This window comes from Natator depressus, chromosome 5 (genome assembly GCF_965152275.1).
Source record: "Natator depressus isolate rNatDep1 chromosome 5, rNatDep2.hap1, whole genome shotgun sequence".
Lineage (NCBI taxonomy): Eukaryota > Metazoa > Chordata > Testudines > Cheloniidae > Natator > Natator depressus.
The window spans coordinates 76835590-76957485 of NC_134238.1; the positions used below are offsets into that span (position 1 = coordinate 76835590).

Sequence of the window (121896 nt, forward strand, 5' to 3'; positions counted from 1 at the left end):
TCCTGTACTGAATGCTCCTACAGTGGGGCTATTCAGCAGAGAAATCTAGGCTTAACTCAATTTTCATTTTGGCTTTGCAGCTGAACTTTTAAATGTAAAGACATGAATTTGAATAAGAAGCAGACTGCAGAATTATTTGTCATGTCTCCTTGCTAAAATTCTCTTTTCCAGAAAATTAACCATCAAAATAAACACGCCTCAGACACTTTCTTACAAACAGTAAATCACTCAGCCATGATGCTGAGGAGTGGAGTGTAGTTCATCGTTGCCAGGAAAGCTGATCTCAAATAGCCCCACTCCCTAATAAGGTTATTCTAATGCTATTTCTAACATTCAGTGAAGGAAGACAGAAGTAAAGGGATTAATTAGTGAGATATGGCTCCTATTTGTGTTGTGGAATAATTTTTCTTCCATGCGCTTTCATTTGCTTCCCAAGTTGCACAGAAGAGGCCTGTTTTTTGGGCCACAAACACAGTATGAACGTATGAGTGTAACTCATTCTTTAATCCTTCTTATCTCAAAGTCCACTTTGAAAGATGCTAGCAATTCAAAACCCTGGAAGTACCTGCTTCTTGCTGCCTATAGATCAAAATATAGGGCCAAAAGAACAACTCTGATATAGATACCAGCTGAGGATTTGGCCTATACATTATAGAAAAAAAGGAACTGTTTTCTCAGAGTGTTAAGGCCCAGCATGACTAGAAAAGGTGCAGAGAATTGCTACGAAAAATATAAATGATAGGATGAAATGTGGCAGGGATTGGGGGTGTAAAGCTCTTCCATATGTAGAGAGAGTAAAAGATTATAAATTTAGACAGGAGACATTTTTTAAAGGAGATGTGAGAGAAATATATCATTGTAGGCCTAATCAATAGCTTATTGAAGTCACTGAGGTCCCCTTATTAACTTAAATGAGTATTGGCTCAGTTCCTTAACCAACCATCCCTTGAGCTGTCCTATTAAAAGTTTCATTTTGTAGATTTCATCCACTGGTTGTCAGCTCAGCTACAAGTTCTGGCTGGTTCCTAAAATCAGTTGCATTTTAAATTAAAAATAAAATTAAAAAACAACAAAAAAAAACACAGGTCAAAACTGAATAACAAGTCCTGCCCAGTGCAGTTACTGCAGGTATTTACTGATGCCCTGAGGCCTTGATTCAGGAAGGCACATAAACATGTATAAGTCCATCCCCATTCAGGACAGCATATAAACATATGCTTAAAATCCATTTGACTTCAATGAGACTTAACAACATCCTTAAGGTTTTCCCTTCCCAAATAGGGACTCTTTCCTGAATCAGGCCTTTAGTTCCCTTGATAAAAGGCTATACACACAATGAACAATTCTTTGACAAATGTTGAGAGCCGCAACAACAAAGTTGGATTGGTCTGTAAAGTTGTCAGAACACTGAGGCATGCACCTGACGTATTTTGTTTCCTAACTGAATGATCTATATCCAGTATTTGATGATTATTACAGGCTTTTCATAAGGAAAAACACGATTTGGCAAAATCATGACAAAACATATGCCTCTCCTTCCAACAAGTTAAGTTTTTATATTAATCTGCTTGTTACAGAAACTTAAAAAGAAAACACAGAAGAAATTTTTTTCATTATTTTCCTCCAAGTTTTAAAGGAAGAAAGAAAGAAAGCAAAAAAGTTGAAAGGGAGTGGAAACAAATTATAAGCAGTATGTTTCATTTGGTACTGTAGAAAGGAAAATGACTCTGCTAAGAGACTATGCATAACATTAAGCAATACCAGATGTGGTAGAGAAATTAATACTAGCAACTACTGACAATTTTTATGCTCCTGTTTCCTTTCCAGGCAGCTATGAACAGGTAAATGTGGTGGAGGTGAAAATGTGGTGTCAAAAGAACGCAGCTAATTATTTGAATTAAACCTGCTGTAAAAATATCACATAGGTTAATGAAGTTTGAAAAAACACTTTGGCCCATATCTGCAAAGATATGTTGGTGCCTAAAGGTTAGGTTAAGCACCAAAGTCCCTGATTCAGATTCCACTGCAATCCCCAACACCCGCTCTCCCCCCCACCACCCATCTCTGTAAGTGCCTAAACTCACTCAGTACCTAAATTTTTAGAATAAGAGTTCCTTAGGTGCCTCTGAGCGTGTGCGCGGCTCCCTGATTCTAGGTATTCAGATGCCTATGGCCCAGAGCGATCTATGAACCAGGAGAAAAGAGCAGGGCTTGTCTATTTTGTGTTTGGGGCCCAATCTGGTAGGCATGCTCAGGGACCATTTACCAGATCAGGTCCCATTCACAATGTTGCTGTGGTGACAACACCCGCCTTATAACTTTTAGCCCCGTGGTTAGAGCACTGACCTGCACTGTGGGAGAACCAGGTTCAATTCCCCACACTCTGCCAGACAGGAAGAAAGGATTGTGGGGGAGGGATAGCTCAGTGGTTTGAGCATTGGCCTGCTAAACCCAGGGTTGTGAGTTCAATCCTTGAGGGGGCCATTTAGGGATCTGGGGCAAAAATTGGGGATTGGTCCTGCTTTAAGCAGGGGGTTGGACTAGATGACCTCCTGAGGTCCCTTCCAACCCTGATATTCTATGATTTGAAGAGGGGTCTCCCACCTCTGGGGAGAGTGCTTTAACTGTGGAGTTATGGGATATTCTGATGGGGGAAGTGCAGGGGCCTCCCTTAGTCTGTCCTGTTGCAGCTGTTCCACTATGAATAAATAATTAAACAGTCATTGAGCTAGAGATAGAAGGAGAAAATGGAAATGACTGTAGCCCTATGTCTGGGAGGTGGCAGACCGAGGGTCTAGACCCTCTGCTCCAATCACACTTTCATTACTCGGGTCATGGCTGAAGTGCTGGTGTGGTCAGCTGATTTCCAGCTGCCAGAACAGTCCATTGGAAATGCTCAAAGTTGTGGTAGGGGACATGTATGCCCTTTACATGCCCAGCCTGCTTTGTGCCCCCAGCCTCCTGAGCTGTACCAGAAGTTGTTCTATAATTATAGCTTATAAACTCTTTGGACCAGGGATTGCATCTTCATATATGTCTCTATATACGAGACTGGGGCCTCTAGATGCTACTGCACTGTGCATATTAAATAATATTGCCACGTTATGATGCTGTAGCACTACATCAACATGGCATTTTCACATCATGTGACTATATGAATATGTGATGCTACATTATGATACCACAATGGGAAGATTCAATGCCATTATGATGCTCCATCACACAACTATGTTGCAACATCTGAAATATACTTTCCCATGTGGAAGCTTCAGAACCCTCTTTCTATGCACCATTGTAAAAGATAACAGTATATGGTAATGGTCTATTGTAGGTACAAATATACAGATTATATTGGACAGGTCAAATATGTTTGAATTCTGACATTTTTTAACCAAACCAGGGACAATTTTTTTTTAACTAAACAATTTCCTTTTTTTTTTTTTTAAAGCCAGCTCTCGCTTATATTATAAACACTTAAAAAACATACTTTAGTGAACAATCCTGCAGTGCCAGGCAGACCGACTAAATGAAATAATAAGGCTTTGCCAGCTGTAATTTTTCTGGTTTCTGCAGTATATTCTAAAGAGGAGATGCAGCCAAAAATATCCTCTCGTTGGATAGGTCAGCCCAAGAAAACTTCATTAGACTGAGCTGCAAAGCTGGCCAGCTGAAGAGAATTCCAGTAAATTAGAACCCCACTTCTCACATTCAGCTTCTCCTCAGTCTCTATCTGCCTCCATGCCTATATCACACTAGCAGGAGCTATTAAATCATTCACTGCTTTTAACACATAGTGACTGGATTGAATGGTGTCTAGGGCCTCATTTGCTATGGAGAAGGGAGGCAGTTGCCCCCTTCCCCCTCCCCCCGAAGTTGGTTTGCCCATCCACCCCCCAGACTTTTCATAGATCTATATGCTCCATTATATCTTCCACTTTTTGCCTGCCCCAGGCTTTGGGTGCAGTCTTAAGGAAAGCAGTAATTGCCTAGTTTTTCTCATTTATGATGCTTTTTGGGACAGAGAATGTTCTATATGCTGACATAGTGTTTCCCTCTTCCTCCTTCCTCCCAGATTATTCTGAAATGACACCTCTGAAATGTATCTATGTCTGCACCTGGGAAGGAACAGTGGCATGAGGCTATATTATGATTATTCAGATAGGTATTAATAGAGAACATCCTTCATGGCTGCAGAGCTCATTAGACTATGGAGCTTCCATGGGCCAGCAGACAATGATGATTTCAGTTCCAGGCTCTAAGAACTGATTTAATCTTTCATGAAACTCCACTGATTCAGAGTGAGACCAAGGTTGCACAGGGCCATAAACATGCAGCCTCCCTGACATTCCTCTCATATTTACTCTGTAGTGAAAAGAATGCACCCCAATACATTATGAGTCACCTGCCCAGCAAAACACACATAATTCTAATGAAAGTAATTAATTCGGTCATCACCATCCACCTACATAGATATTTGTCAGAGGCATATATTTGTCTGGGCCTGTTCCTGGTCTGGAGAAAGTACTAAACACTTCCTGTGTATTCACTCAACTTCATGCCCAGCCAGATCTTGTTTACCTATTGCCCACTCCCAATATATTATGTACGCTATTTATTTGCAAATAAGGTTAATATCGTAGCCTTTGTCTTGCTGTAAAATAAATGAACAAGTGTGAAAGGTGGTTATTTTATTCAGTCATTCCACATAAATTATTATCTTCCTTCTACTTTTATATGTTTTTATTTAAAGAAAAAATTGAGATATTTATATGGGAAGTCATATCTAAATGGCATGCAAGACAGGCAAGCTAAAGCCTGCAGTCCTTGGTTCAGTCATTATCCTGGCACAACTCTTACTGAAGTCAGTGGGCATTTAGCCTGAGTAAAGACTAAAAGCTGCAGGATATGGCCCACTGCACATAATTACTAGAGATGGACAAACTAGTCTGGAGAGAATAAAAAACAAAACAAAACCTTTGCTCAAAACCCAAACCATACAGAAGCCAATTGCTTAGCCTTCTGCAGTTGGTTTTAATATTTGTGAATGACAATATTCACAGGCCCCCACATGACGCTGGCACTGAATGTGGTATCACAGGATATTGGACAACTTCACACAGCAGCCCTGTCTTATTGCAATAGTGGCACTGCGTGCTCCGATCACAGATATGCTGCTATCAGAAATACCCTTCTATATGAGAGCAGAATTCAACCCTGCTCAGCACCACAGCAGGGTCAGCAATGATACAAATACCTCCTATAAAGTTCAAGACTTACTACAGAGAAATGTTTGAGATGTTTTGTTTTAGGAAAAACATGTACGTTTTAAAGAGGCTGAGTTTCCATGAAATGAGGATTGAAATCCCCATCTATCTATTATTTGTTCTGCTTCTGCTCAGCTCCCTCAATCTTCCATTCCCCCAGCTCCCCTGCAACAAGCCTCCAGTGATCTCCATAATGAGAGGAATAAAGTGGAGTTCTAGTCATGGGGCCAGCAGAGGAGTGCTCTCAATGCACTTATCATGATAGCACTGCTCTACCAGTTTGGCAAGAAAGGATGCCAACTCATTCGACCCCATCAATCTTTGTGTGCCTCTGCACATTCTGGCCTGGACCATAAAAACTATTTTCACACCATGTTGGACCCCAACAGTGGATAAAGTAGATTCAAACAGGAAGGAGAGCTCTCACCACACTAGCCAAGGAGCTGGGGGAGCTTGGCGGGAGCACTGCTAACCCACCCGAGAGAAAGGAGGAGGGAAATACCTTTCTGCTTTTAGCAGAGAACGTCCCCACCCCACATTTTCCTTTACCTTGACCCAAATTAAGGGCCCAGTTCTGCCACCTTTATTCACAGGTGTAAATCCTTACCTCACATGAGTAGCCTTGTGGCTGCAATAGAACTACTCCCATGAGAAAGAGTTATTTACAAGGGAAAGGTTGTCAGATCCAGGAAGGAAGGACTGGAAAATTCAAAAGAAATTCTGTTGTTGTGAGATGTCCAGCTGTATTTTAGGACAAAAGATGTTCAGATCAATTATGGATAAAGCATCCAAACATGTGGATGTTTAGCTGATCTGAACATTCTATGGCTTGAGGCTCATTAATAATCACCATCACAGAATAATGCAGAGAGAACAACAGACATTTGCATTTTTCTTCATAAAAGACAGACTATTTAATTCCGGTAGTTAATATATGTAACAGACAACAGCTCAGCTAATTTACTAGCCCTTCTGTTGGAGCAAAAAGGTGGCAAATCACTTATATAGCTTCAAGATGGAAAAGTTCTTAGAACTCATATTTACCAATTGAGTGATTGAAAAATACACATTCATATTTTGGAAGGTATTGAAAAGTAGCCTCATAAATTTAATCCTCAGATGTTATGGAGCCTCAGTGATCAAATTAAAAAAAAAACCCTCTTCCTGAGTATTCAAACTGCAAAGGCAAATGTATCTCCCATATATTAACATTTTCAGACACCTAGGCATTACAGTGGATTTTAATGTGTTTCCTCAAAACACTTAAAGGCACTTTTTATAATATATGAACCACTAAATAAAAAACATGAAATATAATCTTCAAGACACAGTGATTAATGCAAGATTGACTCAAATAAATGCAGTTTATGGCCATAGTCCAGCTAGCTCTCTCGATGCTAAAAAGAGTCATACAATAGTTTTCCATTTTCAAAATCACATCAATTTTTACTTACAACATTTTGAAAACAGGTACAGCAACTTCCAATCAGCTGCCCTGCAATAATTTAAGATACCATTTCCATTAAAATGTAAAAGTTTGAATCATGGGAAGAGTACAAAGCTTCACAGTGTTGATCTTCTGGCTGTCATCATTTCCAGCACTGTCAATTGCTGTAGAGTATGTCTCTGTGAAGACATGAATAGAGCTGGTCAATTATTCATTGCAAATAAGTTATCTTGATGAATTTAGTCCTTCCTCCCCCACTCCCATTATTCATGAACCAATCCTGCAGTCTCCAGAGATAGTTTTAATGACAGGTATTTGTGGAATAGTTTATGTGAACAGATTCGAGGCTAGAGGTTGTTCATGAACTATTTGTTTTGTTTGTTGTTAGTGCTATGCAAATTGTCACTAAGCCCTGGTCTACACTAGGAGTTGAGGTTGAATTTAGCAGCATTAAATCAATTTAACCCTGCACCCGTCCACACGATGAAGCCCTTTGTTTCAAGTTAAAGGGCTCTTAAAATCAATTTCCTTACTCCACCCCCGACAAGGGGATTAGCACTGAAATCGGCCTTGCCGGGTCGAATTTGGGGTACTGTGGATGCAATTAGATGGTATTGGCCTCTGGGAGGCATCCCAGAGTGCTCCGTTGTGACCACTCTGGACAGCACTCTCAACTCAGATGCACTGGTCAGGTAGACAGGAAAAGGCCCGCGAACTTTTGAATTTCATTTCCTGTTTGGCCAGCATGTCAAGCTGCAGGTGAGTGCAGAGCTCATCAGCAGAGTTGACCATGATGGAGGCCCAGAATCACAAAAGAGCTCCAGCATGGACCAAATGGGAGATACGGGATCTGATCGCTGTATGGGGAGAGGAATCCGTGCTATCAGAACTCCGTTCCACTTTTTGAAATGTCAAAACATTTGTCAAAATCTTCCAGGGCATGAAGGACAGAGGCCATAACAGGGACCCGAAGCAGTGCCACGTGAAACTTAAGGCTCTGAGGCAAGCCTACCAGAAAACCAGAGAGGCAAACGGCCGCTCCCGGTCAGAGCCCCAAACATGCCACTTCTATAAGGAGCTGCATGCCATTTTAGGGGGTTCAGCCACCACTACCCCAGCCGTGTTGTTTGACTCCTTCAATGGAGATGGAGGCAACACGGAAGCAGGTTTTGGGGACGAAGAAGATGATGATGAAGTTGTAGATAGCTCACAGCAAGCAAGCGGAGAAACCGGTTTTCCCGACAGCCGGGAACTGTTTCTCACCCTGGACCTGGAGCCAGTACCCCCCGAACCCACCCACGGCTGCCTCCCGGACCCGCCACACGGAGAAAGGACCTCTGGTGAGTGTACCTTTTAAAATAGTATACATGGTTTAAAAGCAAGCATGTTTAATGATTAATTTGCCCTGGCATTCGCGGCTCTCCTGGATGTACTCCCAAAGCCTTCGCAAAAGGTTTCTGGGGAGGGCAGCCTTATTCCTTCCACCATGGTAAGACACTCTACCACTCCAGGCCAGTAGCACATAGTCGGGAATCATTGCAGAACAAAGCACTGCAGTGTATGTTTGCTGGCATTCAAACAACATCTGTTCTTTCTCTCTCTGTATTATCCTCAGGAGAGTGATATCATTCATAGTCACCTGGTTTAAATAGGGTGCTTTTCTTAAGGGGACATTCAGAGGTGCCCGTTCCTGCTGGGCTGTTTGCCTGTGGCTGAACAGAAATGTTTCCCGCTGTTAGCCACGGGGAGGGGGGAGGAGGAAGGATGGGTTAGCCACGTGGTGGGGGGAGGCAAAATGCGACCTTGTAACGAAAGCACATGTGCTATGTATGTAATGTTAGCAGCAAGGTTTACCGTGAAAAAGTGTACCCATTGTTCTATAAAATGTGTCTTTTTAAATACCACTGTCCCTTTTTTTTTCTCCACCAGCTGCATGTATTTCAAGGATCACAGGATCTTCTCCTTCCCAGAGGCTAGTGAAGATTAGAAAGCGAAAAAAATGCACTCGAGATGAAATGTTCTCTGAGCTCATGCTGTCCTCCCACACTGACAGAGCACAGATGAATGAGTGGAGGCAGACAATGTCAGAGTGCAGGAAAGCACAAAATAACCAGGAGGAGAGGTGGTGGGCTGAAGAGAGTAAGTGGTGGGCTGAAGAGAGGGCTGAAGCTGAAAGGTGGCAGCAGCATGATGAGAGGAGGCAGGATTCAATGCTGAGGCTGCTGGAGGATCAAACTAATATGCTGCAGCATACGGTAGAGCTGCAGGAAAGGCAGCAGGAGCACAGACCGCCGCTACAGCCCCTGTGTAACCAACCGCCGTCCTCCCCAAGTTCCATAGCCTCCTCACCCAGACACCCAAGAATGCGGTGGAGGGGCCTCCGGGCACCCAGCCACTCCGCCCCAGAGGATTGCCCAAGCAACAGAAGGCTGGCAATAAGTTTTAAACTTTTAAAGTACTGTGTGGCCTTGTCCTTCCCTCCTCCACCACCCCTCCTGGGTACCTTGGCAGTTATCCCCCTATTTGTGTGATGAATTAATAAAGAATGCATGAATGTGAAGCAACAATGACTTTATTGCCTCTGCAAGTGGTGATCGAAGGGAGGAGGGTGGTTAGCTTACAGGGAAGTAGAGTGAACCAAGGCGGGGATGTTCATCAAGAAGAAAGAAACAGAACTTTCACACTGTAGCCTGTCCAGTCATGAAACTGGTTTTCAGAGCTTCTGTGATGCACACCACGCCCTCCTGTGCTATTCTAACTGCCCTGGTGTCTGGCTGTGCGTAACCAGTGGCCAGGTGATTTGCCTCAACCTTCCACCCTGCCATAAATGTCTCCCCCTTACTCTCACAGATATTGTGGAGCGCACAGCAAGCAGTAATAACAGTGGGAATATTGGTTTCGCTGAGGTCTAACTGAGTCAGTAAACTGCACCAGCGCACTTTTAAACATCCAAATGCACATTCTACCACCATTCTGCACTTGCTCAGCCTGTAGTTGAACAGCTCCTGACTACTGTCCAGGCTGCCTGTGTATGGCTTTATGAGCCATGGCACTAAGGGGTAGGCTGGATCCCCAAGGATAACTATAGGCATTTCAACATCCCCAACGGTTATTTTATGGTCTGGGAATAAAGTCCCTTCCTGCAGCTTTTGAAACAGACCAGAGTTCCTGAAGATGCTAGCATCATGTACCTTTCCCGGCCATCCCACGTTGATGTTGGTGAAATATCCCTTGTGATCCACTAGTGCTTGCAGCACTATTGAAAAGTACCCCTTGCGGTTTATGTACTCGCCGGCTTGGTGCTCCGGTGCCAAGATAGGGATATGGGTTCCATCTACGGCCCCACCACAGTTAGGGAATCCCATTGCAGCAAAGCCATCCACTATGACCTGCACATTTCCCAGGGTCACTACCCTTGATATCAGCAGATCTTTGATTGCATTGGCTACTTGCATCACAGCAGCCCCCACAGTAGATTTTCCCACTCCAAATTGATTCCCGACTGACCGGTAGCTGTCTGGCATTGCAAGCTTCCACAGGGCTATTGCCACTCGCTTGTGAACTGTGAGGGCTGCTCTCATCTTGGTATTCTTGCACCTCAGGGCAGGGGAAAGCAAGTCACAAAGTTCCATGAAAGTGACCTTATGCAAGCGAAAGTTTCACAGCCACTGGGAATCATCCCAGACCTGCAACCACTATGTGGTCCCACCAGCCTGTGCTTGTTTCCCGGGCCCAGAATCTGCGTTCCACCGCATGAACCTGCCCCATTAGCACCATGATGCTCACATTGCCAGGGCCGTGCTTTGAGAGAAGTCTGTGTCCATGTCCTCATTACTCTCATCACCGTGCTGACATCACCTACTCGCCCGGTTTGGCATTGCCAGGTTCTGGTGCTGCATATGCTGCTGGATAATGTGCATGGTGTTTAACGTGCTCCTAATTGCCAAAGTGATCTGAGCAGGCTCCATGCTTGCCATGGTATGGCATCTGCACAGAAGAAAGGTGCGGAACAATTGTCTGCCATTGCTCTGATGGAGGGAGGGGCAACTGACGACATGGCTTACAGGGTTGGCTTACAGGGAATTAAAATCAACAAAGGGGGGCTTTACATCAAGGACAAACAAAAACAACTCTCACACAAAATGGCCCCCTCAAGGATAGAACTCAAAACCCTGCAGGTCAGTGCTCAACCCACTGAGCTATCCCTCCCCACAGTATTTCAGGCAGGACTGAATCTCCATTAAACTTTTCAAGGTGCCCCTCACAGACCTCACCAAAACAATTGTCGGCAGTTGATTTCACGGAGGGAGGGAGGGGGGAGCAAATGAATACAAAACAAAACTGGTCTATTTCTTGTTTTGGTCCACTCCATCTATCTTTTACATCTTTGGCTGGCAGCAGACGATGCAGTAGGACTGCTAGCCATCCTCATCTCCTGCCTGCTCACCATAAGATGGTACAATAGGACTGCCGGCAGGACTAAAGCGAATGACCTAGTCGAGTCACTCCTAATTTAGTCCCTGCACCCATGTCTGCCCAGGCGCTCCTGACTGACCTTACCGAGGCGGCCAGGAGCACCTCGGACATGATGACGATGGTTATCAGGCCTATTGCACTGTCTGCTGCCACAACGCAATGGGTTGCTGCTGTGTAGCAACGCAGTACCGCGTCTGCCAGCACCAAGGAGACGTACGGTGACAGTGAGCTGAGCAGGCTCCATGCTTGCCTTGGTATGACAGGTAACTCAGGAAAAAAGGCATGAAACGATTGTCTGCTGTTGCTTTCACAGAGGGAGGGCCTAACGATATGTACCCAGAACCACCCGCAACAATGTTTTTGCCCCATTAGGCATTGGGATCTCAACCCAAAATTCCAATGAGCGGCGGAGACTGCGGGAACTGTGGGATAGCTATCCACAGTGCAACGCTCCGGAAGTCGACGCTAGCCTCGGTACTGTGGAAGCACTCCACTGAATTAATGCACTTAGAATATTTTGTGTGGGGACACACACAATCGACTATATAAAAGCAATTTCTAAAAAACTTCTATAAATTCGACCTAATTTCGTAGTGTAGGCATAGGCTAACTCATATAGTATTTTCTCATCCCTAATCAGAGGATAAACTTTTTGAAGAGGAGAATAACAAATAAAATATTTGTGAATAATTAATAACATCCAGGACCACAGGAAAACCAGACAAACATAACATCTCTGATTAACATTATTTTTAAGAATAAAATGTATTTGGCTGAAATTGCAGGGTGCAAAGAGCTTAGCTATTGTGTGTATCAGGGCTCACATTGTGCTGGAATGCTGTTTCAGACACTGTATGTACACACAACCCCACATACATCCCTATACATACATGGGCAAAATAACTGAGCAATACACTATACCTATTAATATATTTTGCAACTTTTTGTGGGATGTGACACATCTCTTAGTCAAGTGAAGTGATAGACAAATCAGAGCTCACCTTTGTTAATCTGGTGTGCTCAGATCTGAATTGAGCTGAAGAGAATGCAGAATTTCTTTCCTGATTGACAGGTAACTCTGTGTTCTGTACAACAGGCGTGTGCATGAAAAGGAGAGCAGGTAAAGCTTCTGGGGTGATTGGTCCCTGCAACAGCTGTATTTAAATTTTCATCAGGTTAGTGTGATCTGGGAGGTGAGGTGTTGGCTGGACTACAGTCACCATTTTGGCAGAAATGGATTATTGAAGCTGGGAATCAAGGAGGAAGCACAAGCTCACACATTGGGTGAGCAAATCAACCAATAACAATAACGTCCATCATTCTCTCCACTGCCTAGGAGGAGTCGGACAGAAAAGCCTAATCCTCATAGTGATATTTGCGGAAGTATGTCATGGAAAAAGTGCTCCTCCCCACAAACCAGCAAAAATGTTATGAAACATTTTACACATTGCTCTGTCTGGAACATTTAGAATGTTGGGTACATTTCCAAGGCAATTTAGATCCCCAACTGACCTCAGCTTCTTCCATTGCTTGAAGGAAATTCAGTACTGACTAAAATATCCTTTTCACAACTTCTTCGAGCCTGTGGCTGCTTTGTGACCTAGTGGTAAGGATCACAGACGAGCAACATGGATGTGTTATTCCAGGCATCCTCCTCTGTAAGTGGATCAAAAAGGCATTAGGCACTAATGAAAGAGACTTCACCACACACAAACAAAAAAAACCAGGAAATGAAAAAAGAAGCAGGGAAAATAAAGTTCAGACAAAGTCTTCAAGGATTCCAAACAGCAATATGCATTTTTAAGACTAAAATGTTTGAACCATTTTTATGACAAGAAAAACCTTTTTTATTGGCTGCTGAAAGGTTTATGATAGCTCTATGATCTAATCTATAATTTCTAAATTATTCCTGAACTTGTCCCTCAGGAATCTCCCTCATGGTTAGCCAGAGGAACTTGAAACCTCACAATGTCATAGTCATCACTACTGCTGAAAAAGGAGATGCAGGTTCACAGTTACTGGCACAATTGTGTCTTGCTCATTTAACCTATACCAAATACATGCAAAGAGGAAAAGACTGGTTACTAACCTGGTATGTAACTGTTGTTTTTTCCAAGATATGTTGTGCATGTCCATTTCATTTCACTGAATCACAGGCAGTTCAGTTTGGAGGTGGGTTTCAGAGTCTACCTGAACAGTGACTGAAGAACTACTCGCCCAAACTTGGCATCATCCCTGGAATGCTGAGATAGAGCATAATGAGTTGTAAAGGTATGTATTGATGACCAAGTTGCAGCTCTACAAATGTCTATTATAAGTACTTGAGCAAAACACTGTGGAAGCTGCCTGAGATCTTGTAGAGCACACTACCACTCTGCTAAGTGGGAGGAGGAGAGGGTTAATGTTGGCAACGTCGTTGCACAGATGTATGCAGGACGAAAGGCTTTTCATCTGGTCCATGAACAGTTTGGAAGAAATCTAAACAACCTAGTTCTGTCCAAATAAAAGGTCAATGCTGTTCCAAAATCCAAGGTATGGAGCCTCTCCTCATTCTTATGAGAAGTGGGGTTAGGAAAGAAAGTCAGTGAGACTATATATAGCTCAAATGAGGTAGAATTCTCATACTACTTTAGCCAGGAAATTTGGATGTGTACATAAGTATACCTGGTCCTTAAAAAAGCAGTGCATGGAGGGTCAGCTACCAATGCTCATAAAACTCTGCCAACCTTCTCACAGGTATAATAGTTACCAAAAATGCTACTTTCATAGACAGATGCAGTAAATTCAGTTAGCCATAGGTTCAAAGGGCAGACCAATCAGCCTTGTTAGCACCAGGGAAGAATGGGATCTACAACATTCAGATATAACCTGGTTAGCCAGAGGAACTTGAAACCTCACAATATCATAGTCATCACTACTGCTGAAAAAGGAGATCCTTTTAGAATCTGATTAACATATTATTGGAAAATATTGAGTGGTCTGTGATTGGTGAGTGAAAATTGGATAACTGTTAGAGGAACTCTGATGGAATGAATTAATAGGCCTTGTTGCTTCAGGTGGGGAAAAAAACAGTCCAAAACAGAGGTCAGGACTGGTGAAATACCATTCTATTTTGACCCTAAGGAGAATTGTTTGCACTTCAACAGGTAAGCATATCCAGTAGATAGCGTCCTGCTATCTGTTTTGCACATTCCCCAAACACTCCACCTCTTGTAGTGTTAAGTATGGAACCTCCAGGACATAAGACAGAGAGTGGCCAGGTTGGGATGTAGCAAGTAACCATGATCCTGGGAGATCAGGCCAGGTTCTGGAAGTAGTATCAAAGGTGTCCTAGCAGACAGACTCAGCAGACTGGAGTACCAGTGTTGGTGAGGCCAAGCCAGTGCTATGAGGATCATCTTGCTTGAGCTCAGTCACCACCTTGGGAAGGAATGGAATGGGAGTGTAGGCATACAGAAGTTTGTCTTTCCAGGAAAGTATCTGTCAGTGAGCCCTGACTGTGACCTTCCCTGGAATAAAAGAGTTGGCACTTTCTATTGAGATGATTAGCGAACAGGATGTGAGGGACCCCACCAGGTTTGAAAAATGAATCCAGCCTGAGACACATCCTGTGATCTCTGCTGAACAATCTGCTCAGGAGATCCACCAAGCTGTTCTGAACACCAGGAAAGTGAGATGCTTTGAGATGTATTGCACTTGTGATACAAAAATCCTAAAGATGTATCACCTTTTGACAGAGAGGGGCTGATCTTGCCCTTCTCTGTCTGTTCATGTAGAACAGCACTACAGTGATGTCCATGAGAACTTGTAAAGTCTCTCCCCTGGTGTGAGGGAGCAAAGCCTGAGAGGCCAGATGAATTGACCTCAACTCTTGCATGTTTATTGGGAGAACTAAATCTTGATAATGCTACAGACCTTGAGCTTGTAAATTTCCTAGGTGATTCCCCCAACCTAGAGAAGTTGCATCTGTAACCAGAGTCAATATGGGTAAGGGAGAAGTGAAGGAAACTCCCATACACATATTGGCAGGATCAGCCACCAATCCATGGAGACTAATACTCCTGCAGGTACTCAAACCAGCATGTCCAATGGGTGACAAGCTGGGGACTACACTGATATTAAACAGCTCTGTAACTTTCTGAGATGAACCACGTGTGTGCAGGAGGTCAACGGTCTGAAATAGTTTCTTATTGTTGTGATTGGATGGGCCTTGAGATCTGTGGAAATGTGTAGCATTGCCTGGAATCTGGCTTGAGGTAAGAATGCCCTGGCTATGGTAGAATCCAGGTTCACCCTATAAATTATGTTCTCTGAACTAGGGAGAAGACTGATTTGTCCTCGTTGATTAACAGACCCAGAACATTGAAGAGGCATCAGATCCTGGATAGACTGATCTCCTCTTGGAGCATGGATGAACTTTGTGTTACTCTGTCTTCAATAAGGCAGTCAGACAGACTGTTTGGGATTTCCTAACTGTCTTGAAGAACCCACCTAGGAAGAAAATTGAGGAGGAGTTGGTCTTCTATGGTTTGTCCTTCATTTTCTGAATTGGTCAGGCTGCCTAAATGGGAAAGATGGGTATTTGTGGATAGACTTTGGGTGGGGAGACCTTCAAAGGGGAAATCCTGGATCATCTGCAAGACCTCTTGTGGGAGACCCAGGGACTGAAGCCATAAATATCTGTGCATAGTTATGCAGATGATATGACTCTGGCTGCCGAATCTCTCCCATCCAAGGATGCTTTCAGAGAGATCTGAGCCATTAGTTTGCCCTTGTGCAACATGGCTTGGAATTTCTGTCTGGCATCCTTTGGCAACTTGTCTGAGGAATTCCCCATATTGTCCCAGAGAGAGAACCCATATCTTACCAAAAGGTTTTGTGGTTAGCAATGCACAATTGTAGACCAGATGTGGAATACATTTTTTTGCTGAAAAAAATTAATTTCATTGTGTCTATGTACTTTAGGGCAGAAGGTCATCCTTGATGTGCTCTTTTATTTACTGCTGAGATAACTGAGGAACACAGCAAAGGATGGGTATAAAAATGTTCATAGCCATGAGAAGGGACATGGTACCTTCTCTCAGTTCTCTGAGATGTCAGAGTCAGAGAAGATGATGTTCACCACGATGATTTTGTAGGCTCTAATATGGAATCATTGACAGATAGAACCCCTCTAGCAGGCCCTGCTGAAACCAAAATGTGCACCAGCCTGTAAGAAGTCTCCTGGACCACCTAACAGGAACATCAAGAGAGGTATCTACTCTCCTTAAAAGATCTTGATAAGCTATCTAATCATTGTGGACAGGTGAGGAATTCCAGGGAAGTACAGTCTCATCAGGTGATGAGGAAGAATGTGAAGGAATTGTAGGCTGATCCTCCAGAAGTGCAGTGGGCTGAGGTTCTGAAGCCTGAGTCAGGTTTTGAGAGTCTTGCTTGGTACGGACAATAACACCCTGTTCATGTGAGCTAGCCTGTTGTCTGCTAGGAGATCTGAAAGGCTGAGGAACCAGAAAAGATCTGGAAGTGGGAGGCATGCCCTACGGCCATGAGAACAGCATAGGACCTCAGCTATGACTGCTGCAAGCATCCCTTTCCTTGGACTGTCTCTAGACATCCAGTGGGCACCAGTCATGGAATTCCCTTGATGAAAGTGAAGGGGAGTTCTGTCATCAAGCCCAGGCTGAGGGGCATAAGAACTTACCGTTGTATTAATTTAGACGGAATGTAGGGGCCAAAAGATGTTAACACAATCCAGTCACTGTCCAACATTAAACAGTGTTAAACAAAGTTTAGGGATTGGCATACAGACACTTCAGCCTACTTTAGTCCCATGGCAAACACACCCTTAAAAATTCTTTTAACCTTTTATTAAAAATACAGAAAAGAAGGAAAAACAGTTAAAGCTTTTGAAATGTAAAGGAAAGCTTTAATTTTAATAACATATTTTAGAAGGAAAAACCCCTTGTTTGACAGTATCTTAGATGGTATCAAAGAAGTTAATAACCATCCTTTTGGGGAAAAGAAAAAAGCTGAGATGGGCTGAAGCTGTTGTTGCTGCTGCTTGTAAAGTCCAATCCCATTTCATCTCAGGTATTGTTTGGGATTCAGCTAGAGCTGGATGCAGTGGTGATGTCATCTGGATCCCTCTCTTTGGCCCAGTCAAGTCAGGATATCTCTCAGGGTCAGGATGACAAAGACCCAGAGTCTCAGAAAATGGTTGGGGGTGTTAACCATCATGGTGCAGCTCGCTCCAGTAACCTCCATCTGGTTCCTCCATTTTCCAGCCCTTCTCCCCCGACAAAAGTCTCTTCTTTAAGGGAATAGCCCATCTCCTCATTATTTTGTTCACCAATTAGGCCTAGTTTTTGGCTCAATTTTGGTTTACTAATTTCTGGTTCCACATCTTTTGTTTTTACTAGGAAGGATTTTAACATAGGCTTACTCAAGCACTTTTTGATTACAGTAATTTAGTTTGTCTCCTTTTTGTACATTTTCCTATTCACATTTGTTATTATAGGGTATTTTGACATTTTATCAATTTTTACATACTTTTCACAGCTGAGCTTACAATTAGTGTAAATTTGTAGGCCCAGTTATTAAAAAAAAAAAAAAAAAAAAGAGGGATTATGTTGTATGAGCCAATTCCACCTAGGACTGGACATCTGTTTAAAAACCCACAATTACAAACAGAAACCTTATTTTAGTTTAAGCGTTTAGAAGAAGGAAAAGGAAAGATATCTGGTTATATTTTAAGGTTTGCAATTTGTGTATACAGTACCAAAATTGGGCGATATATTACATATTACTTGAGTAGATGTTACAAAAATTACAATTAAACCCTCCAAATATTAACAAAGGTAAGAACTTACACCTTACTTTATTTGTAGCTAAAACAAAACTTGAAACTGTTGCTGTTGCTTGTTTGTAAGATGTTAAGAAACAAACTAGCTCTTTGGCTACTTGCCCAGAATGAGTAAAGATGGCGAAAAACTCCCTTCCCCATTTTGCTACTAACATAGTTTGCACAAATGATGAACATTTTATGCATTAGTGGTTAAGCTTGTTCACTGGGCGAAGAACTTCAGCCTTGATGGCATTTTTACCCAAGTGTGTTGACTCCTTTAAAAAGATGCAACAAAATGATGTTCTTTTGGAACCAGTTTTGCATTTATGAGCTGTTTGAAACACCCAACAAAAAGGGGGAAAACACTGGAAAAAAAAAAACAAAAAAATTGCACAAACAAGAAAAATTTTAAAAACAAAAACAATTAGAAAAGTCACCCAAAAGTTTGATGTTGCTTGCAAGAGCCTTTGGTTTTGGTGGTTTGAAATTTAATTTTTAGTCAGTGCAGCAGCATTCCTGAATTCAGCTGGCATTGGTTAACAAGGAGGGCTACCCAATATGTTATTTTAGTAAAAATCTGCTTTAGCAACTTCGCCTTTGACAATTTAAAACACTTTGGTTATGCTTTTTTTTTTTTAATAGCTTAGTTAAACCTTTAAAATTATTACTAATCAAAGAAAATACAAACCTTAAAATAAAAAATTGAAACAAAACATTAGTTAACATATTTTACAAAAATAATAACTTTAAAATTAACCCTCTCTTTTTTTAAAAAGCAAAAACATTAATGGATTGCTTTGTGTGCTTATTTTAAACAAGCTTAAAACATAAGAATTTTAAAACAAACTATTGTTTTAAACTAACTTTGAAAACCATTTTTTCTAAGTCATCACCTTTTGAGTATGTATTAATCCTTTAGGTCCCATATGTGCCAAAAATGTTATATTAATATAGAGGAATGTAGGAATATAGGGGCCCAAAGATGTTAACATAGCCCAGGCACTGTCCAACACTAAACAGTGTTAAACAAGGCTTGGGGTTTGGTATACAGAGATCTCAGCCATGGCAAACACACCACTAAAAATCCTTTTAATCTTTTATTAAAGGTACAGAAAAGATGGGAAAACAGTTAAAGCCTTTGAAATGTAATGTGTTAAGAAAGCTTTTCATTTTAACAAAAACATTTTTTCCCTTTCCCTTCAGCTGGAGTTTTAGAAGGAAAAAAAAAACCTTGTTGGAGAGTCTCCTAGATGGTATCAAAGATGTTAATAAACTATCCTTTGAGGAAAAGAGAAGAAGTTAGTTGAGATGGGCTGGAGCTGCTGCTGCAAGTCCAATCCTGTTTTCATCTCAGGTGGTTTTGGGATTCATCTGAAGCTAGTAGGGGTGGCGATGTCATCTGGACCCCTCCTTCTGGCACAGTCTGATCTAGACACCTCTCCGGATCTCGATGACAAACGTCCAGAGTCCCAGGAAACAGTGGGGATTCCATACTTTTACATGCTTTTTATAGTTGAGCTTACAATTAGAGTAAATTTGTAGGTCCAGTTATTACAACACTACTTCAGACTCTGAGGAGGACCCTGAGTCACCTGACCACAACGGTGCTGTGCCAGGTGATACCGAAGTCCAGAGGTGTCTTTCCAGAAATATCGGCCCCAGGGACAGCATGCTGGGTGTACCTCTGGACTGCACTAGTCAAAAGAGCACTGGACATTCTGAAGATCTAGGCCCCCATGGTCCTGAGAGCTTAATCACAACTCTGAGGTGAGTCCGTAGCCAGGGCCTGATGATCCACTAGTACTGCCTGGCTTGTTTCCTGGACCATCAGAGAGTCTAGTACCAAGAGGGAGAGTAGGTATCATGCTATTGCATGGGCCTCCAATTTCATTTGTACTGAGAGACTTTCCTGGTGCTGTTATTCCACCGAAGGAGTTGGCACCTTAGTGGGGGTTGGTGTTTACAGCCTGGGCACTGATACCAGAATTGATAACACCAGACAAGAAGAGGCTAGTACTGGGGAACATCTCTTTCCAGAAGATGGTCTATCCTGTCCTCTTGATTGTTTACTGGTGGACGGAAATTGGGACTATATCCCCTACCAGGGCCAAATCTTGGCTCCTTCAGTCAGGGGTCTGATCTTTTGTGCTTCTTTGTCAGCATTGGAGAAGGGGATTGGTGCCAAAGTTCACTCCTTACCAATGCCAAACAAGGTTCAGAAGGCAGATGCAGGACAGCCTCCACGAAGGTGTGGCACAGTTGCATCTCTGTTCCTTTTGTCTGGGGTTTGAAGTCACTGTAAATCTGGCAGTGATCTCAGATGTGACCTTCACAAGACACTTCAGGCAGATGGAATGATGGTCATTCACTGCCATAGATTTTTTTACATCTGTCACAAGGCTTAAAATACAGAGACTGATGCATACCCTGGTACGGGGCACGAATAAGAGGGAACCCACACTCCAAAAAAATAACAAAGACGACCTACACTAATCTAATACTAATGAATATCACTATCTTAACTATTTACAGAAAGGAAGATAATTTCCCTGCAAAGGGAGAAACTTGCAGTAGCAACTCGATGCAGTTTGACTGCCAATCACGGGTGGTGAGAAGGAAGTGAGGGGGGTTAGGGGCAGCTCCACCCTTTATACTATTGTGCAGCAACGTGAAGTGGCTGATGGCACAAGTGCTGCCCTGGTGTACCACTAAGGGAAAATATCAAGAACTGTGGTGCACTGGGCATGCACACACCTGAAGTGGAATGGACAGATGCAACCGCCCAAAGAAGAAAATTAAAAAGAATTGTTACTGAATAACAAGAAGCAAAAGGAAAATGGTTCTGGATCTGGTATACTTCTTTGTCCTAGCAAAATATTTCAGGTCGCGGGGGAAGGGGGGGGAGGGGCCAGAAGGGACAGACAACTTAGGGAAAAAAACCAGCCCTTTAAAGGTGTGATAGCCATTGAAACAGCCATGTTAGAAATGGATAGCAGTTTAATTGATCAAAGTAAACTAAACTAGACACAATTAGGGCTTATCTGTCCCCACTCTTACTCAATTCAGAGCTCCCAAGTTTGGCTGTTAAGGCTATGATTCTGCAAGGTACTTAAGCACCTGCACAACTTCAAGCACTAAAATAAGTGGGGTAAAGAAGAAGGGTACCATGTAGGAGATGGCAAATCCTGAAGGCTTCCATTTGTGTTTGGGGTGCAGAATGGCCTTAAACTTGGCTTAGCTCCTGATCGAAGGCCCTCTTCTCATTGACTTTAACAGATTTTGGGTCAGACTATTAAAGGTTATATGTAAGATAATTCCCTACACCTCAGTGATCCACAGCTACCCCATAGGGCTGTGGGCAGTCAGTGTAATGTAGAGCAGCCTTTAGGCTATATTAAGCTGAGGGAAACAGCACTGGTAAGCTTTGTACTTTGTAAAGCTTGTTATAGTAGACATACATCTTTAAACAGAGGTGTTTTAATGAGCATGTGCTACATGAGAACTATGGCAGAGGACCTTGGATAGAGCCTGCCAGCCAAAACATAGACTGGTCAAGATCAAATAAAGCTGCTCTGTAGCATCTTGAACCATACAATTCATTAAAAAAAAACTTTATTGAAGTAAGTTTACAAAAAGTGTAATAGAGATTCCGGTTACATCTAGCAAGTCTTAGTTTTTAGCAACAAAGAACTTCACTGGAGCCTTTTAAGCCTTGTGTTAGGAGTACCAGAGAACCATCAACCCCATTTGGGGCACAAGCAGTCATTCTGTTTCAGGGAGACAGTATGCCACATCCCAGAGCTCCTTGTCAAGGGGAGGGATCACTGTCTTATGGGACACCCTCTTATGGGATGGAGCTTGTACTGTCTTGGTCTGTGAACCTGTGCAGAGGAGGGTCAGAGCCATGGCCCTGCCTGATATTTGCTTTGTTTGCGGTAACCTGTAGCCTTGGGAGAATATTCAAGGAGCAGTCCCTGCACTCCCCTCCATGCACAGGCTACATTTCTGCCTGGCCCTCTACATGCACAGTGCATAGAGCAGGGGGAAGCTCTTTGTTGTAGCCCTTCCCATACTGTGTTCCTGCATAAAGGCCAGTTACGATCTAGTGCATTGGGAGAGCAATTCAAGGAACAGGCTATACTAGTCAAGAATTGCAAAGTTTTCAAGAGGGCTTTTTATTACTTCTCACCCTATAAACCAGTTTTCATTTTGATGCTGGAAGAAAGGTGCTGATTAAAGATTCTTCAGCATGTGAGTTGATAAGGTAAGAGCCTCAGGTAAAGGAGCAATACTAATGCTCTTTCAAACTTGGCTTGGGTCACTTCCTAGCCTCCTAATATCATCTCCATTTCAATTGGGAAAAAATGAGTTTGGAGTAGCCAAACATATAAAATGTTTTTATTTCCTTTTTTTCCCCTCCAAACCTTAAATTCTTTTGCCTTGTTCAAGCTCCCTAGTGTTTTGTGTGAGAATTCAGAAGTCTGGTTCTCTGGAAACAATTGTTATGTCAGCTGATATTAACACAGCAAGCACTTTAACTATTTTTCCACCATATCCGTCAAAGGCAATGGCTAAAGCATTCTCATTACTCTTCAACAAAGTTTCTCATTTTCCTCTAATTCCGTCACTAGACAGCCTCTGTGCAGGCTCACTTTACAAAGCTATCAAGTCATTTAACTGAAATGACTTTAGGAAACTTTTTTGGTAGTCATGTATGACAAATTTGAATTCTTTAGGTCATAAGATAATGAAAAATATGCACAGCCTAATTTACATGAGTAATCTATAATTGTCTATCACTATAACTAACTCACAAATTGGGGAAGTGGAGATGATATTTCTCCCCCCACAATCACCTAAAAACAGAGGTAAGAGATCTGCTACTAAAACTTGGAAAGATCTAGTTGCTATTGCTGCCCGTGATAATGAGATGTTCATAGTGTGCACAATTAAACAACAACAATTTTAGAGATGTCAATTCCAAGTTTTTCCAGTGAACATTGTTCAAGGAAGTACAGGGGAAAATTAGCTGGAATATTGTTTATTATATGTATTTATATCAAAAGGTTGTTGCAATTAAAGGCTTGATGTAGGAGAGAATCAGGCCCTCAGTGTTTACTAGCAATTCTACAGCAAGGTATCTAAGTTACAACAGTTTCTGCCTAGGAAAATGGCATCTCATACTTTTTACATGAAGCAAATAACCCTGATACCCCAAGCTGCATTTCAGTTTTAAATATTAGCTCAAGAATTTACATGAGAACTACTATTAAGAGAAGTAAGACTCTTTGGAACATGTTACTGGATTTGTTTGAACAGAAGAATCATATCAGAATAACTTGATGCACTCAGCACTTATGTGCAAAAACTCCCACTAGCATTAACACGGGTTACCACAGGTAATTTGCCTTGTAATCAAGAGGAGAATAGATCCTAGAACAAACAGAATTACATACACTCTGAGTGATAATATTTTGAGGAATTTATTATCATCTCAATGAGGCAGAAAGAATTTGAATGTGAAAATCCTAGCAGAGTTATTAATGGAATTACCCATTTCAGTTTCTTGCACAGCAATAAGGGCATGGGGGAAAATACATACAAAAATTTCCATGTAGATGAATCCATACTCATCCATACACAGGTTCTCAGACTAAGGTCTACGGAGCACTGTCTAGTGCTATCTATCTATCTATCTATCTATCAATCTAGTGGTCCAGGAAGCATAAAGGGCACAGATCCCAACCATATACTATCCAAAATTGCATTACCTTTTTTTCTGCCACAACATGTGGCAAACTCGCATCTAATTTTGCATGTCTAATGTTCTGTCCACTGTGACACCCAGATCTCTTACCAGCTTCCCATGGATTTTCCCTCCTATTGAGCAGATTATTAGTAATTCAGTTTTACATCCTGATAACGAAAGGTATGCATGTAAACCACTGTTGAACCTGTTCTCAGAAAACTACAAACTATTTGAAGCAGAATATTCTGAAGAGCAATTCAGTGGTAGAAAACAGATAACACTAAAATGAAAATCTTTAAACTCTTGTAAAGGGTTCGTTTGAGCTAATATGTTCCAGAAATACAAGATGACTTGAAAAACACCTTGCAAACTGCAGATAATCCTTAATATTCATAAATGTTTTGTAGAGAAAGACATTGTATTATCTAGAAAAAGGCCTCTAGAGTAAAACTCCATATCTCTAGGTATTTCTTTTAAAGGGGAGCAATTTAATAAAAACAACAAAGACAGAAACCAAGAACATTAACTTTCAGTTTCCCTAGTTACATGCTAGTATTCTTGCTGTCATTATAACACAGAGGTCATTCCATAGGAATTACCAGCCTTGAAATGATATGAGACAATTATTCTCAAGGGAGTCAAACAAATTTGTAATACAAATACAGTTGAAATTTCAGACATCAATCTCTTTTTTACCATAGCATGGGAACAAAGGAGCTGTGAGATGTAATTTTACCCTAAGGCCCAACAAACGATCACATTAAAATGATTTTTCCCTCCCAAAAAACCTTGACATGTAAATATATCCTAGAAAATGAATATAGTGTTCAGCTTTTATAATACAGTTTCCTGTGGGTAATAGCATTTGAAAAGAACCAAGAAACAGTTCTGAGAGTCTTTATGGATCTAGATATAAATTCATTAACCACAACCAGTATGTAAAGACCAAACAGACACTCATTAGAAATCAGACTAAGCATCAATATCCAGATCTGGAGCTGAACTTAAAGTTTCATATGTTTGAATCTAGGGTAAGGATATAGCCCATTATAGGGATTTGGCTCAAAACTTCCACAAAGTTCAGATCAAGGGTTTTGATTTGGACTTCATTTTAGTGCCTTCAGTGGGGACCCTTAAATTGCCACTTACTGACGTTAGTGGTATTCCTTATACTTAGGGAATTACCACAAATGCACATTTTTAAGAGCACTCACCATCGTGAACTAGAAGCAGCTTAATTCTTTTATGAAACTTTACAAAAAGTGAATTTCCAGGCCAGACAAGAATGCCAGTGCTTCATTTCAGCCCAAAGTAATAAGAAATGGGTGAACTAAAAAAAACACAAAAACCCACAACAACCCACAACCCTTCACAAATGGGAATTATAACAGGAACATCAACAGACTTTTAATTGTAGCTGCTCCTGGGTACTGCTCTCATTAACAAGACACCTTCTTTTCCCTGGGGACAGGAAAAAATAGGAGATGGTGAATGTAGCCTCTTATGGTTCAGTGAATGAGCTTTATATCACCACATCATAATAATAATGGAAAATTTAGGGGACTTTCACCAAGGAGAATTCTATTCTCATGAGCCAGTTATACCAGTGCTTGGAAAAAATGGATAAAATTAGTTTTAAGTGCTTGTTATCCACTAATATAGTATTTGTGTGTGCACCACTGTTATTGTGGGTATGATACTGTGAATTTTAGTGTATACAGGTGGGGAAATTCTGCTGTCCTTACTCAGGTGGGTGTCTATTCATCTGTCTGTCTGAGTTATTTACACAGTGTCAATCGTAGTAGTATTGATTTAAACAACAGGGTTTAGCTCAGCGTGTGTGTTTATATGCATCAAAGTGGTGAAGTTGGAATGGATATAGGGGAACTGGTTTTGGCTAATGTTTGATTTACAGAAATCTATAACACACTCTCTTCAGATAAGTGCATTTCTTCAAATGCCATTACTCAAAAAACAGGCTTCTTAGAAATCTTTACAGCTGACAAGTTACAATGTGACTTTTGACAACTTAGAAATACAGCTCTTTATGGTTTTTATTGTATTTAAATAATATACCTCTTTTTAGTCATATGTAGAATTTAGGGTTAGTCTTTATGAAATAAAATCATTTTTTTAGATTCTCTTAGGCATTGCTTAATTTGTGCATGTGTACCCATCTATCTACAGAGAGAGAGGATGTGTACGTTTATGTGCACACACAAATTTTCTCTAGTATCCATTTTTATGATGCATTCTTGTCTTCAGTGACATATACTGTCAGCAGCTGACTAGAGGATCGCATTAGGTATAGCCTGTGAAAATATTTAGGTTTACCTGCTGACTTACGTTGATTACACAAGAATGCTTCCCAAATGGAAGCTGACAAATTAATGAGACATGCAAACACATTCTGGTGCAAATGACTGCAAAACAAAGTTGTGCCTGTCTGATTGATGAGGATGATTGACTTAGGAAGCCTGTGCAGTGACCTCCCTAGATACTTGGGATGAGGATAGTGGTTGAAATGTCATGTTTCTACTTACCAGATCGAATAATCTCATCTCCCCCTTAACATCCCCATAGTGCTTCTAAGGTACTGTAGCCTTTCCCAAGAGATCTTGAAGAGATAGAAAAATTGGAAAAATCTATGTGAAGAGTGGCAGACATCTTGAAGCTGCCTTGATGTGTTTTCTAGCAATACACCCACATCTAACCGATGGTGGGAACCATCTTAGAGCCATATAATGCCCCAGCAAATTCCCAGCAGTACAAAAATTATGAGTTCCTGGTGTCACATAGTTTCCTAAATTAGTTGTAAACTAATGTGTTGTTACATAGTTAAACTGAGGGAGGGGGAGATAGGGAATGTCCAGAACAGCAACAAGCAGAACAGTTAAATACACATGGATTTTTTTTTAAATATAATTTCTTATCCATTTTCATTTTTATCTGACTTAAGCAAGTCTCAGATCATGGCAGTGGCTGGTTCTCTGATCATTAGGATACTGTACCTACTTGAAGTTCTATTTACTGAATTTGGGGTCAGTACATTAAGCAACCTGGGGGCATTTTGTTTCGATGGAGCAAGCTGAGGGCTTCAGTAGGACAACATTTTTGGTCTGAGCTGAGGCCAAAAGAAAAGGTTAATCAGTTATTGCTTTCATGTCAACTCATGAGCAACTGAAACCTCAGTGCCAGGAACCTAGGGAGACTTGCTTGTGGGAAGAAATCATGTCATGTCCAGCAATGACTAAACTAAATTATGAAAAGGACTTGTATATAAAATTCTCAAAGAAAATCAAATTAAAGTTAATGCTGAATCCAACAGTCATGTTAATTTCAAACAAAATGCTTGCAGATGGTTTTAAAAAGCTGTTGAACTTGCCTAAGCAGCCCAAGCTCTACATCTCTCCTGTGTGTTAAAGGAGTCATTGACACTGATTCCCTCTAAATGCTCACTTGTAACGACTCAGTCCAAAAGTAGCATATTCACCTAATTTATTTTATATATTCCTATTCCTGTACAAGTATTGTGTATTGTGAATATATTAGTTTGATGGCATCTTAGCTTCACTCACATGAATTCTCTACTGTCCCATCACGCGCATTAAATGTTTGTGATGTGAGACCAGTAAAGAAAGTCGTATAGAAAAGGAACTTCATTTTCCAGATCTTTCAGTGCATTTCTAGAGGAATCAGAATTACATATGTCCAGAGGAACTCATGAACATGGGAAAAAAGGAACAGTTTAAAAGTAACTATTTTTCTTCCTGTTTTTAGTGAAAAGGATTATAAGAATCACATAGAACCTTTGACATAGTATTTTTTTTCTTGTAAACCACTATCATCATCATCTTATGGTTATAAGTAGTGCCTCTATTATCTCCCTGTTGGCCTCAATCTTGCAGATTTTCAGAGGATGCCCAGGAAAACTGACTACTTCTGCAAATCAGACAGTAGAATTTAAGACTGAGGCCAGACAAATAAACATTAGGACATTAGCTCTGGTTGTAATTCTGGTAGCTGGGATTGGCTCATCATGCTTAGCCAACTCAGCAATTTAACTTTTAAAACAAATATTTTCGTTTCTTTGCTATGAATCTGGAAAAGGAATCCAAACGAGGCCAGATCCTCCACTGGGGAAAACAGATGAAGTTCCAATGAAGTCAATAGAACAGTGGTGGGCAACTTGTGGCCCATCAGAGTAATCTGATCGTGGGCTGCGAGACATTTTGCTGACGTCGACCATCTGCAGGCAAAGCACATCTACATCCCTGTGGCCCGCCGCTTCCCGCAGCTCCCAGTGGCTGGGAATGGTGAACCACAGCCACTGGGAGATGCAGGGAGCCTTGCCTGTGGATAGTCAACATCAGCAAAACGTCTCGCTGCCCGCAATCAGATTACTCTGACGGGCCGCAGGTTGCCCACCGCTGCAATAGAAGGTCCATAGAGCTGAATTATACAATACCCATAGTTACAAAATGTGTTAAAATTATTTTATCCTTTTTGTTGGCTTGCTCAGAACATGAATTTGTCTAAGGAGCCAAGCAGAGCTCTTCCACTCCACTGATTCTGAGGTAACAGTGGTAAATCTGAACGAACACACACACTCAAACAAGAAGCCTGGCTGCCTTTCTGGAAGATATGCTTTAGTCAAACAAGTTATTGGGCTCAATACAGGGTAACCTGGTGAAATTTAATGGCTTGAGATATACAGGAAGTCATACTCTAGATGATCCAATGGTCCCTTCTGGTTTTAAACTCTATGAATCCATGAATGTATTGTTTTAAAATGTTTTTTTTTTCTTTTTGCCTCAGCATCAGCCTTAGCATGAGCTGGTACAGCACAGGTCCTGCAGTGAAATGTAAACAGAAGTAAACTTGCTCCTATAGTAGAATGTGAATAGTAGAGTGAATTTCACTCTGAGCAGGGTTTTTATTCAATTTCTCAGCTTTGTTCTGCAACTGATATTCATTTAAACAGATTTCACAGGGCCCCACAGGACCTGTGCAAATCAACAGGCAGTAGATTTATGCTCTTAAACAGCCTTGTTGTGCCCTTGCCCCGGGCAGTTTACACCAGGACTCACAGAGAGGAGACACTGGTTATGGCAGTGCCTCTGTTTTAGGAAAGTTCTGAAAATGGGCTGCTACTGCTGAATGTATGGTTCCTGTTTGCTTCAGAGGAGAATAAAAAAGACACGCAGTAGATAAACCAGATGATCTCATAACGTTCTTGGTTAAACACTGGTTTAGATAGAATTCCCTCTACTGAAAACCTCATTCATGAAGAGAGGCAACTACACTAGCCTTGTGTGGCTCATAATAGTTTCTGTTCTGCAATCATTGCAGATATTTTGTCCATCTAGTCAGAGCTGGAATCACTTCCCTCTCTCATTTTCTGTTTTTGTTATCTACTTCTAGTCATTAAACTCATGTGGTATTTTAAACAGGGGGTGTATGCTCTGTGTTACCTAACCCTCCCCTTCAACATGAACCCTGAGTTTTGTGCTATAACTAGAGCATATGTGGAATGCCAAAGGTGGGGGATGGGACACACAACAGATCGTGTAAGTAGCAAAGCACCCTTCTGAGGCATGGATATAGTACGAGTCCCAAATACTTGTGACAGAGATTCATAGGTCATATCCAGGATCTTGCTGCAGAGAAAATAAGCTTTCTAACAGGGATCATTCAAATAATTGTTGGGTCTCCTGTAAAGTCATTCAGTTAAGGCCCTTCAGTTGGAATACTCAAGATACAATGGATGTAGGGTTGCCAACTGTCTAATCATACAAACCCAAAAACCTTTGCCCCACGGCCTCCCCAAGGCCCTGCCCCACTCACTCTATCGCCCCTCCCTCCATTGCTCACTCTTCCCCACCCTCACTCACTTTCACCGGGTTGGGGCAGGGAGTTGGGGTGTGGGAGAGGGTGCGGGCTCTGGACTGAGGGCCAAGGGGTTTGGAGTGTGGGAGGGGGCTCTGGGATGAGCCTGGGGCAGCGGGTGGGGGGTGGGGGCTATGTGAGGGAGCTTGGGTGCGGGAGGGGGCTCAGGACTGGGACAGGGGATTAGGGTGCAGGAGGGGGTCAGGGGTGCGGGCTCCTGCTGGGTGGTGCTTACCTCGGGCGGCAGCATAGTGGGACTAAGAAAGGCTCCTTGCCTGCCCTGGCCCCGTGCCATTCCCAGAAGTGTCTGGCACATCCTTGCAGCCCCTTTGTGCACAGTCCCTGCCTGCAGGCACTGCCCCCACACCTCCCATTGGCCGCAGTTTCTGGCCAATGGGAGCTGAGGAGTCGGTGCTTGGGGTAGGGACAGTGCGCGGAGACCCCCTCCTTTCCTGGGGTCTCAGAGACGTGCCAGCCGCTTCCGGGAGCAGCGCGGGGCCAGGGCAGGCAGGAAGCCTGCCTTAGCCCCGCTGCTCCGCCTGACTTTTAGCAGGCTAAAATCTCCCGGTTTGACTTCAGTAGCCTCCGAGGGGTAGAACATGATTTTGAGAGACTCCAAGCAAAACTGGAAGGATTGGCAACCCTAAATGGATGTCCTACCCCAAACTGCTTAGCCATAGCCTGTTTCAGCGGGAGGGGACAATGTGTGTTTATGGAGGGAGTTAAATGAATGGCATGTGTTAGATTGAAGGGGGTATGTCCTGTGACATGCTTCAGTCAGAAGCTCTCTGCCAGCATGAAGCTGCTCATACTCCAAGCTATGTAGCACAGGATATGAGCAATAAATATCACATGCTACTAGGGTCTCACCACAACCCAGGCTCCCCGTAGCTGCAGTGCTAGGAGCACCACTGGAATGGGGTTTGCCTTCTAGTGATAGGAGTTGAAGAGCAGGAAACCTAATCATCTCGGAAAAGTTTGGGTCTGCCTATTGAAACATATATTCAAAATCCTACAAGAACACAAAAGATTCTGCATAACTGCAGGATATCCTGCTTATTTTTGCAGTTATTCAGAAAAATTATGAAAACAGAGGCAGATACTCAGCTGGTGTAAATTGTCAGAGCTTCCCTAGCTGAAGTCAGTGGAGCTATGCCTATTGACATCATCTGAAGATCTGGCCTCAGGAATTTTGAATTCTAAATTACTCTTGAACATCTTGAACACACCTACTACAGATTGGCAGGAAGGAATTAACAGCAAGAGTTATTACCTATGACTTGCTTTTCTTCTCTATTTTTCATTCTGCTATTCCTACTCATCACTTTTTAAAACACATATGCATTTCCCATAATTTGAGGTCCTAGGCAACAATTTCTCATGAGGATTAAAATCAGGGGACCTAGCAGAGCTAACTGTAATGTCATACGATTTCTAATTTTTCCTGTTTTAAAATTTAATTTAGTGCTGGTGAAAGGTGCCAGATGGTCAGGCATGAAAACTGAAGTCATCTATTAATTCTCAGAATAGGGTGAGTATAGTAAGAGGCAGTACACGTGCATCCCTGCCAGTTGACTTAACAGGCATTAAAGGAACAATCTCTAGAGGGTGAGAAGTTAGCTTCCATGTATATTCAGTCCCAGGCCACTGTGTTGCAATTGTCAGACTAACAGCCAAACAGAGAGGAGGTTTTGTGATATGGATATATGTCTACTTGGAGCTAGATTTAAAGAATCAACTCATTACATATAAGCCACTGAACACCTGGCATAGGACTCACCACTACCAATCTTGACTGAGTTAAAGACCTGGACTGGTGTGAAAGACACTGAATATTATATTTCATGTCCAATTTTTTTGAGCAATGTAGTCCTCCCATCTGATGTGGTTTTCATTCAGAAATAGATACAAAAAGTATTTACCTCTTCTCACCACTTCTCTGAAATATTACAGAAAGCATGTTCTAGCAGTCCTAGCAGAAGACTGGGAGCCAGGATTGGGAGCTTGGTCATACCTCAGTGCAGGGGGCTGGACTAGATGGCCTTTCAAGTTACTTTCCAGCCCTCACTTTCTACCATTCTAGAATACCAATGTTCCAGTCTTAGTACTGACTGATTCCTTTTGTAGCCTTTAACAAGTCATTTAGCTTATTTACTTCTACTTCTTCATGATAAAATACTTACTACCTCAGAGGGGTGTGGTGAAAATATAACAAAGATTGGAAGTACTATATAAGTCTAAACAATAGTAGCATACTCTTGAAACCCAAAATTAAGCATACTAGAAATGTTAAATGGCCCCAGAATATCAGCGATCATTCAATGTCATTCAAAGGAGGCTCACTCCAGGAAAATTTTGGTACTGCTAAAGCAGACCACTGGCCTTCTTGTTAGTATACTGTACGTGAGCCTAGCAATAAGAGTGATCTCTCTCTCTCTCTGGCTTTGAGATGTGCAAGTTTTATTAAAAGGAATATACAAAGCAGTCACAACAGTTTGCTCTTTTTTGCCAAACTGTTTCTTGCCAAAGGGGGACCCTGAAAGATCAGAGCAAAATTTCAAGTGAATAATAAACACCAAGTGCCAGACAGCCTACTGAAGCCTAAACCTTTTAACCTGCTGAAGAATTAATGGGACATCCCCCACTAACACTACACATGCTTAAAGCTAAGTATGCACATAACTGCTTTCCTGAATGGGGGGTGGGTCTTAAAGATGACTGAGGTAGTGAAGTGGAAAAAGAACTACTGGACTATAGCAAGTACATCTATTTTCTCCTTGAGCAAAAGACATCTGATATTAAACTGATATTATGCTTGAGCTTAAACAGGCCAATCTGCTGTCCTCTGTTTTGCTTTGAAAACATTGTGTGTATTTACCTGCAACAACCAGTTTTTAATTGATTTTTTCTAAAGGTATTTCTCTCTCCCCCACCCCCTTCTTTCACTCTGATTAACAATCATATCATGACCTCATCAGGCCCAGACAAGTATTGATGGGTTATAGTATCATGAGGCTAATAAAGAGTGTTATCCAGTATTTTCTCCTGACACATAAAAACTCCCTTATGAAAGATACAGGAGACAGAGTATAACATAAATGCCATTCCAGTAACAGTGGTATTACAGAGTACATATAGCCAGACATTAGTGCATTCATTAATGGACTTAAACAGGGTTAGAAGTGTATGTGTGTGTTTGGGGAAGGGTGGGGGGGACGAGGGGGAGGTAGAGGAATGGAGTAGTCTCCAACACAGTGAGCTTTCCAAAAGTGCAGCTGTTATGATTGGGGTGAAGTCAGACAGGTCCTGGTGCACTTCAGAGGAAAATAAATCCTCTGTGTGCTCAGTCTGAAACTAGCTTAGGACCTGATCCAAAACCCTTCCAGTCAGTGGAAAGACTTCCATTGACTTCAATGGGCTAAAAAACTGGCCTATGGAATACTACAAGAATGCTTTGTCTTTTGTGTTCATGTCTTTCTTTCATTATTTACATATTGCTATATTAATATAAAGCCAGTACCCTGGCTATATTCCTGTAGCCCTGGCTGTGTTAGACCTTTGCCTGTTTAAAAATAAATAAAATGTTCACTGGAATAGAGTTCTGTTTCACACCATTTGGGGAGGTAAATGTAAACAGGAGGGATTTTTATTCAACGAATACCTCTACACCTCTTAATAAACCTGAAAACAGTACCCAAAATAATAATAAACAATCAAATATCTTACATTTATGTAACACTTTCAATCACAGAGCATTTTAAAAGTAAAAGCCCAAAATACAAACAATTCATGGATTTTGTCATCTACCACTCCTCTGGAGTGAAAGGCGACAAATGGAGCATCCAGCAACAATGAACAGTAGTTTAGGACAGGACAGTTTAGGTAGCCAGAAAAATCAGATCTTAAGCTCAATTTTTTTTACAGCTTTCCATTGGCATAAACCAGGAACAGATGTTTTTGAGCAAGGTTAGATGACATTGTGATAAAAATGCTTGTGTTTGGTCTACACTAGAACTTGCACTATTGATAGCACCAATGCAACTGCACTCGTGCTTGAAAATTGGTACAAATTTGGCTTAAGTTTTCAGAAGTATTTGGTGATTTGGGGTGTCTCAATTTAGACACATAAGAGGGGCCTGATATTCAGGAAATGCCAGAAATCAGCCCTCTGTAAAGTATCTAAAGTTTGGCACAGAAAAATGGAGGCACCCATTTCCTAGTGTAGATGGACACTGCATGTTTACACAAATACCACATGATTCAGCACCACAGCTAATATTTGCTCAATATCCTAGGGCAGGACTGCGAGTTTGAGGTGCTTTGGCACAAATATGTGGTATTGTATATTGCCTGCCCACTGTATACCTGGTCCAGACCAAAGTTATTAAGCCTTCACTCTAAAAAAGGAATTATGTTCATGATATATTAAAAAACAAACAAAAAAAACTGGATCCCCACATTGATCCAGACATATCAAAACCATATATGTACCCCCACCTGCAGCATGTTTGCATGCGTTACATCCTTCACCAGAGCATATGTGTACGTAGCCTATGTTGTCACTCAACACAGTACACATGCACAGATTATTTCTTGTAGGACACACAAAAAGCTAGGGCTGTTTTTCTTAAGCTATTTTACTGCTGCACTTATTAGTTTTTATAAAGAAAAGAGGGAAATTCTGACATCTGTGAGGGAGAAAAAAAATATTTCTTGAATTAAGTAATTTTAGAGGCTTGATGAGGATGGGGCCAGTCACTTCATGAAAACCCAGCAACAAAAGAAAATCCCTCTTTTGTGTGTCATTCCCCCCCCCCCACAACCTTTGGAAATAACTCCACTCCCACCAAGTTGAATATAAACTTTGCTCAGCACACTCAGGGTAATCTTTTCACATCATAAAACGTATAATCCTCCTAAAGTGGTTTCTTAGGGTTTGAGGTATGATGCACTTATCAAATAACTGGAACAAATAAATCAGCTTATTTAGGCTGTGGTGTGAGTGTGTGTGTGACCATGTGTGCGTGTGGAGGGAGGGAGGAGGCCAAAGCCATACCAACATTTGTATACATTAGCAACAAAGCTGTCTGTGACAAGCTGTCCTGTGCATAACTAAACATTTAGTTGTATATTATAAGTAACTTCTGAAGCGATTAAAATGAGTTAGAGTGTGCTTTTCGTTTATACTGCACTGGACGCAATGTGGGAAACCTCACTAGTATGTAATTATAGGCAGCATGGCAGTGGTGATTACATGTGTATGGGGGATAACTTTTAGCACAGTAACTTCAAGCTGAGATACAAAAAGAGAGGTTACTTACTACTCTCTGCTGCTGTTGCCACTGCATATTCATGCTGTTGGGAAAAGCAGCCATTGAGTTCCAGAACCTTCTAGCAAAGTTGTGCCTATTGGAGACCACTTCAACACTGCCTAGTAGTGCTGAATGTTCAGTTACTGAAGTTATATGAGGGAGAAGCGGTCCCAGTCACTTCAGTTCTTTCGCCCCGGCTACACAGGAAGACAGGCAAGGTGCAGTGGATGTGGTTTAATTAAGCAGCAACTTTATTCACTTAACATATCTGGGAATACCTGGCAATGAATTGTACAGTGCAGGTCATTGTTCTTTCCTTCATCATTTCCACCCATTTCGGAAGGCTGCCATCAGCCCTCCCCATTCCCAACCTGGTCCCAGCCATGAGTTGGCTGTGACCCCGCTATCCTCCCTGTGTTGTATGAGTGTTAATGGGGATTGGGGGTTTCCCCGCTGTAGCGAATGGCAGAAGTCCCAATTCCTTTTTTCCAGTTTCCTTAGAGGATGGCTCCCCCAGATCCACTTTCAGATCCTGCTACAGGCTCCCTGATAAACAAGTACCTGCACTGGACGCCTTGACAAGGAGGCACCAGCAATTACGTGGGATGCCTCCTCCACAGCCAGTTTTCACGTACTTTACAGTTCTTTCCCTAACATCAGCCAAAAATGACTGATGAGAGAGAGCTCCTTCTGGACTGCAGGGGGTATAAACACCTCATTCTCTCCCCTCCTCTGCCTGCACTGCACATGGTGGGTGAACGCCCCCATCTGATCCAGTCACTTCCTGTTCCCCTCCTTTATTCTGCTCAGATAAACCCACCCTCCTTTCCCCTCCCTCATACCCCAAATGCAAGAGGGACCTTTAAACGAGCCTCATCCACTTTTTAATGCCAGTCAAAGACCCACCACATTCAGTTGAGGTGAGCACTTCTCTTTACAGTCACCAGTAGGTGGAACCACCTTTTCTCTGGATGGAGTCTGTTTTCAACAAGACCAGCCTCTCTCTCTCTCTCTCTCTCTCTCTTTTATTTTATTTTATTTTTTTTGGCATGTGTGAAATTTAAAATGAATCTAGTTAATTGTGTTTTTTAAAAAATCATATCTACATATTTTGCACTGACTTGTAAAGATTACTGTAACCCTGTAGTTCTGTTGTGATGGTATGGGGACCCTGAGGAAAGAATGTGTGGTACTTACAGAGAAGGATGCAAAGAACTGATGTTATTCTTTGGTGCAAACTTTACTAAAATAAAGTGCTTGGGTTTTTTTGTTTTGAAAGATAAAAACTTAAATTTGAAATTTTATTCAGGCAAAAAATGCTAACAGTATCAGTAACAGTCATTATGGCAACTTGGGGGCGCAGGAGTTCAGTTATGTGGATCCTGTTCTAGTATCTGGCCCAGCGTTTGTGGTGTTCTACTGCGAGAAAAAGGTTTCAGCCACAATTTGCCTACTTTGAACAAGGACACTGAACAGACAAGTTGAACAATTTTCAAGAATCTGAATCTCTTTTCCCAAAAGATTCATACCATAGAACAGGACAGGACAGACAGAAATTGCCCATCATATAACAAAAAGAAAAATAGTTTATGTAAAAAAAAAAAAAAAAGAAGAGAGTTGCTCCAGTGTAATAACATAGCCGGAAATAAAAAAAAAACCCAAACCTTAAATTTTGTTCTGTTCAAAACTGGCTGGAATAAATCTCACACAGCTTTGAATCCTACTGTTACTGGCCATGTTTTAGCATTCATTGAAGCCTCCCAGACACTGTTGTAAGTGCTCTGATAACCGTGTGCCTACACTAACCTTGTCTCCACCAGCAGATGCCATCTCTAAGACTTTATATGTTCCCCATTCCTATTTTAAACTGTGGTTCTTGCCTCTAGTCCCTACTGGGAAATGATTAAAGCCGTGCTGGTCACACAACTGTCATTGTGTTAGTTAAGGGACCGTATCAGTGTTTCCACAGACCATGCCATATCCCAGTACATTACAGTTACTGTATTCTGCGGTCTAACAAGGTATATACCAATACCAGCAATGTGGGAGTATTTCTCCATTTTAAAGATGTAAATACAAACAAAAAAAAGCCAACATCAGAATGGTTTCAATTACAAAAATAAAATTAGTTCTATCATCTAGTTTACTGCATGCCCTGTTTTAACAGCTTGGACAAACATTTTAAAGATTGTACCAACACCCATTGTTGTGTAAGAGATTTTGTTATATACATTGGGAGTTCTGTGGATGGAGGCATAGGATTTTTTTTTTAAATGTTTGTATGTTACTGGGGGTAAATAATAAAATTTAAATGAATAAACAGTTGCTAGAAAGTAATTTCAGTCTGCCAAGGAAATAATCTACATTTTAAATTATCTAAAGTAAATATGTATGCACATGCTAGTTCATAACAGCTCTGGAAATATTGAATAATGGATATATATTTTAATTATTGACATAGTAAATATATTTGCTTGAAAATACATGTAGTGCATAGACAGAACTATTTATGCATTCATGTAGTTTATAGCACTAATACTTCTGTTTTAAAGAGACATTGTCAAAATGGTAATACAGGGGAAAATACGATTTACCTGTTGTGTTTTTGAACATGGGTTTACAATACTTCCCTAACCCCACCTGTTTTGTGGCAGTAAAGCAAAACTGAAATCAAGAGACAATTACTGTGGTTGGATTTTAAAAGAATAGGCTAACTTTATGATCATTGATAACATCTGCAGGTCTGCAAGCAACAATGATGATTCTGCTTATATAAAGTACCTTATGCTTTAAGTCTTCAGTTGATCAGCTGTGCAGGTCATAAAAGAATTAACTACCACAGGGTCTAAACCAGTTGTCACTGAAGAGACTAGGAGACTTGCCATGGCTTCAGAGAGTCCACATACATACAGCATTGCACAATAGGCTAGGTGTGATAGTAGGACGGGGTTCATGTGCCACTGCCAAACACTTAATTTCAAGGACATAGAAAAGTCCTACATTTCTATATAACAGGACTCCCATCAATTTCATTTTACTGCCAGGATAAAATAAAATGGGGGAAACATTACATGTGAGTGTATGCCCACACGCATGGAAAAAGAACCCTTGAACTACTCTGGCAACATAGAGCTGAAAGTTTGAAACCAATAGATCAAATTAAAAAAAAAAAAAAAAAAAGTCAAGTCAACATTGCAGCCCTCTTTTAATACCACCATCACTACCCCACCACCCAAATACAGAGCTTCTGAACAGCGTACAAGGCCTAGTGCTGAAATGTACTAAGAACCCTTCCTGGACAACATAGAAGTGAAGGTCTCTCTCAGACACTTGCGGGATCTGGACCATCGTGGGCCAGTTTCTGCCATGTCATATTGAACGGTACCTTATTCCTCAAGCAGGCCCACTGTGTTCTGCTTGGGACTACCCACGCAGTAAAGTGCTTCTCAGTGTGAGTAGCAGTCACAGAATCTGGTCCTGTGAACAGATGAAAGCTTCATTTGTTGGTTTGCGATAAAAGCTACATTACATTTATTGTAGTAGGTCATATTTTTAGTCTCAAGTGTAAATACATAATTGCCGGCTTCCTAATCTCCCATGAACAACACATTTTTAAAAGTTAACAATTACTGGTGACATTTTCATGATAATTTCTATAGTTTGTAAGTATTGTTACAGATGAGAGTAAACAGCAGCACAATTGAATGAGTTTCCCCCCCTGGAATGCATGTTATCATGAAGTCCTGCCCTGTGTTTTTCTTTTAAATCTTAATTTTTATGGAGAAACATCATACTTCAGACAATGACAACAAATCAGCTCTTATTCAAGTGTGAAAATTAAGGTATAACTTGATTTCTCTTAGCTGTCCCATTACAAGAAATGTGATATTTTGAAGAGAAACAGGAAAAAATTTATCAAAGTTTTTGTTATTATTGCACTATTCTCTTGCTTGATCTACCAGCTATAGATACTCCAGGCCTGCTTAAGTGCTTTTCATTTTTCCCATAAGCAAATTCTGGCTGAAGACCATATATCTTTTTTCTCTTGTTCACTGCTAGCCTCAGAGCCTCATTACAGCAGAGCACTTTTTGAGACTGAGCTACAGCCCAGATAAATGATTGCATAAAGTTTTAAATAAACATACAACATTTATGTTATGTTGTTGCACTGGGATGATTTATAGTCATTTTCTTCTTCCAGTTCTGAGCTCTGGACATAAAAGACACTGAGCTCTCTGCTGTTTATCCAAGCTAAATCCTCTGTTTGTTCTGCATAAGCGTTCTTGATTCTTTAATATATTGCAGGCTTTAGTTTCAGGTTTATTCCCTCCGGGAATGGTGGAATTAGATACATTAACTGACAAAGATAAGGTACGGACGTTGTAGCTTAATAGCCATTAAAACAGATACTATGATAACAAAAATGGAACTAGAAAAAGCAGTTTAGATTGTGATATTTTAAAAACATGTATTATGAGGATGCATGTAAATGTAGGATTTTAAATCTTCCATTAAGAAACCTCCAAAAACTTGTGTTAAAAAAGGTGACGGAAACAAGAACAAAAGTTAGTATTAGCAAGGAATTCCAGCTCATGAAAGCCTCATTCTTGATATTGCCTTTAACCCCCTCCCCAACAATACTTTTAATCCCCAATGGGAATAATATCCATTTTTATAAGAAAATTACTACAATATTTGATGTTGGTGCCCGCACCTCTGTGATGCTGCCCCATAAAAAGGAGGAAAAAAATACATAGCAATATTTTCTATCTTGAAGATGTCTAACTATAATGCCTATCAACTCTACATTCTACCATTCAGGAGCTCATTTTGAAAGAAATCTTGTATAGTGTTGTTCTACGCTTATTCCATACTTCCATCCCTTCATAAGTGGATCTTGTTCCTCTTCTCTGAAAAGGAAACATTTGCAAAGGGCTGCAGCAACTTCTATTGCTAATGAAAATGGAATAAATCTCTAGTTAAACCTTTGATTAAAATAGACATCCCTTATTATAATAGAAAAGAAATCAGTTAAGCTAAGACTTCAGGGACCACTAATGGAGGTTTTCTTTTTAATAATAATTAAAAAAAAGTAAGTCAGTATTAACTAGTATATAAGTAACAGTCTGGTGCTTTCACTGCCAAAAATTATCTAACTAAAAGTTTGAATCCAGCAATATAAACAGCAGACCTGCCTGTACTCACAAAAGCTTGTTATTTTGTGGTACACAAGTTACTATGTTGTTCATTCTCTCTAATAGATTGCATTCCTTACAGCATGAAATGTGTTTTTATCTGAAACTTGAGTGGTAAAATAAGCAGCAGCAAAATGAAGATATGGACAACCATTTATTTTTTAATTCTAGATGTGTTTGTTATGGCTAAGGTACATTATTTCCATTTTTAGCAGAATATTTCTATTAGAACTGGAATTTTGTGAATAATTTATTTGATGACTGGTGGGAAATAAAAGACTGCCAAATTATTTCCCAACCACTATTTGTGCATCTATACATGCAAGTTAAAAAATTAAACACTCAAGAAGAATTTTTTGGGAAAACACTTTTCAGATTATTATTATTTTGGCAACAGATACTCTGATCTAGTCTAATTTTGAGGTAAACACTTAAAACATGCAGCTTCTATTTGCATTTACCCACCATGTGTTCATTCACACCTTTCATTAGTAACAATTTTACTAACATCAATTTCTGTTTGTAAGAGGAACCTGCCTCTCTCCCAGTGTGTACACTCCAAAAAGAAAAGGGAAAAAAAAGCTCCCTTGTGGAGTGCGATCTATCAGTTTTTTATCACCAGTTTAGAATGAATAGACTCTTCACTCTAATCTAAGCTCTACAGCACTAGCCAAGGAGTAAGTGGCAAAACAAAGAGCTGACTGCCACAGGGACTCTGCAGCAGCCCTTAGTCCTGGCCTACACAAAGTGTCTCTCTCTCTCCCCCATCCCCCTACTACCTCCCCCTCAGAGATCAGATATTTTTCACCATCACAAGAATGCTGGTAACTAGTTGATATATAGGGAGATTTTTAGGTTTTGTGATTCAGCAGCTGATAGTGAGCATTCTCTGCAATAGACAATCAGCCAGAGCTAAGCAACTGCTTTCTCTGCCTCTCGCTCTCTCTCTGTGGTCCAGCATCCCCTCAGAGTGTTTATGCTAAACTCCAGGCCAGTTTAGAGAATTTATAGCTTTATCATTGGAATTAAATTCACTGGTGAGGTATATGTGTGGCTTTGTGAGGGAGACATTTGGCTTCACACGGGCTGAGGGTTATTGTATTAATGCTTCCCTGTAGCCCCTTTAAGTTTCACTTTGAACATTATCTGTCATGTTTCTTAGGATAATAAGGATTCACTTTTATTAGTACTCCAATACTAATAAGTCAGGAAATGATTTTCCTATAAAAGAATTCGCTAAAACCCTCTCAATTACGTATTCACTCAACATAAAGGATATGATAATAAACAATACCATGCCTTAAATGTTTTCAAAGCACCATACAAACATTAACTAGTTGATCCTCAACACCCTTGTTGAGATGCATCATCCGCATTTTACAGATTGGGAAACAAAGGCAGAGAGGAACTGCCTAGAAGCCACACAGTAAATCAGTGGCAGAGCCACAACTCGACTCAGAAGACTATAGCAGACCGGGCGCTGTGCTACACATCCATTTATTTTTCTCTAGGAAAAGAGCAGCCTGCCCAAGGTTCTCCTGAGACGTTATGGTACTGGAAAAACCACATTCAATTTTAGAAATTAAAAATGAAAAAAAAAATCATGTGAAAGGATTAAAATCCTCTCTTTAAGAGGCTCTTTACACTTAATTAAATTGCTAACCAAGCTAGGAAGTAATAGTTAGTAGATTTTCCTGTATCAAAAGGAACTGTAACCTAGGCAACTTCTATTGACTTGCTTGAGAAAGAGAGTTCCAGTAGGGGCTAATCGCTCCCTCCTTCATTCATTTTTGTGTATTAATAATGAGATAATAAAAACTCAGCTCTGATGTATTGCTTTTCATCTGCAGGCCTCCAAGTGCTTTACAAAAGGAGGTCAGTCATTAGTTCCATTTTACATATGGGGAAACTCAGACACAAGAAGATGAAATGACTTGCTCAAGGTCACTCAGCAGATCCAGTCCTGTGCGCTACCCACTACATTCCCTTAGTAAGTAATCTTAGGAAACATTACCTCACATTGTACGTACCACTGTAATATTAGGAGTATTAGGAGAGGTCAGCTTTGTTAACTGAAGCAATTAAAATGGTCATTCCACATTGTGATTGTTGTATGGATGTCCCTTTTGTTGATTTCTCCTACCAACCCTATCTGTCTGTATTCTGTTATACTTCACCCATACCTCTGGTAACCTGTGAAAATTAAATAAATTTTTAAAAAGATCAACCTTACAAGAATCTTTACTCTTTTTAAAGGTTTAGAACCCTTTTATTTTTGTGTAGAACTGTATCTGAACCAGATGCTGAAACTTTAAGTTTAGATGTCTGAAATCATTGTCTTGACTAGACTTTCAGACAGCATGAACAACCACTAAAGCTCCTTGGCAATAGAGGTAGCAGTTGAAGATGTAATTCTTTAGACTCACTAAATCTTTGGCATGGTAAACCAGAGACTCCACGGCTAATGGAATATTTTAGCATTGATTTAAATAATTTGAAGGCTGGTTCTAATCTAAAAAGGGACTCTAAAAACTACCCCTTTATTAGATAATTGAGCAAATCTGATCTGGAGTCATTTGAAACAGTGTGTATGGAACCCCACAATGCTATTTTAAAGCTATCACTCCGTACAACCTCAATCTGGCATCTAAAAATAGAGATGTATTCATTCTGGCACATGTATCATGTGGAGGGGTGGGGGAAAAAAAAAAAAGATTCTGCACTCCAAATTCTCCCATCAGTTACACAAGTGCAACCTCACTGACTTCAAATGAGAACCAATGGTGGCCCTGCACTTAAAGAGTTTCATTTTTGCTGATGATGCCTAGTCCAGAATATAACCCAGCTCACTCTACTAGTTATGTTGGTTCAGAACAGCTAAACAGGAATAAATGGTAACAAGCTACTTATTTCTAAAATCAGCAGATGTGACTCTCAATACAAGTATAATTCTGATCTGCTCAGTAAGAAGGATCATTTCATTTCTGAGCTATTCTGACTTCACCTCCTCTCTGAGAGGACAAAAGCTGTGACTGAGCTAATCACCATTACTATGATCCTTTGGATTTAGAAAGGACCACACCACCAAGAGCAGCTGCTCACCAGCCCTGTCCCCAATCTCTCATCTCCTACCCCTTAAACCTGAAAAGGAGCTTCTGCAGGCTTCTAAGGGGAGAAGCGTGCAGCTTCCATTCCTATCTGTACCAACCTACCCACATCAGCACATGGTTTGCTACTTTAGTCAGATAATCAGATTCCTTTTTATCCACTCTACATTGCATATACACACACACTTTTAGCCCTACAACGTGGGCTTAATATTGTGGTTGGGGGAGACTCTAAACACTCTCCAAATTCGACTAACTTTAGATAATTTTAGAAATATGATGGGGGACCAATGATTTCTTTTGTATGCAGTAGGAAGATACAATCCTGGAGCCATAAAATTTCACTTGTCCTCAAGGGACTGTGTGTGCGTTTCCCGCCCAAGGGTCACAATGTTATTCAATGGCATTCACAGAGCAGGAGGACAAGTGTATATATTTGGATATAGTCTCAGGACTCACATGATGCAAGATGACTTTTCACGATAAGGACGTACAATGAAATCTACAAGTGGGTCAAAAGCAGATGGAAAAATGGTGGTGGAACTGGTATGAAACAAAGCAGTCATTCAGGAAAGAAGGATGGGTAAAAACTCCCCCCTTTAGAGACTGGATGTATAGGGTGACATACATACAAGCTTTCCTAAGTGGTAGCTTCCCCTCACTTGTAGGGAAGCACAACTTTGGTACAGATTATGGTGTGTGTGGTAAGCTATCCTGTGCTCTTGCTGACATCCTGTGAATTTGCTTCAGATTATTCTAGGTTACTAACTCACCATTTCTTCAGCAGAAATGTTTGGATTATGGTTATCCCATAAACATCTCCAGAGAGAGATGAAATAAAAAAATAGATGTTTCAAGCAATATCATAATCAGCCATGCTTCGGAAAACAATAAATAAGAAAAAAAAGTATGTTAGCTAAGTAAATACATTATAGAAGTTATACAAACCTGATTAAAAACAAAGTTCATGTTTATGTCAAGGTATGTTAAACCCTTTTCTCCACACAAAGTTTAAAAGGTTCTCAGAGAAGTAGCCCAAACCCAGCTCTCTACACTCACAGGTGTGTGACTGCTCATAAAAATAAGGGTAAAAGCATTAATTTAAATCACTGTACATAAAAAATAAAGCTAATAAGCTGTATAAACTTTAAGCTCTTTGGGGGGTGAGAACTGTTTTCTTATGTGTATACAGTGCCTAACACAATGGGACACTGCTCTTTGATAGGGGCCTATAGGTATTACTGTAATATAAATAAATATGATGCCTGTTTCCAGTCACAGCCCTGCCAATACACCTCAGTCCTGATCTGTAACACGTGGTCTGCTCAAGTCCTGGGCTTCTCTTTCACAAACACAGCCAATTGCATTGAACACATTAAAAGGTTCTCTGTGTTGAGTAAACTTCCACTAGAATTTAAGGTGTGACCAACAAGCTCATTTTCCCATTGGTGACCTACAGCACAACTTGAATTATGTCCTGAATTAAAATACTAGTGCATCAGCCATCTGTACCACCTAGCATCAAATCAGCAGCTTGGTATAAAATACATGTTAAACTATTTACCAACTAAATGCTTTGCTCAGCTGCAGTGTCATTATGACTTGATGTACTTTATTTAGCTTTTTATTCAATAAAACACATTCTTAAACATATGACTTTTAGTGATGACACTTCTGTGAAAATAATTTTAACAGTTTCCTCTTACAGTAAAACCAAACTCCAGACTGGTGAGAAACAGGATGGAGCACCCCAGTGTGATCATTTGACTTATCAGATCTTGTTCTTCTAGAATCCTAAAACATGAACCTATCTTAAAGTCTCCATATATGTTCTGAATGTTTATCATGAATTATTTTGTCAGTGCAAATGTGCCTTCGTCAATATACCCACACATGCACTAAAACCATCTAATCAGACATTCAGCATACCTCTGTACTACTACACTGGTATATTGTGTGTACAATTGTGAGGCAAAACTTTTCTCCATAACACACAAGAGTCTCAAAATGTTGTCAAACTGCAAGTATTTTACTTGAAGAAAAAAAACAAACAAACAAACAACCCCCCCCCCCCACAAAACTGGCCTACAAATTAGTAGGTGCAACTTTTCCAAGAGCATTATTAATGGGCACTAATTTAGTCTGCTAGGATGAAGAATGTCAGATGTGGGAGGATTTTAAATTAAGAATAGAAAACAATTTCTGTACTTGCTAGAATTCAATTCCTCTATCTTAAAGCCTCCATGGGGTTACTGTACATTTATACTCGGAAAGTCAGTAAATTATTTTTCCATAAAATTAGTCTTTCAGAACTGACTTCCCCCTACCCCTTTCTTTCTATCCTGGATGCCAAACTCCTGACTGCTTCTCCACCACAGAGACTTCATATCTGGAGAGCCAACATCTGTAAAAACATTTCTAATGAAAACACTACTAATACAACCCCCCGGAGAAGCAAATGAAATGAGATCTAAGTATACAGCCGCCTTTCTGCAGTTCTGTCTTTAACAATAGCAGAGCTAGTGCTTCCTCTTTGAGATTTGACACAGGTCATGATCATTTAAGCACAGTAGTAGCAAAATAAATAATTGAGTAAATATGTATTAACTAGTATAGACATAATTCAGTAGCACTTAACAGATGTGATAGAGAACTTCCATCCTTGATCATTGTGTCATGGGTTTGGGGTATCTCAGTGGATGGAAAGGAGAAGCATCTTAATTCCAGTGAAGAAGGGTGGAATACATGAAACTTTGGTGTCAGACATAAAATTACCATTGTAGAAAAGGTGCAGATCTTGAAAGTGGATTACAAATTGTCAAACAACTTAAACAATTATTGAAATGAAGTACAATTGCCGTAACTCCACACAAAAAGCAATATACAGGAAAATAAACTATGCAACTCTATTTTAAAAATCTAGTTCCAAAGCACAACACTGCTGTTTTCTTTTATATAATTCATCTGGCAAATTTCTTTATCTATTGAATTCCATTGCACTGCAGTTATGAACTTTTTTAAAGCCAAGGTTTTTCAGATAAGCATTCTAGTAATTAATAAAGAAACGTGTTCAATTTGTTTGTACAAGTCTCAAAACCTTCATCAAAGTTCCACTGTCAGTTGTGAAGGTATAAAAACGTTACAGGTCTACCCTTCTATCTTTAACCAATAGCGCTATATAGTTATTTCAGGTAACACTTCTATTAGTGAAGTCGTGTCGTGCCAAGCAAGCCAGTATTGCTGACATATAAATATTCAATAATTAATGTGCCTAAGAGAGATGAGAAAATGGCTATCACATATAAGTAATGCGTTTGCAGATGTCCTTATTTTTGGAGGTACCAATGACCCATCTCCAGTTAAAGAACTGGATTTGGACAAAAATGGGCCCAGGTCCCGCAATTGATTCCATGCAGGAGTCTGCCCATGCAGAGTCAGTTGCAGGGTCTGGGCCGGTTATCCCGTAGATTAACGCAAATTTAATTAATCTACAACAGACTAAAAAACAAGAACACAACAAACAACTCTCTGGAGATCTATGACTCTTTGTAGCTTTCCCTGAAACTATGGGTCAAGACCCTGGGGTGGGAGTAGAGGGTTGTGAAAGGGTACCTAGGGAGTTGAGACATGTTGGGGGGAAAAAAGTGGGTGGGGGAGAATTACAAATGCAAGAAAGCATTTGCTAAGTGAGAAAAAGATAAACCCCAACTGTGGCACATTACAACAAACTGTAAGCTGGCACCCACGCACGTATGGGTGCAGCGCAGCAATCAGCATGTCACACAAGCGCTGGGAACACCTTCAGAGTGGCACCTGGGCCCTCAATCTGCCGATATGGCAGCTGAAGCTCCTGCTTCTCTTGGTGCTGAGAGCCAGATGCTTGCTAGGGAACAAAAGTGGGGACTCCCTCAAGGGGGTCAGACATGGATGTAGGGGCTCATGGGGAGGAGGCAGGGGCTTTGTGTCCAGATGGTGTCAGAAGGGCTCCCCCTCCCCTGAGGGAGGGGAGGGGTAATGGGACAGGTGGATGCCTGAGAGGAGGTTAGGAGGGTGAGGGGGGCATGCTCCATGGCCAGTGGCCAGTTTTTCTGCCCCTCAGAGGTGCCAGCCCTATTTATAAAATTATAAAATTGGGATCATACTATTGCCATTTTTTGGAGGAACTGGATGGTCTAGAAATGTTTTTTCATGCTTTTAAATTTTCAACCCCTGAACCTCTCAGACCCCTGAGGGTCACGTTAACAGAGGTGAGCTCAAACGGGGTTGCAACATGAAGAATGTTGGGAACCACTTAAAGCTATTTCAATCTAAGGACCTAACACTGTAAACACTTGCAGATATGAATCCCATTTACTTCACTGGTGAAATCCTGAGCTATTGAAATTAACAGGATTTTTGCCACTGACTCCGATAGGACCAGGATTTTAACCATGTGCATAAGTGTATGTTTGCTGGAGCTGGTGCATATGAATTTCTTAGGAACCTGACTGTTTCAGTTATTGGATAAACTCAAATAAACCCAAGTATCTTGTGTTTGTGTGTGTATTGGGGGGGGGGGGGGGTTTGCTCTTTTTCCTGCCTCACTGAAACATTTTAGGGGTGAATTAAAGTGAGATTTGGTCCCACTGGATTACTAGTGTGCTGGAACAAGACCAGATCTTGAGTTAATTCAATGCATTTAAAAGTGGCTCTGGAACACAACGCGCACACACACAAATACATAACAAATCTCTAGAAAAATTTATTTGTACCAGATATAATATAAACAGCTATTTTAGCTAGAAAAGCCTTTGGGCAAGTTATGTTTGAAAAAAATTAAACCTACTCTGCATACAAGTAGAGAGCCTAAAATTCCATCCACATCCTTTTCAATCATGATCAAAATACAAATACAATCTATTGTCAATAGGTACGAACAAAAATATACAGAAAAGCTTTTACCTAGAGGGTCACAGAATATATGTTTCCCATTCTTGCAATGCTGTTTTTAAATGTAAATGGACATGAACATCTAGGTAGCATGCCTAGAAACAGGTTTAGAAAAATGAAGTGTCCTTATCTTGTGTATTACTAAAAATGTTTTAGTTGATTAAAATGAAAAATGTTCACGGTAATGAATGCTTAAAAAAAATCTTGCACCACCGCCACCTTTATTTTTGTTGTAAAAGTAGCCAATGAATTAGAAACAAAGGAGTTTTCAAATTAAACTTGCCAGCATTTTCATGGATTGAATATACAATTACATGCAAAGCACCTCACACACCAATTTATTGTTACAAAAAAATCTATTAAAGTAAAATGGTTTTCCCCAAATATACAATTTGAAAATAAAAATCACTCAGCCCTCTGCAAAATGTGAAGTTGTTTAAATTCAGATTTTATTTGTTAAATAACAAAAACATGAAAATCACAAAATTTAAAATATTATAATTTTAAAGATGAGAATCTTTACATTCACCTAAAGCCAAAGTAAACCACACTTCAGTATTTTAAGATAGTTGCCTTTTTTTAGTCTAAGGCCCCCTCTAGTGTTTGAAAAAATTATAATCCTAGCAAAGGAATAAACTTTGAGAAAGATGACTCAAAGAACTCTGAATGGGTCTTCCATTCTAGATAATAAAACATCCCACATTTGACTATATTTGCATATAATCATAGATCAGTGATACAGAATATGTAGCCATAGTTAAATATCTACAATTCTCCATGGATTTATAATGGTTACCTAAGCGTTCATTATTCCCATTGCCAGTGGAGGTTTTTTTTGCTGTTTTTTTTCTTTTAAACTACCATCTTTAAACCCATTAACATATTACAATAAACATTTTTTTAAACTGACAAGTTTACTAGGTATTATTTGTTTTTGTTATGAAATGTATTTATTGATAAAATGACCATTCCTCATGAAAAAAATGTTATGTTCACTTTTTCCCCCACAAAGTAAGTGTTTTAAAAAGTTTGTTTTCTTCCAAAAAAGTGACCTAAACAAACCGTCCATTAAATAAATTACTGACCTGTGGTAGAATAAAGAAATACTGTCCTCTTTATCAACAATATATCAGAAGTAAACGCAGAACCAATACAAAATCTGTATTCCATGAAAGCAAAGCTCCAAAAGAAGAATATGGCACTTATATGGCCCGGGCACCATAAAAGTCCAGTGATTATTTTTAATAAAAAAAATAAAGTTTTCTGCATTAATTGTCTTCATTCATGTTTGAAGTGAAACTGAATTGTTGGAGTTTGTTTTCAGTACTATGAGATTTGCATCAGTCACTAACATTTGTGCTAATAGGCGATATATCAAAACCCCAGCATTCACTGATGGGTAAAGAGATTAAGTCTAAACTTTCAGCCCTGCCCATACTACGAATTTTAACTGCTGAAACAGAGTAAAGGGCTTATAATGCAGAATGGCCCTTACTCAACTCTGGCAATCACAAAAACAAAAAAACCACCACCCTATTCTTCGTGCTCTTCTCTTATGGCAATTAACAAATATAACATTTCATTTTTTTAGCTTCTTTATATCTCAATTTCACACAAAAATTTAAAACTGAAAGCCACAGATGGTTGAAAAAAAACTTTGTAACCACTGCCATTAGACTTTCATTCAGGAAAGCATCTCTGTTTATAAAAACAATAATTGTAATTGTATTGGCATTAAGCACATACTTACATTTAAGCATGTGCTTACATTCCATTGACCCAGTGTTTTCCTGAATAAGGATGGACTTAAGCACATGCCCAAGTGTTTTTCTGAATTAGGACCTTAACCTCCTCATGAGCAACTAATACCTGTAGTCCCTTTGCATGCAAAACTCCCATTGATAGCAAAGAGATTTCCATGCTAAGAATGGTTACAAGATCAGACGTGGAGTTACTTAATTTGTGCAGTTTCAGTTTGGTAAAATATTCCTCTGGTTTTATCTTCAAAAGTGTGTCATCTGCAACTGTTACATGTTTAAAAAAGGTGTTTTGCTAAAAGAATAGTCAGCTACAGAATTGATGATTAAATTATTTTAACTGTGGTCACAGAAATAGTTTAAAAATTAAAAAACTAAACATATTTGCAAATGTAACAGGATATGACATTTGTAGAAGTGCAGCACTTGTTTTGCCTAAGAATTTACAAAACTCATATCACTGGGAATTACTGCAGTCGCATTTCACTCATACAATTTTATTGAAAAACCTATTTTGAAAGAAATCCATAAAACAAGTTATGAAAAATACTGAAGAGAAGCTTAGAACAGATATTTTAAAAAATGCTATTATAAATAAATCCAGCCAGGGTAATGGGGAGAGGTAGAAGATATTTAAACAGAAAATACAAAAAATATGTAAGTATATTTACATATAAATATATTTGAACATAAAAAATTGTCAAAAAAAACAACACCTAATGCTCTGATCCTGCATAAACATACACACCTGCTTAACTTCACGTCCTGTGAACATTTACATTGACTTCAAAAGGTCTACTAAGTGTGTAAAATATATCATGTGCCTATGCCTCTTCAGGATCAGAGCCTTAGTTTGTAAAATTAAACATCCTATTATGCTAAAACGTAAGATATCTGAATTAAATTTACAAAAATATTTTCCAAATATACTATTTACTGCTGCTTCTTTTTGCAAGCGCCTCTCTGATTTGGCGATCCAATTCACTTACTATATGGTCTTCATGGTTATACACACCTGTTCTCAACAACGTATCTCTCTCTTCTATCAGGCGAGTGAGATAATCATCCAAGCTTTCATTTAATTGTCTAGTATGAACACTACCCGCTTGCTCAACTGAAATATCTCTGGAATCTTGTGATTGTTTTTTGTCTTCTTGTTGCTTTAGCCTGACAATAAAAAAAGCACATCATACAAGTAGAGGACACATGGAAATTCTGTCTTGTTAAATACGTTCTAAATGGATTTTTGCTGAAATTTCTTACTGAAGTAGTGGAAATCAAGGAATTTTTTTTTTTTTAAGTAACACAAACTAACCCTTGGCTTGATTAAATTTAAAGGAAGCCTTTTGAATCTAAGAATACCTTAGATCACTTGTGTACATATTACTACGATTTCATCAAGGTTTTTGCATTGATAGTGCAGTTTAAAAACCCACATAAGTGACCAAGCTCAGGTTTCAAAATGACTGGAAGCATAATAATAATGGAGGATAACATTAGATATACTTAAAATATAAAGATGTGGGCCAAGAGGAGAGTTGAAAGAATCACCATTAGTGTAGCTTTTTATGAAGCAGTTCTGCTTAGAGTTGAGAGTAAAAAAGACTTGCTGCAGTATAAGCACAATCATGACAAAAACTGGTGATAGTGGCCTTTGGCATAGATTTTCTATAATACAAGACTGTTACATTTTATAAATGAGCGATTTTTTACCTCAGGGACACTAAACTGTGTTCTTTTACTGGATTGACAACCAATTAAAATTTGATTCAACTGAACCTTCCCCTATTTTGAGGCAGAGGGAAAAATCCTACAAATGCTATAATACCTGTTCAGTTCATTTCTGATATCCTCCAGCTCTTTTCGCTCTGTTTTCCCCACTTCTTTCTCCTCTGCTGCCAAATAGCGCAGTCTCATGTGCTCCAGCTCTTGTTGCTGCTTTTTAAGGCGGGCCATAGCATTCTCTTGCTCACGCTAAGGGGAAAAAAATAATTTGACATTAAATATTACTGATTAAAAGTGCTAATTGTAACAAAGCTTACAGTGTTTCAGAATCCACAAGTAATATAGAAACAGTAACTAAGTAGCACAATGAGTCAATACAAAATATTTAGTGTATATATGAGATTAATTCTGATGTCAGTCACAAATGAAATAAGATTGAGACAAAAGACTGCCTCAGTGAAGATCACGCTAACCATTTGTCCGGAACAGACTGCAACCAAATCGGAGGCCAAAAGTACTAGCTCAAATAGTAGTAGAATATCCAAGGGGTATATTTTAGAGCTGATGTGCATGGGTCTGAAGTTTTTGCTTAAACTTAAACACACAGACTACAGTCTCGAATACTGCTCAAGTAACTACAATGACGGGGGCTATATAAATACCTAGAAAGATAATTATAAGCACAAAAATTCAATACAGTGAGAAGTAAAATTTGAAAACTCTAAGTAGCTGTATGCGACTCTCTCTCCCTACTACCCTGCTATTCATAGCACCACAAAGTTTTGTTTGGCAGAGGTAATTTTATAGTGTGAAAAGATCTACTTTCTAAACTGGTGTCCAGTCTTAGGGCATGTCTACATGAACGTTTAGTTCGCTGCAAGCTGGGATGTGAATCTACCCCACAATAGCCTGTCATACACTGTCATTATGGACCCTGTTGATGCACAAACAGATAGTGTGCTTTAATCTACTTCCATTTCAAAGTGGGTAGATCAAACCACATGAATGAACTGGACAGTTAAGGTGCTGGAGGCTAGTGTGGGATAGATTCACATGCCAGTTTGCCACAAATTAAAGGTGCATGCAGACAAGCACTTAGAAAGTTGGGCGTGAAAATCTAAAAATAGACCTAGATTTCTTCTTACATTTATTCAATTTTCAAACTCTGAATAAAAGCCCAGAGGGTCCAAAACAGAACAAAAATTAAACCTATACACAGTTTTTAAAAACTTGGTTCAATTCCTAAATGCATTTTTCAAATTCCCATAATGTAAAACATAGTGACTTGCCGAGCATCAAAGATTACATTTTATAGCAGAACCAGGGACAAAACCCAGTTCTTCTTGGTGATATTCAATTGCCTTAACAAGGACTATCCTTTCTTTTCCTGTTGTCTTCTGACTAATGCTCTACATAACCCTGCTTCATTCACTACACACAGTCCATCCCGTGCACTGAAAGAGGCAGGGGTCCTGTAGGAAAAAACAGCATATGATCAGGTCATTAAATACTACATGTCATACTGCATGGTCCCCCTTAATTCTGGAATATCTTAACTTGTGCTTGCTTGACTTTGCAACTTTAACATTTTATGTTTTTTTGCATCCGTTTTACTTTCCACTGTCTGACTTCATTAATAAAATCTATTTGCGCAGTATATGTAATTCACCAGTCCTGGCACCACTAGCAAACAGAAAAGAAGAGAAGAATTAGGAAAGGACAGGAACCTGTAGGAGCCAGCCACTGAAGAGAGTGTCCAACAAGGAAAGAACAGATTTTGTAATGATTAGTAAATGAAGGAAGCAGCTATCGCAAGTTTCCTCATGAAAGGGCTATGGCTTTCTTCCCATGAGCCAGCCGCTGACTTACAGGCTAGATGAATGTGTGCTTACTAAAGCAGAAGTAGTTTCCCTATTGACTTGCAGACTGGAGCAAAGGACAGTAAGTCTATTTTGCTATATGGGCTTTGGACACGGTGAAAAATCCTGCCCCTACTGAAGTCAATGGGGCAAAGACATCAGCCTATGGCCTTTTTTAAAATATCACACTATGAAACAGAGCACACGATCTGTAGAAGGGTACAGTACTTATAAGTCTCAGCATCCACATAATAAAGGCAAACTTCAGTAGGACAGAATAGGCAAAAAGGAGGAAGAGTAACGTCCTAATTAATGTGAAAGGCTCAGTTCAGTTGGGACAAAACTTCCAGAGTTGTTCAAAATCCTACTTTTGTCCAGAAGAACTGTAGGAAAGGTTCTCCTTAATGGTTAACGCTCCAAACTAATTTAATCTGCAGGAAGAGGTAAATGCATAAGAAAAAGTTACTTCAATGGTAAGAACAAACAATGAGCATCTCATCATGGCCTCAAATGGAGACTGGTACAAAGTCAGCAAGACCAGATTAAACTTGCATCTACGTAAGAAGGCAAAAGGCCAGTCTGATCATCTTGATTGCACAGAAGTTTAGAAATACAGAGAGGAGGATCCAGTGTTTCTCCATATATCCTCAAACTCCTGGTGCTCCCACTTGCACCTGCAAGCAGCTTAGCTTTTGTGAAAAGAAGAGATAAAGAGAAAATAAAATCAGTCTCCAATTAAGGCAGTGTTAAGATTAATACTCAAAGGAGGAAATAAGGCGGCATACAGAGACAGTGTTAAACCTTGGTTGTACAGTTTTGATTGGATTTCAGGAGATTATCCACCATCTGAATAGAATAAACCCAGAAGTTTCAGCCTCTCAGTCTCTAGAGCCTAGGGGAGTTCAAATAGCTGACCAGGTAGTCTTTCAGAAGACCCTCAACAAACAGGAAATCTGAAGAGGTTTGATAGACAACTCCTTGAAACAGGAATGCCCAACCACCTGATTTTCCTGTTGACACTACCTTAACAATGATAAAAGAGGTATAGAAGAACCTCACTTGACCATGGCAGTGAGAAGATTTGAGCTGCCAAACTATCTTTACTCAGTGTCTGGGAACAACAGGACTATTTTTGAGACTGTAGGGTACAGCTGTGTCTACCTTTGGGGTCTCCTCAAAGGCCAAGATCCTGGAGAGAACCTGTTGGTTTAAATCCTATTCCTTTGGCTTGAGAACTAGCCCAGATGTTGAAAGTTTCTTGTATACAGGAGGATGACATTATGATGTTCTTTCAGCCCAGATCAGAATTCTGAACATCTCTGAAGAAGAAAAGAGCTCTAAGGGCCTCTCTCTTCTCTTTCAACCTGTATCGCAATACAAGTTGCCCCGTTGTTCTGTTCCAAAGGATTGTTATGGATTCTGGGGAAGGAGTAAATTTCTATAAGAAATATCCTATGGTCCTCAGGTCCAGCTATCTGATGCTTCAACTAACCTCCTTCTTTACTGCTGCTCCTGTCACATAAAAGGAACTCAGGTGGGTACTCCAGCTCCTCAAACTTGTTTCTCTCAAGATTCAGATTGTGCATGATTCTGGGGCAGACTTCACTTGAAGTAGATTATTTGGAAAAGTCCACCATCTCAGTAAGCAAACAAGCTGGAAAGGTGGTATATAGAGTTAAGGTCTCTTCTTGGTAGTCCCCTCACAAGAGCAAAAAGGTCTGAAAGGGTTAGAAGTGAAGCCTGTCCATGCACAATATTATCTGTATTACCACAGAATATCATGAGGCACGGACGGTGAAGAAAGCATCAGATGGCTGTGAATGGAGTGAACAGAAGTATTCTGATTGTGTCCTTCAGTTTGTGGAATGTGTCACCGAGGAGAATCACCTGCTTGAGGAGAGAACAAGATCTGGCATTTAGGTGGTCCAGGCTCCTCAAAAGGCAAGTATGAGCTTTTGCTGAGGTTCGGGCATAAAGCTACGGTTTTGGAGAATTGAAAGAATCATGTTGGGGCCCTAGGAAGCACCCTGAAAAGAAGAAACATTATACAGAGATTATCTAAATAATGCAATACACTGATACCTTACCATTTAAGGCTGGCGAATACAATGACCAGGAGTTTCAGTGTCTTGGGGACAAAGACAGGATAAAAGGCAAGACAACATGCTAGCAGTATCATTTTGACAGCAAACAAAGAAAACTCAAGTGAGCTAGAAAGTGAAAGTACACATTTTTGATGTTGATGAACCAGAGACATCTTTGGCTGGGTGGAGACAAACTAGGGACAGGCTAGAAACCTCTAGATTCTTTTTTAGTCAAAATAAAGTCTGGAGGTCCTCTTATGCTGGAATGCGCTAACAGCCCCCATGTCTAGAAGTTTCTTGATACAGAAAATCATTACTGCCAGTTTATAAGGGCCACAAATGAGGGACAAACAGAACAGCAGTCACAAATGGGGTCTGTGGAGGCCACTGTGAGGGAGACCTTGTGGAGAAATAAGGCCTACATGACACTATCTTTGTCCTGCATTGGTCATTTCATACTGGCAGAACAGGTTGCATCAGGCCTTCCAGCCTCGCAAGCAGGCTGAAGCAAAGCTTCACTGGAAGTGGAAGCAGGGCTGATATACATGTGGTGATTGTACAAAGCAATTTTCTCTGGGCAGAGAACTGAGAGAGTGAGCTGCTACAATGTGGCTCTGGAGAGAGTTTAGTTTGAGTGTGCTGAAGTGCCTCCTATCCATATAAACTGAGAATTGGTCTCCAAGAATCTTTTCTCCAATGACAGCTCTGGACAGTACTTCCCAGCAATGTCAAGATTAGTAAATTGGGTACAGTATAATTTCTGTGTAACACATTTCTGATCTAAGCAGATAAGCAAATCTTAACTAAACTTATTACAATACAATCGTTCTGCACAGTAGAAGACGAAGTCTGGTATATTTACTGCAAAGTCATTCTGTATTTCATTACTTTTGTGGGTTTATATTAGATACTTATCATAAAAACCATAAAAAATAAGCACCTTTATACCTTAAGAGGGTCAAACAAAACAATAATGTGAATTACCAGACTAGATATGTGACTGGAAGATGTACTTACATTTTTAGCATTGTCCTTTTCTCCTTTTCCAATACTACTTTATCACAAATATCTAAGACCAATCTTCCCCTAAAAATATCCATAAAAGTTCATGGGAAGTGATCCCATAGACTACAATGACAATTTATCGTGCATAATATAATTATGTAGTATAAAATGCAAATCCACATTCTAAACTACATAATATTATTTACCCAACATAGCTATTTTTAATCTTTTACAGTCTGTCATAATCTGTATGCTGAACATTATTATATGGAGATACACCTATCTCATAAAACTGGAAGGGACCTTGAAAGGTCATTGAGTCCAGTCCCCTGCCTTCACAGCAGGACCAAGTACCGTCCCCTATTTTTGCCCCAGATCCCTAAATGGCCCCCTCAAGGATTGAACTCACAACCCTGGGTTTAGCAGGCCAGTGCTCAAACCCCTGAGCTATCCCTTCCCCCCAAAAAAACATTCATAAACAACCGTGATTTATGTAACATTCTGAACAAACAAAGTAGCTCCCCATATAACCCTTCAATAAAGGAAAAAGATGTCAAAGAACATAGATTATTTGTTTGATATGGATAGGAGAATTAGTATACAGTATGTAAAAATCATACTATGTATGATGCAATTCAAAGCTAAGACTTAGTATTAGATCAGATCAGAGGTCACAAAAAGAATGGATCCTTTGTAAAACTCAGATTTTGGGGAGGGAGAGTGAAGGAAAGATTCTTTATCCATATTTGGTAATGAAAATTGCTGCCCTTTATCAAAGGCTCTTTCAGATATCAAAACCACTTCTTCCAAATCACACTTTCCAATACCACATTATGCAACAAGCTCCCTAATCATTGGTGTGAAAAGTAGTCTATTGTGTAGACTCAATTTTAATGGAGTTTAGTGAAAAACATCTTCTGAAACCGGAAGATATTTAAATGATTCAGCATTCTCACCTTCATTTTCAGTATCTATATTATGTACTATTCACACTTAATTGACAAAACAATATCAAAGTTAAATTTTTGCAGTTTCTATAATGTTAAATATTTTCAGTATAAATCTTCTACATATTAATATGAAATAGGAAAAAAGGTCTCAATTTTACATTGCTGAAATCATGACACTTGAACTGCCGCTGCAAAAATGTATACTGCCACTGATACTTTGAGGTAACACACTACTGCAAAGATTAATCCAAATATTAAATATCCTCTACCAGGGCTGCTGAACAATTTATATAGTGGGGGTGCTGAAAGCCATTGTAAACTCTGTATATAATAGAAATCTGAAGCCAGGGGGTACGGAAGCACCCCCAGCACCCATAGTTCCAGCACCTATGTTCTCTACCAATTTATCTTAATTGAAAAAGCATGGTTAATACATTTAAAAAATGTATTTGATCTGAGCATTTCATTTGTAATACTCCTAACCTGAGGACAAACGGAAGAGTATTTTCAGGTCTGAAACTGCACTCATTGCTTACTGAGCTGTTGCTCTCCTCATGTGGCAAGATGTATGCTTTAGACAGATACTTTGCCTGGATGGGTAATTTTTATATTACATAATCAAATTTTGAAGTTTAAAATCTGAAGATTGTTACTGAGCACTGGAGCAGTCTAACTGGTTTCACTAAATGGTTGGAAAAAATGTGAAACATTCCTGAAACATATTTCCTCAGATGAATATCTGCTCCTCAGAGCAGAGAGCTACAGCTGCTGCAGGAACTGCAGAAAAGCCAGAGGAGCAGTAGTGTGGTAGGAGACAAAGGCTGATAGTGCCTCTGAACTGAAGGTACTCCTGGTCAGGTATGCCAGGCCACCAAATATCAACAGTCCCCAGTGCAGCAGTGTGATAAGGTAACCTCAAAAAACCCAGATGCCCATGATGTCAGCAAACTACTTTTTTATGTTCACTGGTTATCTGGTCCAGCACCGTTCTATCACTCTCTTCACATTGACAGTCTCACTCTCCCTGCCTTTCATGCTGTTCTCTGTCCTTCCCTTCATTTTTCCTTCCTCTCCCTCAATATTTATTTATTCCTTTTTCATTTTCCTATTCTCAGGTTAAACTCTGCACTCTTGGTATTCCTCCTTACCCCACCAATGACCCCATATCACCACCAAGAAACCTCCCACCCCCCTCCAAATATGTATAGTTAACAAGAGGTGTGCCAATTGTCTGTGATTATTTACGCCTAGTATATTCTTCCCCCCGCATCCTTCATTTCTTTGTGTGTCTTGAGATTGCAAGCTCTTTGGGGCAGGAATGATATCTTCTTAATATTTGCACAGTACCTTTCCAAATGGGGTTCTAAATAATGATTTTGGGCCTTTGGTACTACAGTAATTTAAACATTAATTAAATAATCAGTAATAAAGAAAAATAATCAGATTGTAAAAGACTCCCTTCATGCCGCCAGGTGCTCTAGTTAAGAGGCTCTTCAATCAAAAGAGTACAATCTTTATTTTGCCATAGCTGCCTATAAATCCAAAGGGGAGATGTAAACATACATACACTAGACTAAACAATGGCTAAATAGCAGCCACTATTCACTCTCCCACTCACACATACCATGCAAGTCTGTGGGAAAAAAAATTACGATTGAAGCTAAGGAACTCAAGTAAAGTTTTCTGAAAATAACCCAGAGCTGACAAGTCAGTAGGAGGGCCTGGATGGTTTCAAGACACAGTTTTTAACCAAGACTTGGACCTCCAACTGTTTTTTTTTTTTTTAAAACAAAAGATTTACATCCCATCTTTGGCTAAATTACTTATAAATTAATCAAATTAATTACTCTGAGTGGATAAGCAGGAGGCTGGACAAGATAGAGTCGATGTCAGCCAATAAGGTCTGTGTTGTTTTAAACAAATCCATCAGTTCTGCTTTGAACAAATCCATAGAGTACAAATATGGTAAGAGACTTACATTGTACAATAAAACCTCTTATCACAAAATGTACATAATTCTAATTTAAACATAAACATTGTTTTTGTTAATTTTCCAGATCAGAAAAGGGAGATTATCAGCCTTCAAAACTGACATAACACCGTTGTTAGTTACAGCTGCAATGGTAATATGTTGCATTATTTTTAAAAAGTGATTTCTTGCATCACTCAAACATTTGTTAAATTTTACATCTCGAGCCTGCAAAGTCTTAAGCATGTGTGTAACTCAGCACATGAATAGTTCCACTGACCTTAATGGCTCTACTTCCATGAGTAAAATTACACATGCCTAAATCTTTGCAGGATCTGGGTCTTAGTTGGTAAATTTTAAAGGCCAAGATTTTAAAACTTTGAGATATAGAGAAAAAAAATGCAAATGTGCACATTTTTGAATTTTTGGTCTTATTTGAGAGTAAAACATTTTGTTAAACAGTACAAATAAAAAGTTACAAGTACATACCTTCAAGGAAAAAAGGGAATGGGCATGAGGGAGAAAGATCTGGGTGTCCTTGTGATAGAGTCTGTGGATTTTCAGACTTATTTTTTATAAACTTTACACACCATGATCAAATCCATTAAAATGTATAATTTTGTAGTTTTCACACTTAGAGATGAGCCTATGTCACAAATGTCAGGGTGTGCTTCAGGTCTTTCTCTAGTTATAACTGGTATTATGTTTTATTATCCAAAAATTCCAGATAGAGAGAAATTAACAATTTCTTCCTTTTAATGTTCACACAAAATTTTCAAAGTTACGATTCACAAACTTCATTTTCTACAGAATATAAAGCCATCACAGCAGTGTTCTAATATGACTAGTTCCCAAAGAAAAAGAAAATGCTATAATTAAGGAAACATTGACTTTTAAAATTGAAAATCAGAAGACAAGAACATTTTGCTAAATACTCAGCTAGTTAATTTATGAAATAAAGAAGCATAATCGACTGTACTAGGTCACCTTTGAGTAATGGAAAGCTCTGTTTAAACAGTTCTTTGGCAATGGGCACAAAGCATTAGATCTCATTTCCAAGACTTACCAGCTGGGTTTTGTCATTAACATTTATTAACAATCTAAGATATGGCTTTCAACGTCTAATCCTCACTACACAAATGTTTTGTATAGTCCTCCGGAGGGCTTTGGTGTGACAAATTACTGGCACAGATTACAACCCTGTGGCTATTCACCCAAGGCAACACAAAATTAATATGGTACTAATCCAATTTAAACAAGAAATTGGATGAACTATTGCAATTGCACAAATCATCTGAACTAAAGCTGATGTGGAATTCCTGAAGCAACTAAATTTCCAAATTTATATTCAGACACAGTACATGGGTTCCTGATCAGTTTTGCTTTTTTAATTTTTAACTGAATTTAAAGTGCCAGATTGACTAAGTACAGCATTAACAATAGTAGCATAAGCCTTACCACATTATTTCCCACAAAAAAGCCTCCATCTAATTTTAAGTGGACTGCTTTCAGGAATAAAGTTTTAGGGCAGTATAATTTGGTCTTGCTGTCCACTCATTTAAATGGTTCAGATGTCTAACAAGGGTTTCTGTTGGTCCTGGACTGGAACTATTACTTTAAAGTTACCAAACTTATCAGCTAGTGATGGTTTTTGTCACTACCCATCTGGCATGACTTGAACCAGGGAACTAAAGGTGAAATGCATCTAACAGGAATCTAAAAAGCCTTTAAGGGAAAACAAACGAACAAAAAGGCAGGACATTTTGGTGCTTCCTTTGGGAAAATCCAGTTTCTGGTGTGAAAAGATTAGAGAGGCGAACGATCACCCTTTTGTGCATAGGTATTTCAGAAATATTATGGGCCAATTTCTGACACCTACAATAATTAGATGAAAAGGAACAATCTGAGGATAGCACATAAAACCGAACCTTTGATTTTCTAGCAATCATCAAATATACCTGGTGCTAATTTATTTGATTTATCTGTAAGTTATAAGTAAAGGGCATTGAGAATTTGGGCTCTCAAATTCATTGAGTTCATATTTCGGCACTGCTTATCCAAAGATTTTGATGATGACCCTGCTTTAGGCTCCATATCCCTCCTTGATTAGCACACAAACTTCTCCTCTTCTCCTCTCCTCCCAACAAGACCATGTGATTCTCCCTGAAGCTTCAATTATCCATTAGATTGTGTTTTTTCTTCATGGGGGAAAGAAAGGAGAGGTAGAGAAGCAGCAGCATCCTGCTTATCCAGAAACAGGGTCTCCTTTTGAGCACATATCCAGATAGCTCGCTCCTCCTCCCCAGTCCCGTAGACTTTCCTTTCCAATCCACAGACGTAATTTTCTAAGAGCAACTGGTTGGCCTATTCTTCAGTAATGTCTCCGCTAGATCCTGCTAAGTTACCCCTTTATGCACCAGAAATGCACCAGAGAGATCTTTAGTCTTGCAGGAAAGAGTGAATTAGCCCAGCATTCTTGCTTTTCCTCATAACTGGGTTAGAGCTCCTTTCATTCCACTGCAAATCTTACAGAAATACAGTGAAGGCAGTTTTTATGCTGCAACCTGGAGCACACATTTTAAAACCTTGAAATGGAAAAGCAGAGGAACATAATCCAAAGAGTTATTGGGTCCTGCTGAATCAGATTTGGATTCAGGGAGCTGAGGTGCTCACTTACCCAAAAGCTGGAGTGAATTAGAAGCGCCTCTCCTTGAAAAGTAGCCCTTCCATAGAGCAAAAAAAGGATGGGAAACAGGGGGTGAAGATGGAGTATGAAAACATGAATACCCTTGTCTGAACCCTCAATCTTTAAATGTGTTAGGCTTTGTTTCGTTCTCTAGTGTGTTTGACCGTACTGAACGGAAGTGCTTACGGAATCTTAAATAATTGCAAGCACAAACCTTACCATATTTATAGAAGGCAGTAGGTAAAGGAAAAAATAATATACTGGCATGTATATGCATTACTGAGTGTAGTGGGGTGGTCACCCTGCTCTGGCTGTGAAGGGGTTAAAACAGCCCTGGGAGAGGGCTGCCCTGGGGAGCCAACTGAAAGCAGCACTGGAGAGGACTATGGCTGGAAAAAGGAGTGAAAGCAGCTGAAGGAGTAGCTGACCACAGGTGTGGCCAGCTCAGTCAGGACCCAGCTGGCCCTTATAAAAGGGCTGTAAGCCAAGAGCCTCTCTGTAGCTCTGGAGAGAGAAGGACCTGGCTGCCTGGGAGAGAAGGGTACCTGAGGTAGAGTAGTGCTGAAGAAAGGCAAGAGGAGCTGGGGAGCTCCAGCCTGATAACTCCCCAGGCTGAAGGCCTATCAAAAGTACGAGGGCTGCAGAGGGGCAGCCTGGGAATAGGCAGAGGCAGCTGGTCCTAACCCCTTGCCAATGATGAGTGGCTATTACACTGCAGTCTTCCCCACTGAGCGGGGTCTAGATGATGACTGGCCATAGCCACTGAGGCAAGGTGGGTTTAGAGGGCTGGGGGTTCCCGTGGGATGGGAGACCCAGAATAAGTGGGTTACTGCTGGGGGCAGAACCCTGAGGAAAATGGGCACCGGGGTCCAGGAGGGTCACAGGTCCAGCGGCAGGCAAGACACCGGCCTACAGAGGGCGCTCCAAAGGCTGGAAAGAGCTAATTCCCGAGATGACCAGCAGGAGGCTCCACACTGGTGAGTCATCGCCTCGCTACACTGAGGATGAAGGAACTGCTGCTACATGCTGGCCTCAGAGAGATTTTAAATGTCTCACTGACATATACACAGAAAAATCCACAAAAACAAACCAACCAAAAATCCTTTATTGGCATCACAGATGGGAAAATTCAGAGACAGGAAAAAACTGTGTAACCTGTGATTTCCAGATCTCTATAAGTTTGCTGTATTCCGCAATATTCTGCAAATTCTATCATTTTTTAAAGCTAAGGCCCAGATTTTTAAAGGTATATAGGTGTTGCAGTACACTGCACTGAAATACCTAACTGATTTAGGAGCATTAATTTCATTTTGCAATAGCGATTTAGTCATTTAGGAGCCAAAATACTGTTGACAGTGGCATTTTTGGCTCTGAAGTGCCTAAATCCCTTCTGCAAATGAAATTTAGGCTCCTAGATACCTTTAAAAATGTGGGCCTAAGTATACTTTATGACCATATAGCTATCATAGTGTAAACTGACGTACTGATGCCTGTTAAGTCAGTTTTGCAAAAAACAAAACACAAACAAAAACAAACTTGTCTCTTAACCAACAGCAGCAAAGATGGGCACTTACCTGTACCCTTTCCTCAAGAAATCACAGTCAGGATGTAGACTTCGTATGATTAAATACTTTTTTAAAAACTTTAAACATACAAGCAATTTTTACCCTCAGTCACTTTTCTCTTGGAAAACACAGAAAATTAAGACACTAAAACCAGAGACTAATGCAACGGGTTTAATTCAGTTAATACTGCCAAACATGAATCTACAGTGGATCCTCAGACACCCGGGCGCCTCAGCCCCACAAGGAACAGATTAAAATGCAAATGTGTTTATTGCTCATGTTCCAGTGCTACAGGATATGCTGTACAAACTTTATACTGACAATGCTATGCCATCATAACCTGAGACACCTGGAAAATAAGATATTCAACTGAAACAGAATTCTAGCTAAGGTACGTTGTAGGTAGCCACTTCCTGTTTAGCAGGAAATCTCCATCCATGATTACAAAAGTCTACTTCCCAACGACATGGTACTTCTGGAGACATGATTTATACCTCTACCCTTCCATTTGACATTGTAAAGGAATTTGGGGCAAATTCCATAAGAGGTTGGGCAGCAGAGAAGTTTTCTGAGTAATTCTTTTGATTTTGCAGCTAGTGGTGATGGCACAGGTTCAGAATGAATGCTCTGTTTCTCCCTATTTCTCACTATTGAATGACTTTGCATAGGACATGCTAGATTTTCTTCAAGTAGTCCTGAATGCAACGTTAAGGTTGCACAATTAAAGTTAGGGTGTAAAAGAGAAGAAATGCCAGTTTAGATTCTAACAGCGACTTTAACTCACCGGCATTGTTCATGCACAGCATTTTTCATCTTGTTTTTCTGGTTCAGTGTTGAATATGGTTAAATGTTAAATATTGAAGTTTCTGGCGTAAAATATAAAACAACAGGATGTGCACCATGGCCAAGATAAATCACTAACTTATTTTTTGACTTTTTCTAGCAGATGCTTACTGAGCATCCCCAGAAGTGGCCTTTTTTTAAATCACCCCAGTTCCAAGCCAAGCAAAGGCCCTGGTCTACAATGAGAATTATGTCCAAGTTTAAGTTTCAAGCTTTAGCCAGTTGTTCTGTAACCTTGTTATTTTAAAAATAAGTGTAGTCAGAATTTTTTTTAACTTTGGGAAACAGATATTTTTCCATTTTTCCAAACGAAAAAAATAGAGATTTTGCCAAAAGTCACTATCAGACAAAGCCCAGTTGCAAAAAATTCCAGCCCAAAGCTGACTGTTTAGGAAAGTTTTGACCATTTTAAATGTATACTGGCAGTTATAATAGAAATCAATAGCAACAATAGAAGGCATGACTAGCCCATAATATTAACAGACTTGATCATAGGAACACAAAGAAAAAGACTATTACATCCTTTTTGTGCATGTGCTCTATCCTATTTACATACCTGTTTTAGTCTTGCAAGTTCTTTCAAAGCCCTGGCCCACTGTTGTTTGTAGTGCAACTTTGATTTGGTAGCTGATTCCAACTTTCTTTCAAGTTCAACCTGATGGTGATTAAAATCATATCAGCTGAAACACTATACTGGTGGTAACAATCATTGAAAGATTATATATACACAGTGTCCGTTTAAGAAAAGTGCTTATGCAGTATAACATACAACATCATCTAAAGCTGTTATGTAATTTAATGTAAATATTATGGCACATGAACATTTTCTTGTTTAAAATATAGCCTTATTTTTATTGTCTAGCAGTCTATACAAAAAGGAACTAGATTAGTCTTAGCCCCAAGACAGCTAATGTAAACTTTTTTAAAGAGCCTCAAAGCGGTGAAAAACGCATTCGTTTTTCTATAAGCAGCTCTAATTGTTAGCATTCCAGTTTAAGGGGCACTCTAAACTCTTAGGGCCAAGTCCTGCCTTTAGAGGTGTAGGCAGCTCTTACTAAAGCAAATGTGTGTCTCAGAGGGCAGAATTTGGACCTTTGATTGGGGGAGAGGGAGAAAATCTTCAAAGATGGCCTAGGTTTCATGGTTATCCTCTATACACAGGCAAATTTGCTCTAGAACGTTGCAAGATATTTTGTTGCTTAACTTACCATTGATAAAGATATAAAACCAACTAAACAAACATTTGAAGATTACATTAGAATGGTAAAACATGGTAAGAGGGAATTACAATTATAGGCAATACTTTTTCAGGCTATATTTAAAATATATGAAGGCAACTAGGCACCAGTGGTCATATCAAAAATATTTATTTTTACATGCACTAAGCAATCTGTTTTACCTGCATTAAAGCCAACTTGGCTAATTTTCAGGAATGCACTGTCTCAATGTCTCAAATTAAGAACCAAGTTAACTATTGTGGCCAATACAGAGTTTGGAGTTTTATTAAGTGATAATGGAAAATCTGTCCATGTTTCAATATAAATTCTTCAATTCTCATCTTATCTGACAAGCTGTGATACAAACAGAATGGCTGAGTTTATCATTTCTGAATTGTGGATGATTTCGTAAAATTGTATCATAATTATTGGGTCATGGAAAGCCTACGTATGTGATTCCACCATGGGTTAGCAAAGTTGTGTAATCTCTCTGCTAGGCCAGAACCAATGGTGAGTAATGCGCACCCAATCATCTATTCAACATAAAACATCTTGGAACAACGGGTTAGCTCTAGCTGAGAGAGATATGTCCTCCTCTTGTCTGAAAAGGGGGATGTGGGTGGTGTTTGAGAGAAATGGAAAGTTGCCTGGAGAACTAAAAGAAGCAGATAAACACCATCAGCAACCCATAAAGGGACTCTCCTGGTGGAACTGGAGAGAAAGCCTTTTTGCACCAGATTAAGATGAGGAAGGCTGGTGCTGGGTCAGCACAGGCAAGGGGGTGGGGGGCGCGAGGGCAGGGGAGGAGGCCCTTGCCAGTCTGCTTGCCTGACAGAACACAGATGGATCCCCCAAAGACTCCCAAGAGAATAGTGTGCTAGTGAGGGACACTGTGTTTAAAATTTTTTTATTGTTTTGTATGAGCTGTACTCTCCTGTGCTTTATCTGCTAAGTAAAAAGAGCATAAAGACGTAAGATGAAGCAATGGGTGCGTGTGTTGACAGCTTCACAACTACTGCATGCCCTGACAGAGTTAAACTGTAAGCCAAAAGCTTCACATCTGTTGGGGTGGAGTCCTGGAAGGGGTTGTGTTTAAGTACTAGGAAGTCTGGGGCCAGTGCTGAATGCAAAGGGCCTTGGCGCTTGGACAGCAGATTCCAACACTCAGACAGAAGGTCTGAACCTTGAGAATGTGCATAAGAACCTCAAGACTGGGGCAGTGCTGGACTGTGTTCAGGCTCCAGGAGCTTGAAACACCCCAGGGATCCATAGCAGTAGAGGTTTGGATTCCCCTCAGAGAAGTCCTAGTGGGTGGCCAGGAAGGAGTGCTCTCTACAATCTGTGATAAGACATGGTTCAAATATAAAATAGTTCAATCTTTTTCCTGACTATTCCTATTCTAGGGATGGAATATAACTCAAACAAAGAAAATGAAAGGTAAATGTGAAATGCCACTGCTTTAGAATTATGAATCATCTACATTATCATAGAAGTTTATCATGATATACAGAAGTATTAAAGTTTCAGAGTAGCAGCCGTGTTAGTCTGTATCCGCAAAAAGAACAGGAGTACTTGTGGCACCTTAGAGACTAACACATTTATTAGAGCACAAGCTTTTGTGGGCTACAGCCCACTTCATCGGATGCATAGAATGGAACATATAGTAAGATATATCTATATACACAAACAGAGAAGGTGGAAGTTTCCATACAAACTGTAAGAGGCTAATTAATTAAGATGAGCTGTTATCAGCAGAAGAAAAACTTTTGCAGTGATAATCAAGATGGCCCTTAGACAGTTGACAAGAAGGTGTGTGGATACTTAACATAGGGAAATAGATTCAATATGTGTAATGACCCAGCCACTCCCAGTTTCTATTCAAACCCAAGTTAATGGTATCTAGTTTGCATATTAATTCAAGCTCAGCAGTTTCTTGTTGGAGTCTGTTTTTAAGCTTTTCTATTGCAAAATTGCCACCCTTAAATCTTTTACTGAGTGGCCAGAGAGGTTGAAATGTTCTCCTACCGGTTTTTGAATGTTCTGATTCCTGATGTCAGATTTGTGTCCATTTATTCTTTTGCGTAGACACTGTCCGGTTTGGCCAATGTACATGCCCCTCTGCCATGAGTTGATAACAGAATATCTGGGGCTCGATGGTTCAGTGGATTAGCAAGGATATGGTCACTGCTTCTTAGAAACCAGCTCAAGTCAGTAGTAAAATAAAGTAGTCACTACATGACCGCTGTTCAGTGACCCATTTAAAATAAGTTGATGGCTTCAGTTAAAATCTCTGTAAACAAGTGTCCAGATGGGAAATGAACACTCTCACTGGTAGTCAAGCAAGAATGCAAAGAACCAAACAAACACAGACTAAACTACCCTCTCACTCCTAGTTCTGGTGCCATTCTATCTAGTGTTGAAACTCATTGAAGGAGTTGAATGGGGTAGTTTTCATTGTTAATACAAATGTGGTTTCTGTTCTGTAAACAAACAAAGGGACTTCTTTCTGGAGCACTCTTTAAAAAGTAATAGTGGAATGTCCATCTTAAACTTACCTTAACAAAAGCTAGGAAATTCAAAACCCTCAATTCTTTTTCTCCCCAGGTTTTGCTCTTCAGAGTCCCCCAATTCTAACTACAGTGGTAGCCATTAAAACATAAGCAAAAAGAAAAAAGAAAAGGAGTACTTGTGGCACCTTAGAGACTAACCAGTTTATTTGAGCATGAGCTTTCGTGAGCTACAGCTCACTTCATCGGATGCATAGCATAGTGTGGAAACTGCAGAAGACATATACACACAGAGACCATGAAACAAAACTTCCTCCCACCCCACTGTCCAGGACAGTGGGGTGGGAGGAAGTTTTGTTTCATGGTCTCTGTGTGTATATGTCTTCTGCAGTTTCCACACTATGCTATGCATCCGATGAAGTGAGCTGTAGCTCACGAAAGCTCATGCTCAAATAAACTGGTTAGTCTCTAAGGTGCCACAAGTACTCCTTTTCTTTTTTCTTTTTACGAATACAGACTAACACGGCTGCTACTCTAAAACATAAGCATTTTCCAAGTGGTATATAAGTTTCTAGTTTCCCCTGTACTTAGAAGTGGATATAAATGCGTTAATTGTTGTCAAATGTTGACTTCTAATAGTCAAAAACTGTCCAAAAAAGTTTTATAAAACTATTACACAAGATCATTTTCACCTACAAATAGGTTCTAAATATTTAGCGGCTGAAGAAATTGTTGGAAGAGACGAAAAAAATGGAGATTAACCCACTTCATCTTGGAAGCAGATTATTCTTTCATCTTCATCAATAATGAAAACACAGTTATGGAAGATCAGTAAAGTCTAAAAGGTACCTTTTCTAATGTGAGCAGATTTATTTCTGATTGTAACCGGATTTCTGGTTTGCTGCATTGCTGTTCCTTGTACTGCTGGAACTCCTTTTCCAAAATCTTATACTTGTTTTCTGCTTCATAAAACTACATTAAAAACACCCAGATATAAAATCCATTAGAATACATTAATTTAACAATAAGACACATTCACAGGGGATGGAATGAGTGTCAGAACTTAAATTAGCCTCTGGACCTAACATTTTATTTCAGTCAAGTAACTGATATCAAACAGACACTGAAAGCTTCACATTCATAAATAATGAATTCTTGATTATGGGATATACAGAGAGCATAACAGAAATAATGTTTAAGGAAAGTTTTGGTTACACAGGAAAGAAAGTTTATTTCCCTCTGATATAAAGACTAACATGTAATATAGCTGTTCAAATTTTTCAAGTGAGACTTGGTAATTCTATGGAATTACAACCAACAGTGCAGTTTTATCAAGTTTGTACTCATGGCGGCTTTTTTTTTTTTTAAGTCAACTATATTCGTATTGTCTATATGAAGTTTACTATTGACTCAACCTCACCAGTATAGCTTGTCCAGGAATGTCTGGAAGAGGAAATAAATAATATTTTGGTTAGCCAAATAATGATTTAAAAGGCTGAAGCAGCAAGACTTCAGTGACAAATGACTGAAATGTTAGGCACCTTTGCCCTCACAGTATACTTGCAGAGTTGCAGGAAGACAGGATTTTTGCTGTCTAGATAAAAATGGATAATTTCAAAGATGCTGTTTTAAGCAACGTATGACCATATCACGCCATCAAAAGAACTATGCAAGTCATATCTTTAAGTAACTAGCACTTTCAATATACCGGAGTGGCAATGTTAAAAAAAATGCCTGGCAAAAGAGTTTCAATTACCTACTGGGAATAGGAGTATATAAAGTAATGATATAAGTTAGTCAGTTAACTAAGAAAATTATTCAATTAGATTACTTCAATAACACAGTTCACTTCATTAATGGAAATGAAGCATTTCTAACTGTCAGATTTTGATTCACTTTTAACATGTAAATATAACTCTCTCCATGGGTTCTCTTTTTAGCTTAGCAGTTTAGGACCAAATATTGGGGAAATTATTCATTTTGGTTAAAAACATGAAATTGTTGCATTAATACATCTATTTATGTGGGTCCATTTGCTCAACACATTTTGGTATCCAACATTTAAAATTTTGTCTATTGTTTTGTATAGAAATATTATCAGAAGTCAGTAGTGCTTCCAAAAAAAAAAAAACCACACAAAAAAACCCGAGGAGACAGCTAGCTTCCAGTCATTTTCATTTACGTCATTTGATAACAATTCATCATACTCGTACTGTAAAAGTTCTTTATAGCAAAGCCCACTTCATGCAATCGGAGTTAATCTATAGATTTTCCCTTCCAGAAATAGGTGTATCCTCCTTTCCCCTCCCTCACCTGTCCTTCATTAGCTCTTCTAGTTTCAGAAAAGCAGCTAATGAATTGAGTCGATGTTAAACTGACTCAATTCACGAGCAATAATGGCTGTACATCGCTCTGGTCAGTTGCTGTTTGTGTTGTCCATCAGGGTACGTATGTTCCAAGTTCCAAAGTTGAAGAGTTTCTTACATTTTCGACCACTGAGGTGGTTATCCTGCTGGATGTGGCTATCCCGCCAGGAAAAACAGAGGCAAGACTATTTTTAGGGTACCTTTTTTAACCCCCTCCCCATGTGGGGTGAGCAGAGTGGATCTGACTGCTTAGATGCTCGACCCGCTTCAATCCTCGAGCAAGACGACTGTATCACACCCACCGCCTGTGTGTCGGTCTGTAACTAGGAACTTCTGGATTTCACTGTCCTGTTCCTGTTACCACTCGCCGATCGCCATCGGACTTTTGACTTGTGCAATGTTGTTTTTCCCAAAAACCGGAAAATGCCTGTGTGGAACTTCTTTTAAAGGGGGGAGACTGGTGCACAACAGTCACCACACTATCCTTGACACATAGAGGACTTGAAACCAATGGCATGGGCCATGATGATTGGAGATCTTCTATTTGCTGCAGCCGACATCCACATTCACAGCCATTCATAGAATCAGAATCATAGAATACCAGCGTTGGAAGGGACCTCAGGAGGTCATCTAGTCCAATCCCCTGCTCAAAGCAGGACCAATCTCCAATTTTTGCCCCCAATCCCTAAATGGCCCCCTCAAGGATTGAACTCACAATCCTGGCTTTAGCAGGCCAATGCTCAAACCACTAAGCTATCCTTCCCCCCTTCGCCCCTGTTGTAACATTACAGAACAGTTTCACCTCCACTGTGCAATTATCCTCTGTCTGTTCTACTATTAAGTCTCTGAGGTACCAATTGGCATCAATGAATGGTTTATGACACTCCAATTGAGACACACCAACAATGGATGCAGATAAGAATGTAAAGGAAGATTTTTATTCTCAGTTGGCAACCATTTTATCGGAGACCCCTACAGAAGACAAGATCATCCTTCTGGGGGATTTCAATGCACGTGTGGGATGAGACTCAGATCTGTGGAAGGGAATAATCGGGAAAGAAGGAGTTGGCAAAAGCAATTCAAATGGAATTCTGCTCCTGACCAAGTGTGCTGAACATGAAATTATTACAAATACTCTCTTCGGTCAAAAGGAAAAGTTCAAAACATCTTGGAGGCACCCACGGTCAAAGCACTGGCATCTCCTCGACTACGTTATAGTTTGTGCCCAAGACCATAGTGAAGTAGTTCTCACAAGAGAAATGACAAGTGCTGATGACTGTTGGACTGATCATTGCCTTATTCAATCCACAATGAAAATTAAGATTGCTCCCAAATGGAGGCTGCAAAAGAAGCAGGTCAGGCACAAGCTGAAGATTCAAGATTTGAAAGACCCTATTAAGCGTGACCACTTCCAAGCAGTCTTAGAAGAAAAGCTCCCATCAGAGTTTCCAGAAGAAATTGAGGAACACTGGAGCCAGTTGAAAGCAGTAATAATCAATGCCTGTGAGGAAACCATAGGCTACCAAACCAGAAATCATCAGAACTGGTTGATGAGAATGATGCTGAAATTGAGCAACTCATTAATGAGAAGAGAATGGCATTTCATGCTTATCAGAATGACAAACTGTAATATAAAAAGAGAAGCCCATGCCAACACGAGGGCAGAAGTCCAACTTAAAACCAGAGAACTCAAGAACAAATGGTGGACTGAGAAAGCCCAAGAACTCCAACATCTCTCACATATCCACAATACATGCGGTTTCTTTTAGTGCCACCAAGACTGTTTATGGGCCTATTTGTCATGGTATGAATCCTCTTTGCTCTAAGGATGGAACCACACTTCTAAAGGACAACAAAGCCATCAATTCTCGCTGGAAAGAACATTTTGAAGATCACCTTAACCATAATTCTGTGGTTTCAGATGAAATCCTTGAGCAAATCCCTCAACGACCATAGAGGGATGAGCTCTGAGACCCTCCTAATTTGTATGAGGTACACAATGCCACCAAGCAGATGAACAACAAGGCAGCAGGTCTAGATGGGATCCCTGCTGAAATCTTTGAAGACGGTGGACCAGAGCTAATTCAGCAGCTTTACCTGCTTATCCTTAAAATCTGGAGATACCCAGTGAAATGAGGGATGCCCTAATTGTTACCCTCTTCAAGAAAGGGGATAAAGCGGATTGTGGAAATTATCGTGGTATCTCCCTCCTAGCCATTGAAGGCAAAGTTCTGGCACGGATCCTTGCAACTCACCTTCTGCCCCGTCATCAAGAAATTTTACCGGAGTCACAGAGTGGTTTCTGACCATGTCATGGAACTGTAGATATTATCTTCACAGCACGGCAGCTGCAAGAAAAGTGTTGGGAGCAAAACCAACCACTGTACGTGGCTTTTATTGATTTAACTAAAGCCTTTGATTCAGTGAATCGCCATGCCCTCTGGATTGGACTCTCTAAGACTGGATGTCCTGATGAAGCAATTTTAGGACATTGATGTATTTATGATAACATGAAAGTGACCGGAGCAGTACTGGCTACCAGAGTGAACCTTTCAAAGTACAAAGAGGAGTAAAACAGGGCTGTATCATCATTCCAACCATGTTTGCGGTTTTGATTGCCGTCATTCTTTACCTAGTTGCTGGGAAGTTTACAGCTGGCATTGAAATTTACAGAATGGATGGAAAGCTGTTCAGGCTTAGCAGGCTGAAAGCCAAGAGTAAGATCTCCACATCATCTATTGGTGAACTTCAGTATGCTGAGGACAACACAATCTTTGCCCACTCTAAGATCTTCAATCTATCTTGAATGTGTTTTGCCGATGCTTACGCATGTCTTGATCTCACTTTTAATATCAAGACTACTAACGTGCTCTATCAGCCCTCTCCAAATGAGGTACTAGATGCCCCATCTATCAAAATCGATGGAGTGGCACTGGAGAATGTTGATCATTTCCTCTACCTTGGAAGTCATCTTTCATCCAAGGCAGATATTGATGCAGAAATTCAACATCGCCTGAGCTGTGCCAGTGTAGCTTTTTCTTGTTTACAGCACAGGGTTTTTGAAGATCATGACATTCAAACAGACACCAAGCTGCTTGTTTATCAAACCATTATTCTCCCAACACTGTTGTACGGGTCCGAAACTTGGATAACCTATAGACACCACTTGAAAGTCCTTGAGAGGCACCATCAACGCTGCCTTCGTAAGATTCTGAAGATAAAATGGGAAGACAGGTGCATCAATATTAGTGTCCTGGAAGAGGCAAAGACCCACTATCAAGGCAATGATCATCCGTCAGAAATTCCACTGGACTGGTCACGTTGTCCGAATGCCAGACCATTGCCTCCCAAAACAGGTCCTGTTCTCTCAGCTGAAAGAAGGGTACCGTAATGTGGGTGGACAACGGAACAACCTAAAAAAGTGTAATATTGACACTTGCCCAGGATTGCTTAAAATGGAGTTAAGTCCTACATGATGGTCCCCTGCATTTTGAACTTGCTTGCTGACAAGCTGAAAAGGACAAGAGGCACAGAAGGAAGGAAGAGACTGGCTTCTAGTCATGGTCAACAGCCTCCTGCTGAGTCTGAAAACATCTGCCCTCACTGCAATAGAACTTATGGTTCAAGGATTGGCCTTATTATCCACCTGAGGACCCATAATTCCCATGGAAGATCATCATACTCAGTAACGAGTGATCGCCCATCATCATAAAAGTAAGACAGTTAACATACCATCTCTCTTTTTATTCCTACTAATTCCTTTGTAAATATGGCATATATACGTTGACCATCCACAAGGCAACTAACTGGCTCGGTTGTGAGGAAATGCCTGTAATGCTAAAAACATTTGCACCAAATGTCTAATTCCTTGCTTGTTTTTGAAGACCTGAGAACCACTTCTAGGAGAACTGTGGACACCTCTTGTAACCAAACTCAGACTAGATGCCTATGCTGTGCAAACAGTCAACGAGACTCTGCCACGTGTTACAAAACAATATACTAAGGTGTCAAACAGGATTCCGTTATTCAGTAGGTCTAAAATAGAACAGTTCAAAGACGACAACCCAAATATCTATTCTTGAAAATGATTGGGCTCACCTTCATCCACAATACACTGCATGACAGTCATTTAAAATGCTATTTTGAAAGAATTCTTCAAGCATGAGAAATCAAGAATTTGAACAACAACTATCTTAAATGGGCAAATGTATGAAGACACAAAGAAAGGCCTTTTAATAGGTCAGAAAAATGAAGCAGCCCACCCTAGTGGATATGAAGATCCTGCATGGGGTTACAGCTGTCCAGATTCAGTTAGCTAGCACTAAACAAAGACACTATGGGCCAGACCTCTCATCTCCTATTCGCTGCAACATTAGGCAAAGAAAAGGCAAAAGCTTTCTTAGTTTTTCATGCTTTAGGTTACATTTATTAGAAGAGCCATAAAAATATCTGGGAAGCACGGAAGGTCTACCCTGAATGTAGCGAAGCATTTCTTGGGGTGTCATTCTTTAATTACTAAAATCACTGATACTTATCTGAAGGAAACTGAGTAGCATGAATTATTTCTTTATACCAACACCAGGCCACTGGCAGTGTCACTGGGGCAAGACAGCACTTGGTCTTCAAGCAATCAATGTATCCAGGCAAATTCGCACCAGCACAGCTTGAAAGCAATGCACTAGGTTGAGCAAATTTGGGGACACACTGCTGTAACAAAACCAGAATTTCAAGATCCAGCAAGTGCGGTGGAAGAGGAATCCAGTTGGTGTAAACGTGCGTGAGTGCCAGCAGGATGCAATAAGCTTGTCCACTGTGAATTTCAGGGGGACTGATAGGTATGATGTATGTGGTATAAGGAGAATGGCAGGTGGTCAGCACTATGCTACTCTGCTGAGGAAAAAATACATGGGACATTCAGAGTGGCAACTAATATTTTACTAATTATTGTGTCTTCTGGTTCATCACTGTGGCAGGGCAGGGGTAAAACCCTTTGAATGCCCTGCTAAAATGCTGGCTAAGCCCTGCTTTCTGGCAGAGGGGCCAGATGCAGTGGCTCAAAGCAGTCAGCAGGGAGCCCAGCTGCGGGCCCTGATGAGTGCTGGCTCACTGCAATAGGCTGAGCTAAGCAGCAACGGCTAGGCTGAAGACTTGGAGGGCTATAAAAGTCCTGAACAAAACTCAGTTGGGAGGCTAGCCTGGGAGGGGACAGGAGGCTACAGCTCTGCCTCCTCACCACAGGAAGGGAGCCTCACGGGCCAGGAGACCCTGGAATGGATTAGAAAGGGGATAACTGTTGGGGGATAAAGGGGACTACACTGTGGCACTGCAAATAAAAGCACAAGGGTGAAACATCTGAAGGCGGTGTTATTTTGCCAGCCTAAGCACAGGGGAGAGAAGGAGGAAACCTGTGCAGATCCTGTGACACTCATATTTACTAATATTAATGAATTTTAGGGCTAAATTTAAGGATCATCAGATCTTAGCTTTGTACACTAACAGACAGATTCAGATGTGGTATCAGTGGAGTTGAACTTGCTCATATCATGTCTGAATATGGCCCTCAGTGTCCCAAACTATGGCTTGATTTGGCCTCTGATTGTGAACTAATATATTAACTTAGAATATGAACAGAGGTGTGGCATGACCAGGTCCCATAATTGTACAAAAGTATTTCATGCTCTGAATATTGCAAAAATAGTTTAAATAGTCTAAATAAAAATAGTTAATATGATTTATGGGAAAATTGAAATGTATGCTCGTGAGATATATCCACAATTTAAAATGCTGGCTGAATGCAACAGAATGAGTTTTGAATGTGGACTCAATTTTTAAATGATCAAATATGAATACAACAGATGTCATACCTGTAATCAAAAGTCAATGATTTTTGACTCAACAGCTGGGCTATTTCTAGGTTGTCAACATCTCTTCAACACCACAATGGAAAATTTACATTAAAGCTTGATACAGTGGATACTACTTTTCACATTAATTTCATATGAAAAAAAATCTTAAAACCAAGATAATGCTAAATGAAAATTAAAGACATACTGAAAAGGACAAAATTGTAAAAAATCCAGCTGTTTCTTATACAAAGGATTCCTCTAGCAAGATACAGAGAGATCTCTTCATTAGTTAGTGCTACCGTGGGATTACCAATGCATAAACTCTAATGTTAAGAAATGAAAAAAACTAAAGAAAAAAACATTCAAATGAGCTAAACACACTGAAAAATATTTAAGCAATATTCTGCAGTGTATTTCCAGTGACAATAATTAAGAGAGAGCTGTAAAATGGCTAAACATGAACTGTTAGGAATAATGCTACTAAAATTAAAAAGAAAACATGCTTTATTTTTCTGTTACCAACATCCTTTGGAACAGTCAACAAGTTTGCTACCCTATTCACATGATAGAAAGATAATTATGCTGAGTGAAAAGAATAATGTATTCTCAAAATTTTATTTTCCATTTTCAAATATTTAACACTGAAGTAGCATTGCTTTACAATTGGGCTGAAAAATGAAGAGAACAGTCAAGATAGTTAGAGATGTCATTAATAAATTCTAATTGCTTCAGCAAAATTTTGGAAATATACACTACACTTCAGCAGCATCACTCCCAAATACAATACACCTTCATAATTTCAATTTGGTTTTCAGCCTCAAAAAGCACATAATGCTAAAACACCTAAATGATAAAACAAAGGCCCTGCTCCTGCAATAAGCTTCTTATAGGTGGACCTCTATACTTGCATCAAGCTCATTGAATGATTGGGACCAAAGTGTTGACTTCCAAGTTGCCAGAACGTGCTTGTGTCTAAATACACAACTTTTTAATGTTATTTGTATATTTATTTCCACTCAACACAGCAGGAAGGAAGGTAATTTAATTTCTTTACTTACATGCTGTTGCAGGCGGACCTTGTCCTCTTCCAGCTGTTTGATCTTTGACCTCTCCAATTCAACTTGATGTGCACATTCTTCTTTGACTCGCCGCACAGAATCCTGCAGTTCTTGAAAGTTTCGTTCGTGCTGTGCTTGCAACTCCCTCTTTACTCTTTGGAGCTTAAAATTAAAACATCTTTGAATGCAGTAATAGATAGATTTATGATCTTTAGTCGGAAGTCTTCATTACAACCGTTAGTACTAGTTTTAATAAATTCTCATTACATTTGGATCCACTCTTTATGGCTCATATCTATGAAGTATTACTTTCACTTCCTTGATTTCTATATTTCCAATATGGACTATAGTCATCCACCACTTTAAATAATGACCTTCACATTACTACATACTGGCCACAGATCTAACTCTTTTCTAATTCACCTGCCTGTTATGGACCAGAGATATCAATATCTTACTGTCCAAGCATAGCCCACAGATAATGCACTTCCTCAATCCATCATAAGCTGAAGAACCGAGTTTATCCCATCTAGCCTATTATGGTGGAGCAATAACAGTGAGATGAGATTTAAGGTGGAATCAAGATGTTTAGTTCAACAGGTCTCAATCTTCACATCCAGAACTAAACATGGAATATGATCTTTCTTGGATACTTGAATTTTCCAAAAAGGTATGAAGAGCAGTATCATAGAGTATCAGGGGTGGAAGCGACCTCAGGAGGTCATCTAGTCCAACCCCCTGCTCAAAGCAGGACCAATCCCCAATTTTTGCCCTAGATCCCTAAATGGCCCCCTCAAGAACTGAACTCCCAACCCTGGGTTTAGCAGGCCAATGCTCAAACCACTTAGCTATCCCTCCCCACAAGTTGCTACAGGCGGAATAAAACTCTCTCAAAAAACCTCTTTCTGAAATTATGTACGTGCTAAAGACTTTTTTTAAAAAACCATGTTGCATAGATACTGTTGAACACAACAGCTTCATAGGTTTCAGAGTAGCAGCCGTGTTAGTCTGTATCCGCAAAAAGAACAGGAGTACTTGTGGCACCTTAGAGACTAACACATTTATTAGAGCACAAGCTTTCGGGGGCTACAGCTCACTTCATCGGATGCATAGAATGGAACATATAGTAAGAAGATTGTGTGTGTGTGTACACACACACACACACACACACACACACACACACACACACACACACAGAGAGAGAGAGAGAAAGGTGGAAGTTGCCATACAAACTATAAGAGGCTAATTAATTAAGATGAGCTATTATCAGCAGGAGAAGAAAAACTTTTGTAGTGATAATCAAGATGGCCCGTTTAGACAGTTGACAAGAAGGTGCGAGGATACTTAACATAGGGAAATATTCAATATGTGTAATGACCCAGCCACTCCCAGTCTCTTCAAACCCAAGTTAATTGTATCTAGTTTGCATATTAATTCAAGCTCAGCAGTTTCTCGCTGGAGTCTGTTTTTGAAACTTTTCTGTCACCGTTAAATTGCCACCCTTAAATCTTGTACTGAGTGACCAGAGAGGTTGAAATGTTCTCCTACCGGTTTTTGAATGTTCCGATTCCTGATGTCAGATTTGTGTCCATTTATTCTTTTGTGTAGAGAGACTGTCCGGTTTGGCCAATGTACATGGCACAGGGGCACTGCTGGCACATGATGGCATATACAACATTGGTAAATGTGCAGGTGAACGAGCCCCTGATGGCGTGGCTAATGTGATTAGGTCCTATGATGGTGTCACTTGAATAAATATGTGGACAGAGTTGGCAACCAGCTTTGTTGCAAGGATAGGCTCCTGGGTTAGTGTTTTTGTTGTGTGGTGTGTGGTTGCTGGAGAGTATTTGCTTCAGGTTGGGGGGCTGTCTGTAAGCGAGGACTGGTCTGTCTCCCAAGATCTGTGAGAGTGAGGGATCATTTTTCAGGATAGGTTGTAAATCTTTGACGATGCGCTGGTTTTACTTGGGGGCTGAAGGGGACAGCTAGTGGTGTTCTGTTATTTTCTTTGTTGGGCCTGTCCTGTAGTAGGGGACTTCCGGGTATTCTTCTAGCTCTGTCAATCTGTTTCTTCACTTCAGCAGGTGGGTATTGAGGTTTTAAGAATGCTTGATAGAGATCTTGGAGGTGTTTGTCTCTATCTGAAGGATTGGCACAAATGTGGTTGTATCTTAGAGCTTGGGTGTAGACAATGGATGGTGTGGTGTGTCCTGGATGGAAGCTGGAGGCATGTAGGTAAGTATAGCGGTCAGAAGGTTTCCGGTATAAGGTGGTGTTTATGTGACCATCACTTATTAGCACAGTAGTGTCCAGGAAATGGACCGCTTGTGTGGATTGGTCTAGACTGAGGTTGATGGTGGGATGGAAGTTGTTGAAATCATGCTGGAATTCCACAAGGGCTTCTTTTCCATGGGTCCAGATGATGAAGATGTCATCAATGTAGCACAAGTAGAGTAAGGGTGTTAGGGGACGAGAGCTAAGGCAGCGTGTTCTAAGTCAGCCATAAAAATTTTGGCATACTGTGGGGCCATGCGGGTACCCATAGCAGTGCCGCTGGTTTGAAGGTATACTTTATCCCCAAATGTGGAATAGTTATGGGTGAGGACAAAGTCACAAAGGTCAGCCACCACGTTTGCCATGACATTATCGGGGATACTGTTCCCGATAGCTTGTAGTCCATCTTTGTGTGAAACGTTGGTGTAGAGGGCTTCTACATCCATAGTGGCCAGGATGGTGTTTTCTGGAAGATCACCAATAGATTGTAGTTTCCTCAGGAAGTCAGTGGTGTCTCAAAGATAGCTGGGAGTGCTGGTAGCGTAGGGCCTGAGGAGAGAGTCCACATAGCCAGACAATCCTGCTGTTAGGGTGCCAATGTCTGAGATGATGGGGCGTGCAGGATTTCCAGGTTTATGGATTTTGGGTAGCAAACAGAATACCCCTGGTCAGGGTTCTAGGCATGTGTCTGCACAGATCTGTTCCTGTGCTTTTTCAGGGAGTTTCTTGAGCAGATGGGGTAATTTCTTTCGGTAATCCGCAGTGGGATCAGAAGATAATGGCCTGAGCTAAAAATATTTGTAATTCAAAATTAATAAAAATACCTTCCTCAAGACTGAAATGACCATGGCCAAACTGTAGCCACTGGGTATTTGAATGAAAGCAGAAGGAAATTTGTCAGATATATGACTATTTACACAGCAAGTTACATCTTGGGTATGCAGGGAATCTCAACGCAGGGCAGGGCGTGGACAGAGCCAGGATAGCTCCTGCTTGGAGCCCTCTTATCTCTGTCCACAAACCTCAAAAGAAGTTGATGAAATGGAATGATATTCATATTTGGGGTGATAAATCCCCATATCCACCTACACTGTTAAGAAAATGTCCAGAAAGGGGGCAATAGGGAAGCCTTCCCCACCCCATATCCACAATTAGCTTTCTCCTCCCCTGATGTAGAAGATCCACCTGGACCCAGCAGCATTGTTAGGTGCTGCTGCTCCTCTTTCTCCCTTGTTCTTGGGGCTGCCACCCTAGAAAATATACAGCACACACATTTTAACTGGTTGCCAGAATTTGGACAATTCAGCCCATCCAGTCCCTGCTTAGCACTCTTGTATGTTGGAGTGGGAACAGGGAGGAGGCGGGGGAGTCTCTTTCTGAAGCTGTTAGAATAGGGGAGTAGGGTTCCTCTCTAAGCAACTTCTCCACCCAGCAACCTTCTGCTCACTTGCCAGCAGGCAAACACATCTGGTGGCTCTGATGAGGCTGCTCAGACAACAAAAGGAGCTCTGAGGCAGAAGCAGGAGTCTCTGTAAAAGGGGCAAGAATTAGAGCTGGTGGAAGGCAGAATGCCCTTGCGTGCAGATTAATGCCCTCGTCCCCAACTCAGAACCACTTGTACTAGGATGGGATGGTAACACTTTGGGGTGGTGCCACTACTGGGTAATGATGATGATGCATACAAAAATGCAGTCCTTATAAGGGGAGGCTGACAAGGGGAGCTATTTGTGGATGTGAGGTCTTGGAGAACTCCTCCCCACTTTAGACCACTACTACAGCCACTGCACAAAAGACACTTAATACCTGTCTTTCTGCCTTTTGTCAAGTCTACCCCACGTCCATATTCTACACACACCCTCCTTCCCAACTGCTGTCCTTAAACAAAAAAAGGCCACCCAGGAAAACAGCAAACAGAGACTTTGTTAAAGTCAGTTTAGGCACATCTAGGGCATAACCCGCCCACTCACAAAACCTAAAAAGCAAGAAAATTGCAAATCAATAGAGAAACTTTTTCCTGTACCTTTTCACCCACGCATCAAATCACACAGTCAATGAGAGTGTGGCCCCCCACAGAAAAGTGATATCCATTTCTAACAGATGCAGGTATGTAATACACTCACCAAATTCATTTGACTTGCACTGTAATGCAAAACATTAACTATGACCTCAGTCTTTCCCCAAGAATATTTCCAGCGTCATCTACAGCCTAGCCAGATATCTTCTCTGCACACATACTACTGTTGCGGATGTCACACAATTCGGATTTCCCATCACCGCAAATGAACAGGTGAATTAGGTGAAAGCAGAGTGTTGCCAAACAGATACCAGAAATAAAACTGCACTCTTATCTCTGTCCACAAACTTCAAAAGAAGCTGATGAAATGGAATGATATTCATGTTGGGGGTAATAAGTCCCCATAACCACACATACTGCTAAGAGAGTCCAGAATGGGGGCCATAGGAAAGCTCAAGAAAAAGTACATATACGTGCAGAATTTAAACATTCTCTTTGACATATTGATAAGTATTTTTTACCTCTGATTCTGCACTGACAAGCTGTCGTTCACGCTTCTCTAAATCTGTCAAGGTTTTCTGAAGTTGTTCTTCCAAATTTGTATATTCCGCGACCTAAAAACAAGCACTGATTTCTTGATTTTTTTCTTGTAATAAAATCCCAATTTTAGATAAGCCCAGAGCTCCAGATATATATACTCCAATATTTATATAACAGAACAGTAATGAAACTTAAAACATGCATGTATTAGGATCAGAAATTAGAGATGAACTTCTATACTATATAGAAGGCAAGTCAAATCTCCAAATATTAAAGCTAGCTAATACAGAAATTACATGGCATGGCAGAGATCCTTTTTCTCTTTCTAATACACTACCTCAGTACCGTGATTGGTAGCACAGTGGCCTTTGTTCTAGATGTAGTTTGAAAGAAGGATTTTGTCTGCCGCACATCCCCAGCTATGGTCTTGTTTGAAGTTATCATATTGCAAAAGAATTTGTACAGGTCACTTTCCTTACCTTTTTCTTTACTAATGCTTCTCTTTCTTTATCCCTTTTTTTCCACTCCTCTGCAAGTGCCTGCATGTGAGCCAACTCCTTCTTTTTTAGCTAACAAAAACAAAAAACCACAAACAAAAATACACTTCACCTTTGAAAGTCAATAACATAAAGGCTACAGAAAAAATTAAAATGCACAGCTAACCAGCTGTGAAGTAATTATTTAGGAGAGTCTTCCTGAAGAATGAGAACAAAATTCTGTTCTCAGATGCACATAGCAGATTTTAGTTAAAATATTCTGGTTTTACATGAGCAGAACTCCTAGGGAAATCTGACCTGTAGAGAGAGCAGGATACTGAACATGCAGGGCTTTTAGTAGAAGGATGCCATGAACAATACTTTTTAAAACTATTTAATACATTGAGCCACTCTGCATCTGCTTTAATAGTGTAACACATATAGTGATATTGAAATATCCTTGTACTTTAATAGCATTTAGCAGTACAACATACACACAGTATGATATGCAATAATTATCTTTTTATATATTTAGTAGGATAAAAAAATTCGTACTTAAATGCAGGGTCCCTTTTTTTTTTTTTTTTTAATTCTTTTAAAAGCAACATGTGATCATTTATAAGAACGATTACCACTATTCTTGAAACAATGCCTATGATATAAATATAATGACTTCATGAACTGAAGGACAGCAATGGACAAGAAATCCTAAGCAGTAGATTTTAACAGAGAATAAAAATACGCAGGTTGAATAGCGGGAGAAAGTTAGACGATAATACCCAACAGTGGTCATCTTTTCAACTCGAGGGCTTACAGTATTTCATGAAGTTTAAAAAGTCAAGAATCTATACGTTTTAGTATATCTTTTAGAAATATTCTCAGGGATATATTTGAGGTCAGTGGTTCCCAAACTTTTTCCTTCAATGACCTCCTCGGGGATCACCTCTATTAACATGGCCCCCAGGAATCTACAAGGTAGGCAGTCTGAAAATCAGAAGCACAAAAAATCATGTTTAGACCACCAAAGTGATAGGAGGGGGAGCAAGCAGAGCTACTGAGACTCAGCAGTCGGAGTGGGTGCTGGGTGCCCAATGCCCTTTCCTCCGCCCCTCCGTAGCTAGCACCAAGTGCACCTACCTCCTCAGTGGCTGGCACCAGTGTCCCCTGCCGAGCTGCCTGTGCCCTGTCCTTCCTGCCCCCAGTGGTTGGTCACATGCTCTGAATCTTCCCTGGGCCAGGTGTCTCCACCAGGTGCTACCTACCCAACCCAGGTAGAGAGCCCAATCTTATGCACCATATCAGCCACTCCCCCCCACCCATGTTGAGAAATGGTCTGAAGTAAATATGATGAAATTCAGTAAGGACAAATGCAAAGTACTCCACTTAGGAATGAACAATCAGTTGCACACATGCAAAATGGGGAATGACTGCCTAGGAAGAAATGCTGTGGAAAGGGATCTGGGGGTCATAGTGGCCCACAAGCTAAAATGAGTCAACAGAGTAACATTATGGCCAAAAAAAAAACCAAAAACCAAACAAACCTGGAATAAATTGCCTAGGGAGGCTGTGGAATCTCCATCATTGAAGATTTTTAAGAGCAGATTAGACAAACACCTGTCAGGGATGGTCTAGAGAATACTTAGTCTGCCATGAATGCAGGGGACTGGACCAGATGATCTCTCGAGGTCCCTTCCAGTCCTATGATTCTATGTGCATGGGAGAGGAAACATAGCCAGGGCCCACTCTCGCCTCCATAGATATTGTAGCAGAAGAAAACATTGGAGGGTGGAAACATACATCAGCCCCCTCTCCCCAATACCTTCCTTCTCCCTCCCCCAACATCCCACAAACCCCCTGGTACTCTTTGGGGGGGGTCGTGACCCACAGTTTGCGAAACGCTGTTTTAGCTCACAGGGTCATAAAAACCTACTTCAGTCTATTGCTAGGTGATCAAGAAGTAACCTACTACTGACCAGTAAGAAAAGCTCTGTCACATGATCCTGTATCAGCCAACTGAATTGTTTGGGTTTTTTTTAAACTACGAGTAAAGTAAAATAAAGAAAGTATGTGTTTAATGATTTTTCCCCATTTTGTTAATTGTCACTAAAGCAGAGATGCAGTCTGAATTTTGTTATAAAAATATAGGTAAAGGAACCTGGTTCTCAAAAATGTCCTCTTGCATTTCCTTCCACATTTCTAACTCAAGTGCTGCTTTGTATTCAAGAGTTTCTCGTGGCTCTGGCTCCGTTTCTGGGACATGATGAGGCTGAGGTGGAGGGATCTGCTGCTGCCCAGCACCTAAACACTGATTATGAAAATAATGCAATTTTACTTATTTCATTAACTTTAATTGAAACTTTAAAGAAAAAGGATTAGGTTAATGTATAATTTACCTGAGAAGAATCCGATACCAGAACTTCATGCATTTTCACAAGCCCATAATCTTCCAGAGTCACAGTGTAAGAAACTTCTGCTATCCTATTGTTTGTCCTAAAAATTACATAAGAATGATTATTTTTTAATTTTTGTTGGAAGTTGCCAAAAAAACTTACTGTAGTTCATTTACGGCAAAGTGGTGTAGAACAGCAAGGCTAAAAGGTTGAACAAGTTTACAGTGTAGTCTGTTTGAATCTCTTCCAAAGCATAGCATGCTGCATGGGAGTGCTAAAACACTATTATTTTACAGAACTTACAGTAATAAGTACACAATCTATCACTGTTTCAAGAACAGTTAAGACTGTTTGTTGCTCCTTAGAAAAAAATCACGGAAAAAAAAGAAAACTTATTACACATAACACTACAAAAAGACTTAATCCTTCAACTGGGGCTACAATCTTAAATCTGCAATCTGAAAAATATACTTGATCGAAGTATTCTGCAACTGAATTTACTCCATGAACCCTATATTCAATTGTATGCCTAACTTTTTAAAAATCAATTATAAAAAGTTAACATAACTGGTATACTACTTAGCACAGGGGTGAGCAAACTTTTTGGCCTGAGGGCCACATCGGGTTTCTGAAATTGTATGGAGGGCTGGTTAGGGGAGGCTGTGCCCCCCTAAACAGCCAAGCGTGGCCGGCCCCCGCCCCCTATCCGACCCCCCTGCTTCTTGCCCCTTGATGGTCCCCTGGGAACCCCTGCCCATCCAACCCCCTTGTCCCCTGATGGCCCCCTGGGAACCCCTGCCCCATCCATCCACCCTCCCCCGCTTCCTGTCCCCTGATGGCCCCCGGGGACCCCACCCCTGACTTCCCCCCTGTCATCCCATCCAACCTCCCCTCCTTCCTGACTGCCCCCCCGGGACCTCTGACCACCCCGACCCCTATCCACACCCCAAACTCCCCTGCCCTCTATCCACCCCCCCACCCGGCTGGGGGCGTTACAGCCATGCCACTCAGAGCACCAGGACAGGCAGCTGTGCCTCACTATGCTGCTGCCCAGAGCATTGCGCTGGCAGCGTAGTGAGCAGCGGCTGCGGGGAAGGTGGAACAGCAGGGGAGGGGCCGAAGGCTATCCTCCCGGGCCAGGAGCTCAGGGGCCAGGCAGGAGGGTCCCGCGGTCCAAATGTGGTCTGCGGGTCGTAGTTTGCCCACCTCTGACTTAGCAACATGCCTGAATACTATTCTTTTAATCAATACACCTGCCCATTGAATTTAACTATCTTTTCCACTTTCAACTCTTGACATTTTAACTTAACCATTTTCTCACTAACTGTCCTCTTGTTTCATCAGAGCAGCTACCTCCTCCGAGATAGTGAGAACTATTCCTTCCAAAGCCCCAGTCTCAAATATGTTTTATACAGAATGTATTCACAAGTGAGAAGTCTGCAGGTTCCTAATGCTCACTTTAGAATGGGTAATTATTTCTTCCCACATCCTATAAAGAAAATCTAAACCCCATCTAGGGAGTCTCATGACAATGCATATCAGTTTCAGTACAACAACGAAGTGTCTTCAATAAGAGATTTACTATTCTAGAAATAAAAAGAGGCCCTTTTTACAATTTGTGAGTATACAGAGAATAAATGATGCCCACTAACCAAGGAGAAAATTTTGCCTGCTCCATCCCTCTGGGTGTGGAAGGCAGTGGAACCAGTGTTTTTTTTACATGAGAAGAGGATGTTTAGATAAGAAAAGCATGCATATAGACACCGTGGACATGAAGGCAACAACCATTAACATCGAGGGCTGTTTTAGTACAGTGTGTGTTTGTGGCCAACAATGCCGATTTACCATTTGAATCCTGCAGGGAAAGGTGGCATATAAAAGTTAGAGAGTCTGCTGAAGGCCTGAATATGTAGTAGTGGTCATGGAGTAACTTGCAAGGGAAGGTTAGAAGAAATTTTCCTGACCCTGCATCCTCACAGAATCTCTCTGTTCCCCCACCATGTACAAATGGATCAAATGTTCTGATCCAAGTTCTTCTTTATTCAGCATTGTTTAAAAAGAGATACTGAAGTATTTTTAAAAGGTTTTAAACAGCTATATTCCATAGGCGTAGTTTGGGGAGGGCAGGGGGCATGTTTGCCCCTCTCCCATCCCACCTCTGGCAAACTGCAAGCCTTGGGCAGGTGCAGAACTCCCCCTTGCCCCGCATGTGGCCCCACTGACCTTATCTGGAGCTGCCCCCAAAAATATAAAAGTCAAACTACACCTATGTTACATTCTATTTTCCAAGGGAAAAAGTTAACTACATTTGAGAGTGGAATAAGTAAGCATATATTAAATTAATTTCTCAGAACTGTCTAAACTTCTGATTTTCTGAAAACAAATTCAAAAATATTTTTATTTTGCTAGGTTATATTAAATGTAAGTAGTTTACATAAAAAGATGAGATGTTAAGGTAAATTGTCTCTTTGAACATGATCAAATTAATATGTAGTATTATAATGAATACTTTATGTCAAACGAGAGTATCTAAAATTCACTGCACAGTAAAAATACATGCTAATTACATTTTTGAAAGTGTCATCTATTAGTGATTAAGTTTTGTACAATACTGCCATGTGTTTCATTTTGAACAGAAATTTTCACTCTTGTGGAAAAGTCCATTTGATTCTATAAAGGAAGTCATAATTTAGACCATGATCCTGCAAAGAGCTACACATACGGTTACATTTACAAATTAAGGGTGAAATCCTTGCCTTATTGAAGTTAATGGCAAAACTCCCATTGATTTCACTGGGACCTTATATAATGTGTAAAGGTTGAGGCCCCTAAATGTGAGAATTTCTAATAAGTTGTACTATTAGAAAGTCCTCTAAAGGACACTGTCCAACAAACTCCTGCTGAGTTTCTTATAGATCACAATACTGATTTAGGACACCTAAATGAAGCCTCGTGCACTCTGATTCAGGAAAGCACTCAAGCATATAGCTAACTTGCATTGAAGTCAATGGGATTTAAGCACATATTTAAAGTGAAGCATAGGCTTAAGTGCTTTCCTGAATGAAGGCCTTAATGAATGGGTTTTACTTTACTACTCCTTCTCTGTAGTCACCCAAGATTACAAACATATAAAGGTTTGTAAGCTTTGATCATACTAACTCTGAAGTTTCATACTGAGGAAGTGACATTCATTTTGGGCAGCCTCAAGCTGGGAAGTTTTAAAAGAATAATATGTTCCAAAACGAAAAGAGCAATCCAAGATGTATTTATCCTAATTTAAAAACAAACAAACAAACAAACAAAAAATGTAGAGAAAGAGAAAAAAGCCAACAACAATTACAGCCTATGTTTTGTCAGCTAAGAACAGACCCAGACCTAATAACTTGCATGGAAGGAGGATGCAGCTGTGTTTACAGCTGGATCTGAAAAAACTACATCCAGCTATAGGCTACGTTATTTCCAGGAGGTAAAAGCCACAACATTTTTAAAACATAACTTGTCCAAACAAATAATTAGTGGGAATTTTCAGCTCTGTCACTCTCTTAATGGTGCCTGATGTTACTGTTGTCCAACTGCCTGTTTCCCAGGCAAAAGAAAAATTTGACTTAATGCAATACTGAGAAACTGTCCATGATTCTCAATATATTTATAGTCTACAGATATTAATAGGGACACTGTCCTAAAATATTTTTATTTTTCAAAATGTCCTTACATGTTACTAATACCACTTCAGATTATTAAAAAAAGATAAATCTAAATTTACTTTTCACTATTTGTTCTGATTATCTTTGCATTTCTTAACTTGGAAAATGACAGTCAGTCAGTCAATTTAAGTTTCAGTTTCTCATACTCTAGTACTATCATTTGTACAGCACCAGAAGGGAATGTTTATTTATATACAAATTACAAGAAATATTTATATTGGCTTTCCAATCAGTTTTGTGAAATCTTGGGGTAAGTCAATTTTTAGAAAGCAATTTTATACAGTCGATTGTGTAGGTTCCCACTAAGTGCATTAAGTCGGCGGAGTGCATCCACAGTACCGAGGCTAGCGTCTACTTTTGGAGTGTTGCACTGTGGGTAGTTATTCCACAGTTCCCGCAGTCTCTGCTGCCCATTGGAATTCTGGGTTAAGCTCCCAATGCCTGCTGGGGCAAAAACATTGTTGCAGGTGATTTTGGGTACATGTCGTCAGTCGCCCCTCCCTCTGTGAAAACAACAGACAATCGTTTTGCGCCTTTTTTTCATGTGGGAGCCACACTGCTTTCAGCAGACAGTGCAGTAGGACTGTTAACTGTTGTCATTGAACCACCGCTTCTGCTGTCACTCTACTCTCCTGCTCGTCTCAATAGTGAATTTCTCCATGTTGTCTCTCATGGGCTCCCGCTTCAACTCTGCTCTCCTACTCTCATGAATCCACCTCGCAGGTCGTCAGCCACTGCTTCCACTGCCACTCTGCTCTCCTGCTGGTCTCGCAGGGCCGCTTCCGCTGCAACACTGCTCGGCTGCTCTTGTCTCCCCAGAACACGGCAAGCATGCAGCCCACTCAACTGTTGGGTCCTGGCAGCAGACGGTGCAGTAGGTCTGCAAACCATTGACACTGAACGACTGCTTATGCTACCATTCTGCACTCCTGCAGACGCCATACCACGGCAAGGATGGAGTCCGCTCAGATCACCACGGCAGTTATGAGCATTGTAAACACCTTGCACATTATCATGCGGTATTTGCAGAATCAGAACCTGCAAAAGCAGGAGGCGGCGGCGATGGCAGCGCGGCGACGAGAGTGATGAAGACAATGGACACAGACTTCTCTCAAAGCACGGGCCCCAGCAATTTGGACATCCTGGTGGCAATGGGGCAGGCTCATGCCATGGAACGCATATTCTGGGCCCGTGAAACAAGGACAGACTGGTGTGACCGCATAGTGTTGCGGGTCTGGGATGATTCCCAGTGGCTGCGAAACTTTCGCATGTGTAAGGGCACTTTCATGGAACTTTGTGACTTGCTTTCCCCTGCCCTGAAGCGCATGAATACCAAAATGAGAGCAGCCCTCACAGTTGAGAAGCGAGTGGCCATAGCCCTGTGGAAGCTTGCAACGCCAGACAGCTACCGGTCAGTTGGGAATCAATTTGGAGTGGGCAAGTCTACTGTGGGGGTTCCCGTGATCCAAGTAGCCAGTGCAATCACTGAGCTGCTGCTATCATGGGTAGTGATTCTGGAAAATGTGCAGGTCATAGTGGATGGCTTTGCTGCAATGGGATTCCCTAACTGTGATGGGGCCATAGATGGAACCCATATCCCTATCTTGGGACCGGACCACCAAGGCAGCCAGTACATAACGCAAAAGGGTGCTTTTCAACGGTGCTGCAAGCACTGGTGGATCACAAGGGACTTTTCACCAACATCAACATGGGATGGCTGGGAAAGGTACATGACGTTTGCATCTTCAGGAACTCTGGTCTGTATGAACAGCTGCAGCAATGGACTTACTTTCCAGACCAGAAAATAACTGTTGGGGATGTTGAAATGCCTATAGTTATCCTTGGGGAACCAACCTACCCCTTAATTCCATGGCTCATGAAGCCATACATAGGCAGCCTGGACAGTAGTCACGAGCTGTTCAACTATAGGCTGAGCAAGTGCAGAATGGTGGTAGAATGTGCATTTGGACGTTTAAAAGCTGGCGCAGTTTACTGACCCGGTTAGACCTCAGCGAAACCAATATTCCCATTGTTATTACTGCTTGCTGTGTGCTCCACAATATCTGTGAGAGTAAGGGGAGATGTTTATGGCAGGGTGGGAAGTTGAGGCAAATCGCCTGGCAGCAGATTACGTGCAGCCAGACACCAAGGCAGTTACAAGAGCACAGCAGGGCATGCTGCACATCAGAGAAGCTTTGAAAACCAGTTTCATGGCTGACCAAGCTATGGTGTGACAGTTCTGTTTCTTTCTCCTTGATGAAAACCTGCTCCCTTGGTTCACTCTACTTCCCTGTAAGCCAACCGCCCTCCCCTGCTTTGATCACCACTTGCAGAGGCAATTAAGTCATTGTTGTTTCAAATTCATGCATTCTTCATTAATTCGTCACACAAATAGGGGGATAACTGCCAAGGTAGCCCGGGAGGGGTGGTGGAGGAGGGAAGGACAAGGCCACACTGCACTTCAAAACTTATTGAATGCCAGCCTTCTGTTGCTTGGGCAGTCCTCTAGGGTGGAGTGGTTGGGTGCCCGGAGACTCTCCCGCCCCCCGCATTCTTGGACATCTGGGTGAGGAGACTATGGAACTTGGGGAGGAGGGCGGTTGATTACACAGGGGCTGCAGTGGAGTCTGTGCCTTTCCTGCAGCTCCACCATACGCTGGAGCATATCAGTTTGATCCTCCAGTAGCCTCAGCATTGCATCCTGCCTCCTTTCATCATGCTGCCACCACCTCTCCTGTTGCTCCAGCCATCTGTCCTCGCGTTCATTTTGTGCTTTCCTGGACTCTGCCATTGTCTGCCTCCACACATTCTGCTGGGCTCTGTCAGTTTGGGTGGACTGCATGAGCTCAGAGAACATTTCATCGCGAGTGTGTTTTTTCGCCTTCTTATCTGCGCTAGCCTCTGGGATGGACATGCTAGTCACAGCATTGAAACATTTGCAGCTGTGGGAGGAAAAAAAGGGAGAGTAAAATTGAAAAAGACACATTGGCCATTTAAAAGGAGGGGCTGATGTTTTTGGGTTAACATGCAGCACAAACCCAACTAACCCCCCTCCCACACACACACACACACACAATTAATTCTCTGGGATGATCGCTTCACCCCTCCCCCCACCGCATGGCTAACAGTGGGGATAATTTCTTTTCAGCCACAGGCAAACAGCCCACCAGGAACAGCCACCTCTGATGTCCCCTGAATAAAATTCCCCTATTTCAACCAGGTGACCATGAGTGATATCACTCTCCTGAGGATAACACAGAGAGAAAGAACGGATGTTGCTTGAATGCCAGCAAACACCTGGACCACATGCTGCCATGCTTTCTTATGCAATGATTCCAGACTACGAGCTACTGGCCTGCCGTGGTAAAAAGTGTCCTACCATAGAGGACGCAATAAGGCTGCCCTCCCCAGAAACCTTTTGCAAAAGCTTTGGGAGTACCTCCAGGATAGCTTCATTGAGATGTCCCTGGAGAACTTCCGCCCCATCCCCAGACATGCTAACAGATTTTTCCAGTAGCTGTACTGGCCGCGAATGCATCCCAAGTCTTCAGGCAAAAGTAATCATTAAACACGCTTGCTTTTAAACGGTGTATTATATTTACAAAGGTACACTCACCAGAGCTGCCTTCTCTGCCTTCAAGGTACAGGAGCCTGGCTTGGGAGGGTATTGGATAGAGGGTGATAAACAGTTCCTGGCTGTTGGGGAGAACGGTTTCTCCACTTGCCTGGTGTGCGCTATCATCTTCCTCATCCCCAAAATCCTCATCCCTGTTGGCGTGAGACTTCCCCCTTGCAGGAGTCCACATACAGGGGTGGGGCAGTGGTAGGGGCACCCCCTAGCATTGCAGGCAGCTCATCACAGAAGCGGCATGTCTGGGGCTCTGACCCTGAGCGGGCGTTTGCCTCTTGGGTTTTTTGGTAGGCATGCCAAAGCTCCTTAAGTTTCATGGGGCACTGCTGCGAGTCCCTGTGATAGCCTCTGTCCTTCATACCCTTGGAAATTTTTTCAAATATTTTGGCATTTCATCTTTTGGAATGGAGTTCTGATAGCACAGATTTGTCTCCCCATACAGCGATCAGATCCAGGAGCTCCCGTTCGGTCCATGCTGGAGCTCTTCTGCAGTTCTGGGACTCCATGGTCACCTCTGCTGATGATGTCTGCACGGTCACTTGTGCAGATCAGCTTGCCACACTGGCCAAACAGGAAATGAAATTCAAAAGTTTGCAGGGCTTTTCCTGTCTATCTGGCCAGTGCAGCCAAGTTGAGAGCGCTGTCCACAGTGGTCACAATGGAGCACTCTGGGATAGCTCCCGGAGGCCAATACCGTCGAATTGCGTTCATATTAATCCAAATTCGACCTGGCGATGTAGATTTCAGTGCTAATCCCCTCATCGGGGAGGAGTACAGATGTGGATTTTAAGAGCCCATTAAGTCGACAAAAATGGCTTCGTTGTGTGGATGGGTGCAGGGTTAAATCGATCTAACGCTGCTAAAAATTCGACCTAAACTTGTAGTGTAGACCAGGGCTTGGTTTTACAAAAATGTAAGTTGGGGGCCCAATCTGACCTACAAGGATGATAGAATCCCTTCAAAGAGCAGCTCAACTGAATATTTCTTTGGACAGTCATACATTTCTTACCTATTTTCAAATTTTACCAGAAATTTCAGCAATACTTTAAGTTTCTACAGCACTTTGAATATCAAGTTATAATAGGTACATTTTTCTATATAGAAATTCTGTAAAGTTGTTAAAACATGGAAAAAAAATCAACCCCAACTACCATGACAGTATGTATTACAGTTATTCATAAAATTCAATGAATGTAAAGTTCTATCCCTTTCAAGCATCTGACCTAATGATTTAAATGTAAGTTAAGAGTAAAAGGTTTTCAAAGTAGGATAAGGGGTAAATAGAGGGAGGAAGGAATTCTTTTATCAGAAGAAAATATTAAACAAATAAAATTAAAGAAGTAAGACATGCTGTAATGCAAACTATATATATATATATTTTTTTTTTTAAAAAAGGTTTTACCCTTGTGCTGCCATAACACCAACTGTTTCACTACAGGTCTGACGCCAACACTGTTCACCATTAGTACCCAAGAATCGGGTTTTTTCCAAGCCCAAAACATTTGAAAGCTGCAGCCTGGCAACTCCCAGAAGTATGTCTTTAGTCATTTTATCTTTGTGCCACAATTCAACCAGCAGTGGTAACCTGAAATACAGAAGAGTATTTTAGTATCAGTAGGCCAGACAAAAAGATAACATTCACCTACATGGAAAAGCAAGAAATAACTTCCCAAACCAATCTAGCTCATTCTTACTACAGCATAAATATACCCTTGATACCTTTCATTCCCACAGGAAAAAGGCTGACTCACAACTCTGCATCTTCTCCTTCATTCCGTCACTTTGGCTAGATCGCTACCCTGTTCCAGTTTCTATACAGAGAACAATCCTGCACTGACATGGTGATGGATTGGATGATCTTATAGGTCTTTTCCATTTCTGAAAATACCAATCATGATTTATTTACTGCATCTACAAAACCTCTCTCCTCTACCCTTCTTTCCAAAATGCCACTTTGTTTTAGGCTTTATGGTGGGAGTATGTGTGAAAGCTATTCTCCACCCTATTCACATGCCTACAAAAAGGGAGCAATGTAGTGGGGAAACATTCCACTACAAACAATTTCATTTTTCTAATCCTTACAGCAACTATGTTTCACAGGTTATGGCTAGTTTGATTGACAGACTCCAAGTCCAGCTAGCATAGGTTACACACCTAGAAAACTTACTATGATTCTGTGAAAGCAAAACTGTTTTTTTCCAGGCTACATCATGTAGCCTTTACTTTGATAAGAATTTACCCAAACAGATGCTCCAATTGATATCACCACATTTCCTGTTTAAGTAAATGTTCACAAATATGAGTAAAGTTTGCACAATCTGATCTTTATATGCTAGACTATACAGCCTCAAAGGGCAAGAAAAATCTCTTAGGTATTCTTGGTTACTAACTGCTGGATTTCTCTTTTACACAAATTATTCTAAGATACTAAATTAAAAAGCTTAGGATTTACAAATATTTTCTATATTAAAAACAGTTAAATAATGCTTTGTGTAATAAAATAAAAATACAAGTGCTACCTGAAGAAGGTGTCCTGAAGCTGATGAGGCACAGTTGCAAAATCAAATGCACAATAGGACTGGGGTAGAAAAACTTCCATGTTTTTTCTCACTTCTACAGGAGGGTTTGTCATAATAGGTGCCGCACTACCAAAAAATGGATATGAGTACCTAATGAGAAAATAGAAAAGGCAAATTGAACTTGTCATATTCTTGTAGGCAAGAAAGTCAGGGAAAATCATCATCAGTTGATGACGCGAGAAGGTTAGGACCAAATTCTACTTTTGGAATATGCATGTGCAAATGTCAGTTGTACAAGCATATCCAACATCACAATTTGGCCCTTGATGTTCAGCAGCTCCCATTTATGTTAACAGCAGAGTCAGAGCCAAAGTTTATTGTCGTTTGAACACAAGTGCCCTTTATAGTTATTGCTAATCTTTAGGACTTTGAAAGTTATATTTAACATTTTAGCCTTCTATAGCATCTAGTTTCTATAAGGGTGTGGGGAAAAGGAATTTTCATATCTGACTTAGATTGCAGATATCAACAAGTATTTAAATTGGATGTTAGCTACAAACAATTACATTTAAACCCTGAAAACAATAAGCCCTTAAACAAACAAAAAAAAACCCACAAGCCAATAAGAAATTTAGATTTCTACTCCATTCCAGATCTGTATTTGAAAAAGCTGCTTAAGCTCCTGCTGCTGATAAAAGTCCAACTTTCTCTGGTTGTGTATGTAAATACTGCTGTTTAAAAAGTTAGTTTAGACCTTCACGGAAAATGTAACTGATAATGCATATCAACTTGTTAGTTAGAATATTTGTTTGCTCTTTGGGTCTTTGAAGAAAAATCATCTCTGTCGTCAGCACAATTATTTTGGAATATACTAAATAGGAAAAAAATATTCTTTGTCTTAACTACCAAAAGAAATGCTCACATGTGATGCATGACGACAATTTGAGATCTGCTGTACTGGAGTGCATTTTCTCTACCTCTTCTTCCATTTAGAAATTAGGTGGGAAGGTGTGTTCCCTTACAATCCAGAAGATCCCACTCGAGCCTAAAAATGACTTGAACCTAAGAAACAAACAACCTTCCTTTCTTTTCTTAGGGTTGAGTGACAGTCTATATCACATGGTCTGAAATTTTCAAGTGATGGGCACAATAGGAAAATCCAATATAAGAACATACTATGTTTTATACACTACTAGAACTCTCTCAACTTTCATTTGTTATAAGCAACCCTAACTCTTCAAAGTGTTTTGCCCACCACTGAAAGGCTGCTACTCGAGAAGGCATCAGGTTGCCTGTGCTACCAATATTCCAAACCCTGTGTAGTTTTTTAAAATGGGGGTGGAAGAGGGACAAAAACAAAAAAAAACAAAACAAAACCCAATACCCTTTCTTACGGTAAGGTCATCAGCTAAAATATATCATACCTTAAAATGCAATTGACTGGAAACCCAACCTCTAGATTGTGAATACTTTGTAAATCTATTGAAAAGCAAAAATGATGTGATGCTGCTGGAACTGCAATTTTTTGCCCTGAAGCAGACTCAGAAGCATTGGACGCAGCTCCGGGGTGGGACTGAGAAACAGGTGCTAGAGCATTCAAGGCTGAAAATACAAATACAAGGTGTTTTATCTTCCATTTTGTCCAAAATAACATTATTTATACACGATACAATGACATGCCTGGCACTTTAAATGGGAATAGACAGGTTGCCACTCTGAAACACTCTACAATCTAAATTACATTAGATGTGAGAAATGGCATTCCAATTTTTAAGTTACTACTTTTCAAGTAGAGAAAACCATTTGGAAAGATAAAATCCCATATGATCATAGCTTTACAGTGTGTATGAGAAGGTATATCAAACGGGAGGCTACTTTACCATCCACTTTAAAATGGGCATTCATTACTTATAGCACTGGTAAGTATATTCAATTTGACAAAACAGGTAAAGAAGAGGGTCTTTTGGCACTAATTTTAGAACTCGATGCTGAGATTTTAGGGAGCATCAAAACTTGTAAAAAGACACCTATTAAGAGTTTAGTAAGTATGTACAATAAAATAGCATGTTAGCCACATGCAAATTACCAAGGAAAATAGTTGGACAGATTGTAAAAGCTTTCCTTGAAGGGATGAAGTATCAGATAAAATAGTCTGGGTAGATCCTTTGCTTGGAAAGAAGCAAACTCCCAGGCTTGTCCTGGGTGTGAAATGAAAGTTCTTAGATTAAGTAATAATGCCTCTCTCTTATATAGAACTTTTCATCCTCAGATCTCCAAGCACTTTAGAGAAGTTTTATTTCCATTTTACAGGTGGGAAAACTGAGGCACAGAAAGATTGTGTGCGTTGCCCAAGATCCAGCAGTTGGCCAGCCAGGCCTCCTGAGTTCCAGTCCAGTGCCCTACCATCTACATGCTACCTTTCCAAATGCTTCTCCAGGGAGCTGACAGCAGGTCAAGTTGTGGGTTTGATGAATGAGACTACCAAGGCATGGCTTCTTCAAATCTCAAAAGATATGTTTATTCACTCCTCAACCTATTTTATGATCTAAGATAGCGACAGGGTTATCTTTTATAATTGAAACCAATTTTAATTTGTTACTACAGCATATCCTTAAACACTGGTTCTTCTGCTTTTGGTCTTTCAAATCTGGTGCAATTTTCTGTCATATTTTTGAAGATGGGTCTCATACTAATAAAGAGGTAAAATAAAGAAAAAAACTCATCCATCTTCTGCTAGCTGGTGTTTTGTAGCATTAAAAGTAGCAATATAAAAAAGGTACAGGAGAAAGCTAAATATGATGGCTTTCAAAGTATGCTATTCAATATATAGAGGGATCCACTGAAAACAGTTTGAGGGCAGTTAAAAAAAAAAAATCTAGTATTTTACCCTTTATTGAAAAGATTCATTAATTGCAATATGTAGCCAAAATGATCGGACAGGAATCAGAGGTCATGACACACATTACAAATCTGTAGCAATTTACAATTTTAAAGAATGAATCTAAGCAAAGAAGTTGACATTTTCAGGGGTATATGGAAACAAATACGTCTATTTTCAGTTTTTAAACAGAGTTGCATTGATTAGAGTTTTCTATGACTGAACATTAGTGAGCATTACATGAATTTTGCAGCTCTGACTGTAAAGGTGACTTTGCTCTGCTCTGCGATTTGAAAACTGTTAGCCCTTCACTCTTGTTTGTTAACTTCTTTGCAAGATTCAACCATCAGCTCTGAAAGATAATTGTGAAATGACTTAGGAATAAACTACTTCCACCCTTGCAAAAATGTCTATTATAAAAAACAAAAACAAAAAACACCAGCCAGCAAATACAACCCTGCAGTTTCCCTCATAACTATAGATTGACTCCTGTGCTCATGATTTTTTCCCCTTTTATGTTTCACATTAAGGGCCCAATCCTGCTGACTTTTCTTAGAGAAACTCTAACGATTAAAGGGCTATTGCCTGAATAAAGGGAGCAGAATCGAGACCCAGAGTTTCCCCCCTGTAGTATGGTATAGGCCATTCCCAGAAAGCCAAGCAACAAGAAGCCATTTAGCAAATAAACTTGAGTCCTTGTTGATTCCACTGTCTTGGGATGTTTCGCCAATCATATTGCTTGACTAATATGCCTCTTTGGACTCTTTGAGAACTCTTGAATAATAGTCAACAGACAGTGTCACTGTCTCTTCTGGGCTTTGTTCTTTGATTTTTATTTTATTAAATACAAATATCCCTGTTGGATCACCCCACCCACACCCTTGTTGGGACTCCTTTGTCTATGTTTTTATGCTATCACTGAATGTTTGGGCAATATCAAAAATGCTTTATGTTTGTGGTACTTGGTATTGTCCAGGTAATCTACAGACAAATTAATGTACATTTATAGTCATAGATGTGTTCTCAGACACCAAGTGGCCTACAATTGGGAAAGTAATTACTCACTGAGCTGGTCAAAAAAAAAAAAAAAAAAAAAAAAAAAAGTCATGAACATTGTGTTTCCATTTTTGTCCAAATTTCAAAGAATTCCAGCCAGCTTTAGAACATGTATAAAAGCAAATGTTCATATTGTTTTGTTACAATAAGGTCTTATTATTTTGCACCAGGGACTGGGGAAAAGTGATGTGAGTTAGTGAGTCAGAAAATAAAAATCAAGAACCGTACCTATTAAAAAATGTATTTTCCCCCCTTCATTTGTTTTGTCCGATGTAGTTTAGGTTATTTTATTTAGTAAAATAACTCAATTCATTCTCGTTGATTCCCTGATAAAAACTATGTAAAACCAGAGTTAAGGATGAGTACACATCAGTAACTTAAGAGTAAAACAAATTGCAGGGATGTTGAATTACCTCAAAATCAAGCATTGCAAACCCAGGTAATTCAGAGTTAAGATTAACTCAAAAGAAATCTAGATATATTCAAGTATAGAAATGCATAATTAAGGCACCCAATCCACCTTCATTCTACCCTGCAGTGACTGGATGCAATAACCACACAGTTATGATTAGTGTACAATAATGATTGTAGTTACTGATGACAAGGAAACTGATTTTTAAAAGACAATAGGTTTTTCTTCTTCTTCCCACTCCCTCCACACACAGTAGAAAATGGGAAAATTCAACTCAACCTTAGCCAAGGAACCAAGACTGGGGCTTCCATAATGGTCAATATTTAGTAAAAATCAATTAAATCTAATCCCTCTTAATAGAACTTCAGGGTTAAATATCCTACGCTCTTCCTCTCCTTCCCCATTTAATGTATTTTTTCACGTCAGACCTTTTCACCTACTCTTCAAACAAATTCAAGAAAGTATCTTAAAAGATTTTTATCTAAAATCTCTAATCCATCAATTCCCAAATTCAGAGAAAGGTCTTTAGATATTTGTGGCATTGCTGGTCTAACTGCTGTCCATGGACCACTAGTGGTCTACAGTGCACTGGTTACTTGGGGCTGGCTCTTCTACTTATTTTCAGCTGCTAACACACATTCAAAAGGCAGCTAGAATACATTAACTACTCTAATATTTTTTTTCCACATAAGCAATTCTTATTTGCCATAAGGATATAGAATCATAGAATATTAGGGTTGGAAGAGACCTCAGAAGGTCATCTAGTCTAATTCCCTGCTCAAAGCAGAGCCAACACGAACTAAATCATCCCAGCCAGGGATCTGTCAAGCCAGGCCTTAAAAACCTCTAAGGATGGAGATTCCACCACTTCCTTAGGTAACCCATTCCAGTGCTTTACCACCCTCCTAGTGAAACAGTGTTTCTTAATATCCAACCTAGACCTCCCCCACTGCAACTTGAGACCATTGCTTCTTGTTCTGTCATCTGCCACCACTGAGAAAAAGCCTAGCTCCATTCTCTTTGGAACCCCCGTTCAGTTAGCTGAAGGCTGCTATCAAATCCCCTCTCACTCTTCTCTTCTGCAGACTAACCCACCCCAGTTCCCTCAGCCTCTCCTTGTAAGTCATGTGCCCCAGCCCACTAATCATTTTCATTGCCCTCCGCTGGGCTCTCTCCAATTTGTCCACATCCCTTCTGTAGTGGGGGGACCAAAACTGGACACAATACTCCAGGTGTGGCCTCACCAGTGCCAAATAGAGGGAATAGTCATTTCCCTTGATCTGCTAGCAATGCTCCTATTAATACAGCCCAATATGCCGTTGGCCTTCTTGGCAACAAGGGCACACTGTTGACTCATATCCAGCTTCTTGTCCACTGTAATCCCCAGGTCCTTTTCTGCAGAACTGCTGCTTAGCCACTCGGTCCCTAGTCTGTAGCAGTGCCTTGGATGCTTCCTTCCTAAGTGAAGGACTCTGCACTTGTCCTTGTTGAACCTCATCAGATTTCTTTTGGCCCAATCCTCTACTTTGTTTAGGTCCCTCTGGACCCTATCCCTACCCTCCAGCATATCTACCTCTCCCCCATCTCCCCAGCTTAGTGTCATCTGCAAACTTGCTGAGGGTGCAATTCATCCCATCATCCAGATCATTAATAAAGATGTTGAACAAAACCTGCCCCACGACCAACCCCTGGGGCACTCCGCTCGATACCGGCTCGCCAACTAGACATCAAGCCATTGATCACTACCCATTGAGCCTGACAATCTAGCCAGCTTTCTATCCACCTTACAGTCCATTCATCCAATCCATACTTCTTTAACTTGCTGGCAAGAATACTGTGGGAGACCGTATCAAAAGCTTTGCTAAAGTCAAGATGTATCACATCCACCACTTCCCCCATATCCACAGAGCCAGTTATCTCATCATAGAAGGCAATCAGGTTGGTCAGGCATGACTTGCCCTTGGTGAATCCATGTTGACTGTTCCTGATCCACCTTCCTCTCCTCCAGAATTGATTCCTTGAGGACCTGCTCCATGATTTTTCCAGGGACTGACGCGAGGCTCACTGGTCTGCAGTTCCCTGGGTTCTCTTTCTTCAATATGGGCACTATATTTGCCTTTTTCCAGTTGTCTGGGACCTCCCCTGATCACCACGAATTTTCAAAGATAATGGCCAATGGCTCTGCAATCACATCACCCAACTCCCTAAGCACCCTTGGATGCTTTAGATCTGGACCCATGGACTTGTGCATGTCCAGCTTTTCTAAACAGTCCTTAACCTGTTCTTTCACCACTGAGGGCTGCTCACCGCCTCCTCATACTGTGTTGCCCAGTGCAGAAGTCTGGGAGCTGACCTTGTCTGTGAAGGCCGAGGCAAAAAAAAGCATTGAGTACTTCCGCTTTTTCTACATCATCTGTCACTATGCTGCCTCCCTCATTCAGTAAGGGTCCCACACTTCCCCTGACCACCTTCTTGTTGCTAACATACCTGTAGAAACCCTTCTTGTTACCCTTCACATCCCTTGCTAGCTGCAACTCCAATCGTGCCTTGGCCTTCCTGATTACCTCCTGGACTCATCCTCTCCCATTTGTGATCGTATAAAAATATTGCTAGAGCATGCCGGGGTGTAATCTGTGTGTTGTGCTATGAAAACATTTAAGAATAGTTGGTTTATGCCGATCAATATTCATAATTATAAATCACCTACCTTTTTTGTTTAGTTTTGTGCCCCTGTCATATTGAAGACTTTCTACTTCGCTCTCTGTTGCTTCGTCTTTTGTGGGAGGAGAATGGCCATTCTGAAGTGGGGCAGAAGGGGCGCTCTGAGATCTTTGCTCTGGGCTCTTTGTTTTATCCCGTGTGGGAGACAAAACTCTTTTCTGCGAGTGTTCTGGCTCAGTCTGAAGGTCTAAGTGGATCAATGACTGAACAAAATACAAATTTTCTTATTAATCATAGTTCGCACTGAAAAACTCTGTACTATATTTACAGAATTTAAGATTACTCTTATGGCATGGAAAATAGAGATGAAGCTGTAAAAAGAGTAACAAATATACTGTAGCTTGTTCTTTCAGGCTTTTCTTTTCATGATTTAAAATGTAAAATCTGATTCAACAAAGTCACTTATTTTTTATCTTTTAGAACAGTAGCTGAATCACAATCTAAATGAGTGGATTGTACCTGGGTATTTATGCCTTCCTTTTGTAGGGTTACTGATACCCCAACAGTAGGAGCCATATCTAAGGCCAACGGTGGCAATTTTTGCTTGGCTCTATTTGGTGGGACAAGGTTGAATGCCCCTTCAACTGCCACAGGGTGCTGATCAATCTCCACATTTCCTTTCTTCAGCAATCCAGTTAGTGGTATTTCAGTGCTTCCAAGAGACTGGTCCCCACAGCAAAGATGGATCTATTATAAAAAGAAGTGCTCAGAAAATAACTTTGAGATATGTATTTATATCTCCCACTGCCAATGTCTGAAACTGAACCTCTTTCTAAAAAGGATGAAGAAAAAAAAGATTAAGAGTGAGATCCAGCCCCCTCCAGTCTCTTTACGCTGAGTAAAGGGCTGGAGTGGTGTAAATAGACCCTAAAATCTCTGTATCAACCTGGGCAAGGGTTCTCTCAGAGCAGGCACTGTAGTAGATAGCCAAGATCCACAATTATCTACACCACAGTGCCATAGGCTATGTCTACACTGGCAAGTGAAAGATACAACTTGTGTCATTCAGAGGTGTTAAAAAAAACAAAAACAAAACAAATAAAACCACACACCCCCGAAAGACAAAAGGTTTGCCGATGACAAGTGCCAGCGTGAACAGCGCTTTGTCGGCAGGAGTTGAGGTGGAAGTTTTTTGTTGGCAGGAGAGCCAACGAACAGTGGCTACAGTGTGCGCCTTTTAGCAGCACGGCTGTAGCAGCACAGCTGTGTCACTAAAAGCTGCGTTGTGTAGACATAGCCATATACAAAGGCAAAAAGGTATGTTGAAGTATGTGGATGCATCCACATACTTCAAGTATCATCCTAACAATAAAGACTTTATGAACTACCAGGGGAAGTCTAGTGCTCTTTAATTCCTGGCTTAGGGTTATTATTCTGTGCTCAAATATGTGCACACAACTCTTGTTGATTTCAAGAAGAATTTGCTGCTTTGCACACCCGGAGTAAAGTCTGGTCCTAAGAAGTGCATATAAAGCATATCTAGTCTCACAACATGAGCTCCTTTTTAATGTATATACCAAACAAAAGTTTCCCTGGAGAAAACAGCAGCTATTCTTTCTTGTCTTTGTTAAACCCTATCAATAAATCTGATCTTCCTTAACAATAAATATGCCTTTGTAGCAAATAATGAAGGCCTTGAATGGTGCAAAGCACTCTGACATCCATTCAGCAAAGCACACACGTATGTGCTTAACTTTAAGCAGATGAATTGTTCCATTCATACCAATGGAGTGACACCAATACAGACCAGATGAGGATCCAGCCCACTATGCTTATTTCAAAGTTTTTACAATAAGCATTAGTTCTTTTAAAATGATAAAGAAAAAAGATACAAAGTATTTTGTATGTCTGGCTTTTTTTTCCTCAAAGGCAGGACGTCATCAAGGTTAAATTCTAATATGCCAGCTCAGCACAGTCTTATCTACAGAAATATAAATTTAAAGACTCTTTGTAAACAAATACTATTCAATTGTGAAATGCAACAATGCAAAATAATTTTAGGTACAGAGTAATATTATTTAAAACCAATTAAAATGGTTTAAAATATAAAACTAAAAAACAATACTGTATAGTTCAGTAGAGAAGATGTACAACAGGAAAAAACCTATAAAATCAGCTCTACGCTTCACATTTAAAGAACAGACTAATAAAAAGGACAAAATGTGTTATGTCTGCTATGTGACTCTCTAATCAATTGTCTCACTTAGGACCACTCCTACTTCCATTTGCCAATTTTTCTATTGACTTTGACGGGAGCAGAATCAAGCTCTAAGAGGGGTTTTTAAATATTACGCAATAAGCTTAAAAATGACAAGACAAAAGATTAGCAATCTATATAACATTATTGATTTTGAAGTCTACTTCATTTAAGTTCTAGACTGGCAAGTTTAGATCTGAATAGAATTATACTTAATATAGGTTACCATAGGCGAGAAGAAACTATTTACCTGTATTTTTGGCTGTGCAGAAAAATAAACTTGAAGGACTTCAACAGTACTGCGTATTCGAACGGATGCTCTCTCTGGCTCAAAGTTTGGATTGATTAAATCAGTGAAGGGTTCATTTGTTACATCATTTCCCAGTAACGAATAATAAAAGAAAAACTCAGGCTGTCGTTCTGGAAGTTTCATTGTACTAGGAATTAACTAAGTGTGGGGAAGAAAAATTAATATATATATATATTTTTTTTTTTTAAAAACACAAATAATTACAGCTGCCTTCAAGCATCTGGTTAGAGTTATAAATACTGTAGCTAAAACTGTCTCAAACTCCAGAAGACCAAACTAACCTAAATCCCAGATTGCAAAAATGTTTTAAAATATATGTATACATGGAGAGTCAGTATTTCCATATTAATGGCCAGATTCTGCCACTCTTCCTCATGCTAAGTGGTACTTTACTCCAAATGCAATCTGAAAGACTTCAATGGGACTACTTGTGGGGTAGCTTTAATTTGTTTTGGGGCTGTCAATTAATCACAGTTAACTCGCACGATTAGCTCAAAAAAATTAATAGTGATTAATTGCATATGTAAATCACACTGTTAGTAGAATATCAATTGAAATTTATTAAATATTTTTGGATATTTTTCTACATTTTAAAATATATTTATTTCAATACAGAATACAAAGTGTACAGTGCTCACTTTATATTTTTTACAAATATTTGCATTGTAAAAACAATTAACAAAAGAAACAGTATTTTTCAGTTCACCTCATACACGTACTGTAATGCAATCTCTTCATTGTGAAAGAGAAACTTACAAATGTAGATTTTTTTGTTACATAACTGCACTCAAAAATAAAACAATGCAAAACTATAAATCCACTCAGTCCTACTTCTCGTTCAGCCAATCGCTAAGACAAAGAAGTTTGTTTACATTTACAAGAGATAATGCTGCCCTCTTCTTATTTACAAGGTCACCAGAAAGTGAGAACAGGAGTTTGCAAGGTATTTACGTGTCAGATACGCTAAAGATTTATATGCTCCTTCATGCTTCAGCCACCATTCCAAACGACATGGTTCCATGCGGATGAAGCTTATTAAAAAAAAAATAATGCATTCATTAAAATTTGTGACTGAACTCCTTGGGGGAGAATTGTGTATCTCCAGCTCTATTTTACCCACATTCTCCCATATATTTCATGTTATAGTAGTCTTGAATGATGATTCGGCACATGTTCATTTTAAGAACACTACAGATTTGACAAAACGTAAAGAAGGTACATGAGATTTCTAAAGATCGCTACAACACTCGACCCAAGAGTTAAGAATCTGAAGTGCCTTCCAATATCTGAGAGGGATGAGGTGTGGAGCATGCTTTCAGAAGTCTTAAAAGAGCAACACTCCGATGTGGAAACTACCAAAAAAGAAAAATCAACCTTCTGCTGGTGGCATCTGACTCAGATGATGAAAATGAACATGCATCAGTCTGCACTGCTTTGGATTGTTATCGAGCAGAACCTGTCGTAAGTATGGATGCACGTCCTCTAGAATGGTGGTTGAAGCATTAACATACAAATCTTTAGCACATCTGGCACGTAAATATCTTGCGATACTGGCTACAGTAGTGCCGTGCGAACACCTGTTCTCACTGGAGGTGACATTGTGAACAAGAAGCTGGCAGCATTATCTCCTGCAATTGTAAACAAACTTGTTTGTCTGAGTGGATTTGTAGGCTCTAAAGTTCTACATTGTTTTAGTTTTGAATGCAGGGTGGTTTTTTTTTTTTTTTTTTTTTTTTTTTTTTTACACACACACACAATTCTACATTTGTAAGTTCAACTTTTATGATAAAGAGAATCCACTACAGTACTTGCATATTAGGTGAATTGAGAAATGCTCTCTCTTGTTTTTTACAGTGCAAATATCTGTAATAGAAAATATAAAGTGAACACTGTACACTTTGTATTCTGTGTTATAACTGAAATTAGTATATTTGAAAATGTAGAAAACATCAAAAAACTTAAATAAATGGTATTCTATTATTGTTTAACAGAGCAATTAATCGTGATTAATTTTTTTAATCACTTGACAGTCCTAATTCGTATTACACATTCGTGCCTAGAGGACCCAACTTAAATCAAGGCCCCAAACACAATAGAAACTGTACAAACACATAGTAAGAGTCTAGATTCTCAGCACTTTGGAAACAATCAAACAAGGGAGGTCAGAAAGACACATGTGTAATGACTTGCCCAGAGTCACACAAGTCAATGGTAGAGACGGAAACAGAACCCAGGTCTCCTGATTCCCATTTCAGTGCCCCAGCGACTAGACCATACTGTAGTACTAGGATTTTATGGTTGTATTTCATATCATTTAGAATGAAAGATAAAGAATAATAATGTAGCATGTATTAAATGTATTGATGTAGGATACGATTTGATCGTATTCTGCCAGCCACCCTTTCTAAAAGCAGAAAGGAATGGCCTCATGTGCCATTGGTAAAGATGCATCTGCCAGAACCTTGTGTCTGAAGCGGATTTCAAGGTAGTAATAGACCTTTAGAGTTACCACTTTGTTGTAGATTTAAAATTAGTATTTTGAAATAAGTAAAAGAACGCAATGATTGTTTTCTCCTGCATTGCAATTTGATGTTCCTGTTCAAATGTTCTCTGTAAATCAATCCTGCTTTGTGTGTGAATGAGGAACCTGTGTATTAGAATATAAGTGTGATGACCATCACCAGACCAGATGTTCTAGGGAGGACAGATGTAAAGGTGCCAGAAGATTGCAACATGCCCCTATTGAGATGTCAAAGGAGGGCAGATTGATGACTCTAAAGATGAGGCAAGCACTTATCGGGACAAGATAGCTGTGATCAAAACCAGCATGGGGTATCTCCCCAAGAGACTAATGAAGTAATAAAATAAAGAAAGAAGAAGAAGAACAATTTAAGAAAACAAGCACTCATCAAATGGCAATTGATTGCAGCATGACTGTGCAAAACTCATTGGTCCCAATGAAGGAAGATCACTATATAAACAGGGTGCTTTGCCATGAAATTTTGGGTTCGTCCTGCCAAGACTTCCCTGGAACATCATGTCGCGACCAACACAACCCGGCTCCTCCCTACCAGCGATCAACCTCGCTGGCCACTTGGTTGCTCCGGACTGGTAATTATAACATCGACTGGTGGGACAGAGAGAAAGAGTGCGTGTGTGCGTGCGTGCACGCTAACTGTTGCATCTCCAATAAACAGTGTGTTGCCTTTTCCCCTGAAATAGATCCCGTATGCTTCTTATAAAGTATAACAATACCACCTTCAAATAAGGTACTCAATGTAAAAGTAGCAAAATCTGGTCCTATGATTGCAACCAGTTTCCATTATAAAGCTCTAATTTTGTTTCCCTATGATTTTGGCATGGAAAATTGCCAAATTTACTTAAGGAAAAGAAGAATATTTCTGTAAGGTTTGAAGAAAGTTCAAATAACATGAGTTACAGATGATTTAAAAAACTATGCTGACTTTGAAAGTATTACTTATGTTTAGCAATTATTTGTGTCCTTGTAATTCAAAAAGCAGCTTGTTGTGAACCCTCCACATTTTCCATTTGTTAAATCTCTCTAAATTTATTTATGTCTATATTTGAAGAAATAGGTTGCATTTAAAGTTATTGTTTGGATAGTTTTGAGCCCATTTACTGTGTTAAAGAGAGCATGTTATCCTTTCTGGGCTGGCTGCATCTTAGAAGGAACTCAGGGGTATTTCTACAGAAAACAGAGCTTCCTTAAGCTCAAATGGCAGAGATATGCGTTTTTGAAGATGAAGGACCAAAAGTTTTCAAGCTTCAGCTAAGTAAGTGTGTAACATTTTATTAGGGAGAAGGGAGAATTTCTCCACATTTAAACTTGCAACTACAGTTCCATGATTAGGTTGATTTGATTGCTTGTAATTCTAAATTTAATTACACAAAGAAAAAAAATTTCAAAACCCAACAACTTGGCAATTTCCAAATAAAAAACCCAAACCTACTATTTTAGAAATCAGTTAAGGTTGCTGAGTGACGACAACGTACTTTTAATGTACCTATCTCACCACTAACAAACCCAAAATGCTTGAAGACAATAAATGAATGGTTTGACATCCTAAATCTTACACTGTCCACATAATAAAATTGTTACCAAGTATAAAGTAATGCATAATTTTTCAAAATAAACTTTAAATCTAGCCCAAAATGAATACTATTCTTTCACCAGAAGAAGATAAAAATTTAAAAGATAAATACAGGAAATGGGAAAACAATAGCAAAACCATTACTTTTTCACATACTATAAAAGTTTTATTGGCATAATGGTCTTAAAGGTGAATAATCATTACCTGTTCCAGCTGCGTGGCAAATGCTATAGTCACAGACAAAACAAAGTATTTTCTGCAATATTCTGGTGGTCCAATTTGATGATAGCCTTCTTCCTCATTCAGGACTGCTAAAATATTTTTAGGATCTAGCCCAGAAAGCAGAGCAGGCACTTTAAGAGAAGAGAATTGAATTTATATTGTTATGTTCTTCTAGATTTCCAGATTTGTGTATTTCATCTGTTCTTAAAAAAAACCAAAACAAAACAAAAAAACCCCACACAACTGAAAAACACCCCTCCCCAAAATTACATCATGGAGCATCAGACTGCTATCCACCTGGGCCACCAGCAGAGTTGGAACCTTTAGATCCATCACACAGACACCGACTGCTTGAGCTAACAACGTAACTAATCATGTATCAGACTGGCATCTTCTATGCGGACCAGAATATTTTACCAGTGGGTAAAGCAATTGAGAGACTCGGATGACTTGGGAATCCCAGGCTCTGGAGGGGAGTGTGCTCTAGCAGACACCTATTCACATGCCCATTCCCCACCCCAACCCCCAAGCAGGACTCCTTCTGCCATCTCCTCCAAATTGTCCCTGTCTCCACCCCATCTCCTTCCTGTTCCTGGCTCTTCCAGACCACTCCCATTCCCTCACCTAGCTAGTCTGTCTCCACTCCAAGTTCCTCATTTGAATTCTAGTCTTCTTCTCCAAGCAAACCCTAGTCTCACCCCTCTACATACACAGCCTCCAGTTGCCCCCCCGCCCACTATATTCTCCATCTTCATTGATATCCAGTGCCGACTTCCCTCCTGGCTCCTAGTCGGAGTCTCCTTCCCCAGCCACTCCAGGTTCTCCTGGATATCTCCCCCTGCACCACAGTTCCTCTTTAGATCCGTAGCCCTTCACCCCACTGTGGTCTTGAGAAGAGAGAGAAGGACCGGGCCCTTCTATTATTTCCCAGTGCCTCCACCCAGAACACAAGTGGAGGTCATGCCTGGACAGGGTGGTGCGGGGAAGAGGAATAAAACGGGGTTTCTCCATCTCTCCTTCCTGCCCAACTGGCTTTGAAGGAAAAGAGAAATGATTCTTTCATTGTGCCACCTCTTTTCTATATTTAAAGATCTCAAGAACAAGCAGCCATTCTGCTGAGGTAAATGCCCCATCCTCCCAATCTGACTGGTGTTTCCAAGATTTGTAGTCTGATCAGATCACTGTTTTTTGGGGGCAGGAAGGAAAATTTTCCTTCGGGGAAATAAGAGCAGAATGTCCGGTAGTTTTTCCATCTTCCTCACAGCATCATGGAGGCCCGATTTTAAGTTAATAAGGAGTGAAGAATTAAAAGATGAAATTTTCATCTTAAGTAAAGCCCATAATTTGTCACAATTTGTGGGTGAGAGCTCAATATCCCAGAGACAAACTTGAGTAGGAGACGTAGGAGATACCTGGTGGTGCCTATTAGCCTACAGGAAACAGGGAAGACCTTGAGTCTTCACAAACTTAGGTAACCTTTCACATATGCCCTTATTCCTCCTTCCAGGGAAGGGTGAAAGAATTTAGAGGAGTGAGTTAGGCTGAAGGGAGCCAACCCTGAATATAGGTTATTTAACGTGATGCCATTTAACACTGCATTGAACTGTCTTGTTGTGACAGTTCTCAGGGAACCCAGGACTGACAGTCACCTTGTTACCCCTGCCTTCAGAAAAGGGAGTCTCATGTGGTAGCTGGGGGTCAGTTCCCTAACACCACATTTCAGCCACTCAGGCACTCTGGTCTGGGCTATGCCAGCCCTAGCTTCGCCTTTCAGATTAACAATAGGTGTATCCCAATTCCTGAATCATTCCCCTGTGATATCCAGCCCCTGGCTACTCACAGATATTCCAGACCCTCTGCACCCAAAGACACACCCCAGTTTTACCTTAAACCACTGCTCCTGTAAACCACACAGAGCTTGTGAGCACTTATAATAAAACAAAAGTAGTTTTCAAACAATAAAGATCGAACTAGAAATAAAAAAAAAAAAAAAGTGGTGAAAAAAATGGTTACAATTTAATAAAAAAAAAAAAAAAAAAAAAGATGAAGCATGAACCTGGATCTACACTTATCAATAGATACCTTTCTTATCTAAGAAAGTCGATTTTCCTCCCCTCCCACCAAAACTCAGTCTGTTGCAGAACTGGCTGTTTTCTCTAGAACCAGGATCCAAATGTTTGAGGGGTTTCCTCAGTGAATGGATGCAGTGTCCTTCCCCACACTTTTCAGGATAATAAAGTGTGTTTGGTTTCTATTCACAGATAGGGCGAAACCCTGCCTAGCTGTAAAGTTTCTTTTTTACCTTTAAGTCGTTTTGATTGTTTCTTGTTGCCTCTCCCGGTTTCCCATTCAAAAGTTTTAGGCTATGTCTACACTGGCAATTGAACGACAAAAAAAAAACACCCAAACAAAAAAAAAAAACCCTAAAAGACAAACGTTTTGCTGCAACAAGTGCCAGTGTGAACAGCGTTGTCAGCAGGAGCGCTCGCCTGCCAACAACGTGAACACCACTCATTGGGGGCAGAAGTCTTTTGCTGTCGGCAGGAGAGCCGACAAACAGCAGCTACACTGCGCAACTTTTAGTGGCGTGGCTGTGGCGATACAGCCATGTTGTTAAAAGCTGTGTAGTGTAGAGGTAGCCCTCATATTATGCAGGGCTAAACAACCTAGCCCTTCTACTGCATCACTGGCCAATCAAGGCAGAGTGACAACTCCCCCTTGCCCATATGGGCCATCACCAAGACATGGTCACAAGACGACAAATTTCTACTCCAAGTCCATCAAGCATACTTTCAGTATATTATTCCTTAAACATTACCCATGCATATATTTCACAATGATTATGACTCTTGACAAGTTATAAGCGTTTGGAGATACTAGTTATCTATAGAGAGTAACATGTAATGTGAGTTTGTCAGATCTGGTGCAAGAGATATTACAAAGAAAGAGGATACTTTGCCAAGGGGTCTGTGTGTCACACTGGTTTTGGAGCAGGAGAACAGCTCTCTCCCGTCAAACTAAACATTAATAAAGTTTGCACCTTCTGCTTTAAAAATCCATCCCTGTATCTGTATTTTATTTTCCTGCGTGCCCTGATCAACTCTTACCCCTGTTTTCTACTACCTCTTTTCTGGACTACTCGATTTCAGTACTTTATGATCTTAAGTACAAACTATCAAAACTACATTCTGTCAAGGAAATAAGCAGCTTGTTTGTTTTTTAATGACAGAAACCTCACACCCATCCTATTACAATAAGCAAACAAGCACACCCGCTTTATTGGATCCTGATATGATTGGATAGCCATTATAAAATAACCCTTGCACTCAATGCTTACATTTATATGTACTATATGCACTGTAATAGGTTGTAAATATTTTGTATAAAAATGCTATTAAAGTAAAATGCACTTGTGTCCCAAAACAATCATTTGCAATCAACTGTATGCTCTTCAGACAGAAAAACACAACTTTTCTGAATAAAATGTAACTAAAATGTTTATTATGCTACTAACCTTTCCCTTCTCTAGGAGGTGCTTCTTTTGCTTTAAAGCCATCCACTGGTGCTTTTGTATCAGTTTCCAACACTAGACTTATCTGTATCTCTGATTTAAATTTAGTATATTTGTTGTTGAGCAAAGGATACCATTTTGGTGCCTGCAGAATTAAAAAAAAAAATTATATATGGATAAAGTATGTTCCAAAAAGAAGAAGAGAATGGCAAAGGCATATAATGTGGTTACAGGATGAAATAACTCTGCTACAGCCTAACTGCCAAAAGATGTAAGATGTGCTTCAGTGCTTACTTTCAAAATATCAGACTGATTCTCTGTCACATTCTACCGTAATAGCAGAAATTTTGTTATACCAAATTTCTTAGGTAGATTGATGTGGACCAAACCTTTCTGCCTAACAGTCAAGATGTCTAACAACAATGCCCTGATAGGCTGCTTCCCATGCACTTCCAAAGGCTAAGATGGAGCGAAACCACAAATTACAGCAAGATCACAGTTTTAGGGGACCCCGGGGCAAAATCTGAAACTGAACCTCTCCCTCCCCACCTGAGATCTGGGGTAGGATGGCAGGGAGCTAGCTTGCCCCACTCACTCTGCAGAGGCGCCTCCTGTCCCACAAGGCTGGGCATGGTTCCCTGCTCTATATGTCATGACCTGGCACATGGGATCACTGCTCACTCAAATTTTCCCCAACGACCCTTCCATCATGATAGAGGAGTAGCCGGGCCAAACCTAAGTGGCACTATGACTCTGTGCGCCAGGTCACAATGCTATGTGCTCAAATTCCACTGGTTTGGGAGCCCACTCAAGCAGGGCGCCTGGGGTGAACTGCCCCTTTTGCACATGCCCCATCCCAAGCATTCTTGAGCAAGGTTTACTCAGAAGTGCCTGCCATTCACCAATAAAACAGCTCTCTAAAAACTGCCATATATCAGCCTTTTGCTTTATTTTTTCCTTTTTAACATTTTTCTCTTGGTCTCCTCTGAAGTAGGCAACTGTGGCTTAATTTTTCTAAGATCTCATCTAACAGACCCTCACATGGTAAAACTGTATGGAACACAAGCTATCTTGAGAAGAGTGAGTTTTTTCAACCCTGCTAAAATGGCTCTAGGGAATCCAGGCGATTGTATGACCAGCCATGGTGTAGTTTATACATAGAGTTTAAGGCCAGTAAGGACCATTAGATCATCTAGCCTGACCACCTGTATATCATGGACATTAAAATTTTGAGCACTATATTTTACACATTTGGCTAAAGCATAATTTCCAAAAATGCATCCAGGACTGCTTTGAAGATATCAGGAGATGGAGAATCTGCTACTTCCCTTGGTAGTTTGTTCCAATTCTACACTGTTAAAAATGTACTTATTTCTATCAGAGTTATTGTATTGGTGCCAGGATAGTAGAGAGACCAGGTGGGTGACATAACATCTTTTGTTGGATCAACTTCTGTTGCTGAGAGAGACATGCTTTTACAGAGCTCTTCTTCAAGGCAACCCTGAAGCTGTCTCTCTCAGCAAGAGAAGTTGGGCCAACAAAAGATATTACCTCACCCACTTTGTGTATCTTATGTCTAGTTAAAACTTATTGGCTAGTCATTGGTTCTTGTTACACGTTTGTCCTTTAATACCCAATATTTTCTCCCTGAGAAGGTACTTTAACACTGTAATCATGTCACCTCTCACTCATCATTTTGATAAACTAAACAGATTCAGCTCTCAGTCTCTCACTCATTTTAATCATTCTTTGAGAGTTTCTCCCTGTACTATTATTTCATTGCCATAATCTGAGGGATTTTTATTTTTTTAAATAAAGAATGCAAATTTGGTTGTTTCAGCAAAGAAGAACTACTCAATTACAGACAGAAATAAAAATCCAAAATTAGTCTGATTATTAAAGACAGCTTACAGAGAATTATTTCATATGAAATACAAAATACATCAATGTCAATATTGCAATTCTCAAAATCTTTAAAATTCAGGAAGGCAAAAGAACCTTCACACATGCTTGGCCATATCACAGTAATCTCCAATGACCAATTTAAAAATAAGTCAGATGCATTTTACATTTCATCATGTTAATAAAATGAATACAAAATATTTGTACTTCACACATGCTATTAAAATCTCTTTTGAAAAGGTTTTGAACTACATGTTCTGATGAGTCAACATTCCTTCAAATAGAATTGGAGAGCTCTGCAAGTTCCTTTTGAGAACTACTTCTGAACCTACAAAAATGGAAAATATAAGTACTATCAAACTGTCAGTTATTAACATCTCCTCAGAACAAATAACATACCTGTTTCTTTTCTTGAGCAGCTCTTAAATCAAGTACAATATAGCCTATATTCTCCTTAGTTGAAGATACAGGATCCAAAGCAAAACACTGGAGTTTGATAGGTGTACGCTGTAGCCTGGAAGAATACCACAATGAAATCCAATTTGTACCAACAATCCCTGTAATCAGACTTAACTGATGAAAAATGTCACAGCACGGAAAGATGACAGTATAAAACTAAATCTGAAAATATAGCAACTTTTTAACTGGTTCACATCAGTACAAACTGAATATACTGTTAAACTTCTACAATCTAACACTGTTCTAAATGATAAGGAGGTAAATAAACCCATTTTTAAAAAATTAGTTCACTAGACCCTCCTAAAGTCCAAGCAATCATGGAAAAAATATAGTGGTATTACTTGAAACTGTTCCTCACCAGAAAGAGAGGCAGGTTCAGATTCTACTCTCAGACATGTAACATTCATCACCATGTATTTTTAAATCTTATGCTAACAGTTGGACGTATAGTATTAAACTGACACACAAAATAAGCAGCACCACTTATTTCAATTGGAATTTCACTTCAGTGTTAATTCAGTGATTAAAAAGGTATAAATAAAAACAGACTGTTGCGTTCACTACTTGATTACATCCTTTGAACTATTTTCAAGTATGTCTTCAGAATGTAAATTTAGCTACATCATTAAAAACAATGGCCTCAAAACATTTGAAATTATTCCCCCCATATACAACCATCAAATTAAAGATGGCTATGGCTGCATAGATAATGCCCCCTAGTGGTTTGTACATCAATATATTTGGGCAGGGATGGTCATGCACTTGTCAGTAGCAAGTGTGAAAAAATTTCTCTGATGATGGTGGTACCACTATTGAAAATGCAAAGTAACTAAGTGTGGTGAGTCTGTTACATTGAGCATTAATATTAAGGCATAAAGTTGACGCCAGATACGATATTATATATGCTAAATTAGGCTAAGTGATAGCTGCTGCAGAAACCATAACTCAGAACTGTAATAGGGGTTTTTTTGCATTTAATATGGTGTAGGATTAAGTTTTCTAGTAATATATTCCACTGTATACAGGATAATTTGAGTCCACTGTAGGTATTGTAGCATAATGCTCTTCTACTGTAAGATTTTTTTTAAAAATAAAACTCATACATGAGTTTTAGACTCCTTCAGTGTCACTCACACTACCATTTATCATTTGTGCTGTAGCAGCAATGCCATGGTGGAAAACTTTCAATATATACTGTAATTATATATAGCAGATTGCACTACCCAGGGTGGATAAAAATCAATTATTTTTAAAAAATTAAGTAAAATAAACCAGATTTTTTGATAAACTGCTTTTTAAGGGAAAAGAATCTATCTAAAGATAAAGATATCTTTGTGTTATAATGTAATTCTAATTCTATAGTATGAGACAATATATTCACGTAATGTTTAAGAAAAGTTTTGTAAATGAGTTTCAAGAGTTCATGGATTAGGGACCCAATCTTATGGGGTTTCAGGGGCTTCTGTGTAGATTATTTAGGCTAATCTTTCTATCTACCCACCCAATGGGACTCAGTGCTCAGTCTAGAAGATACCATCAGAGTTGCTTAGTTTTGCAGATCTCAAACTGTGGATATGTGTCTCCAGAGATAACATGCTTGTTAATAGCAAAATTGTTTTTAAATAAATAAATATATAGAGGTGAGAAATAACGGACCTCAACCCTATTGTCCCTGTGTACACAATTTTGCACACAGAGTCAATCCCTTACCTCTCTCTAAAAGTGCAAAGTTTCAAAAAGTTCAATGAACAGAAGATTTTTGGGGGCGGAATAGATCTGGACAAGGAGAAGAAGTCTGCAGATAAATGTGAGAAGGGAGGGACAGGTAGTAGAAACAAAAGTGAAACTGTTGGAGCAGCATATTCCTGAAGTCTTGAGGTCTTTCTGAGTGTAGCCTTCATTGATTTGAGATCTACCATACCTTTCTCTCACTAGAAGGGAAAATCTATGATGGCAGCAGGCCATAAAAGAGACCCAGTACTACTGTCATCTAAAATTTTTAGAAGCCAAACACACAGCTTTCACTGGGTGTAAAGATAAAAATAATGACAACATTGACAATTTTATAATGTAACCTGTGCTGGTGAAGGGCTTTCCTATCAAGCTCCCAAGCCAATTCGGTGGCAAACTCTGGCTGGTCTGAATGATCCACAGGATCCGTAGCTAGCTGTTCACCATCAAACTTCGCTTCTACCACAAGCATATGCTTTGCACGTTTGGGAAAATGGCGTCCTGGAAAAAATACAAAGGCACAACTATCAGGCAGCTCTGCTAAAAACACAGAAGAACTTGTGTTTTTGTCAAAAAACAGAAACTGTACAAATAAATTTCCTTATCATTCTTCTTGAAGTTGTTCTAAAATGTATTAATATACTTTCCACATCTTAATTTTAAAAAAGTATCATTCCTTTCTGTTATTTCAAAGAAGTGGAGGGTGGACTTCAACACATAAAAGGTAGGAAAGTATCCTGAGTAAATATACACGATAAATAATTTTCTATTAGGTCCCAATCTTGCAAACATGTATGTCAGTAACTTTACTAGTGAGTAGTTTTATTGAATATAATGGAACTACTCACATGAGTAACTTTACTCTCCCATGTGTATGGGATCAGGCACTTACTATGCTATTTTGATTTTTTTCCTTTAGTTCTGGAAGTTCATTGGGTTGTTTAAATGGGTACAATATGCAATGTTTCCTAACTTTATCTCAAGAGCCAGGGTTGAATTTTTATATTATTTGTTGTACACCAGTGTCCTAATACTGTCATAAGCAAGAATAATTCACTGCCTGCCATAAAGAGCTTGCAATCAAAGCTGGACAGACAGTCAGATACATAGCAGGTATATTGCTGGTGCAGATTTTTAAGTGGTTCATTACAAGCTGTCATTAAGCTTTTCACTAACCTGGTGTGAGGTTATTATTTTTTTAAAACAATGAGGGGTAGAGGAAATGAAGATGGAGTCCTGTGATAGTTTGTTAATTTTGTGATTTAAGTGCTCATAACAGCACGGTATTAAAAACACTCAGCCAGATAGGCATTGTGCAATCCCCCCACCCCCCCAAAAAATTTCACAATACTTTATTTAGGGATTTGACTAGCATCTATCTAAATTTGGTATGCCAATTTTCAGCCCAGAAGCATTACCTCTAAAAAATGTTTGAGTTGTATTTTTGGAATGTAAAAATCTAGAAGAACCTCCAAAACTACATATAAGCTGAATTTTGAAAGCTACTGGTCCATAAAGAGTAATCAGTCTAACCAAATTTTAATATATACCTGGAGAAAGAACATTATTAATATCTCAAATATTTATACACATCCTAAAATTCTGAACACTTCATAAAAAGCAGCCTACATTTTCAAATGTGACAAGTTATTTTGAAAGTACTACTTGGGACTCTTAAACAGGTGGATGCTCAGCATTTTATGAAAAGTAGGCTTCCTGAAGGTGTCTTAAATTGGGTACCACCAATCATCCTTTTTTGAAAATTTAGACCAGCATGCCTCACTTGCCTCCCTTAATTAGTTACTACATAGCATGACTCCTGAGACAAGAGAGATAAGGAAGCAGTCTGAATCAACATTCTTCTGGCCTAATGGATTTCTCATTTTAAAGAAACAATACAGAGTTTTTCTCCTTATGACTGTGAATGTAAAACAACATGTATTTTATATTTACTGTAGTTATGTCTCAAAAATTTGAGATCAATTCTTTCAAATTATAATCTGTAGTGCTGGGCACTCTAGAAATAACATTCAGAACAATTTCTGGAAAAAGATCTTCCCAAAGTCATTCATTGAGAATCTAATGCTGAAAACACAGAAAGACACATAGAAGTGCCTGGAAATACAGAAATAATCAGATATTTTCAGATACAGCACAGAAACATTCATTTAGGACAATCTGTAACTGAAGCATGAAAAATCCCAAGATATTTATTTAACCATCCTTTCCCCACCTACCAAAATTTCTGAAAGTTAACAGAAGACTGTAAATTACTATTACAAAGTGTATGTCCAAACTGAGACGATTTTCAGAAGAAAGCTCTCTCCCGAGTAAAGTCATTTTGTGTAGATAAATGAGGTGTGGATCCAACTGTAAGGAACATGAGTGCATCAGGGTGGTGTACTAGGCCCCAAACCTGTAATGAGGTCTGCACGGAATTTATTACAACACCTAAACTTTGCAGCTTCTTTCACATGGTTAAGATAAAATACAGCCCCTTCAATAAGAGGGGTATAACTGCTGATAGCTTTTGTCTTTATATTTTTAAGAAATTGTGTTTCTATAGGCTTTGGTCAGTCCAGATATCAAACCTTATTTGATTATGATTGTGTTAAAAAAATTAAGATATAGATCATTAGGCTATGGCAAATAAAGGGGCATACAAACTTTTTAAAAAGCTGACTAGAGTTGAGTGCCACGAGTATATCAAGCGTTTCAGGAATTATACCTGTCTGAGTCACATCTGTAAAATACACAAAACTTTGCAGTCACCCTGTTTGGGTTTCTCTCCCCGCTCCTTCTTTTGTTTTAAAAAGTCCCCTTCTCCATTCCCTATTTATTTATTTATATGTGCAAGCATTGTGCAAACAGAACCGTTAAACTGATCATACACAAACTGCTATCAAATGTTATAACAACATTGAAAATGAGTTCCTCCTCACCAATTTCTGTTAAAGTAATCATACCAATGGTAGCTACAACACTGAAAATGTTATTTCCCTTTTACTGTTTCAATTCTAACTTATACGTAGCCAAAAACTCACTTTCCCTCAAGTAAACCAGAATCAGGGATTAATTTAACACCCTAGAATTGATTTTTACACCGTCTATTCTCATGGTATTACATGAATGAATGTTTTCTTTCAATATTTTCTGCCATTTAAAATTGGAGAAAAAGAGAGCACCACCATAAAACAAATGAGACACGCAAAAGTTCAATACTTCTACTCTCCGATACCTTAGAAGGAGTACCGTTATTTGCATATACCCTGAATTAGATACAACATCCAGGACAAGCAAGCAGAAAAAAAAAGGGGAAGGGGGAGAAGTTCTTAAAGACTGCACAGTTGTTACCCCAGCCCCTGCTTCACCTTCCCAGTGGAAGGTAGTGGCTCGGGGACTCCTTAAGATATATAGGCCCTACATCTTGCCAATAATGTCAGTCAGCTGCTCACTGAACTCACTTAAATCAGAGCTGAATTTGGTCCACAGAGCTTTCACAAAACTAATCAAAGTTTGCTCATTCATTTAGATTTTAAGTGATTCTGATTTTAGTAAGATGGAGACTGTGCTTTTAAGGAGTAAATGTAACTTCAGTTCTCAAACTCTTCTTTTATATTCCTTATGAAGTAATCTGCTGCTGGCAATAACGAGAAAAAAAATCACACAAAAAATACATCAGTTATAAGGCAAGCCCACAGACGTTACTTAAAGGTAATTCTGTCTCACATCCTGGCATGTTATTTACAGGGATTACTAAATCCATCATCATGGTATTTTAGCAAAATTTACATAGTCCAAAAAAAAAAAACCCCAGAAAGGGGAAATGAAAAAGTGCAAAGATGTTAATGCCAGGAGGCCATCGTGCACGGAGCAAGAGCCAGCTCTGCGCTCAGAGGACAGTGGCGGGCTCAATACTTTACCTTCCAGGATGGAGACAACGATCAGAAGCTGGTCGGATCTGGAGACCATGTCTGCTTTGGGGCTGTATGGGAAATCGGGGATCCGGGCTAAGGCTGGCAGCCTGGGGGGTCCCTGGCCCTGCTGGGGGAACGGAACCTGAGGCGGGGCGAGCGGTGTCTCGGTCCGGGCTGACAGGGGGTTACGGGGAGTGGAGTCTCGGGCCCTGGCGGGGGGGAGGGGTCCCCATATGCAGCGTCTCAACCTCTGCGGGGACAGAGCAGGATCTGCCGCGCCCAGCTCCGCTCGCGGTGCCGCCACCCGCCGCCCTTTGCCGCCACGGACGCTCTTTAAACCAAACCGCTGCCTCCGCCGCTCCACTTCCACCTAGCAACCAAGCGTCACCGGGCAGCCTGGCGGACAAAGAAACACAGAGACTCGGGTGGAAGAGGAGAGAGCGCCGCTTCCGGTCTGGGATCACTGCCGGCCAACCTGCGGCGCAGCGTTCGCAGCGGCGTTTGGGGTGGGAGGAAGTGGAGTGTGTGGAGCAGCGCCACCTGTGGCTGAGGCGGGAGAACGACACCGCAGCGCTCTAGATGGGGGCGTGCAAAAACAAGAGAAATAAGGGATCGTGCTGTTATGTTCTCCATCCTCCCAGCGGTGCCACAGGGCTGGGGTGCGAGGGAAATGTCCAGAGAGGGGGTTTGCAGGCAGTGTTATCGGCAGCCTCATTTGCATACAAATCTAACCCAGCTGCCACAATCCTGGGCCTGTTACGTTGCACTGAAGGTGGTGTAAACTGAAGCAGGGAAAGGGATTGCTACGTTAGAATGTGCGATCTACAATTGCAATTAAAGTTGACATAACTACTGCACTCAGGAGTGCTGAGTGCCATAGCTAAATTGACCTAACTCCCACTGTAGCAAGAAGGTCAACAGAAAAATGTTTCTATCAGCCTAGCCGCTGCTGCTCCGGGAGAAGGAATTCCTACAGCAATGGGAAAACACCTTCTGTCTCTACAGGGTACACTCAGCTTATGCTGCCATAGTTATGGCAACATAGGTATAGTCCCAGTGAGCTGTAGCTCACGAAAGCTCATGCTCAAATAAATTGGTTAGTCTCTAAGGTGCCACAAGTACTCCTTTTCTTTTTGCGAATACAGACTAACATGGCTGTTACACTGAGTCCCAGTAGTGTAGACATAACCTCAGAGTGGCCACGCATGGTGCTATACCAGTATAATGAGAGCGGTACCTTTATATCCTGTAGCAGTGGTTCCCAAACTGGG

The 121896-nt window shown here is 40.2% G+C and overlaps 1 protein-coding gene and 1 long non-coding RNA gene across 2 annotated transcripts; both read right to left on the minus strand.

Moving 5' to 3' along the window:
• Positions 1–6774: 6774 nt before the first annotated feature.
• Positions 6775–13515, minus strand: LOC141988203 (uncharacterized). Its single transcript, XR_012639696.1, has 3 exons — positions 13277–13515; positions 12700–12843; positions 6775–6890 (listed from the first exon to the last, which is right to left on the minus strand). It is a non-coding gene; the product is annotated as an uncharacterized LOC141988203 (long non-coding RNA).
• Positions 13516–48582: 35067 nt separating this feature from the next.
• On the minus strand, positions 48583–121022 carry CEP120 (centrosomal protein 120). The gene is made up of 20 exons (XM_074953033.1): positions 120632–121022; positions 117053–117209; positions 114918–115032; positions 112620–112761; positions 109088–109236; positions 104712–104909; positions 102724–102951; positions 102251–102467; positions 96622–96799; positions 95198–95347; positions 94081–94263; positions 85347–85443; positions 85109–85258; positions 82957–83046; positions 82459–82551; positions 77650–77811; positions 69229–69351; positions 65212–65310; positions 51798–51943; positions 48583–51136 (listed from the first exon to the last, which is right to left on the minus strand). The coding sequence occupies exons 1-20, from the start codon at positions 120678–120680 to the stop codon at positions 50899–50901; spliced, it is 2964 nt and encodes a 987-aa protein (XP_074809134.1). The 5' UTR covers positions 120681–121022; the 3' UTR covers positions 48583–50898.
• Between the last annotated feature and the right edge of the window lie 874 nt (positions 121023–121896).

Coding starts and splice junctions, on each gene's coding strand:
- CEP120 (XM_074953033.1), bottom strand. CDS start 120,680: ATGGTCTCCAGATCCGACCAGCTTCTGATCGTTGTCTCCATCCTGGAA. Junction 102,952..104,711: donor CTGCACAGCCAAAAATACAG/GTAAATAGTTTC, acceptor TTTTTATAATAG/ATCCATCTTTGCTGTGGGGA. Junction 95,348..96,621: donor CCAGTCAATTGCATTTTAAG/GTATGATATATT, acceptor TTTTCTCATTAG/GTACTCATATCCATTTTTTG.